Source organism: Coffea arabica, chromosome 2e, assembly GCF_036785885.1.
Source record: "Coffea arabica cultivar ET-39 chromosome 2e, Coffea Arabica ET-39 HiFi, whole genome shotgun sequence".
In the NCBI taxonomy this organism is placed as follows: domain Eukaryota; kingdom Viridiplantae; phylum Streptophyta; class Magnoliopsida; order Gentianales; family Rubiaceae; genus Coffea; species Coffea arabica.
The window spans coordinates 12,505,492-12,631,294 of NC_092313.1; the positions used below are offsets into that span (position 1 = coordinate 12,505,492).

The window sequence follows — 125,803 nt, forward strand, 5'->3', positions numbered from 1 at the left end:
ATCTTGAACCGAAGAATTTTTTTTTTCTCCTATTTTAACCCATGGTTTGGGTCGTCAAACACCGCGTGGGCACGCCAAGATTAGCCTTCGTCCTCTGACCTCAAGAGACACAAACACCGCGTGGGCACGCCAAGATTGCACTTCCTGCCACTGTGGAGAAAAACATGAAGACCGATTACTACTCAATCGAGAAACGAAAAACGAAAGAAATGAACAACGAAAAATAATAAAATCAATATTTGGGTTGCCTCCCAAAAAGCGCCTTTCTTTAATGTCTTTGGCTAGACATGCTATGATTGTTCATGGAGGATAAAATCTTGTGGCTCGCTTCAATGGTTCATCTTCAATGTGATCCTGGTAACCCTCATAGATGGAGTAATCCTTGAGCACACGAATTGCGGGCTTCCATGGACTAGTAAATGGTGCTAAACAAGTCAACGATAATTTGCATTCTCCATTCACTCCTCCATCACATGCATTCTTCGGTTCAAGATATTTTTCCATTGCCACTCTTAATTTATTCCTGTCATGAAATTTCAAATTTTCTGGTATAATAAAATCAATTTCAGTAACAGGAATTGAAGAATAGGAGTCAGGAAAATATTGATTAAGGAGTGGAGAAGATGTCACCGCATTTGGAGATTGTTCATTGGATTCATTCACTTGAATGGGTTGCGGTTGGGATTCCATTTCTTCCTTTTCGGCTTCTTTTTCAACTGCATCTGTAGATTTTTCATTTTGACACTCTTGCATCTCCTCATCACTAGTCAAGCAAATTGCACTCTCATTTTCTTCAAAATCAACAATGATTTCCGAGGACAATTCTTCCATTTGAGAAGCCAATCGATTCATTCTGGATATCAATAGACATAGTTGATCTGCCAGATAACTCATTGGATCCTTCATCATCTCATTCCTTATTTGTGTCTCCTGTTGGAATCGGTATGTATTAATAAATAATTCACCCAATTCCTGAAAAGACATACCTGACAAGGACGATGGTTGTTGAGACTCTTGCTGTTGAAAATCCATTGGCCCGGTCGCATAATCAAAATTGAAATTATCCCACCATCCTTGATCATACCCGTTTGTATAAGGGTCATACTGCATTTGATATTGGGGTGGAAAATCTCCAAAAGTATCAATTGGAGCACTTAGATTATCTTGAAATGCGGGGCATGTGTCAGTTGAATAACCTGAGTCAAAATAAGTTCCACAATTTGCACTATCCCATTGATCATTAGGAAACACGTGAGTCTCATAACCCCATTCAGGAACAAAGTCCAGCCTATCATCACAATATGGAATGTTAGCAGCCATAAAAAGAAAAATAAATTGAAAATGAAAACAAGGTGAACTAAAAAAAAAAACAAATTAATCTGACACCAGTCCCCGGCAACGGCGCCAAAAATTGACAGGTGCCGAACCTGTGCAATAATAAATACCTGCTCGAGAAAAATACAGATTTTGTATATAGCGGTGAGTAGGGTCGAATTCACAGGGACTGGGGATAATTCGTTTCTTCTAGAGTCCAAAGTATGGGGGGTTTTGGATTAAATGCTAACTAAATAAATTAACTGCAGAAAATAATTAATTAAAAGAAAATAACTAAGAGAAACTCTAGCCAAGGATACACTTCAGAAATGGTTCATGCAACTGATCATTGATGCAGAAATAATTCCAACATTTAGTAATAGATTAGTTATAGTTGTCATGCACGCGATAAACAACCAACCCTTCCTTAATTTCTCGATAGCTAAGGTACGACCATTAGCTATTTCTCTAACCCAAAAATAACCCTAGGTACGACCGTAGGATTTAATTTCTAGATTGTATTAAGAATTAGAAAGGCCCAATTCTAACTAACAAACACGCTACGAGGGTTTGTTTAAGTTAGATCGTATATTCCCCTGATATAAACCCAATTACGCCAGTTGCTACTGAGATAGAGATAACGAACAATTACGGATTCAATCACCCCTATTTAGCAAAATAGCCTATATGAATAATTAAATATTGCGCATCTATTCAATCACTCACATGAGCTATAGCAATTAAAAGCAGGAAACATATAAATATCAATAAATTAAGGAAACAATTAAAATAAATTAGATCTCACAGTAATTGTTGAACCAAATCTTCAGTTGTCCCCTTGACTAGAATTGAGAGGTTAGTCCTCCATTAATGGAGAACAACCATGCGAAAGAATAAAACTAAACTATGCTAAGAGCTAAGCTAAAACTATTGAATGATCCCCCTTCTCTGTACGTTTTGCCTCCTTTTTAAAGCCAACAATGACTCAAGTTATCTAGTGGTCCCCACGGATTAGAAGTCAAGGAGCAAAAGAATTGGAGCCCTGCCGAATTGCTTGTTTCCTATTGCCAGTAGAGCTCTAATTTCCTAATCAGCAAGCAAATGCAGTCTGTCTCTTCCTCTCCTTGTGGGCCCTCTTCCTCTCCTTGTGGGCCAGGTCGATGGAGCCTTCTTGAAGTCTCCCACTTATGGAGCAAGTCCCTACTTTTTGGTAGTTTTCTGCTTCATTCCTGAAATTAAGTCCAGATACCAAATATGAGTAAATATTAACAATTAAGCAATATTTGGTAAGGATAAAAAGGGAGATTAATAATAAAATAACCAACAATTAACACCCTATCAATGGTAGCGGGTCAAGTACCCTCAAAAATCTCTCTTACCAAATCCTAATTCATATATTTATTTTTTTTTATCAAACTCTATCGGATAACCCTACAAATTTTAATTTCCATTACCAAATTCTCTCACTCTCGACTTCGGATTATTTATTGGGTGCCCCCTAATTTGAATAATTCAAAAAAGGTAATTAACATCAAACTAAAATTGTATACATACATAATGCTAAATCAATATATTATGTTAAATTTTAAATTTTGGTAGAGTCGTGTGTGTGTGTGTTGAGTTTCAGGTTTCAAATTTTTAGGATTCTCTTATCAAATCCTATTGGATTATTCATCGTTATCTCTCATCATTATCAAATTCTAATGGATTATCCATCGGTCATCTAATCGGATTAACCATTGGGTCATGTACTTGTGGGGGTATCGGATATTATACTGTCCATTGCCATCCCTATTTGAGAATTACTTATTCTAAATTGATTCACTTCTTGGGAATTGACTCAATATTTGAAAACGGATTAGCAAATTGTATTCGCAGTATTCATCGAGCTTTAGAGTGGACCGCGATGATTAGGGATAAGAGTCCTAGGAACAAAAAATATTGCTCAAACTAAAAGCAAGACCAACTTAGCGATTATGACAGAAACGAATTGAGAAATCAAATGTACAGCATACTCTCCTTAAATCACACTTTTTCCAGTGGACAGTGCAGGAATGCTTGCCACCCTTAGTACCTGTTTGGAATTATAGTGGCTTATTAAACAGAATTTAATTTAATAGAAATTTTTTTAAAGTGCTTAGTGGCTTATTAAAAAAAATACTTAATCTAATAGAGTTTATAATAAAAGTACTTATTAAGTGCTTAGGTATGTTATTTGGATGCACACTTCATACTTATTATATATTGGATGAATGATATGTAATACTTAAAATCCATGGTTTTCTCCCCTTAAGCATATAAAGATTTTCAAAAGTGTCCTTGTAAATTAAACTTTCTCCCGCCACAATAATTTGGAAAACCCATACATTCATTCCAAAGTTGCTCTCAAAGTAAAAAAGGTTCAGGTTCCATGTTAGATAATGTTATAGACATTTAACTATAGAAAACTTAATCCAAAAGCAGCTACTCAAATTGAAAATATCCGAAATCTGAAGTCAAGCAAAATAACACGTTCCAATAAATTTCATATGCAATTCTAACTTTTCATCCACTAATATTTGCACTTTTGCAACATGGCAATGTAGTTTGTAGACAGTGATATGATATATGTAAGAACTAGAAATTCATAGTCATAGTTATATTATCAATAGCAGATGGTTTAAGAAACAGAGAACTAAAGGATAAGTAGTTCAGCAACTTAGGAGCCATAAATGCTTTTTAATGCAAATATGTGGCCTCCATTTTATGAAGGGTACCTTCATCTCAATTGTCCGTGACAATCGGTAATACACTTTTTTCTTAAAATCATCCTAACATAGATAAAATCAGAATACTATGCACGCACTCCATAATTAATCATCAAATGACGTGCTTTCCAAAAATGCAGAATTTTTTTTTTTTGATAATAAAGCATGTTTCATTAAAGGATTACTGGAAATCGTCCAGCACAATTGATATACATTGCTGCCCTGATGGCAGATAAACATGCACTAAAATTATAGATCTGTAATTTAACAAATACATAAGATTTGAGAAATTAAGGACAGATCTAAATAGTACCATAAATTTGAAAAAACATTTCATCATAGAATAAGTCGCTGCAGCTCTCTTTGTGCATGCTGTAATCGTCAGATCTGCTAATCAACAGTTGTAAGATCCAATAAGAATGATGAGATCTGTCGAGATAGATCCAAATCTGAAATATTCCCTCAGATCTGCTATCCAACTGGTTCAAGCTCAAAACTGAAAGTGAGATCTGATGAGAAGACTGAAGAAATTTTAGGAGCCTTCACAGTCCGTCCATTGAGGAGCCTTCACAGATGTGATTTTATCCATTGACATGTGATTTAGAAAAAAGGGTATTACCGATTATCACATCTAAATCACATGTCCGTCCATTTGTAGCAGCCTCATAGAAATAATAATAATAATAACAATAATAATAATAAACATCCTTCTAGTACCGGAGGGAAAAACAAGCATCTCTGAACATTAGATAAAATGCACTTTTCATCCACAATATTTTAAGCATTAACCAATTTCGTCACTAAAGTGTTAATGCAAAACACATTTCATTCTCATAATTTTGTAATTTTGACCCATTTTGTCCCTAAAGTTTATGTAGAACACATTTCATCCTCATAGTTTTATAATTCCTACCAATAAAGGACAATTAAATGATTGTTAATCAATTTATACATAATATCATCACATGTCCCATTATTAATTGTATTATTAATACTTAATTCAATTATTGATTAAATTATAGAAATAACAACAAGTGTTTTTGGATAGGAGACTATCTCTTTTTTTCCTTCAAATTGTGATATGATGTATTTGAGAAACAATAAATAGATGATTGAAAAACATGTATATGATGCAACAAAACAAAATTTTACAAATAAATAACAATCCAAATCATTCATTTGCATTAATATTTTTCTCCAATTAGTTGGAATGGGTTCGTTTGACATTTTTCTTCAATTGGCTATAGTAGGGTTGTTTCTTTTCCATTGACTTCATTTTCTTTGGATCTTCTTGTTCGATTGTGATTAAGAAGAGAATAATGGTGGCTAAAAATTTCTTAGTCTTTTTTGTACTAAAATGAGAAAATGAATTAAGAAAATATTTTTGAGCTTTTTATTGATCCAATATTTTTTTAACTAATAGGCAAGCCATGGGCAAGTGACGCTATCCCATTCAAATTGTTTGATAATCTACCAATTGTGCTCAATTAACCAAATTTAGGAAACTATGAGGATGAAATGTATTTGCGTAAAACTTTAAACATGAAATTAATCAAAATTATAAAATTACAAGGATGAAATGTGTTTTGAATGAAACTTTAGGGATGAAATTGGTTAATACCTTAAACATTAGAGATGAAAAGTGCATTTTAACCCCGAACATTCTGTCTCTAGGCTAGTTTAAAACCCTCTCCGTCTCTTTCTCTTAGACAACTTCATCTTCCTCACCCACACTCAGGTATCCGAGTGCCTTTGCTTTAGTCTTCTTGACGTCAAGGGTAAATGAAGCAAATTTTTGCTTTGTTTCACTTGCAAAAAATCACATTTTCCCCTATTTTTCATGCTCATAATGTCGGTTAAAATTGTATCTTTTCTCTAAAACTTGAATTTTAAGCAAAAAATTAATACTTTGTCCTCTAATTTTTCTTTCCTTTCCTGGACATTTCTAAAATAGACCAAGTTATATATATGGTTATTGCATAACAGAAAGGTTGATGTTTATTACGTTAAAGCACTATAATATCTACCTCTTTTGTTGGTTCCTTGTAACCAGACCATCTTTTTTTTTTTTTTTTTTTTTAAAAAAAATGAAGTCATACACAGGTTTTGACTCAAATTAGAAATTATACGTGATACATAGCTAAATGACACCCTTTTTTTTTCATTTTCCTCCATTTTTACTCTTGACTGCCTGCCTGCCCCTGTAATGGATTTTTTTTTAAGTCATTCATTTTACTTCCTTATTAACAGGCTGGCCATTCATGGCTGAAGGTGCCAGGGGTTGTACTACTCGTAGCTGATCAAGGTCCTCGTGGTAATATACGTAAATTCGTGATTTTTTATTTTTCTTATTTTCGTGTACTTGGAGAGGATATTAATTTGCATAATTCGTTTTTACGCTGTGTCAAGACATATGTTGGGCTTACGTGGCTTCAGAGGCAATATCCTCGCAATACAAGGCATTGCATGCAGACGAAGATCATTTGCCACTATCCAAACAACAAGTTGTTAATTGTGCAAAAAGTTGGTACCTAAACAGGGAGGTAGCTGATGCTGAAAAAGATACTACATTTACTGTCAACCGAGTATTTCTATATGCAGCAGCTATAGGAATTTGTCTGGATCAGGATTACCCATTCAACAATGAAGATAAGAGAAAGGTTTGAAATCAACTATGGGTGTGGGTGTTTCAAAAGATAAAGATGAGAGACGGGGTACACATGCAGTCTTTTTGACAGATTTGCATGCAGAGGATGGAATAGAAATGTTTGAATTTAAAAATTCATGGGGCACCACTGGCGGCAGGATGACGTTGTTTTGTTAACAGATTTGCATATATAGGATGAAATAGATATGTTTGAATTTAAAAGTTCATGGAGCACCCACTGGGGGCAGGATGACATTGGGCAGATAAGAAAAAAGCTTGTGTTTAGGATCTCACTTGGACTTGTCTAGAGAAAGGTTTGAGATCAACTATGGGTATGAGTGTTTCAAAAGATAAAGATGAGAAAAGAGATGGGGATGGGTCGAATGAGGAACAAAAGAGGTTTTGGGACAACATCGAAAGGGGGCAAATTTAGTGGTTGAAAAGGTAAAACTAAGGTGGTGATTAAAACAAATGCGAAGGAAAACAATGGTGTTGCGTTGAGAATGAGAAGCGTCGCCAGGCAAATTAGCAACGAAAATGTAAAAAAATATTTTTTATAAACTAGAAAACTTTGTTGTATTTGATTAACGAATATATTCTCTTTTGCAATAGTAGTGGAATTGAGACGTGGGAGGGTAAATCAACTGGTGAATCAAGCCCATGCATTTGTGCCCAGTTCACAATTTCTTATGATAAGTAAAGAAACAGGATATGCGCTTTGGGGTTGGCTCGGATGGTTTCGGAGTAGTCTAGTTCGATCTCGAGATCGTGTATTTGAGTCACCTCTCTACCACTTGTGTATCCTTGCGGGGCGGGATGCACAGGCGCAGAGAGATTAGCCTGGCAAAGTTGGGATATTCCTTGCGTAATTAAAAGTCCCTTGGGGTTGGCTCGGATGATTTTGGGGTAACCTAATTAGATTTCGAGATCGTGTGTTCGAGTCACCTCTCTACCGCTTGTGTATTCTTGGGGGGCGGGGTGCACAGGTATAGGGAGATTAGTCTGACAAAATTGGGATATTCCTTGTGTTGAAAAAAAAAAAGAAACAGGATATGGTAGTCTTTCTAAGATATAAAAGTAAAGTTTTTTTTCGATATTTTTTTTTCGGATGTGGTATTCTTATGGTAGAAATTTATAGGTATCTGGGGCATATTACAACAAAATTTCAATGGTCTAGTAACACTATTTAAAAAGTGAAAGATTCCATTTCTTATTTTTGGTTTATTATTATTTGCTATTTATGGTGGAACTTGGAAGGACATTATGTTTTGAGTTTTCCATTTGAAATTTTCTAGGTTCTGTGCAGTCAAAAGATACGGCTGCTTTGTATGCTGGGCTTTTCTGGTTTTTTAACTCCTGAATACTCTAAGAACTAGTATGAATATCCGTGCTACGCACGGTGCTGACATTATTTAAAAAAATAAAAAGAAAATGGTGAATAAAAAAAGGTTAAAAAATTGTACCAACACAATTAAAATGTAATATCTGTCTAACAATAGTTTGAAATATGATAGAATGTGTATATCATTCAAGAACTGCCTTTTTTCGAAAGATAGATCTTGAATAAATAATAGAAATTTATATTAGAAAATGAATGATATATGAATAAAAATGAATGTAATTGAATGTTGTTAAAATGAAATACTTACAAATATTATGCATTCGCTTTGATAATCTTGCATGAAGGTGCGAACACTCTTCACACCAATCAACTTTTAGTACGAAAGCCAAAATTGGTGATTTAATTAATTCTGTTGAATTTTGTGTAGTGCGTACTACAAATGAAAATGCACAATCTTTGCATAAATTGATTTGTTGGTCGAACAATCTATCACCATTTTTCTGAGAATTAAGTACGTACAAAATTCAAAATTAGTGTATTTTTTTACATAATTTATAAATAGCATTATAAATATAAATATATATCAAGAAATAATCCTAATTGCCATTGCAAGTTACGGCAACGTGCATATGGCATCTAGTCCTAATTTTTTTTTTTAGGGTCAAAATCTAGTTCTAATTGGTTCTGCTGTTTGTTGATCATGTTGTATGCTTCCGAAATCTACTTAGCGTGTAATAATTGGTAATGGCTTATTCTATTCTACTGAGACAGCTTACAAGAGCTCAATATAGCATGACAGACAGCTGTTGGAGGCTTTGAAAACCCCCCTGCCCGGCACTAAAACTTGTATTGAGAAATAAGGAACAAATATCTTAACCATGGTGTACCGTGAACCTGGAGTAGTTAATCATCCTAACACATCTAAATCACATGTCCGTCCATTTGTAGCAGCCTCATAGAAATAATAATAATAATAATAATAAACATCCTTCTAGTACCGGAGGGAAAAACAAGCATCTCTGAACATTGGAAAAAATGAACTTTTCATCCCCAATATTTTAAGCATTAATCAATTTCGTCCCTAAAGTTTCATGCAAAACACATTTCATTCTCATAATTTTGTAATTTTGACCCATTTTGTTCCTAAAGTTTATGTAGAACACATTTCATCCTCATAATTTTATAATTCCCTAAATGATTGTAGAACACATTTCGTCCCTAAATGATTGTTAACCAATTTATACATAATATCATCACATGTCCCATTATTAATTGTATTATTAATACTTAATTCAATTATTGATTAAATTATAGAAATAATAACAAGCGTTTTTGGATAGGAGACTATCTCTTTTTTTTCCTTTAAATTGTGATATGATGTATTTGAGAAAAAATAAATAGATGATTGAAAAACATGTACATGATGCAACAAAACAAAATTTTACAAATAAATAACAATCCAAATCATTCATTTGCATTAATATTTTTCTCCAATTAGTTGGAATGGGTTCGTTTGACATTTTTCTTCAATTGGCTATAGTAGGGTTGTTTCTTTTCCACTGACTTCATTTTCTTTGGATCTTCTTGTTCGATTGTGATTAAGAAGAGAATAATTGTGGCTAAAAATTTCTTAGTCTTTTTTGTACTAAAATGAGAAAATGAATTAAGAAAATATTTTTGAGCTTTTTGTTGATCCAATATTTTTTTAACTAATAGGCAAGCCATGGGCAAGTGACGCTATCCCATTCAAATTGTTTGATAATCTACCAATTGTGCTCAATTAACCAAATTTAGGAAACTATGAGGATGAAATGTATTTGCGTAAAACTTTAAACATGAAATTAATCAAAATTATAAAATTACAAGGATGAAATGTGTTTTGAATGAAACTTTAGGGATGAAATTGGTTAACACCTTAAATATTAGAGATGAAAAGTGCATTTTAACCCCGAACATTCTGTCTCTAGGCTAGTTTAAAACCCTCTCCGTCCCTTTCTCTTAGACAACTTCATCTTCCTCACCCACACTCAGGTATCCGAGTGCCTTTGCTTTAGTCTTCTTGACGTCAAGGGTAAAGGAAGCAAATTTTCGCTTTGTTTCACTTGCAAAAAATCACATTTTTCCCTATTTTCCATGCTCATAATGTCGGTTAAAATTGTATCTTTTCTCTAAAACTTGAATTTTAAGCAAAAAATTAATACTTTGTCCTCTAATTTTTCTTTCCTTTCCTGGACATTTCTAAAATAGACCAAGTTATATATATGGTTATTGCATAACAGAAAGGTTGATGTTTATTACGTTAAAGCACTATAATATCTACCTCTTTTGTTGGTTCCTTGTAACCAGACCATCTTTTTTTTTAAAAAAAAAAAAAATGAAGTCATACACAGGTTTTGACTCAAATTAGAAATTATACGTGATACATAGCTAAATGACACCCTTTTTTTTTTCATTTTCCTCCATTTTTACTCTTGACTGCCTGCCTGCCCCTGTAATGGATTTTTTTTTAAGTCATTCATTTTACTTCCTTATTAACAGGCTGGCCATTCATGGCTGAAGGTGCCAGGGGTTGTACTACTCGTAGCTGATCAAGGTCCTCGTGGTAATATACGTAAATTCGTGATTTTTTATTTTTCTTATTTTCGTGTACTTGGAGAGGATATTAATTTGCATAATTCTTTTTTACGCTGTGTCAAGACATATGTTGGGCTTACGTGGCTTCAGAGGCAATATCCTCGCAATACAAGGCATTGCATGCAGACGAAGATCATTTGCCACTATCTAAACAACAAGTTGTTAATTGTGCAAAAAGTTGGTACCTAAACAGGGAGGTAGCTGATGCTGAAAAAGATACTACATTTACTGTCAACCGAGTATTTCTATATGCAGCAGCTATAGGAATTTGTCTGGATCAGGATTACCCATTCAACAATGAAGATAAGAGAAAGGTTTGAAATCAACTATGGGTGTGGGTGTTTCAAAAGATAAAGATGAGAGGCGGGGTACACATGCAGTCTTGTTGACAGATTTGCATGCAGAGGATGGAATAGAAATGTTTGAATTTAAAAATTCATGGGGCACCACTGGCGGCAGGATGACGTTGTTTTGTTAACAGATTTGCATATATAGGATGAAATAGATATGTTTGAATTTAAAAGTTCATGGAGCACCCACTGGGGGCAGGATGACATTGGGCAGATAAGAAAAAAGCTTGTGTTTAGGATCTCACTTGGACTTGTCTAGAGAAAGGTTTGAGATCAACTATGGGTATGAGTGTTTCAAAAGATAAAGATGAGAAAAGAGATGGGGATGGGTCGAATGAGGAACAAAAGAGGTTTTGGAACAACATCGAAAGGGGGCAAATTTAGTGGTTGAAAAGGTAAAACTAAGGTGGTGATTAAAACAAATGCGAAGGAAAACAATGGTGTTGCGTTGAGAATGAGAAGCGTCGCCAGGCAAATTAGCAACGAAAATGTAAAAAAATATTTTTTATAAACTAGAAAACTTTGTTGTATTTGATTAACGAATATATTCTCTTTTGCAATAGTAGTGGAATTGAGACGTGGGAGGGTAAATCAACTGGTGAATCAAGCCCATGCATTTGTGCCCAGTTCACAATTTCTTATGATAAGTAAAGAAACAGGATATGCGCTTTGGGGTTGGCTCGGATGGTTTCGGAGTAGTCTAGTTCGATCTCGAGATCGTGTATTTGAGTCACCTCTCTACCACTTGTGTATCCTTGCGGGGCGGGATGCACAGGCGCAGAGAGATTAGCCTGGCAAAGTTGGGATATTCCCTGCGTAATTAAAAGTCCCTTGGGGTTGGCTCAGATGATTTTGGGGTAATCTAATTAGATTTCGAGATCGTGTGTTCGAGTCACCTCTCTACCGCTTGTGTATTCTTGGGGGGCGGGGTGCACAGGTATAGGGAGATTAGTCTGACAAAATTGGGATATTCCTTGTGTTGAAAAAAAAAAAAGAAACAGGATATGGTAGTCTTTCTAAGATATAAAAGTAAAGTTTTTTTTCGATATTTTTTTTTCGGATGTGGTATTCTTATGGTAGAAATTTATAGGTATCTGGGGCATATTACAACAAAATTTCAATGGTCTAGTAACACTATTTAAAAAGTGAAAGATTCCATTTCCTATTTTTGGTTTATTATTATTTGCTATTTATGGTGGAACTTGGAAGGACATTATGTTTTGAGTTTTCCATTTGAAATTTTCTAGGTTCTGTGCAGTCAAAAGATACGGCTGCTTTGTATGCTGGGCTTTTCTGGTTTTTTAACTCCTGAATACTCTAAGAACTAGTATGAATATCCGTGCTACGCACGGTGCTGACATTATTTAAAAAAATAAAAAGAAAATGGTGAATAAAAAAAGGTTAAAAAATTGTACCAACACAATTAAAATGTAATATCTGTCTAACAATAGTTTGAAATATGATAGAATGTGTATATCATTCAAGAACTGCCTTTTTTCGAAAGATAGATCTTGAATAAATAATAGAAATTTATATTAGAAAATGAATGATATATGAATAAAAATGAATGTAATTGAATGTTGTTAAAATGAAATACTTACAAATATTATGCATTCGATTTGATAATCTTGCATGAAGGTGCGAACACTCTTCACACCAATCAACTTTTAGTACGAAAGCCAAAATTGGTGATTTAATTAATTCTGTTGAATTTTGTGTAGTGCGTACTACAAATGAAAATGCACAATCTTTGCATAAATTGATTTGTTGGTTGAACAATCTATCACCATTTTTCTGAGAATTAAGTACGTACAAAATTCAAAATTAGTGTTTTTTTTACATAATTTATGAATAGCATTATAAAAAATAAATATATATCAAGAAATAGTCCTAATTGCCATTGCAAGTTACGGCAACGTGCAAATGGCATCTAGTCCTAATTTTTTTTGGGGTCAAAATCTAGTTCTAATTGGTTCTGCTGTTTGTTGATCATGTTGATGCTTCCGAATTCTACTTAGCGTGTAATAATTGATAATGGCTTATTCTATTCTTTTATGGTATTGGACAGGCGAAAACCACACCAGAAGTGTGGTAAATTTACTTTAAACTCCTAATATTATTTCCCATAATTTTTGTATACTTTTTAAAAAATTTAAATTTTTCACGCAAATAAAAAAAAGGGACTGGTCACACATCTCATTTTGTACCCTAAAGAACTTAATTTAGCAAATTTTTTAGAATAATGGTGAAAAAAATCATAACAATGGAGGAACTTGGGTTTGTTTCTTTTTTTTTTTTTGGGATCTAAAACAACCCTATTCATTTTTAAAAAAATAAATAAATTGGCCATCTTACGTTCATTAAGAAGGGAAAATTTTTTGGTCACTACACATGGATGTCCGACCATCCTAAAGGGAAAAAAAAATAATTCTTCCGTTCTTGCGATTGTTTTTAGGGTTAAATATAGTAAGCCCGTTAACTTTACATTTAGTTACACTTTACCCCCTCAACTTTACATTTAGTTGCATATTTGTGATTTTTTTGAAATGTGATTGTAATTTGCAAAGCTCATTTATTGGGGTGGTTATAGGATTAGTTTAGTGATATATATCTCTTAATTATAAAAATGTAAAATTATATTAAAATAGCATACGAATGAGCATTTGTCTTTAATTAAGGAGTAAAAAGGATTTAAAGTATAAATAACAAACTATAAGCGGTTTATGAAGTAGATAATGGAATAGTTTTAAATTTTAAATTTGACTGGTGATAGGGTTAGTTATAACCCACTACTTTTTATGTATTAAAATAAATACAAAAATCTAGAAAAAAAGAATGAGAAATTTGGAAGCCATTGAGAGGCTCTCTTCTAAAAGCCCATTCTGCAATACATATAGATATAGATAGCCGAATGCAAAAGTCAAATAGGTTAACTTTTTAATTGCAAAATCAACTACAGCTCTTTATAAGCACCCCTAGGCAGCTCTCACCTAAGGCCAGATGAATGGTAAACAACTGTTTTGGTGGTTGGGTTGGGGGAGGGGAATAATTATAGAACCAAAAAATTCTAACAAAAAACTACAAGACATATATTTGATAAAACCAACTGATATGAAGAGACAATTTACACACATATAATTATGCTTGAGACTAAGAGAAAGAGAAATAAATATCAAGAACAATATATTAATCACATATTAAACTATGAACGTTATCAAATTTTCCTTTTCTCAACTGATACAATAATAAAAATCTCTATTTATAACCCAGGTGACTTGTAAACAAGTCTTACAATCATAAGAAATTTCATAATAAAATTCCATTAAAACCTCATGGTCCTTCCTTAATTAACAGTGAATTCTCTCTCTTTTTTTTTAACAATTTTTATCTATTTATTTAAATTATATATTCATTTTTTTAACTACATAAAGTAACTTAGTTTGGTATATGCAAAGTAATTGATATATTGGTAAATTGTTTAAAAAATGAATTTTCACTCAACGAATTTGTTTAATTCATTTGTACAAGAAAATTTCGCAAAATATTCTAAGAATTATCAGCAAAACTGTTATTTCAAATTAAATAAATGACAAAAAAAAAAGCAATTTCTAAATAATATCACGACAAGAAGTTGACCAGCTTTGTTCAACGCAGTGGATTTTTTTTTTTATTTATTTTTTTTACCCTAAAGTAACATGTTGGGACATCTTCCTGCGTGGCGGACTAGAGTTGAAAGGGCGAAAGAATTCAATTGTGGATATTTAGGTCAAGGGCAAAGGAGCGGGAGTGATCACCATGGCTGATGATGAGCAGCTTTCCAAAAATCAAATTGATGGTGATGCAGAAGAAGATGCGGAAAATTGTTCCCAGTGGCGTCTAAAAAAGAAGCAGAAGCTTGACGAAGAGAGTGATGGGACCGAGGATTTGGACGAGGACGAGGATGATGATGAGGAGGAGGTGCATGTATCAGAAGAAGATGATGGTTCCGATGATTCCATGGAAGAGTTCACGATTTCTGATGAGCAGTTTGAGAGATTGAAGCCTGAGTACTGCCCTGAAGGGGTTGAAGAGGTCGATGAAGATGTATGGATCAAGTATCTCAAAGAGATTAGGGAGAGCGAGGTAGGTATATCATATATGTGTTCCATTCCTTTGCATTTGTGATAATCGGATTAATTTTATTTGGATGATGGTGCTTTTGGTCACAGGGTTTCGATATTTACCATTATCCGGGTATGTGCTTGATGGCTCGATATCATCCCATTGATATTGAGAAGTATCCATCAGAACTCGAAGAACTAATTGATTTCTCGAATGCTGCGCTTCTTGATTTCAACCAGAAGGAAGTATGTATCTCTTCAATTTTTTTTTTTTTTTGTCCATTTCGTTCAATACTTCTGCATCTGCCTCTGGGTCAAGCGAATCTAGGAACCTTAATTTAATTCCTTCCAGGGCACAAAGTACAAGTTGGAAAAGGTTGAGAAGGCAAACAGACAACTTGCTGGTCCTGGTTGCAACTATTACATAACTTTCCAAGCCAAAGATTCTGTTGCTGATGCTTTCAAGACCTTCCAAGCTGTAGTATGGTGGGGCATAGATAGGTCTGGTTCAGAATCCTCCGCAGCAGTTGTGAAATTCTGCAGGCTGAAAGCGGCTGCTGCAACTTGATTCAATCTCATTGGGTTTTCTGGTATTGGTTCTGAATTTTAACGAGTTATTAATGTAGAAATGAAAATTTGGAAATTGGGTTAAAAAAGCTAGCATGATCTGTACTCTCTTTTAGTTTCTGATTCTTCAGTCATCAGATGATAAATTATGATGGTCCTTCGAAGTTCAGCGTGATATCCATCAAGTGTCTAATTGTGAAGCTTGAGAACGGAAATTGATCTATATTTATAATTGTTTAAAAGTTACAAGACTGAGACTTCAATAAGCAAGATCACATGAGACAGGCTGATGATGGAGCTTTGGTACTGGCCCTGTAACATAGGAAGTTCTAAAAGTTAGGAGATGGACTATCTTTTACTTTATATATATATATATATATATATATATATATATATATATATCATATAAATCACATAGAGTAGAATTTTTCTACTAACATTTGAATCCATGAGATTTTGGCATCGCGAATTCTTGTTTCTTTTACGTAATTATGTTGAAATCTAGAGGATGTTTAAAATAATGTCCAGGAGATTAGCCCAAAAAATTTTGTAAATAAAAAGGATTTGAAAGTACAATCTTTTTCAAAGAAGAAGAGAATGCGCCGTAGTTCTCAATTTATATGAGCCAACTTAAGTATGTACACTGGAGTAGCCAACGAACAGCTCTTCGTTTCATCAAAGTGATGGCTCAATGTTTAATCACGCTAGAGGAACTTACCAATGAATACTGGTCGTTCTCCCTTTTATTTTACTGCTCCTGAAGAACAACTCTTCGATCAGTTTAATCGAGCTAGAGAAATTTGCCAGAGCAATAATAAAATTAATGTTAAAATGGGTGACAACAATAGCATATGGTAGGGGAAGTATGAAATTCGAAACCTCTCACTTGCATTAAATTTTTTTTTTTAAAAAAAAAAAAACCATGGCCGTATGGTAATATTAAGGAAATCTCAATCAATAAAACTCATCTGGCATTATGGTTATTATTCCTAATGACCATTTCTTCCAATTCGCCTCAGTGGATTTTTGTCCATTTCTAACTTCAGATATTTCATTCAGTAAATTGTTTTGAAAGTATGGATGATAAGTACAATTTTCATTAATTAATAGACATCAGGTTTGTGTATAATTGACTAATTCAAACGTTGATGCAACAAGAAGAAGTTCTAATATTTTTTGTTCATTGTTTACTTGAAAAGACACGAAAGAAAAAACGAACAGAAAAGAACCAACTATCTATAGCAAAAATTTTGATGGAACTAAAATTGTAAAGTAACATATTGGATGTATTTAGATATGTCATCAATCAAAATTTATTTAATATACTTGTCTCGTAAATACGTCTTTAAATCACTCATTTTATCTTCTTAATTATTATTATTTTTAATCTCATATATATCATCATCACGTAACAAAACTTACTTCAAAATTTATTCCGAATTATACCCTATCCAGATTTCTGAAACTAAAAGATGTTAGCAAATGGCAAACTCATATTTTCTCTACATCTTGTGGCAGCAAAGTTGTCGTTATATTTTAACATAGTATTGCCACGCCTCCATTCCTGCAGTCAACAGCAAGCAAAGCACAAGTAAATACCACTGCATTCGACAGACATAGATTTTCTCAAAATTCCCCATTGTTTTCAGCTTTATCCCTTCAAAGCTTCAACCATGACGGACCACCACGAGACGCGAGACGGAAAACCCAACAAAAACCTTCCTCATGCTTCTTCAGAGAAATTCCCAATTGGATCCTCTGATAGCGGGTTCTCTTCCGGGCCAAAGTACCCGAATCCACCTGAGACGACTAACCCGGACCCGGCCACTCTCAGGGAGCAGTGGAGGTATGCTACTAGGCAGTACAGTAGATGGTATTCTCAAGCTTGGGGCACCGCTATACTTGCGGGTCTGTCTTTCTTTGCTCTTGGTTGGATAATTAAGGGTTCTAATCCTTTGCCCTCTTTCAAGAGCGAAAATGTGGAAAAGAAAGATGATAAGAATAGCCCTGAGCAGGCTAAGCAAGGTTAATTGAATGGTGATTTTGGTTCAAGGTTAGTCTTAAGTTCTTGACTTTTTTTTTTTCTAATTGGAGATTGAAGTATTTTTACCTGTTTGGTTATTATGGGTTCATTGCAGCAATTGTATTTTTTTTCGTGTTATCTTGCTCAATTTGTACCCTTTTTTATGATAAAGTGAGGTAATCCAATGGTAAATTTAATTCATGTTTATTTGCGAGTTCTTGAACTTGATTGCTGTTAATTGAGGTGATTAAGCAGTTTATTTGTTTCTGAATTCTGGGTTTTTGTCACAGAATTTTTATATTTTCATGTTATGTTGCACGATTTGTTCTTGTGACAAGGCTGATCAAAAGGTGAATTTGTGTTAAGCTTACTGTAGATTCTTGAACTCTTTGGCATAGTAATTGAGGTTATAAGGCTGATTGATGGTTATCAATTTCTGGGATAGTTGCAGAATTTTTTGCAAATTTTCACGTTATGATTCCTTCTCTGTCTCTGTTTGTCTGAAAGCGGCACTGTTATGGAGGTGAAACTAGGTTAGGAGGTCAATGAATTCAAGATTTGGTCCAGTATTAGGACTTTGCGCTTCTCCTTTTGAGTGCCTATGCCCATTGATAGCAGTGCTAATGTAGGTACGTCTAGAGTTATACTAATTGAGGTAAGCCTATAGTCAGCTGATGTAGTTAAATCATTTTTAGTAGTTTCAGTTTGGAAACTATTTGTTAGTTGTTCTTGAGCTCACTGAAATAACAAATGTGATGGTTAATTATGTAAATTTGGACTTTTTAAAACCTATTTTGGTATGTCATGGTCTCTCTATTGGTCTTCATTTTAGTGGAAACTAGAACATTCTTAAGAACAAGAAGAAGTCTGGCCGAGTTTGCTATGTACTTGCAGATTCACACAATAGTACAATCCTTAATATCTCAGAGTAGGAGGTTTAAATTGCTAATCGACAATGGATGATAAAGTGTGTAAAAGTTGAGATGGGCTATAGGATTATGGAGAGTATAGATTTGGCATGTTCTATTGCGTGTATGAGTAAGTGGGATGGATTAGTGAGAATGAAGTTCTACTCTCATGATAGCATCCTCGTTGTGCAAATATGATGGTTTTGTGACTGATAATTTTTGTGAAGTCCTTGATTTCAATTATTCTATGGCTCAAGAAATCTTGTTAGTGGTGGTACATGTTTGGTGTAAACTGTGTAGTTTTTAGTCTGCAATGCTTAAAACATTTCCAGAATAGAAATGGAAAAGATCATGCTAAAAGCGTAATTTAATGCATCCATGTTATTTCACCAGTTTTGGTCATACCACCTCATTTTCGACTTGTGCAAAAGGGTGAGTTCAGTGGTCCTACGTAGGAGGTGCTGGAAGTTCAATTTTTAAAAATTGTGAAATTTTGCTTATTCCTATCTGACATCATATGCAATCTGTATTGCGTTATTGAAGAAACAACGCAAGGGGATTCTTTCAAAATTTGATCTGTATCACCATTTTTCTAAATCATTTGGTGGTTTGTCCATTGTCTTTCCTTTCAGTTGCTGTACAGAACATGAGTAATCAGTTCGTGCTAGGTAACCAAGCTTGTATAGCATAGTGGAGCAGTCCTGGTAAACTAGATGGTGAAGAAACAAGCAGATTTGAAATGGCATGTTGAAAATTGCTTTTTTCTTAATGGAAAAAGTGAAAGACAGAAAAAATTCTACTTCTGCTTCAAGAAAATCTGTGGGTGAAAAGTAAGCATGGGAAATAGAAACATATTTACAGTGCTTCCTCATATTTGTTTCAGATACTGATTAACTCTCAAATTCCAAATAAACGTCTCTCAGCTCTGGAGCAATAGCCTCAATATGTTACTTTCTGGCACACTAAAGTAAATCTCTCTCTCTCTCTCTCTCTCTCAGCTTTTCATGACTACTGACTAATCTAGAGTTGGTATTAAGCAAGGGCATAACTGTAGGCAGCAGGTGCCCTGTAAGTGAGAAGCACATAACACATGCTCATCTGTAAATTCATCCACTATACTTGTATGACACAAGTATTTGCCTTTGTATCAGTGCCGTGCCAGTTTTAGTCCCTCTCTCTTCCTCCCAGCTCTACAGCCATTCATAAAATAAGTTCTTGATATTAACTACATTGGAAAATGTACGCCATACAGCCTTTGGATTTCGTATTGGAAATGTTTCAATGTTTGATATGAATATTAGCATTAACTAGTTTGGGCTGTGAAACTAGTAAATGGCTGCATTTATAGCCACAGGTTACGAGTGGGAGAACTGTAAACTGTCGGATGGCTTCGTTGTACAGCTAACTGTCTTGTTTGACAAGTATATACTGCTTTACCTCTTCTTTGTTGTTTTTCCCTTATAATATCTGGAAATATTACCTTACTGTGTATGTGATCGCTCGGTATAATTTCTTTGAGATCCTAAATGAGAAAATGACCAATGCAATAGGTATAATAGGTGGCGGAGAGCTTGTCTGGTTTATTGAGAGAAGTTCCTCTATTCCTCTTACAGTACTTAATTTTGAACTATAGATAAGACCTATACTTGCTTTTATTTGACGTCATTTTATATGTAGTTGATGCCAAAAGTTAACAGCTTCATCACTTTGTTTTTCTCAGATAATTCGTAGTAACGTCTTGAAAGTGGATGTAAAATGGGGATTTTATGTTTCCCAGCTTCACTAGGTTGCTTCTTGAGTAATAGAGCAAGTAACTACAAGAAAAAATATGTGGAGAAAGCAACAAAAAGGAAGATGAGGCATGCGACCTTGAAGTTACATGTACCAACAACGTACTCTGTTTTCGAACATCTGGGTGTTCTTGAATGGACTAGTAACGTCTTTGTTGACGTCTGTGGAATTTGTATAATGTATTTTGAGTTACCGTACCTGCTACAACTCTCAGTTTCTCGCAAGAATGTAATCTGGATAGAATTTGAAAAGGGCATCTTTCTACTGATGAAATCTGTGTAAAGTTTCAAAATCCAATTGGGCATTCAGTGGATATATAACAGTGCAATCTTTTCCCTTCCCTCCTCTTTTGTCCTCAATGCACAAATAGAAGTAGGACTCCATTATACCCAAGTTTGCTCTTAATTAGGGGATGGCAATTCTGTCTCAAGTCATTCATTGACATCAGAAGAATTTAATTTACTGCTTACGCAGCTGTAAAATTAGATGCGCGTAGCTTGCTGGAACAAGGAATAAAATAACTAGAACAACTATGAATCTGTGTCAGAATCTCGATTCTTACATCTTCTCATTGCCCTCTCCTTTTCTGTCAAGTAAAAAGAAACTAGCTCTCTCCTGGCTAACATGGTATTGCATAGCTGAAAAAAAAAAAAAAAACTAAAACTAGCGGTGATGGTTGCAGCATTTTTTGGGATGGTACAAACCTCCTATTCGCGTATGGATATAGCAGTAGTTCTGCAGTAAAATTCTCCACAACATGAGAGCATTTTCTTCACTCTTTAACCAGAACAACAACCAGCTTTCTTGACAGCTGATACATCATCTTTGGTTCCAATGTTTATAGTTTGTCCTCTAGGCAAAGCTGCAGGATCATCTCCAATGTCAAGAGCCTTTCTGCTAACAACATGGTAGATTTGTGTCAGCACTTCCGTGAAGGCATTTTCAACATTAAGGGCCTCAAGAGCTGAAGTTTCCATGAAGAAGGTCTTCTCCCTCTCTGCAAAAGCTGTCGCATCTCCAGTAGGAACAGCTCGCAGGTGACGCAGGTCTGCCTTGTTTCCAACGAGCATGATCACAATGTTCACGTCTGTATGATCCCGAAGCTCCTTAAGCCATCTCTCCACATTTTCGAATGTCACATGACGGGTAACATCATAGACAATTAGAGCACCAACAGCTCCTCGATAGTATGCACTTGTGATGGCACGATACCTTGAGCAGAGAAACATACGATGTTACATGCATTTCAGACAGTGTTTGAACCTTGTACTTCAGTGTAGAGATTACAGATGAAATTAGTCCCCATTATTTTCATCACATTATGGAAAACAGTAAGCAAACTGTTGTGTTTTAGTATCAATTATGCAGTTGACTGTTGTTATTACAATCGTCCGTCCGTTGATCATATATTGTGTACTTCAGGAGCCTATAAATTACAATCTGAAAATCCACAAAGCTTCGATAAAAAAAAAAAGGAGCCTATAAATCCGTTCTCACTTTATGCAAGAGCAAAGAACATTGCATAATACTACTATTGAACGGTAATCAATCAAAATCTAGAGACGATAATTCTGGTTGCACATATCTTAATGAGAGGAAAAGGGTTGAGCAAGCACAATTTCAAAATGCCACTTTGTATGGCCATAGGCACATTCAACATCAACCAAATCCTAAGAAGAAATTTCTATCAATTTCCTCAACTCTCCTTTATCTTTTCTGTTTGGTTTCTTATATTTAGCCAGCATAAATGCATAATTTCATGCATAATCAGCAAAGAGAAGCTTTGAAATTAATTTACACATATACATACGTCCACGTTAATTCTACACGAAATTCATATGCAATATTTGTACGTGATGGGCACAAAGGAAAGAGAAATAATATACTAAGACGGAGGAGGTAAATTCAGGGCGGGGACTTGCGTACCTTTCTTGGCCGGCAGTGTCCCAAATCTGAGCCTTAACGATTTTGTCATCAACCTGAATGCTGCGGGTGGCAAACTCAACGCCAATGGTGGACTTGGATTCTTGACTAAATTCATTGCGGGTGAAACGAGACAAGAGGTTCGATTTTCCGACACCTGAGTCCCCTATTAGCACCACCTTGAATAGGTAATCATAATCTTCATCAGCCCTATATGCCCCCATTTCTTGCTATGTTTTTTTTTTTTCTTTTTTTTTTAATGATTGATCTCGAAGTTAGTTAGAGAGGGAGAGCAAAGAGAGCTGGAAAAACAAACAAGGCAAAATATTGTTGGCCGATTTGATGATTCGATTGATGGCAAAATGGCAATGGTACAAAAGAATTTCCCTCCGCATATTTAGGAGGGATAGAGAAGAGAGGTGAGGAAAGAAAGATGACACTTACCGATTTTTTTTTTTTTTTTGTAATTTATGGTATGATGGTTGTTTTAACTTTTGATTTTAGTTACCTCTTTATCTAGGGATTAGGATGTCTAAGAGGATTTGTACTTACCTCTTAATAGTTGTGAATTTATTCAAAATCAAGTTCGTGCGCGATTAGTGCAGATATTAGAATGAAGTTATTTTTTGAATGAAAAAAAATTCGGTCACAACTTATTTCTTAGCTAGTTTGATACTTTGACCCACAATTGTAAGTTTTTTTTTTTTTTTTTTGAAAGAACGAATTTGATTGTATCTACACTTTCCAAGCACTAATTAACCTCCCATCACCTCAGCCTGTTAAATTTCTCCACCCAATCTACATTTTATAAATAAATCTGGACTTAGGGCAAAAAAAAATATCTGGACTCTAGAAAGTGCACTATAAATCTTGCACGCTAAAAAGGCATACTTCTCCTAATCAGGTTTTCTGTTTGTGTCTGTTCAGTCATGAAGTAAAAGGTTTGCGACCTTTAAGGGTACGGCGATCTTCTTGACTTGTCCAGGGTTCGAGTCCCGCTGTTAACGTGTTTGGTATGGAGTGGGGCCTCCTCTCCCGGATCGCAGGGGATTAGTCGGACCCCGTAAAAATTGATCCGGACACCCCTGTGTCGACAAAAAAAAAAAAAAAAAGGAGTAAAAGGTTTGCCTCAAAACTGTCAAATTCGGGTCCCAAACTGCTCCAGCTTTAATTTTTGAAATGTACTAATGACATTTTTTCATATTTGTATGAGATGAATAGAGGCAGTTTACAAGGGCAAAATCTGCGCGAATTATTAAAAACATTTCATTAAGATGTAACCTTGGACATCCACAACCAAACTTACAAAGTACTTAACTCGGAAAGCTATGGATCTAGTCCTAGTGTTTTTGAACTAATATATTGATCTAGATTTCGTTCATAATGTTTCAAATTTTTCTTCACATTTTGAACAAATTGTGATTCAGTCCCCCATATTTCAATTTAGACACTTCTGACCCATTGTGTTTCTCAAGTTATATTTTGTTTAGATATCTAATGGCATTATCATCTTGCACCTAAAATTAAATTTCTTCCTTCTTTTAGAAATCATGTATCATTCAAAAAATTGTAAATGTCCTAACAGTTTCCCGAGTGGGTGGGAATAATTTGGAGGCGCCATGTCACCTTGAAGTTTATCAAAATTTGAGGAGATAGTAGTGGGTAGTATATGGATTCACTCGTATTACCATCAACGGTTCACAGAAAAGAATGAGTACAAATTTTAAGACAAAAGTTTCTGTAGACTGAAAGTGGAGAATATTATTTAGTTTGGGAGGAAAACAACATATTGAAGTTGTGAGGGAGCAAATACAAAATATAAATGTTTGTGACCAGATGTACTCGAATTGGAAAACGAGAGAGTCAATTGAAATTACTTAAAAAAGACTAGAATCCAATCTAATACAACTGAAACATGGAGGATTGGACTTAAACTGGTTTAAAGACGAGAGCAAAACTACAAGTCAGCCGAATAATTTGGGACCAACTAATGAGTTCCTCGTCTTACGATTCCATTTCCAGCTACGGTTTCTCTTTTCTATTCATGTCAGGAAATCAATCACTTGTCTCATCTCAAATCTAGTTCCTTTCCGGCCCATATCTCCATCACTGTTTATTGTTGACAAATACTGAGCCGCAACAATCACCGGTACCATATTTTCCACAAACGCTTGTCAACAAAGTTTTAGTTAGGGAAATTTGTCAAATTGGTCCCTAACATTTACCAAAAACACTTTTTTAGTCCCTAACATATAAAATCAGCCAAAATTGTCCTTCATATTTAAATTGTGATCCAATTTGGTCATAATGCTCGTTTTTGTTTCTTTCTCCAGCTAAAAATAGCACACCCCTCTCACGTGGTCATATTTTCAAGGGCAAAATTGGAAAACAAAAGCTTTCTTCTTCTTTCTTCTTTTCCCCTGTTTCTTCTTCTCCATCGCGACCGAGAGCCCTTATCACCGCCACCGAATCCTCCGCCCCTCCAACCTCGCTTGTCCGCCGCCTCTCTCCACTATCGCGCGATCTCTGCTCCGCTGCCTTGCGCACTGCCCTCATCTCTTTCTCTAGTCGACCGCATCCTTCCACCGGCTCACCCCCGACCCCAGCGCACGCCGCCCGCTGCTCAAAGCGCGGCCACTGCGCGGCTCTCTTTCATACTCCGCCTGCCCTGACGCCGCAGCCCGCATCCACGAGAAGCAGCCGCCGCCGCTGCTCGACGCCACTGGCGCGCGTCGCGTACCTCACCTCACCTTACTTCGCTCCCTCTTCTCTCTCCTCGCGCCTCCACCAGCGACACGCGGCACCTCTTCTGATCACCTCCAAATATGCTTCTGTTCAGATAAACTCAGTCATCGTTATGGTGAACCTGTCCTTAGAGAGTCGAAGCAAGATAAAGATCGTGAGGTCAGGGATCGTCTCCGGTGGATCTGGGATTTGTGTTTTCCAATTTTGCCCTTGAAAATATGACCACGTGAGAGAGGCGTGCTATTTTTAGCTGGAGAAAGGAACAAAAACGAGCATTATGACCAAATTAGATCACAATTTAAATATGAAGGACAATTTTGGCTGATTTTATATGCTAGGGACTAAAAAAGTGTTTTTGGTAAATGTTAATGACCAATTTGACAAATTTCCCTTTTAGTTATCATGTATGCACTTTCATTTTGTAAAACATCGGTCAACAAAATTCACAAGTAAAATACGTGATAAGAGTGTAAATTCTCAAAGCACAATCTAACCAGCTGCAGGATCTCAGAATTGGAACTGCTATTACCACCCTCTTATATGTCAATGATAATTAACATTAAATTTTGAATTAAGTGAATTACATAAATACCTACTTTTGATTGCAATAACAACCACCTTGTGATCTGTTTTTGAAATAAAATAGACTCTATATGGAATAGGTGTTTTTAGGGGTGTTTTTCAAAAAATTTTACAGTAACAATTTATGTGGAAATTTTTTTACTGTAGATGGTTTATTTGGATTCTGTGTTTTTTAAGTTATATTTTGGGGTGCATTTAGAATTTAAAATTTTTGTATATTTTTATAAATTTGTTAAAAATTTTTCTATTATCCACCACCACCCATCACCGGCCACCACCGCCGACAACTTCCCTCTCCTCTTTTTTTTTCTTTGTCTCTCTCCCTCCCTATTTCCCTTCTTTGACTCTTCCTCTCCTCTCTTCTTCCTCATCTTTATTCCTCGGCCACCCTTTCTCCCTGACCCTAACTTGGCCCCCTCTCCTCCTCCCTATTTTCTAGTGACCTCTGGTCACGAGGAAGGGGAGAGGGTGGTGGGTTGGGCAGGATGAGGGAGAGAGGAAAGAGGGACTGGTGAACAAGGGAAAGAAGGAGGATAAGGAAAAGGAAAAGAGAGGATGAGGGAAAAGAAGGAGAAGGGAAAAAAGGGAGGGAGGGAGGGAGGGAGAGAAGGAAAAGAGAAGAGGAAAATGGAGGAGAGGATGGCTGTTAGTGGTGGTGGCCGGTAGTGGGTAGTGGTGGTAAGTGGAAGAAAAAAGAAATTTAGGGTTTATTTTATTTTATTTTTTAGTATATTTGAGATTGTATGTTTTTGGACTTATTTTAAAGTTAGTTACTAGTGATCATACAAACAAAAACAGTTTGTGGGAAAAATAACAAACCCAAACAAAATAATAATATATGTGTTAAGTTGGTTTTACATAGATTACTAGTTACTTGTTTTTTCCTTTCATTTGATCTACTTGAACAAATTGGTATGCCATTCCGTTGTGTCCATTTCTATTTTATCAATGAAATGTTCAAAAAAGCTTACAAAAGAAAAATATTAACTAATTTAAATTTAAATTTGAAATTTAAACTTTGATATATATCATACATTCAATCGTGATAGTATATATACTGTTAGTGTGTATAAGATTTACACAAAAAGTGTATATGTTAGTCACTCCTTAAAAAATCAAAGCAAATGCAGTTAACAAATTGGGATAATTTCAAAAATCTCCCCTGAGATTTTTGAAAGTTGCCTGACCTCTCTCGAGATTTCGAGAATTTCAAAGACCTCCTCTGTCATAAAATTGGGTACAATGCTTTATGCTTACATCAAACCCAGTGAAATGATTGTAGTAGCTTCACAGCTTACAAATTTGGTTGTGTTTGGATTGCATTTTTTGTCGAAAAATTACTGTAGCGATTTGATATATGTGAGGGAAAAAGGTGATAGGGAAACGTGATCACGAAAAACGATAATATTTTCCGACGGAAACAAGCAATCCAAGCATGACCATTTGACAATTACGTGGACTGAAGCAATTATATTAGTAACTAATTGAATAAACAGAAATAGTACAAAAAAGAAACAAATATTTTAATTTGCCATAAGAAAAAGGGCGCCAATTTCTAAATGATCACAATTTAAAACTAAAAAATTTCTAACTTGCACTTACAACTACAACATTGTTCTTGATGTTGAATAATGCTAGTGAATTCAAAGATTCACCTCTAAGGCTTAAAATTGTTATTCCAATTCGTTGTTGAAATTAGTTTTCTTACTTGAATTTTAGTAATTTGACGCCAATTCTTGAATCTAAATTCTCTAAAATTTGTCCTCCAATCGTTTGTTGCTACCCCTATATAAGAACTCTCGAAAGTAGCTGTTCTAAAAAGCCATTGCAAATAGTTGTAGAAGCCTCATGTTGATGCTTTGCATTTGCCAGCATTTGTACTCACAGCTCCTAAATTTTGACATTGTTTAACTAACAATTTATGCTTTCATACTAGATTAACTAACTAATGTAACATATGAGGGGCATTTTTCGAATTACTTTTTCGCTATCCTAAATCTAATTTTTTTTATTGTTTAGTTTTTTGAATTGGGCTTAACTTATTATAAGCTAACCTGTTTTAGAGGAGGTTTCCAAACTTTTAAAGCTTGAGGGAGGTCAATGCAATTGTTAGAAATCTCAAAGAAGGTTTATGAAAGTATCCCTAACAATTTTATGGGTGCCAATATCAATTTTCATTTGAAAAAAAAAAAAAACTTGTGTTGTTTATCAAATACTTGGCCATCAAATGTCAGGGGATGACCACGGTTCCCCGAATCCCTCAAAGTCCTTGGTTAGTAAAGCATACGAATGTCAAATGTGACGGTTCATGCATAACAGTTATCAGGTAGTGACTTTGACGTTAGAGTGGAAGGAAGGAATTTTTGCAGAGTGATATATCCAAATCACTCAACCTCAATCAATCAGAAGAACTCTATGTATGTCTTATATAGCAACTCAACTGTTCTCATTGTCAAGCACGTAAAATAGTCTGCACCACTCAGTCCCAATTGACCCGTCAACAACAAAAGCTTCCACACCTACATACATAAAAAATTTAAATCAAAAGGCCATTGTTTCATCTTTGTTTGATGGATCACTGAATGTAAGAATGTTTGCTTGATCATCATTGGAATTGTTGCACTGTTCGCAATACTGTGCTCTTATGGTGTGTCAACTATCAAAAGGCTGATTAATGCTAAAATCCTCTTTGTTATACGTTAAGGTTACAACTTGTGCTTGATTTATATTCATCTTGTTCTAGAGAGGAATGGATTAGGTAGTTTGAAAGAGGGAGGGTAAGGGAGAAATTTTGAATTCCAACACTTTCATTTATCGGATTTGTCTGGTTAATATTTAATAGATGGCATGGTATAATTTCACAAACCTCCCCTGAGGTTTATGATAATTGCATATAGTGACGCTTACGTTTAAATAATTACATAAACCTTCCCTAGAAAATACTTTGAAGCTCACTTTGCTGATGTAAGCAAAAAATCTCCATTGAAAATCCTAAAACGCCCTTAGATATATGATTATCTTCCGGAAAAACAAAATTCCTTAATAACGTTAAACTCAAAACATTACTCACATATTTTTATAAAGTAGATTATCTACTAAAAAAATATTGATACTTACTTGACCAACAAAACTAATTCAATAAGAATCTACGTGTGGAGGAAACTAATGTTTTTATTGACTCTAAAATCACTAATATATGGAGTAAGATTGGGTTTAATTTTTGTGGGTGTCTATGACAAGATAGAAGTTTATCACTCTTATTCTTCTTTTTTCATTTTTTACTTTTTTCAAAGGATTTACTAAATTTAATTTACAATACATTAGTTCTCTTCATGGAGACTTTAAATTCAACATTGGATGAAGGTTATTTTTGTCATTTTAGACAATGAGGGGAGGTATGTGTAATTTTTTAAACTTGGAGGGTACTGCCTAAAATTGTTATAAACCTTAGGGGAGGTTTGTGAAATTATCCCTAAATAGATTTGTCCCTCTCTTGTCAAGATGTTTTGAACTTTACTTTTTTTTTCTTTGAAATTTCTAATGCCCACATTGCAAATTTTGGGTGAAATTTTTTATATCGTTCAATCATGTTTTCCCAAAAGGTTAAATCTACCAACATGAATTTCTGGTTCTAAAACAGGATTGTCTCACCAAAGGTCTGCAAAAAGAGCAACTTTAGCAGCAGTATGTAGGCATCAATCCTTATTTTGCCTCTCGCCAAATACAAATTAATTAAACCGACCGATGCACATTTGTGTACACACAACATATTAACAGCTAGCTTGTAGATGTGGGTGTAGAGCATTGATGATATGAACAAGTGATTTGTTTGAAGAAAATGTGAAGAATATGTCAAAAACGTGAAGAAAAAATTCACAAAAAGATAAGTGATTTTCGTGAGAACTAAAAACATTCACTTCTTTCCTTTTGGGGTCAGATCACCTCCTTATTCGTGCAAAAAGGAAGATCACCTTCCCAAAATAGTACAATCCGAGACAGTGATACATTCAGTCAAGACAAGGAGGTTGGTTGCCACTAGTCCCCACAAAGTTGGGTCACAAAACTTCATCTCATGGTAAGGTGGTTTTTACTGTTTTGGGAGTAGGAAGTAGAGGTACACGAATGCCTAATGCCCTACTTAGATGAACATGGGAGGACTTCAAATTTTGCAGAGCAGCTAACGTCAGATATGGAACTTATTCTGCACTCACATTTCTACAAGCAATTGGCTACGGCAACCAGTAAGGATGCAGTGTGGAGGACTTATTCTGCCTTTGAAGATAATTCCAAGCGGTAATTCTTGTTTTGATTGACAACACACTGCAGATTGCTCAGTGCAAATAGCCAATCAAGCTTACGTTCGTAACGGGGATTGGAGGGAATCCCATCTCGTTGATCGTTCAATTAACGCCCGCTTGCTTGCTTAGACCTTGAACCCTAATCGATAGTATCCCTAAAAAATTTTCCGGGGAGTATTGAAAATTTTTTGAAATATAAGGTAATTAGATTACCGAAGTTTGAAGGTCCAAAATAGTTGTAGGTTGCGTGCAAATGCTCTCCCAGTGAGGAAAAGAAAAGGGTTTGTTTATGAACAAAAATTACCGATCCAAGAACAAAGGGATTGATTCTTCTCAAACTCTTGTACCAATTCACGTATAATTAGCATGAAGTTGATCATCAAGTTTTGACAGTTCCTTGGAAAGACCTAAAACATGTGAACAAATTTTTATCTTACGCGGAATCCATATGCCAAGAATTTGAACATGATTTTAGACCAGGAAGGAATAGCCTCTGAGACCTCCAGTCGAAAATTCTTTCAATTTTGATGTTCGGAAACAAATAGCACCCTTTCATCTATAGTTTTTTTTTTTTTGGGGTTTAAGCTCATCTACAAGATTTTACCCACATGGAATGAGAAAATTCTGAAATCCCTCAACAATCAATAGCACTTTGATAGTTAAGAACCACAAAGAAGTACAAGCATTTAATAGTACACACTTTTGGCAATGGACCATAGCGTCCTTTGTTTATCAAAATGTGGCAACATTTCCTTAATTTCAAGCACAGGCGAGATTTTGTTCTAGCTTGCAAGTTAGAACTTAGAAGCACCTTGCTTTGCTTATGCAAAAAGCAACACGAATTCTGGCATAATTTACTGGCATAATTTATGAAGATGATGATATCACAGACGTTGGAAGACTACAAAAACCACAAGAATTGCACACGCTTGCTAATTGCATCTATCTATCTAGTTTGCACAAATGGCAATAACGAGTCAGAAGAACAAGAAATTTTTTTTTTAAACAAGCTAACAAAATACTTATGTAAATCAGTCTAGAGATCGTTATAACACATAATGAAACTTTCCATGACACAAAAGTCCAACAAACTCAAAGCTAAAGACTAGAGAGCCCTAGCTAGCTACGGAAGAGTCAGAGAGCGAGATATAGAGATGCAACAAAAACAAGGCAAGTGACGAATGGCTGATCCCCTCTCTTCAACATCCACGAGTCGGATAAATCTGCAATGCAATATTCCCACCAAAATAAAAAAAAAATCCCGAAAGGGTAAGTTATCATAGGGAACAAGAACATTATAGCAACATGAGTACAAAAATATTGTACTAACAGATGAGAGTTGTAGGATTAAAGCATTCAAATCAAATCAATAAAAATTACGCAAGCTTCTAAAATGAAAGCATACTACTCGTAAATTAAGTACCAAATCAATAGTGGTGTCATGAGATGAGGAAGTTGACGTGCGAATCAAGTAGTAGAATGCACCATGCTGAAGAGGCTGGAGAGTGACACCCCATTCATTGGTCAAAACAGGTTGACCAGAGGAGTGTACCAGCACTGCATCATCTCCAAATGCTTCTCTCACGTTAAAGAATGCACTCGTCACCTCAAACGCCACATCGTTGATAAAAACGGTTGATTTTGTAGGATCAGCTGAGCCCGTTTCACCAACACCTGCACCGTCACCCATTGAATAATCAGCACCTCTCTTTTTACCACCCCCCCCCCCCCCAAAAAAAATACCAAAAAAGAAAAAGGCAAAATGAAGAAACACTTATAATTTAGTATTTTTCATGCTCATCATTCACGCAGGGATATGAAGAGCCAATGCAGTAGTCAACAATCCATGCAGACGTTCTTAGAGACAAAGATCATAAAAGTCGGGCAAGAGACAAATCTATCCTTGTCTGTTTTTCTTACCATGACGAGTATGTCCACATGCTGCATATAACAAATGAATGATAAATAGGAAAAAGTAGATCGAACAGTATCCATCAATCACTTCCATGAAAATGCCCCACTTGTGCATACTGCTTCTGCATTAGCATGATAAGGGACAAACATTTATTCTCATTCTTGTTCCAGAATTCATCTTCTAAATTTGTACAGATCAATGATATGATTCCCATGTTCAAAATAAAAAACTAGAACTAGTTATGAATTATATGGGACATACGAAAATCTGTGAAAACAAGTGAGTAGACCAGATGGTTCATTAATTTCTAGGTGGTAGCCTATGCCATTAATGGTTAAGCTAAGAAAATACTGCTTGATTTAGGTGAGGGAAATAATGCTCAATTAAAGGAGAAAATTTGAAAGAAAAAAAAAAGATGATCAAGACTTAAATACCATGAACGTGATCAATGCTTGACACGGCAGCTACACTTGTGGGAGAAAAAATACTTTGACTAGTAGTAATTGGAGGTGTAGTTAAAGCAGTGTAGTTTAACTGTTGCTGCAGCTTAATCTTCTCATCCTGAACCTTTTTGGTGGGCACATGGTTCATCAGCAGCAAATCACTGAGCAAGAGACTAGAAGAGTTTTGGATCGTATTATCAGCCAGATGAGAAAGACTCGGTGCATCAGAGAAACAAAACCCTTGACTAAAAGCAGCAGGAGGTGTTGACTCTGCAGCAGAGGGTGGCTGTTGCACTGGGAAAAAGAAGGGTACAGGCAAGAATTCAGCACTGTGGGATTGGAAAAAGTGCTGGTTAACTGAAGCAGTTGCAGAACTTGATGTATCCAAAAGGTTCTTGGGACCGAGTGAGAGAGTTTTGTCTGCTGAATTTTGAGAAGACCTTTCAGAAGAGGATGAAGATGATGAGAGAGAAGTAGTTTTGGTTGCGGGAGGAGTAGATGTAATGTGAGGGATTTGTGGAGGTTGTGACTTGGTGGTGCTTTGGAAATGGCGCTGCTTGTGCTTGCTTCTTGATTTTCTGTTCTGAAACCAATAAAAGACATTGGCATCTCCAACTTGTCCATATTCTTGCAATTGAGCTCTGATTTTCCTTATCTCATCCCTTGGAGGGTTCACCATTCCCGAGTTGAAGATAGCTTCCAGTATCCGTATTTGCTCCGGCCTTGGATTCCATCTCGGTTTTGGCTCAGGACTCCTCTCTTCAGACCCTATCATAGTCGAAAATAAATCAGGATAAATTGTTAGCCGTTTTCTCATGTTAAGCTCAAGAATTAGAAACAGACAAGTCAGAAAAGAACAACTGTAAGTTAAAAAGCTACATAACAATCAGTTTTAGACATCTCAAGTCAGAAAAATTGGAAACCAGTGAATGGAAGTGGCTCAATGATTGAATGGAATTACTACCTGATGATGCACAGGAGGGGGCTCTTTGGCAACCGTTAGAGATGAGAGAAGAATTGATCTCGTGCTGCCATTGGTGCTGAGAGTTGCAAGGCTTGGACTTAAACATGCTAGGCCAGTGTCTATTTGATGAAGCCATGATGATAGCTGGGAACAACTGTCAATTGTTATGTGGGATTCCTCCTCACACTTGAATGGACAAACCTTATACTGGTATACTATCTAGGAATTCAAACAGAAGAAGAGAAAAAAGGACAAGTCTTCCTTTTTGTTGGCTTTGTGTCTGAAGAGAAGAATGAAACGGCTAGGCAAACATAACGTCTCTTCTTATAGCCATCCTCACCTACTCCTCCCTTTCAGTTTCATCATGGATGGATTGTCAATTAATAAAAACAGTCCTTCCTCCCAACCATGTCCCTAATAAAATATGCTATCATGTAGTAGAAAGAAATATAAAAAAGACAAAACCCACAACAGGAATCGCCTGTGGAAATGATTAACAAGAATAGAAAGCGAATTAAATATAAAGTGATCAAGAGGATGGAGTGTAGTACAAAAGACCCATACTTCTGAGTTCTGAGGAGTCCTTACTAGTGGAATTTTTGCATTAAAACCGAAATACTTGTTCACTACTCAAAAGTACAAGGCCAATGCCCCCGGAAGAGAAGCAAAGAGAACATTGAAGAAGCACATGCTTGGGCTTATATTGGAATCTTCTTCATCAGAGACGGAGTAGACAGACAGAGAGGAGATCTAAATGCAAAATATTGGAGATGGGGTGTGGTGTACTGCTGTTGTGGGGTTCTGCTTCTGATCACTTTGTCTGTTTGTAATATAAGTGTTGCATTTTTATGATGAATCTGCAAGATTTTCCAGTTTTCTATGGAGGGATTGATTCTTTTTCTTTATTTTTTGTTTCTTTTCTTAGGGAGGGTATTAATGGAGAGGGTTGAGAGGGTTTAGAGATGAGTACTCTAGTGTGTGTGTGTGTGTGGGATTAATATTCTATTGTAATGGAACAGGCTGTTGCAGGAATAAATAAGGGGTGTGCGATGTGGAGCGGCACTGGCCTTGGGGTTTCTGAAAGTCAAGAAAGGTTTGTGTTGAAAAATTTGATTGTCTCAACTTTCAAGCAATGGTGAAAAGATTAATTGCCAGTTTGTAGTGTTTTTGGGCACAGTAAGAAGAGTTTTGGATTGACTCGAAGGTTCATTAAAAAAAAATTAGCAAGTAACCAGAAAGAGAAATTAAGGACTCGCTAATGAGGATTTTTATCTTTTGTTAGTAAATTATTAGTGAGGACTTTTAATTAGTTAGTGACACTATACTTCTCTTATATTCTTTTGGTAGCCCTGAAGTTTCTGATTTCCTTTCTTTTGTCGTCATCAGGAAACATTTTATTACTCTTAATTTGAAGTTGTACAAGGATGCAACTAACTAAAGGCATAATTTACTAGCAAAATAGGCCCTCATATAATGAGCAAAACTAGTTAGCTTGCAATCATCTTGTCAGGCTGCTATATGGTTATAGCTGAACAATTGGGTGAAATTCGAATTGATGTTTCAAGATCTTTGCAGATTTTCGTTCTGCGTTCTGTTTCAAATTAGTTTTGTGTTCTATTTGATAAAATTATTTTTTTGGACACTGGACCAGACTTTGGCCTCACTAGTCTCCTTTAGTTGACCACCAATATCAGAAAATGATGAATTCTATGATGTGGGGTGGTGAAATAAGGGAAGTGGTACTGAAATTGGTCCATGGTCTCACCACATTGACACTTTGACATATGATGGTTTGTCATTGGCTCACTCAGAACTCACAAGTCACAAGAATTGGTTATGTTATCACCATCAACTTGGTTGGTGCAGCAGCTACACAGTTCGTACTTTTTTTTTCCTGTAACGATGATATTTGTATAATCTAATCTATAATATTTTATAAAAAAAAAAAGAAAATTTAAAGAGATTGTATAAGGCGCTAACAAACTTATGAATCCGATTAAATCAAAAGAATGCTCTGACACCTCATTTAAAATTTTTTCAACGCAAATAAGATTCAAACTTTCATTTACAATCCAAACAAAGACTTGATTCCTTTTTGTGGCCAATGGCTCAGTGGTTGCTACACAATCCGTACTTGCATAGTGGTCTGCTTGACAACGGGTAACATGGTGTCAGGAAATGGTTCTAACACCAACAGTGGCCATTTACATTTTGTGCCACATATTGTAATTTTGCTGTTACATGTGCACTTACAATATTTTCCCTTAGCATGCAAGACAAGGGTCTTTGTTTTTTCGAAAGTGAGCTCTTTCGCACTGTAAATTTGGACAGGTAATGACAGAATAGTAAATAAAGGACCATTTGAAAGGTACGCAAGGAGGGATAAAAAAAAGAAAAAAGAAAAAAAAAGTACAGAAGGGAGTGAGGGACAAGTGACATTATTACCGCAGCGGATCTTCTGTCCCACCACTCTGTGCCACTCTCTGTTCCACTTTTTATTATATTGCTATTTCTCCTAAATAAAGATCCGTTGCGTCTATTACTCCCTCCGTCCCGTTTTATTAGTCTTGTTTTCCTTTTTCGTCTGTCCCAAATTGTAGTCCACTTTCCCATTAAGAAATGTAGTAATCTTTCAAATTGTCTAAAATACCCTTATTAAATATCTTGTTATTAATACATTGTTATTAAATACTAACCCACTACATTGAATACATTGAGCTTTTCCAATACATAGATAAATGAAAAGTCTATCTTAGCATAAGGGTATTTTAGGAAATTATTAATCTAAATTTATGTTTCCAACCAAATTAATTACACTTTCTTAATCTGTGTGAAAAAAAAAAACCAAGACTAACAAAACGGGACGGAGGGAGTATGATTTATGACTGATTGACAAGCAAGGTGGTTTAATTGCTCAAAATAGTTGATTATGCTCTATGAGTTATTTTTGTGCAAGATGGCTGCATTCATTTACGCTAATAAAGCTCATCGACAAGCAACCGGTCCTCCTTTTTTTTTGGTCAAACGGTCCTCTTTGGATTGATATTTTTTTGGATTTTTTTTTTTGTAAAAAAAATGTATAGTAACTATCTGATGTATATAAAATAAAAAAATGATTGAAAAATATACTCACAAAAAATATAATTTTTTTAATAGAAAATTCCAATCCAAACACCAAGTTAGTTGATCGGGAGTAAAAAATATTGTCGAATAAATACTAATTAAAATCATGCAACTTTGACAAATGTTTTTCTATTCCGTGCATTAATTTGTTAGAACCTATCACATATACGTCACTATGACACTTCTATGGTTGCACATATAGCCCCTCAGTCATCCTAAGTTATAAAGATAATTAACTTGATTAGCATGTGGAAATGTAGCATTTAAAATATTTCTGATTGGCAAGGAAAAACTAGAAACTGGTATAGGCTACATTGTAATTGCACTTATTGCAAGCTACTCCTACAAATTATTGATCTTGTACCAAGTAAACTATAGTAACAAATGCAAAATTCGTTTTTCAAAGTAAAACTAATCAAGTCCAAACATATGGATCGAGTATGGAGTTTGGACCCTTTTTGTTTCTTTTGCTTACATCTTTAAATCATTTTCACTCCAATTGAAGCAGCATCGATATCCCAAATAACCAGACCTGAAAACCAGCCATCTAAACGCGGATTATTCAGGTCTTGGCTTGAAATTAATTTCATAACTATGGCTTTGACTGAAGGAAATTAAAGTAGTGGACTCTTCTTCTTGATGACAAATTTAGTCAGAAACAAAGAAAAAAAAAAGTTGGAAGGACGTTTGTTTACTTTAATGTTGTTTTGGTTTTGAGACCTAACCGAAATCGAAGTCCAATGAAACATTTATCTCTCTCTCTCTCCCTCTCCCTATATCTTGTGTTTATGTGTGTGTGTAGATCGTACTCAACTTCCCATGCAAAGAGAAGAGTGAGAGACAGAGGGCGAGAGTTAATAAGGAGAGCGAGTAATGGTTTGGTCTACGTGGTGTCGGTGCGATTCCGACATGCAAAGCTCAAACTCGCAACTCTCATGCGGGGGTGCAAACGAGCCGAGTTCGAGTCGAGTTTTGGCTAATCGAGCCGAGCTCGAGTTAATTTTGTGAAGCTCGAACTCGAGCTCGAGCTCGACGAGTTCAAAATATCAAGCTCGAGCTCGAGCTCGACTCAAATTCGAGTCGAGCTCGAGCTTAAAAAATAAAAAAATAATTATAATTATTTTATTTTTAAAAAATAAAAAATAATTATTTATTTTTAAAAATGAATAAAACAATAATTTTTTTAACAAATAATAAAATATTAGGAATATATATGTAATTTTACTATTAAAATAAAAAATAAAAAATAAAAAAAAATATATAATTGAACTCGCGAGCTAACGAGTTTAATGTTTTTGAGTTCGAGCTCGAGCTCGAGACCGACTTAATTAGCTCGAACTCGAGTCGAGCTCATATTCGAGCCGCTCGCCATCGGCTCGCGAGCGGCTCGATTCGCGAAACACCCCTACGCACCTGCTATTTCCTCAATCCCCCTTTTGCCGATCGCGATCGGCTCGATTCGCGAAACACCCCTACGCACCTGCTATTTCCTCAATCCCCCTTTTGCCGATCGCGATCGGCTCGATTCGCGAAACACTCCTACGCACCTGCTATTTCCTCAATCCCCCCATTTGCCCGACTCTTCTCACTTCTCATTGCAAAACATTTTCTTTTTTTTTATATTTGTGTGTGTGTGTGGTTTTACCTTCTGTCTCTGCCACTGTTGTTAATAGCTTCCTCATATGTCAATTGCATGCACACAAACAGGGGGACTCCCAGTTTAATTTAGATTAAACAGGTTGGGGGGTAAGTTTCAACTCATTAATCATTATCGCAATATTTATATCAGCCCAAATCATGTTTGATTTTGAGGGTTTTCAAGGTTTGATTTGACATTTTCATGTTGGCCATGACGAGTAACTTGAATTTCGATAAGACAATGCAACACCATGTCAAGGAGGAAAAGATTCATCATACCTTTGTACACTTTATGTCCAAACGCGTACATTCTCATCTGTCAGTTTATATGCTCATGCAAATATGCCCAACAATTCATCTGTTTGATTAAATGGTTATTTAAGAAAATAATATTATTATAACAGTTTTTGTGATGTAATACATATGAAAATAAAAATATTCTTGAAAAAAAAATATATATCCAAAACTTGTATTTATGATGTAAGAAATTTTTTTTTCTCATACATGCATAAGAAGTTATGGAGTATGTTTGTTAAAAAACAACAAATCCTAGTCAGTCAAGTTTTTTTAGTGGACGCATGTCAACTTTTTCACCATACCATCCTCGATCTTTTGGCGTGATAACAGTTCTTGCCCCTTTTTTCAGTTATTAATTTCAAGAAGTGGTAAATAAAAATGTTGAATTTTCAGTTCTCAATTAAAAAAATTTGGTATATTCAGTAACTAAAATGTACTTTCAGATAGCTAGTGGGAAAAGAAAAGTGGGTTTTCACTTTCCCTGGTTTCCTTGGCCACAGAGTCTTCTGCTACAACACATTTGTAATTACTGAAGCATGAGAAAATTATTGAGATGAAAAGTGGCTTCTTTGGGGTTAGTATTTGCACTTTGTGTCTCATCTAATTCAGATATAGACAGTGAAGTTACACAGAGAAGGTGCAAAAAACGCACTATCTCATCAGAAGTCTCTCAGAACTGAGGAGGCTCACGGCCAATACTTGATATGGTAGTGGTTAGTACTTTTTTCTTTGTAGCAGCAGATTACTAGATTTTGTGTTTGAAGACGTCATTCACTCCTCTCTCACTAGTCTTTCAGTCTTCTTCTTCTGCCAAACGTGTGCACGTTTTCTTCGTTCATCATCCGATCATCGTAGTGGGGAATGGCCGGTGAAAGCGATCTTCTGCTGCAAACCGTAGTAGCCGTACGTGGTGAATTTATTGACCCTTCAATTCTTCAGCCATACCCAAGTATTTATGTCACCTTTTTCCTCTTCACATTATCCTTTCTTTTTCTGTATCCACCGATTTGTCTGGACCAAATATGTCACATCTATGTACTAACTGGTTACTATTTATACATGACATTTAATTTTGGAAGTGACTTAAAAGTTGGTGCAAAAAAGTGCTAATTAAAGTTAGTACTAATAACTTTGTCTTGGTACGTACTTTGTTGAGATGCAGAGAGTTTATATAATCCTCATTAGCCCTTTCTCTTTAACTTAATTGAGGAAAATTTTTTGTTAGTTCTGTTCGAGAGTTCGACGTTTTGTCAAATTAATTTGAGACATGTATTATTTTTTTTTGTTCATCAGACACCACCCCACCCCCCCACCCCCCCAATAAAAAAGAGTATGCCCACTATGATAACTCTAAAATTATCATTCACCCTCTAAATTGTAAGACATTAGCAGCATAAATTAAGCCCTTTTATGATTGAAAAAGATAAGTACCGAATCCGCCGCTTATTATGTGCGTTTAAGGCACATAATAAAAGAACCATTCGAACAAAATTTTATCATCTAAATTGTTTCAATTTTATTAGTTTTTCTCGCATGTTCACCCCCTAAATTGTCTATAGCTCTCTTTACCTTTTACATTGCACACTCTAGCTTTTCTCAAATTTCTTTCATTCTTTACATTTCCCCAAAGAGCAATAAAATATTTACCTCTGCTCTATTGAAAATTTAAGGATTACCAAGAGAAATAGGGAGATCATGAAATAACTTGAACTTTATCAATTTCATTCGTTATTCATCTGCACTTACAGAAGTGGCTGTCACTCTCTTTGAAATTGTGGTCTTGGCTCTCAGTAAATATGAACGTGTGTATTAAAAGTATGTACGTAGTTATACAACTTTGAGGCTGCTAATTGAAGTTTTGATTTTCTCTCCATTACTTTTAATAACTCAAGAACAAAAGCAGCTTGTAGGAGTAGTGGTAATTTCGCAATCAATTTGCGAGCGGCGGAAGCGGTAAGCTTGCTTTTTTTTCTTTTTTTTTTTTCAGCAACGATACATTTGTATAACCTACTCTATCCTAATCTAGGGGGAGGGGGAGTCTAAAGAGGCTGTTGTAGGGGATAGTGGGTATACAGACCCAACTAAATCAAGGGAATGCTATGGCACAACCCTTAGATTTTTTTCGCTGTTGGTGAGGGTCCCGAGGAGGGACTTAAGTCCCTCTCTGGAAGCGGTAAGCTTGCTTGGCGCGAGTCTTTCTATGTTTAGCAGTAAATTGTAAGTGCTATCAACAACAAACCGGCAATCGGATCGAAGAACAAAAGGATCAAACAATAAACAATTGGTCTGATTTCAGGTCAGACTAACCAAGGCACTTCGCACTTTAAGACTGAAACTTATACTATCACTTTTCACTTTACATTCTAAACTTCAATTTTAGACACTCTGCACCATAAACTCTTAATTTTAGACACTTTGAACTCTATACTCTCATGTTTGCCCCATTTAAATTCAATTAATAATTACATTCACAAAATTAATGAGAGAAAAAATGGTGAAAATTAATGATAATGTACTGTTTTGTTCTAACTATAATCCCTTAGTTTTTTTTAAACCATTTTCAACACATTATCATTAATTTATATGCTCTCAATCACTAATATTGTTAGCAAAATAAACGAGATAAAAGATTGTGTAAAGCAATGATAATGTATTGTTTTATTTTTGCTATGATATTTTGGCACCTTTTGACCATATTCGACATATTATCATTGATTTGTTAGGTCTTCTATACCTTTAATTTTGCTAAAAGTTATCATTCATTTGATGTAAATGTGGATAAATTTGAGAGTTTAGGGTGTAAGGTGTCCAAAATTAAAGTTTAGGGTACAATGTAAGAAAGTGATACGAGTTTGGGGGGTGCAAAAGTGGAATTAGTTCTTTCAAGTCTATTTTTTGGCAAGTTTTTATCAAGAAGAAATTGAGGAGATCTATTCAACCCTCATAAGAAAAAATTATTACCTAAAGTAAATGTGAAGTTCTCTACATTCCATCTAGTTAATGAAATGTTGCTCCCAAATTCAGGGTTTGAATTTTGGATATAGCAGTTGGGGGTAGGAAGGATGTCGGGAGGGGTGAAAAGGTCAAAAAAAAAAAGAATAAATAAAATAATATAGAACAAAATGAAGAAGTATCTATAATTGAAGATGTCCAATAGGATAGTGTTGGGGAACTATCTATAATTATGTTACCACTACTAACTACTAAGTAGCAGTAGTAGTAGTATTTGACCATGCACATGATCACAATGAATGTTCCTTTTTTCTAATACAATTGGAGATCAGATGGGTGGGTATGTGTGTCTTAGCGAGAAATGCGCTAACCGCATTCACTAAATGCAAACGTGCATGCAGTAAATACACTACATGTGTTTGCTTCAATGCACAAATAAAATATTGCACATGCATCTTCAGTGCCTAACTGCAATTTTGTTGAAATAATGAAGACCACGAACTCATTTTTTTTTTTTTTTTTTTTATAAAAAAAACCCTGAAAAAAAGAAAGAAAGAATAAAGAATGATAAAAGTTTTTTCTTTTTTCTTTTTGCCCTAGAATTTCCAAGAGCGACAGGAGAGAATGAGGGATCGGTGACTCAACTGCACTGAAGACAAAACCCAGCAGCAAATTTTTTTATTTATTTTTTAACAATAATCTGCTCTTTTATCATCTGGAAAAAATATATTAATCCTGGGAAATTGGGTAGGAGTTAAAGAAACCACCTAAGCAACTATAAATAGTTTCTCTTTGACAAACTGAAGAAAAGAAATAATTCACTTCTAATTAGATATTTATTCATTCATTCAGAAAATGACAACCGAATGATGGGAATGTCAATATTTGAAGAATTCTCTAAGATTGCTTGACAAAGCTGGGAATGTCAAACATGTCAATAAAAAATGGTTTTGGCCGTTAATTATCGGTAATGAGTTTCTTAGCATATAGTACTATTCCAAGTGATTAAGAATCTTTGTGCATTTAACGTGTCCCGATGAATCCCGGCGGTATTGCCCCCCAACATAATAAAGAACTCAGTAGCTTAATCCTGTTTAAGGAATTGAATTAGACATAAGTCATTAGGTGGTCAGACATATTATTCTGATTCTCAACAAAGACATGATTATGGGTCCCTAGGATAAGTACTTTTGGTTTATTGGAGTCTTTCTAATGTGTGGATACACGATATCAAAAAATAAAAACATATGTTAATAAGGACGAAATCCATTCAATCACTATTTGTGAACTAAACAATTCACCATTAAGAAATGGATTAATCTTTTATATACTTAGAGTGCGTACATTATCGATCTTATAATAACTAATCTCAATTTGAATTTAAAATTAAAATTTTATACGTGAAGTACTCATTCAAACTCAATAATATATGCATTGTAATTAATGTATAAAAGATTAATTAACCCTCGTGAAATACTAATTGTCTTCTTGTTCATTAACTCTCCTTGACTATAAGCTTTTCACCTAAAGAATTCACCTCATTCAGTTTCAAAAAACTTTGCAAATGCTTAATTAATAAATGTGTCTAAAAAGGGATGATTAACAAACTTTTAGGCACAAACTAATACTATTGTAATTCACTGCCAACAACATGTCAACTGTTTTATCAATGCGCACCGTTAGAAAAAAGCCAATGAGAAATGAAGCATAGCTGCTTTTAAGTGCTAATAACAAAGAACAAGAAGTCAAAAATTACAGAGCACTTATCCTGAGGATTATCCTGTTCATGATTAATGAAACATTTGGAAACACAAGGCAAGCTACCTTGTTAGTTCTTCCTCTTCCATAGACCGAATTAAAGGAAGTCAACTTTTTTACTTTGTTTTTGTTAATTCTAATTTAAAAAATATATATATATTCCAAGGTGGTGCCAAAATATAAAATGGTAGTGGTAAAAAATTCCAGTAGAAAAATCGCTTGATGTAATGATCTTTATTCAATCCATATTACTCTGTAAACTGAAAGTATAAACTAATCAAACTTTGGAGCCAAAGCTTAAATTACAACATCTCCATGCTGGAGTGATTTCTAATCCGACCTCAACACTTGTACATAAATCAAGACTCAAGTTGTTGGCATTGGATTATCCATGCAGAAGAATTAAAGATTTTTCTATTAGATCTGTTATGAAGTAATATAGCTGGTGTAGTCTTTTCCTTCTCCGATACAGGACTAGCTAGTTTTAGTCTTTTCCATTTTGTTACACGATTAGCTAGTGCAGTGTATCCCTCCAAACTTAGAGCTAGTTTTGATTGCTAGTATTTTCTAGAGTTTTTGTAATATATATATATATATATATATATATATATATATATATATATATAATTATATTAAACTTTTAGCCATGCTAAAACATGGTTATATATATTTAATTTGGAACAGAACACAACAAATGCCATTGATACGTTAACTTTAGACCTCAACGTTTTAGAAAGAAAATTGTGTACTCTACAGTGCTACAAATGTTTCATCTCAATATAATCATATACATTATGGTAAATTACCATTCATCCCCCTCTGATTTCGCAATTTGCCACATAATTTTCCAATTGTTTAACAACATCAATTTAACCCCTATAGTTTGTATAAAATTGAAAATGAATAGAAGCACCTCCATGGCATTGGTTAAATTTCCAATCATGTCTTTGCTTAAATATTAAACTTTACAAGAACCTAATCACTTTACATAAAATTACAGGGTAATCATACGGTCAAATGTGAAACCAAAAGAGGGTTAAATCTATATTCCATATTTTACCATATTCCATATTCTGGAGCGCATTTGAATCAATTGCCAAAACTAGAGGTGCTCTATGTCCATTTTTCAATTTACATAAAACTATGGAGATATTATGTGAATGTTATTAAATAATAATGGGATTGTATGGTAGGACGTGAAACCACAAGGATGTAAAACAGTGGTTTACCCAAGAAATTAATATGCTCGACCAAAAGACCATCCCAATCTGTTGGAAATTGGAATCGATACCAAGCTCTGACCAATTAGTAGTAGAATTTTTCGAACTCCCTTATTTTGATAAATAATTTTTGTTTTAGTGCACGAAATATATTTAATGCATTTCTTGGTAATTTGAATCTTGAATGGCGGTGGGTTGCACGACTTAAACGTCAAATGTGTTACTGTGATGCGGATTCCATTTCCAACACTGGACATCAGCAACTGGTACCTTGTCTCTATCACAGGCCCAAACGGAAGCACCACGCTATTGGGTTTGGTGGACTTTCAACATTACGGAATACCAAAGCTTGTGCAATCAACCTGCCAATATCTGTCCCCAGATTAGTTGGTAAGAATATTAGTCTCGTTACTGTGATATTTCGCTTGAAATCGTCGGTTCCAGATTTCGTCTCTGTATTGTCTGTCCCATCCTTATTTAACTTCTAAGTGTATTGATTAATGCTTCTTAGAATTTTATTGTGGATAAGTACAGCAATTAATAACTCATAGGATTCTATTGGTGATAAGTCCAGCAGCGCAATACACTTATTATTAATTAAATAAAGACAGGACAGACAAGATAAATGATTTGAAGCGGTGATATTTGTGATTTGACTCTTAATGTCTCTTCTCACCTTTGGAGTTTCTCATAAAATAAAAAATGCCAACAACTAATTTTTTTTTTTGAAAAAAAAAAGATGTCAATCATTACTCATCAGTTGATAAAACAAAAAAAAGTAGGTAATACTGCCTTGAGAGCTCTTAAAAAAAAAAACCTACCTTGAGAGGAAGTTGAAAATAAAAAAGAAGATTGAACCGATAATCTTCGCGGGGGCTTCAGTTTGCCTTTTAAAGGAGGAGTTAGAAGTGGAAAAGAGTGCTGAAACGAGTCAATTAGAGTGAGAAGGGGTCAGAGGAAGGGAGGAAATGGTGTAGTGCAACTATAGCAATTAAGAGTCAAACCATGTTTACGTTTTTTCACCCTTATCTTTTACATTGCAGATTTAATTAAATAAAGAAGGAGGAGTTTGATGATATTGCAACGAGAGCGATTAGAGTCCAACGCCTATATTACGTTCTATTACCAATATAATGTTTGAACAGCTGATTATTTTTCCAAATATATTTGCTTACATCATCATTACAATTTTTAATACATCTTTTTATCTTCTCAATTTCCTTTTTATCTCACATACATCACATCACAAAAAGTGCTACAGTAAAAATATCTCAAATAACTTACAATCCAAACTATCATAAATTCTAGTTTCTCCTCATTATCTAGAACGAAATGTTTCTTAACATTTCCAAATTTTGTGCTTCAATTTAAGGACTACATGAAAATGAATGGTTTGAATTCCAGAAATTAGCACCCATTGTATTATGAGAAGCTCTTTTAACAGTTTCTTGTATGTGATGAAAAAGGTGTACATATACATTCAACATTGTAGCAAATACTACAATATCTGATAAGAATATTGAATAATAGAACTGGAGGCACCTGGAGTGGCCTTCCATATCTTACAAAAAAAAAATTTTGAAATTTTAATGAGTAGCTGCCTTCAATTGGCGAAACAGATCAAAATTTAGAGGAATGCGCAAGGCCTAATTCGCTTCTGCGGCTTTTTCTTCACTTTAGGCGGGCGCAAGGCTGCCTTTATTGCAGTATCGAACACAGCTTTCACATTCTGCAAAAATGCCACCACAACCATCAAGAGCAAGTTAAAATCTTGTCATAATATTTATTTCAGTGGGGAACAAAATCTAATTTTTGAAAAGGTAATTGAGTTTTTCAATGGAAAATATAGTTATATCTAAAATCTTGAGATTGTAGAGCACCCCTTTTATTCCATGCATACTTGCCATAATTATATACTGCTAGTAACATTTAGAATAGTGTATGAAATAATTTCGTAAGTACTAACTGAGCAAGAAAAGCCTGATCATAAGTTTTATTTCTAGGGGGATTTCAGGCTATATTATACAATCAAGAAATGTATATATGGCAGTAAAGGTATCATGTCAAGTTACCTGTTGAGTTTTTGAACTGCACTCGACATAAGCAACAGCGCCAATCAATTTCTTTAATTCCTCACCCTGGCAAAAATAAAAATTATGTCAAGAAAGATGTTTTTATGCCAAAAAAAAAATTGGAAAAATCAATATGAGAATGCATTCTAATCACAGATGCTTACTTGGGTTGTTGAAATAGGTGTGGCGCCTGGATGATCACTCAAATACTGCTTGTCTTCTCTTAAGTCTGCACTTCAAAATTAGGGGCCAATAAGATCACATCAGCCAAAAAGGGGATGAAAAAGACTAATTCAAGCTTTGAAAGGATGAAAAAGAAACGTGTGTTTTCTTTGGCCCTTAAATTTTTTTCCTTATGAAACATCTTTTTTTTTTTTTTTTTTTGTTGGTACAATGGAGGGCCTATAAGGCCCATTAACTAGATACTATAAGAGGGGGAGGGGAAAAAAAATTATAGACTTTAAATTTTTTTTTCCCTTATGAAACATCAATTTCATGTATAAATAGGTGTGGCATTGAAAAAAAAAAAAATCGTACTAATATTTTATTTTATACAACTTACCGAGTTTAGTCCCCACCAGCACTATCGGTATGGTTGGCGAGTAGTGCCTTAACTCTGGAATCCACTGTTAGATATAAAGAGCAAGATTTTCAATATCCAATCCAGTGTGCAAGATTTCACTTTCTATGTTATCAGAAGTCAATTCGAAATCAAACTCCATAAAATTGCTAGTGGATCCTCTCCCTCGGTTGGAATCTCTTTTAATACGAGTTAGAATAGAACTAGGAGTAGGAGATGAGGATTGATAAAAAAAAAAAAAAAAAAAAAAAAAAATTCACTTGAGAAAGGAAGCATCCCCAGCCACTCTGGATGGAGTAGCTCACTTTGGGGTTGTGAAGAAAAAAATGGTAGAAAGGAAGGAGTATATTCAAACGAAGAGAGTTTAATTGTAACTATACTTTGTTAACATATTTTTTTTTTCATTCGAAAAGATTATATACACTTGCAGGTGTATTGGTTGGATTGTCAGTATCATAGACTTAATTTCTTGCCTCTCCTAGAGAGGATAAAACTCTAATTAACACACAACTACTCTTCCACCACCCTTACACTTACACACCTGATTCGAAACAACTGAAATTTTGTAATATCAAAGCTGTGGTAGTATTTTATTTTATTTTATTTTTTTTGCATCAATTCCTTTCCTAATCCAAATGCAAGCTTAACTTATAATAGAAGAACAGTTAAGAACCTTTTTGTATATATTCTCGTAGCTGGCCTTGCTAATGAGGGAAAAAGCTAGCAGAAATACATCGGCACCTCTATAACTTAACGGCCTTAGCCTGTTGTAATCTTCTTGACCTGCAACGCATAGATTCAAGAATATAGTGTCGCTTCTTTTTCTTGTTTCCATAATCATCTCTCAAGTGTAGAGCAATAGATAGATAAGCATTCAATTATGATCAGTACTATATGTTTTCTTCGCCCTTAATCAAGAAAAGTACAAAGTAATTCTATAATTAAGCGCTGCAACTGTGAGTTTATAAAATCATCTGTTTCTGTTTAAAAACAGAAAAAAAAAAAAGCATAGTGCAATCTATTTCAACACTGCCATGCAATTAATCTCAGCAAACCACATTAACGAGAAAGAACAATTTACCTGCAGTATCCCACAGGCCAAGGTTCACCGTACTACCATCCACCACCACATTGGCACTGAAGTTATCAAAAACTGTAGGAACATAATCCTGTCATAACACAACAGGAAAAAGAAAAAAGAAGAAGAAGAAGTGCATAATTCAGTTGAAGAAATGGAGATTAATATTACTGCTTACCAAAAATGTCAAAAAAATAAAAAGAAAAGCACAAATAATGCTAGGTCTAGATGATCATTCTGGAAATCGTACCGTCGGAAAAGTATTACTCGTATAGGAAATGAGCATGCAAGTCTTTCCAACAGCCCCATCTCCCACTGTTACACACTTTATAAATCTTGCGGTTGTCATTCTTGGTGCTCTTCTTATCAGCTGAATTCGCTAATCTAGTTGTTGTAGTGACTAACTAGCCGGTACATATATGTGCAACTGATTCCTCTGTGCTTTCAATGATAGTAAATGATTGTCTTTTACGAGGAAAACTATTTAACTATTAAGGAAGTATTGATGAAATCTTAAAGAAAATTGTAGTGGAGAGGTTGGCATTTAAAAACTCAGGCATACCACCAAGAAAATGATTGCTTTCTAGACTTTTTCTTTTCTTTGAGTTGAAGGCCAGAGGCAGACTAAATGTAGCAAAGTAGGTGTAGTGCTGGTGTTGGTTGGTTAAGTGTTGGGGAAGGGATTAGAAGCAAAGAGGATTGCTTGATTTACTAACCTAGTATGATTGTCTAAGCAGAAAATATTCCAAAAGAAGTGACCTAAAAGTGATGTCTCAGGGTGTCACCCATTACTTTCAGGCTGCCTTCCAGATCTGAACACATGTGGTTAGAAGGCTAAATTAGATTAGAGCCCATTCAAACATTTAAACCAAATTTAAAAACATACTTTGATTAAGGTGATAAAAAAAAGGACAATCTCGCATTTCTGTGTCGGAACCAGAAATTTTAATTTGAGGAGACAAAATACATATACATATAAACTCTCGAATCAGCACAAAATTTTTTAAAAATTTTGGGGATACAAATAGTATAAAATATATATAAAAAAAAACTTTTCAAAATTTCGAAGGCGAAGGCTCCCTCCCCATCTCCTAGTTCCGTCCTCGTGTGTCCTGCTTTTTCTATCTTAAACTGTTGGTATTCGAAGCACATTACGACAAAATTTATATTCCCTGTCCTGACAACTCTGATTTGTTGGTTAGTGGCTTACAATTTAATGCAATAAAAGACAAATATGAACTATTTCAACAAGAAATTGTTACACCAAAAAACATAATGATAAGGTCAAAAAATAAAAGTAGGATTAGTTGAAACCGACATTTTGATGGTGCCAAGCCCATTATGATAGACCTTGGACAGGCCTAAATAAAATAAATGTAGGTATATTGGGCCAAAATTGGGCTTACCCTACAACGACCCAAATGGCCCATATCAGTCTTGGATGCCTTGCAAGATTAATCTTGCTAGACTCATATTTCCTTTTCCTCTCCTGAAAATATTTCGTTTTTTGATTGGGCAAACCCTCTTCAAAAAGTTACTGTGCAGAATTACCTTTGGACGGAGCCCTAATAATAAGGACTCCTATTAGAACTTTGTCTTTTTAGTTGATTAAGTTTCACCCGAATTCAGTTTAACGTTCTTCAAAATCCCAAGAAAATCTCTCTTCTTCTGCTGCATGCACCTCAAGGCAAAAAAGTAGCAGATTTCCCAACTCCATCGCTAAATTACTTTAATCAAAAAGAGGTTAGTCGTCCAACGTTTTTTGTTTTTCTTATGTTGTAGGATAGAGAAATCTTTCATAAGGTTTTCTTGCTTGTTTCAAGAATTTTCCCTTCTTCTTCTTCTTTTTCTTTTTTTTTTTTATTTTTTTATTTTCGCCTAATTTCTTACTTCTTATTTGGTCCGGTCGACATGGATGTTAGGGATGCTGGATGATGATGATAACAACAGCAACAACAACAATACAACCTCGAACGAGGATGACAATAATAAAAACAACGACAAAGACAACAATGTAGAAGTCGGTAATCGCCCTGCATGCTCTGCGTGCAAGCATCAAAGGAAAAAGTGCAAAAAAGAAGAATGTCCCATGTTAAAGCACTTTCCAGCGGAGAAGGCTGATATCTTCAGTGCAGTTCACAAAGTTTTCGGCGTATCAAACGTATCTAAGATCATCAAAGTCTTAGAACCGCATGAACAGGAGAGAGCAGTCGAGTCTCTTGAATGGGAAGCATTGGGGTGGAAGAAGGATAAGGTGCATGGACCTTTAGGTATGTACAAAAGTTTGGAAGAACAGAACCTACTGATCATCGAGAAGAACCAGAAACTGTTCGAACAGAATCAGAAGTTGCAAGAAGAGAATAGATCCCTGAAGGAAGGTCTCAGATCAATGCAACAGTCTCCAACAGAGAACTGTAGTAATAACGCTGGGGTGCTAGCCCTCCAGCCTGGGGCTGGAAACGTGATGAATTATTACCATGGAAGTGGAAGTTTATCACTAGAACCAGGAATAACTAATGCTGCTCAAGTTTCTGCGGCAAGATTTTTACAAGATCAACGTGGAAGAGAAGTTTTACCTATTGCTGCTGCTGCACCATACTACGATGTAAATCATGCACAAGCAGTGCTAGCCAATATGGGAAGCCATCATGCGGGTCAAAGCAGTAGAGCAGGTTATTCTTTGGCCAATGGATTGTATAGTCACTATTCTACTACTCATCCTTCCATTGATAGGCGAAGTAGCAATCAAGTGATGCCTTTGTTTGGATACCCTAGTCCTCAACAGCTTCAATTCATCAATTCTGGTCAGAGAAACACTCCAGGTAATCTTAAATTCTTTTAATTTTTGAGCTTTTAGTCTTTCATCACCTATTCGTAATCATGGGATTTATAACAAACAATTAATCATGGGATTTATTCCACTATTTGTTTGATCACCGTTTGTTTTTTCCATCTCGATTTTGCGTTCACTATTGAAAGGTTGCTCTACTTTTTGAGCTAACAATAACAACCCTCAAAATACATAGGCAATACTATTAGCCGACTATATTTTGCTATTCAGTCTGAGCAGAAAAAAATTTGTCTCTAGACCAAAACCATGCCCAATGCTACTATCTACAACAAAAGAATCCCTTCTTCGAGCTTGTTAGTAATTTAATTAAGCCATAAATCTTGAAGGTTTAGTTTTGCATAGTGAATAACTAGACATTAGTGTTTTGACAGACTAATCTTGTGACTCTTCTTCTCTAACAGATTACTTTTCTAATATTACGTTAATTACAATAATCAAGAAAACGGGTTAAAAGCATGTTGTTTTGTGTTTATCTAGGGTGCGTCTTTTAGAGGTTGATCTAGAAGTGTTTAGAATTCCGTGGTGTTTTGAGATAAAAGTACAATAAAAGACTTAATGTACTCTGGCATGTTCTGTTGAGTTGTATTCTGGTTATGAATTGCTCGGCATAATTATTACAAGATTTGCTATAAACTCTCACAAAATTATATTGTAACCATAAATTTTGTTTATGTACACTATATGGATGGAAATACACCAAATCTTTGCAAAAATAACACTAAATTCTGTAAAATTTACACGAATGAGCTATAATAGGACAAAACAAATTAACTGTCTACCCCTTTCCCTAGTCTAGACCTACCTTGTTCCCATTAACAAAATGTCTTGAGCTTGTTAAACTTTTGTCTATGCAGGTGAATCCTAATCTACTTATACAGGAAAGCAATAGCAAAGTAGTAGTTTGAGAGTTACAGACATTTTCTGACCTTTTTTTTTTGTTGTATTTTAATATAATTAAACAATTTCATTAACCTTCTAACGAAACCTAAATTTTAGGTACCTTCACCCCTAAAAAATAGACACACACGTGGTTTCTTAAAATCTAAGGCATTAATGGATAATAACTTACATTTATGTTGTATTTGTGAAATCCCAGCTCTGTAATCCTACTTATGAATTAGGTATTATTTCCTTTTTCATTTCCAAGTCCATTGACCATTGAGAATATGTGATTTTTTATCGCACCATTCTCTAACTAACTTGTGTTGGACAAAATTTTGATGATACACATATAGCTAGAATAAAATTAATGTTTATAATTTGATGAAAGATTGACACTAAGTTAAACAGTCGTATTTGATTTTTTTAGTATAGTCAATAAGTCTTTTAATTTATAAGAAAATTCATTGAACTCATAAATTTAGCTCACTCTAGTCCCAACTAGATCTTAGATTGCAACCTCTCTGATCACAATTGAAGCTCCCAAAGGAGGGGAAGGAGAGACCAATGGGGGGAAGGGAATGGAAGAGAAGAGACGGAGAACAAAAAAGGAAAAAGAAGAGGAAGAAAAGGAAGAAGGAGAAGAGAAGAGGGGGTAGGGGATTGGTGGTGGTGGTGATAGGAATTATTTTATTTTTTTAAATTTTTAATTTTATTATGTGTATTTAAAATTGTATGAATTAGATTTTTTGAAATGTATTACTGTAAACTCCACAAACAAAAAACAATCCGTAAAAAAACAACCTAGGCTCTTAAGCTTTACTACGTACCAAGCTTTACAAAGTTCACGGCTTGTAAGACAACTTACAGCTTGTGGAAAAAGATAAGCCTACGATCATACTTAAATTATACTTTTTCCATGCTATCCTTGCTGAGTTGGTTGTTTCACATTATTGCAGATAATCGGTAGAGTCATATCGCTCCGAAACTGATGGAGGATCCCACCAAGAAACAACAATGAATAATTACGTCAGATTTCTTCTTTTCTCAGCCCGGAAACGAATTTCTTTGACGCATGAAATATATAGATTTTTTTACATGAAATATGTTGCTTTAAAAATCCATTGTTGAAACTTTGTTCGTGTTTCCTATACAATCATTTTCGGTAAAACCAGCACAATTACTGCGATGTTTCTTTTCTACATCTTTGGTTCATCGGCGCAAACTTTTGTACTTGCCCATTTCATGATGTCTCAGAAGCCCATTACTGTGTCTTTCCTCTGTTGGACTTCCAAAAATATTGAGGGCCTTACTTATCCAAGACGGGCTTTTGTGAATAATGGGCACGGACCAGGTTGGTAGCCTCAAGTTTGGATCTGCCACTTCCATTATTCTCAATTACTATACAAATCCCATTATTATCAATTACTATACAAACTAATATAAATATAAATTATTTTTTCATATATATAAATAGAATAATTGTGATGCTAATTGGCATCTTAGCAGAAAATCTAATAAAATATAGAGTGTAACTTGGACTTTTTTTTTTTTTTTTTGCTAAAATAATCTTGTTTTGAAAATTAACATTATTCGAAATCATATTTCTATTCTAATGTTCTGGCTTACTCTTGTCTTCCATCCCAACTTCTTATTTTCTCCTCACTCCCACTTTTTCTTCATTTTCTTTATTGTGTTAGATTCAAAAAATGATATTTGTCTGTGAGGAACCAAACTCACTTTTTTTTTTCTTTAACAAGTTCATATAACAATTCAATTAAGAAATATTTTCTTATTTTACTTGATGTTATATGGATAAGTTCTGTGATAGTCAAGTCATACACACAAGATATAAGTTTCATCTCTGAATGTTCAACTATATTGAAGATTCTTTGAAATTTAGATCACTAACTTACACGCAACTATTTAATTAGTCTAGCAAGTTTTAATTAGTTAAAGTGGCACTAGTGCCTTTCTTACAGCAATAGCATGAGTCAACAGACAAAGACCGAGGTGGAATTTAGGCTACAAAGATAGATTCCACCTCAGCTATGACCAATAAGAAGTCTAGGTGACACAAAAAAAACTATTAGAAATGGACTATGATTTGAAATTAGATAAATGGGAATACTATTTTGGAAACGAAATTAATATGGCAAACAACTTTTTAAACAGGTTAACTTCCAATTTCTTCCGTGCAATTCCTATGTGAAATCTTAGTGCATGAAATATGAATATCATTAGTACTCCAATTAATATAGTCGAATTCAGAAACCCGTATTTATAATTCCTTCTATCTTATAGTCAAATTCAATTCAAACCTCCTCCAATACAGTCGAACTAAAATACATTACTTTGAAATGGATGACGCAAGGCACTTAAAATTAATCATATCCCATTCCCACGTGCAACTATAACAACATCTCTCGTGCCCCTCTACACTAAATCTTTTTCCACCACTTTAAAAAGAAAGAAAGAAAGAAACAAAGAAAGAACTTATTACTTTCATGGTTTGCTTCCTTTTGCCTTTGACTAGTATGACAATATGATTTTCCACATCCAACGTAGTTTTTTTTTGTTCTTTTTGATGCAGCTTTAACCAAACGATTTGCTGTCTGTGTTTGGTCCAACCAAACAGATTTGTTCAAACCACGTGAAATATATCTTTTTCTTGTTGGGGAATGAATACTCAAGAATCGACACATTTTCGTTGGTTGAACCTTAAAACTTGTAGCATTCAAAGACGGAAATTTGTCTTTATTTACTTAATTTTTTTTTAGCCTTCCCCAGTTGTCATTTCCCTTTGGGATTCATGAACCACTATAAAAAATGTGTCATGTCACCTTTTGAAGAGTCAAGGAGTAATACGTATAGAAATTGGATTCATATATTCTTAGGGCCCCAGAAGTGGAAGAAATATATGAAGATCTGATCTGTTCATCTACCTGATCCTGTCCCAGTTGAGGTCACCATCGATGTGAACGCATATTCCACGCACGGGTCCTTCGTTGAAGAAGGGTCTAATTGACAACTAAGTCCATTGATGATGAGCACGATGATGGCAGCATAAAGAAATATTAGGTGAAGCTAGAGCCCATGTCCTTTTCCTCGAGTTTCAGTTTGCTTCTTTTCCCACCAGTCTTTCGGAATTTGCGGCTTCTGCCATCACAGTTTTGATTATGTAATGCAGATAACAATAGGGATGGATTTAGTTTGATGTTGAATATGATAAAATTGACCGTTGGACACAATTTTCAAGAAACGTTAAATTTTTTTGTGTTTTTGTGTATAATTGTTGTGTTAATACCTACACTTACTGCTGCGTTAGTAATGTAAAATTACACCGTACGATTCGATCTGATGATTATAGAAACCCTAGTTAGGTCTGGCAAACGATTGAGTTAACGTTGAATTCAATATATGAATATTTCGCATACCAAAAATTTGTGGAGTTTCTATTAAAGCATGAAAATTTAGAAGGATTTGAAGCTTTGACATTTACGAGCTAGAAGTATAAACAGTTGCCATATTGGAATTGGATTATGGGTAATTTAACTGAGGTCAATTCAACTGGATTTTGATAGACGAACGAGCAGGGGAATTAGAATAAAGAAGATCTACAATCCGGGCTTCTACCAACTACGATTGAATTTCCATACCCTGGCCAAATGGACAAATTGTCGCCTACCCACATTTGTTTTCACGGTTGATATGGTAGAATACTAGAAGCATGGAGCCAATTGGGAGCTAAGTCTGGCTCTCTCTTGGTCTATCAGCAGAGGACTTTTAGCTTATACTTTTTTGTTATGTTCACACTGTGACACCTAACTAGCAATAATCGAATTCCTTTAATCATACGCTAATCTACCCTGAAAAAAAAAAATCATACGGTAATCTCTCTTTATTTTAATCATGCCTTCCCTAAAAAACATATGGTAATTAAGAAGAACCTATTTAGAAGAAGCACATCTGTGAAAGCCAGCCATAAATTTAAGGTGGAGCCAATCCTTATGCTTATTCGAGTTGTAAAATTTAGGGTATAACATAATTTATCTCGCTATGGTTTGGCATTTTTTCATATAACTTTCCTATGATTTCAAAAGGTATACATAACCTTTCATAGTTTGAATTAAAATATCAAAATGACGGAATTTGCATTCTATAATGGAGTCGACTAAAATGTCAAAAATACACTTGTGTAAAGTTGAAAATTATTTGTTAACTACCGGGGGAGGGGGGTTTATGTATATATTTTAGAAACATAAGGGGGATATGTGGTAAAGTACTAAACTATAAGAGGGGTGTCATATGGTAAAACATAAAATTATACGGAATTAAAATATCGTGCATATTATGTTTATATATTTTGGTGACTTCAACTATTTCAATTTTTAAACAAGAATAATTTCGACATTTTTAGGGGTTCCATTATAAAGGATCATTTTCGTCACTTTGATACTTTAGTCCAAACTATGAGATGTTATATATAACTTTTAAAACTATAGACGGTTATACTAAAAATTGCTAAATCACATTGGAGTGAAATACGTTTTACCCTAAAATTTAATGAAAAGAACCAAAATTTCTTCGATCTTTTGACTATTGTCCTTCAAATTGATGGAAGTCTAGATATTATTGATAAGAGAATAGGATATTCTAAACTATTGCAGCCAAATCTTATAATATTCACGAACAATCACCATTAATGTCGTGGATAAAGTTGTGAAATGGAGAAGAATCGGAGGACCAATCTTCTCATGTTCTAATATTCCACCATCCAGTCAAACCAAAATTCCATCAAAATCAAAACCACATTTCCCCCTATTTCCTAGTACCTTCCGATCCCTCAATAATAAATTCCATGACCCCACAGTAAAAAACTCTGGTAATCCTCAACATAAATAGATGGCTCAACCTTCCCAAGGTTTTAGAATTTCAATTTTGCAACTTTCACTGGTCAATTTCCTCTAGAAATTAGCATTGTATTGTTGATCAGCAGCAAGGGAAGGCAGGGCAGGCCATGGTTCCATATCCACAGGCAGAATTACCTCTTAACGAGAATGACTCACAAGAGATGGTACTATATGAAGTTCTGACTGAAGCAAATGCCATTTCACCCTCAAATTTCCCCTCTTCAAGAAACCAAGCTTCTGTGAATAAGATGCTTCATCAGCCATCTCATGCCACAGGCAAGAAGCATTACAGGGGTGTTAGGCGTCGGCCATGGGGAAAATACGCAGCAGAAATTCGCGATTCGACGAGAAATGGTACTAGAGTTTGGCTTGGAACCTTTCAAACTGCAGAAGAAGCTGCTTTAGCTTATGATAGAGCTGCATTCAGGATGCGCGGTGCTAAAGCTCTGCTTAACTTTCCTTCGGAAATAGTAACAGCATCTGAATCATCGATATTGAGGCAAAGAGTTCATCATAATCATCATGCAAAGCTGAACCTAGATCGACAGGAATCAAATTCAAGTAGTAGCTCCACTGAAGTTTCGTCTGGGACGGGGCTGGGATTGGCTTCATTTGAATCAGAGAATGCAGCTGGGGATTTGTCGAATGCAGAGTCTGAAGAATACACAGCGGCAAATTTCTCGGTGTTCCAAAATGTTTAAAGACAGGAGATTGAATTTTATTCCACTTCTTAGGAAACTATGATGTATTATAGCTGTGTTTTTTCAATCTGCGTCAGAATTCTCTAGCCATTTTCTCTTCCTTAAATTTTCTTGAGATTTAATCTCTATCCTAGTAAATACTTTGGTCCTGCAACTCTCCAGCAAATATGTTCATTATGTTCAGCTAAAAGAATTGAATCACCCGCATTAGCTGGCTCGGTGCTTGTACTTTGTACGAGTTTAAATTGCTCGATCAAGTTTCTCGAGAACCATAGAAAATGGTTAAAAAGTCCAGGGGCTAATTTCTTAATATTACGAAAGTTTCATGGAGAAAAGCTCTACCAAATATTTTTTGTCATCACTAGTCGACCAATCGAAAAGTTGTGCCTCTACAAAGTTTTTGACTTTTGGCCTTTAGCTTAACAGTGATTAGATCGTACTAAATGATCTATTGCTTTGAGCGTTGTATCAACCGTATGAAAAATTAGGATCCAAGACTTCCCTCCCGTTTACACTTTTCTGGTTCCATAGGTAGGCAGAGCACGCATCCACGTGGCACAATTCCTACATATCAAGATTCATCTTGTACATTCTTTTCCAAGGTGGCCCTAATGTTATAGAAATTCATAAAATTTTAACCAAAATTTGGACCAAATGAAAGTCATCTAGTAATAATTAATATGTAGTGAGGAAATTAGATCAAGCAGACCTTAATTTAATAATTAAAATTGAGGTAATAAGAATTAAAAATCCTGAATTCAAATCTCTCTTCCCCTCCGCTTCTCAAATTTGACCTTTCCTTTGCTTAACAAAATGTAATAGGAAAACTAGCAAGTAATCACATCATGAATTATGCACATGGTACGAATTGCTCAACCCTTTAATATTTATAACCACAATATCACATTTTTTTATATAAATAAAAATTTGAATGGATTCCACTCCAATTAACACCACGGATCAAGATATGTTACTAAAATTATGGATCACTTTTAAAAATTTTTACAAATCATTCATTAATACAGTCATCACACGTTCTTTTGTAAAGAAAAATAATCCGTCCTCACTGGTTGCACCAGCACCGGAATACCGCATCACTATTTACTACTTGGGAGTGCAAAGTCTACTGGCGCGCGTAGCGTAACTTTACCAACAAAACAACTGCCGCATTCGATAACAAGCATCCGTGTGAGACCGCTGAAAATGGAGGCACAAGACCGTGGCTGACCAAAACCCCGAGAAATTCTAGAACTGAGTGACAGAAGCGCTGACGAACCCCCTACTCCAGCTTGCACTGTCTTGGAATCAGTTTCTAGAGTTTCGGGTGTAATTTTTTTTTTTTTTTTTGTTCTGAAACAATAAGTGATTTTATTAATACTGTGTATCAACTATATATTTAGTGGGCAAAAGTTCAGTAAGAGGCTTAGAGCTATACAAGTGCACTATGACACTAAGGGTTAAGCCACTCTTCATCCAAAAATATGCTTAGCTCATAATTGCTAATAGGGTCAGCTCTATCACTAACTTCATTTCTAGACAAAACAAATCAACATTCCACAAGCATAGAGCCTAAGCTACTGATGTCTTCTGAGTGGGAGTATAAACCCAATTTTCTAGAGTTCGGGTATAAAAGATGTATCTTCTTGGGCTAAATGCTTGATATTCATACTTGACCATAAGAAATTACTCATAACTGTTTAAGTTTGACATTGTAACAAAACTCTGAATCTCGCGAGACTGGCATTATAGAACAGGATAGGTACAATTTAGCGTCGGTCTGTGTACTGATCTCGTGTAATTTTGTGAATTGCCTATGTAAAAATTGATGTATTACCCAACAAAAAAATATTGACTCAAATATGTGTAGAATTTATTAGTTTACATTATACAGTCTCCATCAAAAATATAAAACTGAAACCTGTGTTTGACGTGTATAAGATATTTAGTACGACAAATAAAGTTCGCATTTTTAGTAAACTCGCACTAGCCCTCTCCCTCCACGTGATCTCGTTTTAAATTCTACTTAAGTTGTGCAATCTGCAGTTATTTGATTCAGGGTAAATTATACTTTACCCTCTTGTGATTTAAAACAGTTTTATACAATCGTTTTATGATTTTAAAAATTATACATAACATTCTCATGATTTGAATTAAAATGTCAAAATGACAAAAATTCTACTTTGTAACAAAATAAGCTAAAATGTCAACATTACCCACTTTTAGAAGTTGAAATAGCTAAAGTTGCCAAGGTGTATAATGTACTATAGACTACACTTTAACCCCCCCCCCTGGGCGGGTGGTTTATTACTTTCTCATATAATTATCTTATAGTTTTTTTAAATTTATACATAATCTCCTATGATTAATAAATAATTTTGATTTTGACATCAAATATTTTTGGTAATTTAGTAGTAGAGGGCAAGTTCGGTCTTTGACTCTTAATCCAAATTATGCAGGAGTTGTGTATAGTTTTTAAAACGACACGAGGGTTACGTGAAAATTTTCATGTTCAAAGGGATAAAGTGTAATTTGCCCTTTGATTGAATTGAAGAATGTAAGGGTTGTGTAGCATAACTCTGGGCTATGGCTTTTGGACTTGAGCTAGCATGGGAGCTGGGATTGAGGAAAGTGATCTTAGAATCAGATTCACGGATGGGACTGCAGCTGGTGCAAAAATGCTCCCAAGATGGCCCTCACTTTAATCTAATCCAAAGGATAAGAGGTGCCAAGAACAGAGAAGGGGATTGTCAACTGAAGCACACGTGGAGACAGGAATTGCTGCGCTGACCATCTAGCGAAAATCAGCCTGGACTTATGCCGGGGATGGAGGAAGCTTGAAGAACCCCCATCATCCTTAAGATCTTTCCTAAGCCATGATGTAATGGGTGTTAGCCAAGCTAGACTAGTCTCTCTGTAGACCCAAAAAGAAAAAAAAAGAAAGAATCGAAGAATATATAATTGTCAAAGGATGCAATTGGTTGTCCAAAGAAACAATCTTGGATCCAACATAATTTAAGAGGACAAACCACAATTCACCCAAGGAAAGAGATGAGAATGATATCCCATATCAATCTCGAGATTCTTCAAATCTCTACCATGAACTCTGCTGCTTTTTGATTAAGGATGATTCAAATGATTCAATATGATAGTCTATAAGTAAGTACACAGCTTTTCCACACTCTGGCGCGTAGAAATTACGGTGATGTACAAATAAGGTACATATTGTTGTAACAACATGAAATCTTCACACTGCATTTGTATTGCCAGTGCTACTTAACCAGTTACGGTAAGGAGAACAAATTTTCTAAATATTCGCTTTCAAGATTTGGAAACTGTAATAAGTTGATGTCACTCATAGGAGCTTCTTCCCAATATTCCGCTGAAATCTTTGCAGATTGAGCATTGTTGATGAAAGAGTCCTCAGTTTTGTCCCATTCTCTTAAGACCCTTTTTCTAGAATTAGACATGATTTCACCACAAGTAACTGAAGCACTTGTAGTAGTATCATTAGTCTGACAAGAAGTTGCTGATGAATCCATGTAATCTTGTGGAATAGACTTACACGTTCCCATGGCTTCCGCAACTGTTTCAAGTGGGAAGTTAAGATATGCCTTGGGACCTCTGATTTTCAGTGCAGCCTTGTCATAAGCCATAGCTGCTTCTTCTGCTGTTCCAAAAGTCCCAAGCCATAGTCTAGCTCCTTTTCTTGATGAATCTCTTATTTCAGCTGCATATTTGCCCCATGGCCGCCTTCTCACCCCGCGATAATGTCTTGTAACAACCTTCTTGACCTTTATTTCATCAGCTCCCGAATCCATCTTCTTGCTACTGCATGTTTCTTGTGAATGAACAGTCCTTGATGACTCTGTATTGTTTGGAAGATTAGCTCCATCTAGAAGTTGCTCCCATGCTTCGGCTCCCATGGATATAAACCTGCCTAAACTTGGAAGCCTTTCTAGTAGTGATCCGTCTCTGGAATTTAGTCCAGGCAAATCATGCCATGTTTGGGAAGATTCAACTGGATTTTGGTGTGCATTTTCTAACTCACTCTTGGCTATATAATTAGCCCAAACATTCTCTAAAATCGTGGATTTCTCGTCTTGAGCCATTCCACTTGAAGCGAATATTCTATTAACTTGATAAGGTATAGAGAAATAGAGAATGATCAGGGAATGTTCTCCTCGATTTGCATAGCTTTATATACATAGCCTTGGTCTTTGATTTTGATGGCTCCAGTAGCTACGGTTTCTCCGAGTACATGAATAGGTATCCAGTAAGATGCTTGTGCTGCAAATTAGCTAACTTCAAGGATGATACCTGATACCAGGGTGTAGACAACAAGAAAAGTAGCCGGCTTGAGTTCTTTTAAATTGATTGCTGGAAAAGTACTCGTTTGAATTTGTCATTCATTTTAAGTGGAATATGCTTCTGGTGTGATTTCATGGACATCTTCCCTGCACTCAACGGTAATCGTGATATAAGGGAAAATTTTTAAAAAAAAAATCTCAAAAAAATGCTTATACTTGGAAGGTTGTATGGTAGTATTTGGAAATGGATTTGAATCATTGTGCTCTTTACAAGCTCTCTGGGATTACACTAACTCCACGCCACCAACCTTCATGGGAAAGATTTTTAGTAACACTTTTCAGGTTCATTTGGATGGTCCATTTTTTTATTAGAGGAAAATGGAAGGCCCAAACTCCAAAAACTAAAACTTGGCTCTTTTTTCGAGTTTTTTTTTTCTACTCTCCCATCTCTTCTCACACCCTTCCCACCTCCAATTATCAAACACAATATTTGAATTTTGAACCTAACAGTGGAAAAAACTTCAAGAATCCTTTCCTAGTCAGTGGACCAATCCTCAGTTTTCATGTGAGGGAATAAACATGCACAAATACTTATGAAGCAGCTCATGCGCAATTTGTCGGATTTGATGGTTTGTGATTTATAATATAATCTTTCTTATTTTGTAATTTTGTTAAATATAATAAATTTTCAAATTAGATATATCCGTAACATGTTCTATAAATTTTTTGTCATTAGTGCAGTTTTTTCTGTTAGACAAATCATATTGGACGGTATCTAACTAACTTATTAATAATATTGACCCCTATTTTATTTGAAAAAAAAAAAAAAGAAAGCAAGGATAGGGAGACAGAGATTTTTTTTTCTTTTGTCAAAAGGGAGAAAGAGATTGATCATCTGAAAAATAACATTTCGAATGGTTTCAAATATAGAATAGAATAGGTTATACAAACGTCTCGAAAAAAAAAAAAAAGAATGGCTTCAATCAACTTCCTCGCCGCTTAAAATATTACCAGCTTCGATTCTTTTCCCCGGCACCTTCCTGTAACATACCTAAACTGTATCCAACTAGAGAAAAGAGACCACAATAAAATCTTGGGCTGACCGAAATTTCTTTTGAACTTCGCGAGATGGGGCAATCGGAGGCCCTGGTAAAGATATGATCAAAAAATATTCCTGTGTCACCAATTAGTCAAAATTGCTTGCTGGTGAAGGTTAATATAATTTGTTTGTGTGAACTTGAAAAAGTCTTTTTACTTCTTCTCATTTTCGTTTTCTGAAGACTTCAATACTATTCTGCATAAGCAAAGGGAAGACGTTTCTTTGGTGATACTTCATCCAGAACAAGACCAAAAAGAAATGACAAGGAACTAAGGGATGGATTTTAAATTGTAGGCTTCCGTGATCACGAAGATTAAAGATACTTTAGCTAGCAAACATTCCTACATCCATTGGAATTGCATGCTTTGATTCTGTGCAAGAAAATAAAATGCGAAAAATTCATGCGTTGCACTTTTGTCATTCCAAAACTTAGATTCCTAAAAATCCAACTCAAGCTTTGATGGAACAAAATTATTACAACGCAAACAATCAGTTGTAGCAGATTGAACTTGAAGGATTAAATTTTATTATTATATCTGTATTCTGTAATTATTTTTTTTTTTTTTAAAAAGGTGAATAGGAATGACATGAGACATCATGTTACTTTTCAGGCCTGAGCTGTTCGGTTTGAGCCCAGTACATTTAGATCTGAAAACTCGAAGCCCGTTGAAAATTACCTCATTCTTTGCTGATTTCCCATGAGTCCATTGAATTAGTCCATATTAGAAAAGCCTATGTAACCTGTATCACAATCTTTGTTGGCATTTCCACCATCCCCAAAGTTTTTTTTTTTTGAAAAAAAAAAGTATTATAGAGAAGGAAGAAGCAGAAATGCCAAAAGGAATAGAAGTATTAATTGTAGTAAAACTAAGTGATGAAAATAAGAAGGAAATTTAAAAAATAATAATAATCAAAGGCATGGGCGGAGCCACATGTATCTAAGTGTGGATAATTGCCCCCACTTAAATTTGAGAAAATCAACTTTCAGGTTTAGAAATTTTAAAAAACTATAAAAATTACTTCTTATTTGACCCCATTAAAATTTAATGCATCCTTTTTTCTATTTATATTGACCCCCTAAACAATTAAAAATTCATAATTATTACCATCTACGTGAATTTTGGGTCTCTTTAAAATTAATTATGGAAGTTATTTTAAGAATAAATTCTTTCAAAGTTTTCAAATCCAAATGGAGAGAATAATTTTCACATCTAAATTTAACTTCATAACCTATATTAAACCTTAAAAAGAGAAACAAAAACATCCATTGATTTTAACCATACTATTATTACTTCATTTCATGTAATATTAAAAATCTACCCTCCTTACCCTAGGGTCTAAGCTCCGCCACTAATCAACAGGATCTCGAGAGAATGAGTTGAAAAGAATTCAAAGGCCTTGCTGCGGTTGCTTAATTTTCAGAAGCACAACGGTTTCATGCTTTTGCGGCTGTCCAGTTTCCATGTATTTAATCTGGTTGAAGGAAGGCGTAAAAGATTAATCTGGTCCAGTTTCCACTGTTTTGCAATTTTATAGTTTATGTCTTGATTGACATATAAGGTTTTGACTTTTAGATCGAATCTTTAAAATGAATTCACCGCAACTCAGTCAATTAAATTCATCCTTCCTCTGCCAATCTTCCAAGTGCAACTTTTGGTACATGAAGCCAAAATCAGAGGATTTCCAAATCGAGAACATTTGAGATTTCCTTGTTTTGGATTCATGTTGCAAAACTTCTTAGAAATTCGTATTCTACCATTAAAAGACGTGCAATTCTTTGAGTAGAGAAATTAATTTGGAGATCTCAATTGTTGGTGGTATGAAAAAGAGGGATGCTCCAAATCATTTACTAGCCAGCAGAACATCGAATAAATTAAGATTGTAGGTGGATAAACAAGGTGTTTGTTTTTTTTTTTTTTTTGGTTTTAGGAAAATTATACGTGGATTAGATGCTCATCTGTTTTGGCCAAGCATCAAAAGGTCAAATTGTAAATCGAAATATTATAACACATGGGTTCAACTTTTAGCTGTTGCTTTTCTTGGATGGACGTATGTATATTGTAACAAAGAAAAGGTTTCATATGTTCAATATTGGTGGAGGCTCTTCTTCAAGTTCAAGATTTTACTAGATTTTAACCCATGCATACATTAATTGCACGGGTAAAAACTTGCTGAGTAGGTATGGTATTAGTTAATTAATTGCATCTAGAATGTCAATATATTTTTAAAAAATTATTCAATTTGGAAAAACATGCAGCTATATTGAGCTTTAATGTTTTGATTAAATGGAGAAATTTTCTTATAAAAATCAACTAAAATAATTAAAGTGAATATTAATTGCCTATTATTGAATCAATTTGTTATAAATAGCAATAAAAATTGTTACAAGTGAGATATAATTCAAGAAAAGGGGCACAAAGTGAGAATCGTGTACTTTTTCTGGGTGCATGTTGTAATTAACCCAATTTTTTTTTTTTTTTTTATCTGTTATGTACATTATTTTGAAAGAATTTCATGACTTAAGACAAAAAGAAAAGAAAAAAGGGTTAGACAACAAGAGGATTATTTTCCACCCACAAATACAAGCGGAGACAAGGTAGAATGCTTCAAGCTAAAAAGCTAATGCCATTAGCGGCAACTTATTAAAATTGCACAGCCAGCTTTTCATTTTGGTGCCCATGAATTCCTGAAACGTATGCACGTTGATGAACATTGCACAATTTAATTTTCTTGTCAGTTACCTATAATGGTTATGTAATTGTTTGGATTGCTATTTTTTCCAAATTTTTTTTATATTTTCCATGAACTCATTTCTCAATTACCTTTTTATAACTTCACATATATTATATCGCTACAGTACATTTTCTTTTTTCAATACATTAGGTTGTTTTTTCTTTATGTGCTAGTTCAGTCTTGGGCGATGTTCGTACAATTTACTTTTATAACTGAAAAAAGCATGAAAATCTTACACTAAATTGCTGGAGCTGCGAATAAGGTGTGCACATAGACAAAATCAAGTGATTTCATTAATATAGGAACTTAATAAATTGTTCAATGCCCACATTCTTAAGTGAATGGACATGAACTATTGATTTTCCACCAAATCTTACCAATTAATCATTTTCTTGATGCGAAAAAAAAGTGATTTTCTTGATACACACTACTAGTATTATATTTACGAAAAATGAAGACTCCAAAATGCACACGTAAATCTTTGTTGCACAACAAAATTGTGAATGTCTATATTCCTAACCAACTCCATTATGACAAGTATTTTTTTCTCCAAAAAAAAAAAAAGAAAAATAAATGTACGAATATGTCGAACTCCTTTATTTGTTGGACATCTCGTTGTGACCATAAATAGCATAACCATCCCCAACTCCTTTCGTGTCAGATTGTTGCTGTAGCAATAAGCGCTCGAAAATGAATTCTCCATATGGGTTTTTGCTGCCTCTTCTCATTTGCTATTCTCTGGTATTCTTTTCAGCAAATACCATCGAAGCTGGAACAAAATCAAGAAAGCTTCGGGAGCTGATCTCCAAGAATTCCATTTCATCTGTTTTTGTCTTTGGTGACTCCACAGTGGACCCTGGAAATAATGACTATATAGGAACTGCTTTTAAGAGCAACTTCCCACCTTATGGGGAGGACTTCTTTGACCACATTCCTACTGGGCGATTCAGCGATGGACGGCTTGTTACTGACTATTTGGGTAAGTTTTCCGGCTTCCCTTTACCTGCTTTTTGCTCCCTTTGCACCACATTATGGAGTCTATTAACTACTTGTGGCTTTTGTTTGAGATTGTTTAGCTGAATATGTGGGGTTAAAAGAAACAATTCCACCATATTTGGACCCAACACTTAGCGTGGAGGAGCTCATAACCGGAGTCAGTTTTGCTTCTGCGGGGTCCGGATTCGACCCTCTTACAGCTAAACTAAGTGTACGTCTGGCTCTCATTCTTCTCTTGCGTGTGTGTCTCTGAGATCTTTCTTCCTGTTCCATGACAGTTTTACAATAATGAAGGAGTAATTGTGTAATTGGTACTCTTGTTCTGCTAGGATTGGTTTCGGATTTGCATGGCAGAAAGGTGGCTCACTCATAAATCCACAAAATAATCTTGAACAGATTTTGTGATTCATGTTTGAACAAAATTAATAAAAAGGAGTACCTTTTTTTAAGATGTGATGTATGTACGCTTAAAAAAATAATTAAAAATTGTGTTAAAAGAATGTTTTCACAAAACCTGTTTTATGTTTGTATAAAAGAAGCAGCAGTTCAGACAAGACCAAAATCGTAGTAGTAGTGATGTAGTATCAGGTATGACCGTGCAGAGTAGTTCATTTCTTTAATTATTCTGCAACCATTGAGTTCTGACCATAAATACAGCGTTTGTCATATTTCGTCACATCTCCATTTGTCCACCTTGATAATTATTGATCTACTGGTGATATTTCCTGCTTCGGTATGTAGCAAATAAGTACGTGATGATGACCGTAATCGAATCCATTCAAACGTTTTTACATAAAAAAAATAGCAATATATGCAGAAATTCTATAATAGGCTATCCACGTTGAACTGTTGCATTATAACTATACTCTCTCTCTCACATACACACAAGAAAAAAGAACCTGCTAGTCTTCATCCCTATATTTGGAGTTCCAATTGACGAGGGGCAATTTAAAATAGAATTACTCACAAATAATGGATTTAAATCAAACGTGCTCTAAAAGTGCATGTGATAAAATTTGAATCTTCATATAGCCCCGTCATGACTTGTATAAATATTCACTTTACTCCCTGTGATTTTTGCATTTATCCACGTAATTCCTCTATGTTCTTATACGAGGTAATTAAGCCGTCGATTGATTTAGCATTTAAGTAAGGATACTATTGATATTTCAGTTAACGATGTTATATATGTTAATTTTAGTCAAGTTTCCACTTTATATAAAATCATAGGGGATGAAGTGGACATTTTGAAACGTTAGAAGGGTTATGTGGTAATAGATGAAACCACATGGGCCAGGTTACATGTTACTTACCCTATTATTTACTTTGTGCTCTTTGATAAAATGCAATAGTTTAAGGTGACATAGTTTCCTTCTTTGCCGCTTCCAGTAATTAAAAAAAATTGCAAGAAAATTCTTGGCTGTGCACCTCCTGAGACACTTAAACTATGTAGAGTCGAGCAACACTAATCACTAATTAGAATCAACGTCTCAGAAGCTGTAGTTAACACGTTATGTATTGTTGCAGAATCCCAGAAGCAAGAACAAGTAATAACGTACGTAAGAGATTGTCAAAGGAACTGCAATCTAAAATCGTATTGGTACTTTTATAACGTGCTAAATTAAATGTGGCAGTTTTACAAAGGGGTCACCTGCACACAATTATGTACACGAATACGTACACATTCGTACTTGTATGTATTTTTGGACTCTTGGGCATTAGGATATCTTTAGGTTATTGGTAAAGATGATCTGCTTTTGCACTCTTTTTTTGGTAGTTTGGTTGTTTTGCTGGAAATTTTCTTGATATGAAAGGCCAATTCCTTGTGACTTTAAGCATGTATATTTGCAGGAATAAGTTTTAACTAGTAACTGTGTAAATTCTAAGAACCAGGTGATGATGCTTCACCAATAATAGTCCTTTTGAACATGCGTTATGGACATGCCATAATGTAAACCAGTTGCTTTACAGAAATTATTACCTTTCTGGTGTAATGAATTAATAATGTACGTAGATCCAGTAAGACACTTCATCTGTAACTAATAGATCATGAATTTATTAAAGAAAGAAAAAAGAAAACTTAAATCAGTCATGTAGAAGTTACTCCAATTATATTTCCTGAAAAAGTAGTTCAATTAGTTTGGTTTGTTCTATGATGTGGCAGGGTGTAATTCCAATGCAGCAGCAACTAAATTATTTCAGAGAATACAAAGCAAGAATTGAAAAAGCCATTGGAGAGAAGAAAGCAAAAGAGCTGATTAACAAGGCCTCCTTTCTAATAAGCTGTGGCACAAATGACTACGTGGTCAATTACTTCAATAACCCGATTATGCAAATTAACTACACGGTCTCAGCTTACCAGAAGTTCTTGTTAGACAATGCCCACCAACTTCTCAAGGTTAGTCTTCTAAATCTTTTCATTATTAAGCATGCATGCCAATTATTCTAAACCTTGTAACTGCAAAATTCCTAGGAGTATTTAATTAGTGGGTTCGCAGCTTATGACTATATATAAATTGTGGCCTAAAAAGGGAAAAAAAAACTATGAAAGTATGTAGATATTGTAGCCCAAGTGGTAGATATGTAAGGCCTGAGGAAGTCATACTCTGAATTCTAACTTTACACCCATTAATGAAGATGGCACCGGAATTTATTTTTTAAAGTAAATTGAAGATAAAATCATTGATTAGGATTTAGGAAAAATGTTAAAGAAACTTTCTAAGACAGATAATCCCTTAATGAGTTATTTGGTTGGATTTCTCTTCTTCTTTTTTTTTTTTTGGACCCAATAGATTCTAGTTAACGCTTACTCCTACTCTCTATTAGGGAGAAGGGGGAAACCAAAGGAATAAAGAGAAGAGAATTTGGAGGAAACTGAATTGCCACCAGACTAGTCAAACTAGTGAAAATTTTAGAATATAAGTTAAGGAATTCGATTTTTTAACCTATATCCAAAAAAATATTAAAATCTCTTTCTAGTAGTCAACTACTCTATAATATAAGTGGTTGGTTAAAATACGGTTGGATTTCAGGTTACTAAAAATATTTAAGGGCATGCTGACACTTTCAACAAACATTTATTTTGCATTAGTTTCGTCCAGGCTGTCCTACTGGGTTCCGTACACACAACGTGGAGCTTCGTGGTGAGTTTTCCACCATGGCCACCGCAGCCTCGTCCCTCTCAGCCCCTCTTTTTCGAGTGTGGTTATTTTTGTCCCAGCCATCTTTGAAGTTTCGGGTGAAATTGAATTTTTCAACAAATAGACTAATTTTTAATATTTTTTATCTCACATATATTATATTATTAAAATTAACACGGAATCAGATAATCTTTCATCTAAAGTTAAACCACATTATTAATTTATGGTCATAGAAAAAAGAATAAGATCTATGGTTAACTGGGGGAGGATTGGTTGGGTGTTACGACGGGAGGACGGCAAGTAAGAGGTCCTATATTCAAAATCTCCCACTTACCAAAAAAAAAAAATCTACGATCAATTACATTTCCAATATTAGTAAAGAATTTTCTTTTCAATTTTTGATCTAATATTCATGTTTTCTAAATAGGATTTATACGTTCGATTTATTTATCTATTCTTACAAAATAATTTATCTTTTAGAATTCTGTGTACATTGAGCTAGCTTCTCTCAATTACCATAAGAACGTCAATGATAGAAGAAAACTATTAGTTTTAATCACTAATGGAAACTTAACCACAAAACACACACACAAAATATTCATCAATGTGCAGCAAGTTGATACAATGTTTAATGGTGGCATAATTGCAGGGATTAATAGATGAGGGAGCACGGAATATTGGTTTAGTGGGGTTGCCACCAATGGGGTGCTTGCCCGTTGTAATAACCCTTAATTCGATCAGTGCATTTCATCGAAATTGTATTGAAAAGTATTCCTCTGCTGCAAGGAGTTACAACGAGGGGCTTCAAGAAATGGTGGCTTCTGTCCGACGTTCCGATATCAATGTAGTTTATGGTGACATTTACAATCCAATCAATGACATGATCCAAAATCCTAGCAAATATGGTCAGTGCATTTACTCCTCATTTGCATTGGTTTTCCTTCTTATTTTTTGGCATGTTATTTTGGTCATAACTAAAATTGCAGATTAATGCTGTATGTTTCTAGTTTTCCTTTTTTTTTTTTACTCCCTATGTTCATAGGAACCTATTGCTAGCTTATCTAGGTAGCAAACCCCAGGATTTTGTACAATTCAAAAGGCAAAGACATCTACGCGCAAGATTTTGGACTTTGGGACCTCTATCACACTTTTAGCTGTTGGAGTTGTGGTTTTTTAAATGTGGCATTTATCTCTTACTCCCTAGGTCCTACATAAATATAGGCTCACTTTCCTTTTGTATCTATCCCAAATTATAGGCCCATTTCCTTTTTTAAAAAAGTAGTTAGTTTGGTATTTTACTAACATACTCATATTTATTAGAAATTTTTGAATATATTAGTTGCCTTCTAATGGCTCCAAATTGAAAATTTTCATTGTTTAGTAATTTTATTTTTGTTTTTCATTTTAGTGAAAAATGTAACATTAAGTCGATTGACTCTTGCATTGAAAAATTAAAGTACTCTAAGTTCCAAAAACAATATAGTAACATGTGACTCTTACTTTGAATAAATGATCCAATTTTAATAAAGGGGTATTTGAGGAAAGTATGAAGAAAAAATAATTTATGTAACTGCATTAATAAAATTTCTTACTCTGTGTAAAAAAAAAAAATAGATCTACCTTTATGAGACAGACAGAGTATTATATTTAGATTCAATGGTTGTGGGACAAATATCATTCTAAAATGTCTCGTAACATGAGCGTAAAAGCAAAATGTATAACAGAAGATTCAAAGCCAAGAACTTGGTTGCATACTTGAAATCTATGGAGTAGTATTGAAGAGCAAATATGCGCAACTAGGAAAAAGCAGGCAGCATACCCTAAAATGCCCTTATCTTATAAAAGTTTAATTTATTCTTTTAAACAATTGTAAAATAATTTGGCACAATTACAAAAAGAATAAATGTCAAATATTTCATGCCAATATTTGTTGTTTGATAACCATCTATCGCTACAATAGGTTACTTTTCATAATGTTTTACTGGGAATAGAGATTCTTTTTAAGATAGAGAACAAAGAGTCATTTGATTTTTCTTTTAAGTTTGTGGACTGGTTCAGTGGTAGAGCTACCATAGTGTGGTAGTGATTTTGGGCAATTTATTTTAGGCTATTGTTGATTTATTCTTGATTTTGATATCAAAAAAGGAAAGAAAAAAACAAAAGCTACAAAAAAATTGAATGACAAAGAAAATTATCAAAAAAATATTACTCCTTCCGTCTCAATTTATTTGTCATATTTCGAAAATCTAACTTTTTAAGAGCGGTGCTTTGATTGTGATATTTTATTTTTCTTTCTAATCTTACCTCGCAAATTCAAAAATTTGAATGACAACATACATATGATTAAAAGAAGGGTATATATTGGAAGGAGAGATTAAAAGGTGTTTTGACTTTCTTTAAATGACAAATATTTTAGAACATTATAAAATAAAAAGTATGACAATTTTAATGAGACAGAAGGGTACTAGTTTGATGTTTGATCAAGATAGAGGTTAAGAACAACATTGATAGTTCTTCAGATTTTCTCATCCTTTATATAAGCATGTCAAACAAGGGAGTTTTATTAGAATGCTAAAATTGGTATTGCCATTTTAAATTTTTAAATGGCCATGGGAGGTGTATACAATTTTTAAAACCTTAGGGGTGTTAAGTGAAATTGTTAAAAACCTTGGAAGAGGTTCCTGAAGTTATCCCTTATAAAAAAATTCTTGTCTCTTTCAGCGTCTCAATCTCGCCATTCCTTAACGGTACCACCACATTTTGATGTAACACTAAGAATGGTCTCCAATGTCTGTAGGTTTCGAAGATATTAATACTGGTTGTTGTGGGACTGGACTGATTGAAGGATCATTCTTATGCAATCAAGAGTCCCCTGTTTGCCCTGATCCGTCAAAGTTTATCTTCTGGGATGCAGTACATCCAACTCAAGCAGCATATTACCATTTGTTCAAGTCCCTACGTTCACTCGCTGATTCCTTCATGAGGGGATAACGCCAATCAATTATCTTGTTGTTGTCAATGTAATGGCGTGCGCAAGAATTTGTAAGGAGGTCACATTTACAACACCAAAAAGAAAATTAATTTAAATATTGTGTACATCAGTTTGTTGTGTTTCATGTAAATGAATCTCGTTCATCGAAAAAAAAAATGGGCATATATAATAGAAGTTACTGCATTATTGAAATAAGTTGAATCTTTTGTACTTCGATTAACTCTCTCTTTCGCTTTTGTATTTGTGAAGATTGGTAGGAAAATTTTTCTTTCCTATTTTCTTCCTAAACGATTGATGAACTAAATGATTGGGATGCCCTTAGCAAACATATTGACAGAATTAATGTGTATATTAATTAGTTTGATTAATTGCCACCTTCAAGCTTTTGGCCTGCCTTCATATATTTGCAAGAGTATTTTTGAAACTTGCAAATTTTCAAGCTAGCTAGTACTTCAAAATAATTAGGAAAGATCTTTTATAGTGGAATATATACAATTAATAAGCTTTAACTAGGTAGTCAGAAGTGAGGATATGATTGTGGTAATCTGTTTTTTATACTTGACACTTTTTCGATGTCATTTCCTATGATTTGATCAAGTGAGGATGATTTATGGTTTCTTTGCACAGCTTTTTGCAGCCTAGCCGAGAGTTGATCTTCTCAATTAGAGCCTTCCCCTTTCAAAGTTTTCTTAAGCTCATCTCAGACGGTGTTTCTTGAGGAAATCCTAATCTTGCAGCCCGTTCAGGAGCAACGAGAGACTCTTCTAGCAAACTAATTGCAGCTTTTGCGCTTTTGGATGGGATTCGTCATATATAGTTTGAAAGATTGATGTGCTCATTGAGCTTGATTCCCATGTTTAATTATATATACCAATGCTGTAAGAGCATCATTAGTAGGCCTTGTTCTATTGATCGGAGGATTCAGCTAATTAACCTATTGATCAATCCCCAAGAATTGCAAACTCAATTCCATTTATAAAGAGTCAATCAAGTCGCATGTTTTAGCTAAGGAAGAATGTAATTGAAGAAGAAACATCACTTTTGATTTTTCTCTTTGCCCATGTTAGCGAAGGATTTCTAACATTAGGTCCTTTCCTTTGTGCATATTTTCGAATTTCGTCATTATGATGTAGTGATTCTTTTTTAGTCAATTAGGGGATGGGCTATTGATGACTTGTGGCCTTTTAGGGAGAGATGAAGTGAGTGTTTAGAAGTTAGAAATCGGGCTTCCATCCAAGTAAACACCTTTTTGGGTTTTTTTTTTTTTTTCTCTTTTTTTCCCGAGCGGATTATACTCTGCGGGATTATATTTTTAGTTATTTTTAAAGGGTTTGTCTAACGGGTACTAAGAACAATAGTTAACACCAATTGAGTGCAATCAAGGACTTAATCAGTTGGAAGAAAAACTTTAAGTCTCTGCTGCTACTTTAATAAATTGTACGTACTAACCTGGATGATGGGAATTGCAGACTACTCCATGCATTTAAATAAATCTTTTTTCAGATGCATTAAAAGAGATAAGAAATAACTTAATCTTCTGCATGCAATATTACGGAAGATCCTTAGTTTACTCTAGCTTTTATTTATTACTCCGTACTTCGCTAATTTCCCTTCACCACCAGTTTGGTAAGAAAATATGCAATAAAGAATAACAAGCAATAATATATAATCAAGTTAGGTATGAGGTTTTATACAATATTCGGGCCTTATAGTCAACAAGATTTTACAATGACCATCAAACTAGAACTGGTATCGCGAAATAATTGAAACTCTCGTGAATTGATACTCTCATCCATCCGAAATATACTTGCACCTATACAATCTACAGAAAGATGATTCTGAAACAAAGAACAATAGTTATCCTAGCTAGTCATCATATAATATCAGTTGGCAAATATTTCGTAAAACGTAAGATTTATCTAATTAACTTATATGGAGGTGTAGACCAACCACTTGTTTGCATAATTATGTATCAAATTCAATTTGAAAAAATAAAAAAAAAAGTGTTCAAATCTAACTCGGAGATAAAAGTCTTTCAGGCACTTACATATCCGTTAGGTAATAGTCTAACTTTTCACCAAATTTTGTGCTAAAAGAATTTTAGTTTAGCTTCAGTTGCCCGAACTGGAGAAATATTTGATGCCATGGTCATGTCTACATTGCTTGCCCCTCGACTTCTGTGTTCTTTCCACCCTTTCGTGTTCCATACTTCTTTGAGTAATGGTCCTTGATCTCCAATCTGAAAAATCCTTGGCCTCAGCTTTGCCATGGATTGCTTCATTAAGTTAAAGTCAAGATATTTTCTTGTTGGAACCGGCAAAGTTGGTTCAGAAGGAAAAGGGTAGTTGAGAACTCATTGAAACAATTCACGAACAATTTGGTGTAGCCTCCAATCGCATCAAACCAAAACCAAATAGGAACTGTGGAATCCAGTTACCTCAACCAAACGTTAAAAAAAAATTAATAAAAAGGTAAGCTTTATATATTGTAGCCTACACTTGTTAACATAATAGAAAACCAACCTTTTTTGAGGCCTATGCATGATTGATTACTTTACTTTGATTAGCTCCACAGATATAAGGCTGGCTGGCTTTTCATCATTTGTTCTTGCATACGGTTCTTTGAGCTTTCGAGTTATCATGAGTTCTATGGTGAAAACTAGCATTTTCTCTCTTCTGCTTCTTCTGTTGTTTCTTTCTGGCACTATTTTCATTTTCCAAGCAAAGGCAGAAACACTAAACAATGCCGGGAAGAATTCAGTTCGAGCCATTTTTGTTTTTGGAGATTCTACTGCGGACCCTGGAAATAATAACTACATAAGTACCGCATTTAAGAGCGACTTTCCACCTTATGGAAGAGATTTCTCCAACCAAATTCCAACGGGAAGATTTACTAATGGAAGGCTGGCTAATGATTATATTGGTGAGTACCTAGTAGTACATTTGATTTCTTTCTTTGAGTGAAATTAAGAAACAAGTTAAAGAAAAACCTATACATATGTACAATGTTTAAGTACCATGATTGTATGTATTTTTTATTTTATTTAATTTTTGCATACATGATTGTAACAAATTTGGTCATGGTTATAAAGTGCAGCCAAATACCTTGGTATCAAAGATTTAGTGCCACCTTATCTGGATCCAAACCTCAAAATTGAGGAATTGGTGAGTGGAGTCAGTTTCGCATCTGCTGGATCCGGATTTGACCCGCTCACACCACGACTAGGGGTCTGCTGTCTCCATCACCCTCTCTTAACTAGCTAGAACGAAAATAATTCAGAGTTATAAAACCCATATGCTGAATTCTTTTAAAAAAAAATTTTTTTTAACAATCTTCTGCAGAATGTGATCTCCCTGTCAAAGCAGCTGGAGTACTTCAAAGAGTATCAATTAAAAGTGGCCGCAGCAATCGGGCAGGAGAAGACTGGAGAACTAATAAGAAATGCCATGTTCCTTGTTAGTGCTGGCACAAACGACTTTGTCGTCAATTATTTCACGATGCCGATTCGAAGGAAAGCCTATACCATTTCAGGTTACACAGACTTTTGTCTGCAAAACGTACAGCATTTCTTGCAGGTTGGTTCCCCACCCAACCCCGGCCCAAATTGCAATTTGTATAATTTTTCTTTTCATCTAGACAGCTAATATTTGCATCGTCTTGTACGTATATGTTGTTGGCTTCTTGATTTTCTTTTTCGATACGGCATTGAATTCAAGGGAATTATGGCGCTGAAACATAGAAATAAATGTTGGTCCAATCTTGAGCTTCAACCATATGGTCCATAAACATGCATCTGTATGTATATTTTAATAGAAAGTAGGCTTTTATTGATCTTTACTTGCATGGGTAGGGACGGAAAACTATAACTTGATGCTCTCTCTCTCTCTGTTTTTTTTTTCCCAAAATTTTTTTCCCTTTTGGGAAAAAAAATTTGATGGTCCCTTCAAAGATGGTAGTATGGGGAAGAGGGGAAACACAATTTTGATTGTGTTTGGATAGCCAACCTTTGAATCTTTTATTTTGGCATTATGAACACTACATCTCTAAAGTAGTTGGACGTGGGTTGACCGTCTGTGCATGAAATTTAACATTTTTTGTGGCTCAGATTAATTGAAGGTCCAACTTTTCTATGTGAAAGTGAGCAATTGTTGTTTCCTAAGTCCTAATCCCTTCCAAAGCACAGAAGATTAGCAAAACACGAATAATTAATGGTCGAAGCTAAGCTGGTATACACTTAATTAGAAGAAGTTTCCAGCAGAAATGATGCGATTGCGTGATTAATGTGGAAGTCAAGATGGCCACCAACCATGGTGACTATTGGGTCAGATCGGTGCGAGGAATTTAATGTTCAAATGATCATTTGTGTTGAACTGCATTAGAGAAAATAGAACTCTTGACTAACAGATATGCTGTAGTGGACACTTATTAAGAGTTTTTTTTTTTTTTTTTATAAAAATATATAGTTAATTTAAAAAAGTATTCAAATGTAAGAATGTAATACATATATAAGTGTTTACATTCACAAAAGGTTTACTAATACCAATCATTCACATATGTGTGTGTGTGTGTGTGAGAAATTAATGAAGGAAACTAAATCTTCTTTTGGTTTTTAATATTTGGAAGGATTTGTGGGATGTTGGAGCTCGACGAATCGGAGTTGTTGGGCTGCCACCGATGGGTTGTTTGCCGGTTGTGATTACCATCTACGCCGATCATCCCCTAACGAGTCGCGGCTGCGTCGACAGTATCTCGTCCGTCGCTCAGGATTACAATCGGAAACTCCAGAACCAACTGAACGCCACCCAAATCAGATTAGCAGCTAATGGTTCTCGAATTGCCTATCTGGATGTCTATGGGCCATTGGCAGAGATTACATCCCAAGGCCGTAAATATGGTTAGTCCCCCCATTTTTTATAAGCTATGTTGAAGGATTTCATAAACCACCATTTTTTTTTCCTTTTTTTTTGGTCATGACTTAATTAATCACTTTCCAAGACTAATAATTAACCCATTTAATTTTAGTGTTTTTCTAAAGGGATCCAATGGGCATTCATTGATATGCACTAACAATTATTATTCTCCGTTACATTAATACGCATTCCTTAATTAATTTTATCTTTTAAAAAATCTAACGTCTAAACTAGTTACATCTAAACAAGTATTTACCAAATAGTTACCCGTTAGACAAACCCATAATATAATATCAGAGAGTTTGGCTACTAGGGTCCATCGAGTACTAGCATGATGTTAATATTTTGTTGGATAAAATTGATTTATACAAAATATCTAATTGTTCAGAGTAACAAATGTAAATGTGTGCATTCATATGATAAGTTTAAATGTACATTTTTCACTTGGTCTAACAATTTACAAGACTTTCGGAACCATATTACTCCTTCTTTTGTGTGCATTATCTTACATTTATCATTAACAAATTTTTGACTCTTAAAATAATCAATATGCATTTTGCTTAACTTGAATTATTAGGTTTGTGAGTCACAGATTGAAATGCCAATTTATCGTGTGTAGATTTTGATGAGGTTAGCAGAGGCTGTTGCGGCACGGGGTGGCTTGAAACATCATTTATGTGCAACCCCAGGTCGTTCGTTTGCCCGGATGCCTCCAAGTACGTATTTTGGGACTCAATCCACCCAACTGAGAAATCATACGGCCTTGTCTTTCAAGCCCGTCGGCCTACGATTGATTACATTGTCAGTGATTAATGCTTCCTTCATTATTCCTGCGCTAATTCAAATTATACCTTAAGTAAATGTCTGTCGACTTAATTATATGAATTAGAAAATCGCATCTGAAAAAAGAGTTCATCTCAGTTTGGTTATTCGTCAAATTCGCAATAAAGAAACCACTTTTACATTTCAATAATATCTCTTCTAACAATTCATTTCACGAGTACAATAAACGACTCTGCGACGGCTGCACTCAAGAATTTGCAACATTTCTTTTTATCCTCAACTCCATGCATAATTAGCAGCCCTTTCCTCCTCCTTTTTTCTTTTTGGAGCTTAATTTCTTTCAGCAAACTCACAAGGTTGCTAAGCAAAATAATTCTTTCCTCAATTAAGAAGATCAACACTGATTGTTTTTAAAGCTTCATCAGCAAGAATCCCGTACAGGCTCTCTGTGAAGTGAACTGCATCCCAAAACACATACTTTGTCCGGTCAGAGCACGTAGCCAAACCCCGGCAAGTGCTGCCATATTCAAAGGTTCCTGTCCCACAACAGCCCTTTAATGCCTCTGTAAAACCTGCACAAAACAAAAATCCCGTCTGCATCATTAGTCATTTAATTTGTGGACAAGAGATTAGACAATAATATATAATATAATCCATGGTATTATTCCTAATTAATTGCCTCGTAAATAGTAAATACTACTAACCATATGATTTTGGATTCTGAATTACTGTTCCTATGATGGTGTATATGTCCACAAAGGAAGTTTTAAGCCCCAGGGACCCTTTTAAGCTTGTCAACTCTTGCCTTAACTTTGTACTGAATGAAAGGGCCAATTTGTTCAATGCTTCGTCGCATTTGGTCTCACCCCGAAACGTCAATACTAGTGGGAGGCAGCCAAGAGGGGGAACTCCCACTACCACTACTCTTCTTGCTCCTATAGAGTGCATTTCCTGCAAAAGTAAGTGCGATTGTTTATAAGAAATTCAGAATAAAGACATACTGTTGAGGTCATTATAAAAGATAATTCAATGGTTTAAGAACCAAAATAATTTTCCCAAAAAGTTAAGGGACCACATTATAATTTACCGAGACGCACCTTGATGGCACTAGACATAGAAGTGATCAAGAAATCTTCGTATTGTGCCACACTGAATTGTTTTGAACGTACAGGTTCCAGAAAGTAGTTTTGGAGAAAATCATTGGTTCCCATACTTAAAACAAAAACAGCATTGTTTATAAGTTCTTCAGCTTTGGTTGCTCCCACCAGCCGCCTCAGGTGTATCATGTAATGCTTGAGATACTCCATTTGTTTGGATAAGGATATAACACTCTGCCCTCCACAATTTATAAGGAAAGAGAAGAGAAAATTAATCAAATTACAATATTTTTTTTTAAAAAAAAATCAACCAATAAATTGAAGAGAAATTGGGTCTTTCATATAATTACTGAGAGATTTGCTGTGAGGTCATCGTAACCCGAAGCTGCTGATGCAAAACTAATGCCATGCAACATATCTATCTTGTTCAGATGTGGGTCGAGAAAACCTCGTATAATCTTCTTGTACCCTAGTGCCTCCGCTGCAAAATTCCAAAAAAAAAAAAAAAATCAGTAACAAAATAAGGCAAACGAGTAATATGCAAGTGTAAAACGGGCAATTGATACCACATGGAAATATTGCATTATTAGTCAATTCTGTCTCAAAAAATTAAAGCTGGCATTTATCTAGCTTGAATCATATTCATTTTTCAATTTGGAGCATAAGGAGCTAAAATTTTGAATTACTTTCAAAATGTATTTGCGGTCTATAAGTTATCTGTAGGACACTAAGGACAATGATGAAAATTTTTAATACACTATTAATGTAAATATTATTGTTTTAGATTAGCGAGTATTTATTAGCGAGTCTAAATGCATGATATATGATCTCTTTTTAAATTTGAAATTTTGTTGGCTACACTATGGCCCGCTAATATGAGAAAATTTGCAGACCATAGGAAAAATTAATTTCAAAGAACAAAATGAATGTTATTTTTTTAACACTGAATTGAAGGTTCATTTAAAGTGACTTTGGACTTCAACTAATAATATAAGTAATATTGTCAGGTTACCAACCAATATAATATTCTCAGGTGTGCTGAGTTTACGGTGACATGCAATAAATGAAACACGTGGTAATTACTTACAATAGATTATACTAAAACAAAAATGCATGCACTACACCATTAAAAAAAGAGGTTAATTATATTTACCTTCCCTAAAGTTTGGCAAATTACTAATTAAACCTTAGAGTCTGACCAAATAGCAGTCGAACCCATTTGGTAGTTTTTGGTCGAGTCCCTAATCATGACCTCCGTGAAAAGAAAAAACAAGCCTGAAGTAAAAATTTTACAGAATTTGGGCTCAGATCATGAGACGGTGGTGGCCTACAAATGGCGGAGACAAAAGGCAACATTGCTGCCACTGCTAAAGTATTTAGAAAATTTGCAAAGAAGGAGATCAAAATAAAATAGAAAAGAAAAATAAGAAAAAGGCACATGACGATTTAGAAAGACTACATCGCTTAGTACTTGTAAGATTTTGGTCATCTCATCTATTTCGTCTCGGATATTTGACGGAAGTTATTCATACGGGGAAATCTGTTATTTGGCCAAACCTCGGGGTTCAACCTGTAGGTTGATTAAATTTTAAGGGAGGTAAATATAATTAACCCTTAAAAAAAGGGACACCCTATTATCGTATTCGTAGTATGTAATTTAATCCCATTTTTTCTCAAATTTTATGGGATTTTGGGGAGCAAGATGTTTAACATACCTATGAAATCTGTGGTAAGTCTGCCATTAGTAAACCTTCCAGAAGGGCGGCCATTGATGAAATCCTTCCCATAAGGTGGGAAGTTGCCTTTATTTGTAGTGTCAAGACGGTTATTGTTGCCTGGATCAACACTAGAATCTCCAAAAACCAACACACATGTCATGTTGTTTTTAGCTGCCAGTAGTCTCAGCTGACTGATGTCAACGGCTTCTGTGAGGCCAAATGCTGCCATGGCCAAGAACAGAATCGCCATTTTCATCAGACCCATAGTTAGCTAGCAAGCTAGCTGAACCAGTTTGAATTTGATGCCTTTGCAGAAACTGGAGTTCAAGAATGCAATGGGAGTTTTTTTTTTTCTGTTGATTCTGAAAACACACAAACATTTCTCTTTAACGGCCTACGATGCATTAAATTTTGTTAGGTGGCACATTGAAAGTTTGTACGACAAAGTCGTGTGAAATCCTTTGTGTTCCAGCCTACTTTAGTTGCAGAAACTATTAAGCAATTCAACTCAATTGTTTACCCTTCATAAATGGGCCACTTTTAATTCAAGACGTTTAGTGAGAAATGCACCAATAATATAACCATTGTTGGACTCCACAAGTGAGAAATGCCATATGAAATTGGATTTGGAACGTAGGTACCAAATTAAAATGCCTCAAGACTTGACGGCAATGACCAAAAACATGAGAGTTTAAGCTGGAGCTTTTGATCATTTTCTCTCTTTGTTTTTGATATCAATTGGGACCATTTGGTTGAGTGGGGTTGGATTCCAGGTTGGAACATGAAAATAAAGGTTTAACAGTGTTGCACAAGGATTTTACATTACTTTGACATTGAACGAATTGCATTGATTAAGTAGACCCAGAGTTGCTCAACTAACTGGAAAATCATATTGCCCTTCAATGAGTACCAGCCTGCCAGGGCAGATGGATCCTCTGTCCAATATTTTGTGTCCACTTTTTTGTTCAAGGCAAAATTACGTAGTTTCGTTTATTATATCTGCTGATGTGGCACATAAAAAAAGAAAGTGGACACAAAATAGGGCGTAGATAAAGGCTCAAATTAATGCAGCTTCTCAACTCATTTGCTGGAGTTTTGGACAACCTGTGTGCACCTTCCTAATCAAGGACAGGGACTTTCAACATTGTTACCATTCAAAGTATAATTACACTTGGGACCCTAATAGAAGATAGAAGCACCGTGTTATTTTTTTCCCTTTTTTTTTTTGGTTGTGGGCTAGAAACAGATCAGCATCCATATAAAAAGTTGAAAACAAGCTCTTTTAAGGAAGGCTATCGTTATTGGCCAAGACTTCACAGGATCGAGGGTCAGATAACAATTATAGACAAGGTTATTTTTTTTTTTCCTCGTATCCTTCTATATATAAAGCATGAGGAGGGGGTTTAGTGTTAAAATTTTTTGTCATTTTTTAAGTTTTGAATTTTACCCCTATAAAAAAGTGTAATGGAAGGATCAAGACAAGAATATAAAATAGAGAAATGTATACTGGTGTTGACCATTTTTTATCCACTTTCTATGATTTTCTTAACAAATTATCAGTTAGGCATGCCGCCAATCAGTGGCTTACGTGATTTCAGTGGCATGTCATTGATGTTCTATTGGACACTACCATGATTTGGATTTTGTTTCTTGGATTGGTGTTGAGAACATTTGGATAAGTGTACTGCATGTTGTCCGTCTACTTACATACTAATAATTGAAAGATATCTATAACACTTAACCACAAAAATAAGAATAAAAAAAAATTATATACTAATGTTAGAAGAGTTCAACGCAAGATGCTGGAGCTATATCAATTTGAAGAATAATCTTTTGCAAGTAAATCTAAGCATTTGCTCATAAAATTGGACCTATGTTTTGCTTTTATAGTTTAAAAATAAAAAAAGAAAGAAAGTGTTGGTGTATTTTAATAAAATCTTAATTTTTTCCTTGACCAAATCATTACAAGGAGTTATAATAATTTATTTGGAAGTTATTTGAATTATAATTGTGGGAGTTTCATTACAAGGAGTTATAATAATTTATTTGGGAGTTATGGGAATTATAATTGTGGGAGTTACAATGCATTTTGAATGGAGTTATTATACAATTATTTGAATTAGAGTTACAAATGAATTATTTGTTTCAAATGAGGAATTAATTGAGTCTTTATAACCCATTCAAATGTGATTAATTTTTTAGGTTACAAATTCTACCAATTAACTACAATTTAATATGGAAAAACCGTTACACATTTTCAACCCCTTTTTCTTAAGGTTTTGTAGCCTATAAATAGTGAAATTCTTTGGAGAATTTGTGACACGCACTTCTCTTAACAAAAGATCATTCTAAATACTATTTTCCTCACACTCATTTCTTTCTCCCTCATTCTATTTTCTTTGGGCAAAGTAAGATATTGGGAAGCTTCTGCTTCTCTTGGTTGTGCAGATCAAAGGGAAGCAACAACTATAGAGTTGTGCTGTTGTATCCTGGAGGCGGCGCGCTAGACCTTCTGCATCGGTTTAAAAAATACCGTAGGGGCGCGTATCGTCTTAAAGAGAGCGTTCTACGCGCCTCAGCCCTACCGAACTTCTTAGTAGCTGTCAATTCCAAGGTGGTTGGATTGAAGATCAGAAGCTGTTCATCCAATAATTTTAAGATCTAGTTCGCGCATCAACCCATGCCAAAATAACTTTGATGGTACAAATTATTTGCATTTATTAATGCAATATTGAGGTATGAGATTTTGTGAATTTCTTTGTTAAATTTTTACCAAAGAAATTACTATTACTTATATGATTAATTTGGTCTAGAACCAACAGAAAGAAAGAAAGAACCTTCTTATCCCATTCCATGAACTCAGATACGTTTCTTGTATGACAGCCTCATTAAGCCATGCAAGACTAAGGGGAGGAACATATATACCCTTATTTACCCATGAAAAACCCAGGGAAAAAACATACAGCAGGAGTAGATAGGTTAGCCTTAGAAAAAGTTAAGAGAACAGAATTGGAATGACATTGAAATTAAAGCTGACAAGAGGAGCTTCATGCATCAACTCAGAACCAAGGACGTTTGCACTCGCATATATGTATATGTATGTATATATATGTGTGTGTGTGTGTGTGTGTGTTAGAAGATATCCTAACTTTAGGCTTTCTGGTCTGTCTTGCTCCTTTTCTTTTGTAACTAGAAAAAGTAAAGTCTATCTCCAGTGGATTACTGGGGGAAGCATATAGAAAGGTAGGTAGTTACCCAATAGTGTAAAGTCTTTAAGTACTTTTGTGAATATTGATACAAGAAAAAAAAAAAAAGGACCTTACCTATGTATGAGCTATTTCATTAGCTGCTATGTTCTTAATCTGCGTTTGTTGTAGATGTGAATTAGCATCATTTTAGATATTTCTCGTGTCAAAATGATCCTCCTTCTGACATCTTAATAATATTCACTGCATCTCCCTCAAGCACAATTGCTTCATCGGGAAATCTAGATGTCAAGTTAATGCTTTTTATCATAGACATCACCTCTGCAACCTTACAACCCTCTAGTGTTGGACCTCAGTACTTTTGATAGGAGAACTTTATACATATAGAAAGAATTTTTTTTTTTTTTTTTTTTTGCTGTAGAGAAGAATTATTGTTGATAAGGAGTAGCTAGCAAATATTAGTTAAAACCAAAGAAAGAAAAGCAAGAATATATCACTTTCTATTAGCTTAACGTTTTAAAGTCCATCTTGATGTCACTGTGTTGTTTGTTAATTAGCTGAAGAAGTGCTGGAAAATAAGATACAAACACGAAGTTCCTAGAAATAAAGATTCTATTTTATCGATGTTTGTCAAAAATAATAATATGATTGCCAAGCTTTACATAGTTAAGCACAGACGGAAATGCAACAGCGTTTTAAAAGACATATTACTTGCTTAGCACATATAAAAATTTAAATAAAATTAAAAGATGCATACCTTTATGGCCTTAATTACGGATCAGACATAGGAAGGAAAAAAAAAAAAGCTTGCTTTCTTCATTTCCAAAGGGTGTAAAATCCTTTGCATCTTCATTTCCAAAGGGTGTAAAATCCCTTGTCTTCATACCTTTATGGCCTTAATTTCACAGACGGAATGTGATTGAACTTTGCAAGGGTGTAAAATCCTGAAGTGGGGGTTGAATATGAGGACCCCAAAATTGTCGAAATGAAACGAATATAAGTTCCAGTGCATGGGCCATTAAATAACTTGGATTAACCATTTTAAACCCGTGATTTTGTTTAAAAATTGCTTGGATCATTCCTTAAGCCTAGAGCATTACAAACTATTTAGAATGATTATTAGCTTAACCAATCATCTGAGATCCACATTCCGTTGTAGTCTAGATGGTTAGGATACTCGGCTCTCACCCGAGAGACCCGGGTTCAAGTCCCGGCAACGGAACCCTTTTGTTTTGTTGCCTTCACATTTTGCTCGATTTATGGCTGGAGGGTGGCTCGTTCAAACAATTCTTTTCCTACTTTCCTTCCTTCCTTGCGTGGTTTATTTTGTTTATTTTTCCGCCCCTGAAGCAACTTCAATTTTGGCGGGAACAGACCCAAAAACAAACAGTAACAAATGCCCCTACTTTCTCAAATTACTGTGCTGGGGCTTCAAATTTTGTAGAAGACAAGGGAAAGAGGGGTTTGGAAGAAGAAGAAGAATACTACTGATACAGAATAAAGATGGAGACGCGCAAAAGAGGAAGAGGAGTTGGAGCAGACAGGGAAGGAGGAAGAGGAAATCGGAATAAATACCAGAAGAATGAGAATAATTTCGACAGGAGGAGGGGTGGGCGTGTGGGTTTGGAAGAAAATACTCTGGCAATCCTTGACACCTCTTCCTCCGCCTCTTTCCACCACCTCCTCGACGACCGTGAGTGGAAGTAATTCTTTTATGAAGGATGGAGTATTTATTTTGTGAATTTTGTTCGTATTAATTTTTTTGGTATTATCCATCCATTTTCAGGGCTTGCTTTTCTGGACGCAGTTCGGTCGGCTTCTTTGGTTCCTGAAAACGACAATCCCCCAACTAAGTACATTGTTTTCTTTTGACAAATTTCTCGTCTTTTAATGCACATGATTTATATTTTTCCTGTTTGATTAAGTCATTAAAAGTTCACGAAGAAAAGAAAAAGGAGATGGAATTATATACGTAATTGGATATGGATTGTTGATGACCATATTTTTTGGGTATTCTTTTTCCTGAATTATTTTTAGTGGGGATTTCTGTGTAAGATTGAGTTTTTTTTTTTAATCTTTTATATTGAGCCAATTGATTAACTGGCACAATATGTTTCTATATATATATATATATATATATATATATATATATATATATATATTTATATTTTAGAAGTTTTGCTCATAATATAGAAAAGAATGGGGAGGGGGACTGGGAAAGGTCAAAATCAAATGCTCAGTGTAAGATAAGGAACAAAAACCCTCACCATCCTCAGGTTTTTAATCAGATCTTGGTGTTTAAGACATATGTGATTATTTTCAGCTGATCAAAAAGTGAAGTTCTTTTGTGGAATATTACTTTAGCATCTGAGTTGGATTGTATATTTGCTGTTTCTCTATTACTGATTCGAGCAGTGGACATGATTCTGATCAATGCAAGTTTTAAGGTTACGTTGGTTGTTTGAGTTGAAAAATGTTGCTCTATTAGATCTTTACGAGCTGCATAGATTGGAAGGACCTCCTCAGGATGTCTTCTTGACTTTTCTAATGTATGAGTTCTTTGAGATTTCTAAGTACCAAAATATCAGTATGGTTATTATGGAGAACTTTTAGCTGCGACTGATCACCCCATTGAAATTAGACGGTTCTATCTCTTGGTCTCAAATTTAGAGGTGGCCATGATTGTTTCTCGATCACCTTTACTTGTATTCATGAATCTATGTGTACATAAAGTTATGAACTCGATTGTTTGTAGCATTTGGGGAACTTAGACTCTGTCATCTTATGTGCCACTGAGGTGACCATGCTTTGAAAGCAGTTATATCATGTCTTTTTCTGTGGCTGAAAACTGCTAAAAAACTTCTTTGGTTTATGCTGAAACTTCTAAAGCACATTTATCCCAGGTTTTTGGCTGACTGACTAATTTTGGAATTCTGATTATACAGAAAAATGTTTGCAGCAGTTTTTCAAATTTTGAAGGATGAAAGTTCACTTGATCTGATAATTGCTAGTTATCAACTTCTTTTTGAGTTGAATAAGGTACTATTTGGTCATTCTTTTTATGACAGTCTCATTTCTCTAAAATTTAGGTTTAATCAAGCTTATCCTTCATTACAGCGATATCCGTGGGTATACTTGCCTAAGATGGAAAAGTCAGAGTCATCCACACCCTCTAAAGTTCATCACGAACTTATTGTGGCTGAAGAGGTAACTGTTGTATTTCTGATTGGAGCTATCTTCTTTATGTCAATGACTGCTTTTTTGTTTGTTCAAAACACATAATAGCACTCTCTGCTGCATGCCAGGCTTGGTCTCCTTTTGGTTGTATTGAGAGGGATGAAGCTACTGATACCTCAGGTGGATCAATCAACCCCCTTGTAAGTTGTATTGCTATCATGCCTGCATTCTATTATTCATCTCATATGGAATTCTAACCAACTGCTTGAATATCTTCCACTTGGCTTATATCCTCCATTTCGTTATTCTTTAATTGCCAATGGTTGCCCATAATACTTTGATTGGCATGAGTTCTTACCTTCCTATGTTAACAAAGTTCTTTGTTTTGGTTTCAGGCCTTCCATTCTCTGATGCAAGATATTGCTAAAGGAGCTACCGAGGAAAGGCGCAACAAAATAGAAATAAAGGTCAGTTACCGCCCCATGTCATCTTGCAATATCATTGAGCTTTTGTTGCTTGAAAGTTTAGTTTTCACTTACCAAGCTGCATGAAGTGCCAATGTTTAATAGTAGGATTGGAGTTTTTCTTGACATCTAGAACTATATAATCACAATGTGCAAATTCTCATCTGTCGTATCATTTTCTTGCAGTCACTGCAGAACATGTTACTGTTTCAATATCTTGTCAATGTTCTTGAAGGAGATCTTTTCCCTCGAATTCATGCATTTAAAGGTAAAATTGCAGTTGAATTTGTGACATGTGATTAATGTCTATACTTTGTTAATTGGATCATTACCTTTGCTGCAGAAAGTTTAAACTGGATTCTTTTGAGGGAGTGCATCCTTAACAAGATTCTAGTATGCTTTTCTATTCTTTGGTTTCAGTTCTCATAACTGTTCATGTTTTTCTCATTATGTACTATACAATATTCACCCTGTAATTTCTGCTTCCATCATACTGCAGGGGTCCAGGAAACTATCTTACAAGGATTTAATTAAGGACTGCATGTCTCTCATAGGTGATCTTTCTTGTGATAAGACTAAAATCACTCGTGATCAGAGAGGGAAAAGAACTTCTTTGGCAGAGCTACAGAAGGATTGTCATGGCCCTTTAGAGTTAGCTTTACCTGAAGTAGAAAAGAATACATGTCTTACCCTGAAGAAACTTCTGCAGATGGTTAGTTGAGAAGCTCTCCATTTTATGGACATCTTGAATTTGTGCTTTTAGTGATTGTGAAATTTTTGGACCATTCAGATTATGGAGCTAGATTCATCAAGGAACATAGCAGATATGACTGGCCTTATCACCAGGGCAGATGGGGCAAGGTATTTTCCTCTTCTTTATCGATAACACAGTGCATCTATGTCTTAACTTTGACCATTCAGTTAAAAGGTTCTGGCTTTTCGATGTGGTGCAGGATTCCAGCTGCAGAGATCATTTTAAATGAGCTTTCATACAGTAGTGATCTCCTTTTCTCATTTTTTCTGGTGCTCAGCCATAGTCTCTCTTCTCTCTCTCTCTCTCTCTCTCTCTCTCAGACATGCAATGCTCACACACGTATGCATGCATGCTGCATTGCTGGAGAATAACTGAAACCAAAGAAGTAATGAATGCACATACCAACAATGGAAATTGTAGTTGATTAGGTTTTTAAGAAGTGTCCGGCAGATCTTAGTTCAGTAACTTTGCTACCTTTATGTTTGAGCATGCTTGTCTTTGCTGTGCATTTGGGGAAGATTTTGCAGAGTGGGGCAACTGGGGGCCAGAAGGCAATAGATTTCCCTGTTTGGCAGGAGTTGAGAAGAAGGGGATGGGAAAATGAAAGCAGAACATCAGGGGAGGGTCAACCCTTCTCAATGCATTTTCATATTTCTAACTTCTCCATCTCAGAAGCTGTGTTAGATTAGCCTTCAAATGAGAAAATTAGACACAATTGGCAGTAACTCAATGTTCAGTATGAATTGGTAAAACTCTATTTTTTTTTCTGTGATTAGTCAGAATCCTAACAAAGAACTGAAACTTTGGTGAAGGGTTTTAAAACCTCTCCCAGCCCTTTCATCTCTCGCTTCTTTAATTATGATACCCTAGAACTTGTTTGGTGGTGTTTTTTTCTATGTCAGTCTGGCAGGTGGGAACCAAGCTGGTGCTGAATTTGTTTAATTTGGTGCATTCATGATGACAGCTCGTTGATGAACCTGAGTGGAAGCTAAAAACCATTGTGCAGTACTTTCAGAAGTATATTCCAAAGGTAAACTGGATAGTCCAATTCTTTTCTTTAATTCAAAAGCTTTGCATGATGGATGATCTACTAATTGTGTAATGATCAAATTGTGAACTCTTGTTTGTCCAAATTATATCTCCAAAATACCAATGTCCTGTTCCTCGCATTCTTCGACAAACCTACATGACATAGTTGTCCTTTAGATCCTTGACACATTCAATTTGGATATTCCTTCTATTTAAATGGAAAGGGTTATTCTGCCGTTTTACCATGAATGTATTGGTTGTGTACTGTGTTTGATTTGCATTAAAAAATCTGCTGATTAAAGGTTTTCTGTTTGTCTTAGCCTAAAAACTTCATGAAATACTTCCATAACATTTATCTTGTAAAGAATTGTATACAATATCCAGACATGTGGAGCCTTCTCTCTTCTCATAAGTTCACTAGTCATTAGAAGACACATTTTGCTTGTACGATCATTTTTAGCATTTCCAGGGAAATGAAAGGTTGTTTGAGGAATTACTTGCTACCTTCTTTCTAAATGGTCTGCCTGCTTTTCCATATAATTACCTGGACAAACTTTTTTGACTTGCAACTTTTTAGGCTGTAAACTAGACAAGTAGAGAATTCATTTACCTCTCAACCAGTCAAATCAGACACTGATATGTTGTTAATTTCTCTACTTTTTGTTGATTGCAAATTCTGAACTTTCATGTCTCTCTGTATTCGCAATTCTTTGATTATTTCCTGCCTGGAATTGTTGGAATGGTTATTGACTATTAGCATTGCAATATTTTATGTAACAGTCTTCTATCCGAACAAGGCGGTCTAATGGCTCAAGTGCTGATGCAACTTTTGATGGGATATTGAAATGCTTTTCAAATGAAAACAGCGCAAAAGGAATCATTAAGAAAATGAGGCCAGACGTCACTCAATTGCTTTTAGCGCATGGCTTTCAGGTGAACAATAAAATTGTTGTAGATGTCATGCTTAATTTCCAGATTGCATATACGGGGATTGCGGTGTTGTAGCTCTAGAAATGGATAGAAGTAGGTTTGATAGAAATCCTAAAATCAAGCTTAGGTTTGACAGAGTTTTAACTTTACCCCTGGCATCCCCCCTTCCCTGGGGCCCAAACAAAACCGGACATAAGGAAAGCGTAGAAAATATATGAAGACAATGATATGAAATGAAAGCAAGCTGCAATTAGGGCAAAGAGTGATTATGCAATAATCAAAGAGTAAATCTTATATATACTGACAGTGTATACACTATCACCGTTTAATTCATGACATGTGTACAAAAGTTGAATATCAAATTCAAATTTTGCATAGTTGTCATTCATTCAACGTTGACAGTGTATACACTGTCAGTGTAGGAAAGATTAATTCATAATCAAAATACTATGTTTTGCCTTACTCTATGTTTGGCATTTCTTTTCAGGCTTTCTTGTCCTTGTCCTCGAAACATTCAGTTGAAGATGCCTCTGATAGCAAGCAGGATGTCAGAGGCAGCTCTATTATGGAAATATGTGAGAATGTAGTGTCTGCTTTTGCTTGTTTCAGAAAGGAAGACAAGTAAGATGTTCTTAATTGATGTGATTTTCACATTTGCGCTGTCTTTGAATTTCCCTGATAATTGAAACAGTTTAGCTCAGGAAAGTGTACGTGTCTATATATATATATATATATATATATATATATATATGTATATATTTGGTAGGTGACTTAAGACGTCCTTCTCTTGTTCTGGTAGTTTATTTTTTATTGGAATTTAGATAACTTTTCAATCCAAATTATTGCAACAAAGGATAAGTTCACTAGTTTATCAAACTGCTGAGGTGCAAGGCACTCTGTAATGCTCCAGAGTTTAAAAATGAGGACAAAGAGTGTTTGGTCACTGCACGCAATTATTAGGCATAATAGTTTAGAGTTTTGGCATTCATTCGTAGCGTGGTGCATAAGTAATAGAGATTGCAGTAGTCATGTTTTCTACAATTTTGAGTTACATGAGCCGTACAAGTGCATTTCTATCCTGAAGATTGTTGATTATGTTACCTGATGACATTCCAATCATAGTTGTTTAACCTTATTTAGAATATTGGAAAATTGTAAATAAAAAAAAAAAGGATGCTGTAAGATCATGTAAAGAGAAGTGAATACAAATTTTGATAAGCGTTTTTATTGTTGTCAATTGACATATCTTCTGCAGGCAGTTTACCTTTTCGACTTTCAGTAGAGAAGCACTATTCACGGCCGCAAGTGTACTGTCAACAGGAGCCCGTTCATGAATTATTGTTTGTACATCAAAAGTCTCAAATTTGCTGGCCAACACTACAGATATAGGAATATGTTTTGTAAGGATATGTCAATGTCAAAAGTGGTTTGAATCATAATTATATGAGCTTTTTGTTTCGCTGAAAAATGGTTTGAATCATAATAGTTGGTGATTATGATTAAAGTTTCTCTGTGATGCCTTCTCAAAAACCCTTTTTTTACAATATTACATCATGTCAACAGGAAGTTATTGAGCTGCATTTGCAAAACAATTACATCATATTAAGTTATGGCACTAAAATGATTGTCAAAATTCAACATCACATCATGTTAACGAGTTATAGTGCTACAATGATTGACAAAGAAGGAAGTCTTCTTCCATATCATTCAGTTTCTTGTCAACCACATACATGGGGTATATGACATTGTTTCACTGTCCATTATGTTACTTGAACCATCGAAGGCCTTATGCTTGAAGTCAAGTTCAGCTAATTGCAAGGTTAAAATGAAGTTTAACATGCAGTTGCACCATTTTAAAATCCCCTCAGGCTTCTTGATTCTCTCTTGTGTGTCCTCGAGCCAATGGCATGGAAGCATGGTTTGTGTATAGGATATACTAATGAAGAATGGGCGGAAAAAGCACTGATCTCCAAAGGCCTCAGTTTACTGATGTACTTCAAGCATGCCGACAAAATGAATTTCCTCCAGTATAAGAACTTAAGAGCCATTGGCATACCAATTTTACTGTAGGGAACATAACATCTCAGAATCCTTTGTTACAAGTAAAACAATGCAGTCCTCCTAGAGAAAAGGAGGACAACTGACGAGCATAATGTACTTTCACAAACCAAATGTCCGGCATCTCCATGTCTTCGTCTGCTCAGACAAAACATGTCAACGCATGCCTTATCCTCGACCATCCCCTAATCATCCATGCTATGAATCCACAGTAGCCACCATATCCCCATCCTGAAGCCATTGCCCAACAAGGCTAGCCTTGTTATGATGCTTCCACTGTGTCATTTGTATTCCTGAAACGACCAAATAAGTTGGTTTAAACTCACAGCAAAATTAAGATTTGCTGGTAATGCCAAAGCATTGATGGCATGCACAAACCTTGATGCTTGTACCGAATCAAGTTGCATTGTCACTGGACCATCGTTAACCAAATTGACCTTCACCGACATAGAAACATGTCAGAATTGTGTTCTCACACTAAAAAATGTAAAGGTAAGAACTCAAAATACAGAGTTACGGAGTCCTGCCTTCATCATGGCTCCGAAAATGCCATCTGCAGAGGGCAGGAAAAATTTTGAGAGGTCAAGAAATAAAAATATTTGAGGACAGCAAACTCAAAGATAGACAATGCAGGTTAATTATTCTCCACTTTAGGATAGTGGAAAGATAGCAACAGGATTAAGTATTAACAGCATATCAGCAAGTTGGAAGATACAGAGTCCAACTAGTCTCAAGCACAAATAAGCAAACATATGTCCTCAAAAGTTTTAACAGGCCACTATTCTAGTAACTAGAATAGGAAAACGGCACTGAAAATTATAAGTCTGAGGCACACAACCTTGAAGACTAAAGAAAACCATTCAAGAGTAAGTGTTGAAACGCCATTAAACAGCAGCTGTAACAAGAAAAAAATTGTTGTCCTAACAAAGTGGATCAAACTTCATTAAACAGGGTAAGAAGTTCCAACCATCAACTATCAGAGTTGAAGAATGTTGGTTATCATTTTACACTTGCAACTGCCATAATGATATTTCTCACTTCCTGAGGTACCACTATTCATGAACAATTTCAGTGACAGGCATTATTTTCTATAGGAGGTGAATTAAAAGACTAGTCTCTTCATCACGGTTTTGCATTTCCTTCATATGTGGCAATCATTATTAGAGAACTGAATCCACTATAAAACCATACATAACATGAGAACGTAAAAAAGAATATACCAATAAAAGAAAAAAAAATACCAGCAAGACATATTCTGAAACAGTTAACCATGAAGTCCTAATAAACTTTCTTATGAACATTAATTCAGATTTTCATATGCAGTTGCGACAAATACATTATGATTTTAGTCAATCTTCTATTACCCAATTGGCTTTTCATTTTGAAGAATTGAAATAATACATATAAGAACACTTAAATGATTGCAAAAAGGCAAACAAACACTTCCAGCTTATCCAAAATCAAAGCTATGCCATTACAGTAGGGTCCAAAGAACATGGAAGCTTCCTAGAAACAAGCAGGCTTGGGTGCAGATTGAGGCTAATAACCATAGTTTAAATAGATGATTTGTTAATTTTTAGAAGAAAGTTTTCCATTCTATCCGTGTGACTAGTAATCAATCTTTAGATATGCAGCACAGATCAGCTAAATTATGCAATCATGATATCTTATGCAGTAATTCAGAAGTAAATTTTGTAAGGAAAGTTTTAGTACGAAATCTAAAACTAGGGGTGTAGAGCTTCCTAGCACTATTTCTTGAAATTAAGACTTACTGGTGGTAAGAAAGTTTATCAGCCTTAACGTTAACAATCATTGGACTAATCATCAATTCTGCCTTATGTAACCAGAGGCATATCCACTACCAACTCTAACATAAATCAGAAGAAATGATAAGCAAAGGAAATAAGTAGACAGCCAAAATAGGGCTTACCTTTTATAACATCAGGTGTGTAAGCTTTTCGAAATTTTTCAACCACAGATTCATAGAACGGCCTTGCCTTCTCAGGAGGCATGGCCACATGAAAATCAGGTTTGTTTCCCTTTAAAATCCCATACAATGTAAACTGGCTCACTGTACCAGCAAACCAGCATCAGAAGCAATACAAGTACAATTTATTAAGACGTAGTGCTCTTCCACAGTATCTTCAAAGAACAAAGATAAAGTATCATCAATTGACAACAAGAAAGGTGAAAGTAAAGCACCTACCCAATAAAACTTCCAAATTCTTTTGCATGACCTGCAAATGAAAAAAATCCCACGAACATTATTAGGAAAGCAATAGATAACAGATCATTTTTACCTTACCATTTAAATCATGTAGCATTTTCAAATCCTCTAAATTGGTACTTTATCTTCCTTGTGTCTATGGCAATTCCAACATCCCATGAAATTTTTGTTGTACAATTAGTTTAAACTCAATAACTCATTTTGACTTCCTTTCTACTTTCAATCAAACATGGCTTGATGCTGTCAGCGGATAAGATTAATATTAATAGCCTAGCAATATAAATCCACCATGGCAATTTCTACTTCTGCTATCGAAGTTTGTAAAACTTTTAAACACAGTAATTCAATACAATTCAACTTATAAGGCACTAGTTAACTTGAACTGAATTCATACGATCAAACTATATACGCACCTAGAACCTTTAAGTGCAACTTTGGCGAGGAAAATCAAAATAATGCAGGCAATAAAAGTAATTACTGATATCATGATATAAAATTACATAAATTGCTTGCAAGATGCAAAGGCTAAATTTTGTACAACATCTAAAAATACCTTAATATTACACCATAATTTAAAATGTCAAGATATTATATAATCCTAAATTAATAACATAATGTAATAAATAATCATAACCCTGCTCAAAGAGGGGAAAAAAGTTAATCATAACCCTATGAATCTTTCAGAACCAAAACACATTACTATGTTTGAGGGAGTTCATCAGAAAATTACATTTTGATCCCATGTCTTTCCAGTTTTCTCATTTGGAAATAGTCTCATGTTCAACACTTTCCGACATCTGCGGCACCAATAAATAAGTAAATAAATAAAACAATACACCAATTAAGCAAATAGATACCAATAAAAATCATATCCTTCAGAAAAAAAAACAAATAAAAAAACAGTTATGTACATGTACTCAGCATCAGAGTCCGCGTCGGATTCATGAAGGCCAACCAGAACAAGCAGGCCCGGCCCGATTGCCGAAACAATACGCCCCTCAACCTGCTCATTGCAGCTGAATTTACGTTGCAAAAAACTTAAGAAAGAAATAAGAAAGCTGGAAGGAAATTCTTCTGTGTTCTCGTGTGCGAAATTACGTTGCTAACCTCGACGCTGGCGGAGGCAACGCGCTGAACCACCGCTCTCATTGCTGTGATTTCGAGAATCCGGCGTTTCCTGGGTGCGGAGAAGCAGTAGGGTCGGTGGCGGCGCAATTTAGCCGCCACAGTGCAGGTGGCTAATATGTGGGAGAAATTAGGGGGTTGTTTGGTTTTTACTAAATTCATTTTTCCGGTTTTGGAATGGGGTTTTAGGAAAAGCGGCCCAAACCAAAGCCATTAGAGATGCCGTTCCAGGGAATAAAATTGATCAAGGGACACTACTATCTTTCATTATTCTATCCATATTTTGTTACTTGGAGTTAAGTGAATAATTAATAACTAAGCCTTCTATGCCAACTTTTACCTTCATCAACTTAATGAGGGACAGTTTCTGTTTTGGCCCCCTTTCTATAGGTCTATCCCAATTTGGTCCCCTCATTTTATGAACTTAGCTGATTTGGTCCCTTACTTAAATTAATGGAAAAATCTTGACTAAACCATCTTCTTATAAGCATTCCCTTAATAAAACATGTCCAATTTTTGTTAAAATCTCATGAAAGAACCAAAAAGATCGTGTCCGAACCAGATCGAAACTAAATGTCGAGAACTCGAAACTAACAGCAGAACACAGAACTAATAACTCAATTTCGACGTTCGATTCAATTGAGAATTTTAAAGAAATAAATTAAGTACAGAACCGTATTTTTTTTCCTACCTTCTTGTCAACCAAAGCCCCCCTCCCTATATATACAGTCTTATCAGATAAATAATGAGAAGCTAGGGTCTATCTCCTGACTTCATGATAAGTGCTTTACCAGACAACTAAAGGTTTGTAATTATTCCTCAATCTGTTCAGAAAGTAGACCTGTTTGGCATGACACGTGTCCCCAATAAAATCTCTGCCTCTGCATCTCACGAAGGTGATTTAGAGTTGGTTATAGACGAAAGTATTTGCGATGTCATAGGAGCATGAATCAAGATGGTAGAAGTGTCCACATTTTGGTCTTTGGATGGCAATTGGTAACGATAATTAGCTTGCCACAAACTAAACCATTTTGGATGTCAGTCCTCTAAAACTAGTTTCCTTTAAAGAAAATTTCTAAAAATGAGCCTCCTGGCACTGCTTACAGCGAAAATCTATGGATGCAAGACGTCAGAGCAATGAATGGCAAGACACTAAACAAATAGAAGAGAGTGGTAGAAGAAAAAGAATACCTTAAAATTTTGGGAAAAAAAAACATATAAAGAATATGTAGGAGGGAAAAAAGAATAAAAAAAAAAAATCAAGAATCACATATGCATACTGCAGTCTCTTCTTTTCTCCCCGTGTCTTGGTCCCTTCTTCACACCAATTGAGCCCATTTTGTCCATAGCTGCAGCAAATGCTAGGAAGAATTTCTGCTTGTCTTTCGCTAGGGCTTGAACCAAAGGCTTAGTTCTTGGATCCAAAGACAGGGCTTGATCAGAGGCTAGAAGGCCTAATTTAGATTCAATATTTCCATAATAAGCGTTATCAAATGAGAATGGGGTAGTAACATCAAAAGGTGCTACAATATCAGTATTGCCTCCAAATTGTGGGCATGACATCTTTAAGGCCTTCAGGAGTCTGGGATCAATGGCAGGGTCTGGCTGCTTTGTACCCTTATAGTTATATAGCCTGTCCACAAAGTGCTTGCAATGTGAAAAACCAATTGTATGTGCACCTGAGAGGACAACTAGGTCTTCCAGTGTTAGCCCTTTTGAGCTGAAGAGTCTTAGAAGCTCATTCACAGTTGAATTGGAGTGAGGAATGTTGGAAGGAACCCTTGAGGCCATTGAAAATTTTCCATCCCACCTTCCTTTCTTCACTTGATAATACGGTCCTCCTGTCTATAAGATCACATGCACCCGCTAAGGAAATCATGCTAGCTACTACATACATGAAGAATCAGCTATGAATGACATGCATGATCAAACTGATACATATACATTTTTTTTTTCAATTGACACAACTTTATATATACAATCGGAGTATGCAGGTTTATGAAGTAGGCCAATTTAAACAACTTTTATCCAACATAATTCTTGAAATTTAGCCTTCAGAGAATCTTGTATGGAAAATGACGATGGGATGATTATATTCGCATGAAATGATGCAAACTCTTAGATTTAGCTTTTGGAGTGTCCAAATTTAATCAGGACAAATGGCGAGGTTGGGAAAATGAACTCTTGTTTTACTTGCCTAAAGGCCAAAATTTGCACAGCTGTAGAACAATGAAAACGTCAAAAAGTTAGCACAGCTTTTGGATTCTTCCTAGCTACTTGTAGCCTTGTAGAGAATCAACCCTTTTTCTTTCCTTAATTTTGCTTAAGAAAGACAAAGTCCCTAATCTGATTAGATCTTTCACAAAAGAATCAAACAACATTCAAAAAACTCTGACTAAATCGGTAGAGTTTGTCATTAGGCCAAGGATTATCTTGCTTTTTGTTGGATGACAAATCTGTCGTGTGAGTCAGATATTGGCGACAAATACTGCAGAAACTGCAGAAACATAAACAATGAGGGCATCAGCATATTCAAGAATTTCATAATACTCGATGATTATTTGACTGTCAAATGTGACAAATTAATACTTTCTTTACAGGGGTTCAGCTTTTCCTCTCTCTCCTTTCTACACCAAAAATGAAAAGCTCTAGTCGCTTCTTATTGAATATGCTGGCGTGACTTGGAGAAGATCATGAACAGCACGACGACCATAATATACATGATTATTAAAAGCCACTAACATGATTGAAAAGGAAATGATATTGACCCTTTACACATGGGTATTGGGTGATAACATGTAACTTACAAGGTGGACAAAATCTCTGGCTGCAATTGCTAGAATGTCTGCACAGGATACAACTCCAGGACATTTACTCTCCACCAGTGCCTTGGCCTTGTTTATGCTTTCAAATGCCTCCACAGCAAGTTCCTTGTTATCCAACGCATCCCTTTCAGCTAAATCTTTGCTTCCTTGTCTAGTCGATATCAATATTGATGCATCACACCCCTACAATGTTATTAGCACATGCAAAATTTCGAGAAGTGACAAATTCAATAACGTAAAAGCTAATAACCTAATGCTAATTTGAATTTATAACACAGAAAAGACATAACCATGAATTAAGTTTTATTACCATGCAACAATTTGAGAAGTGATAAAAAGTAATTACTTGATGCTAATTTATAATTTATCACAGAAAAGATATTACCATGAGTTGAGATTAATTAAGTAGACTACTCAATCATTAATGTACATGGGGAGGTTGGCGTATTGTTGCAAGCTGTGGAATTGATGCTGTATATAATGTGGTCCATAATTGTTTGTAAAAAAAAAAAATTCTAGTACGGAAAAGAAATGCACCGGCCACATTTTCTAGCTAGCCTGCGGGTCTGAAGAAATGCATGCACTCGTTTGCAAAATGCTACAAGTCATAGACAAGAAAATCAAGATTACTTCAACAAAGCAGTCATGGAAGAAGAGGCGGACGGTGGCCGGAGCGGATACCGGGGCTTCTCTAAACTGCTCAGAGGTGACGGACGCCACAATCTGGTCAACCTGAGGGCAGGATTTGGCATAGAAGTTGACTGAGAGTTCGCGTGGAATGCGGCCTCGGGTGACATTGACCAAGCAGTCTGAAGAGGGTAATAAGGCCAGGAAAGAAAGCAGAAAAAACTCAAAAAAGAGAGCAGCAGAGAACAATGGATAACAAGAGAAAGACATAATGGCTCAACTCTCAAGTTAGTTTTGTGGGAGAGCACCACCGCTTTTGGACAAAATAGCAAACAAGAATGGCTACTACTTGTACAGGAGAATGGTGATGAAAGTGAGAAGTGGACGACTGTCTATTGGTGTCTAATTAATGCATAGCCATGTTCAAGAAGGGAGAATCAAAACCCGTGATGCCCACAAAATTATTAATTCTGTTTCACGGATACACAGGGAGCAGATTTAAAGTGAGAATGTACTTTCCACATTGATGGAGGTGACAAAGGAAAATGTAATGGTACCATGACAAAAGTGCAATTTTACAAGTTCATAAAGTCGTTTTTACCATTTTTCAGAAACTTCCTTATGTTGAATTTTCATCCAACCATCTTGTCCAAACGTTTCTTCAAAGGGAAGTTGGATACCATGATGAAAAAGTTCAACTATCTAACAGTCCTCGAGTGAATTACTGTTAAATTCACGAGAGATTTATTTGCCACTACTTAAGTGGCCTGCCTGATTACTTGAGCTTTATTTGTAAGCATGACGATTAGGCCGTTTCTTCTTTTTGTACTCAGTCTAAAACAACTGATTCACATGTAGCATCTTTCACGGGCTTGCTGAATTATTAAACTTAATCCAGTTATATATTAAACTTCTTCTACCCCAGATCATTAGAGTTTTTCTTTATCCCCCTAAACTTGTCAATATTAAAACTGAACATGGTCCTGAAGAAATTGCATACATGATGGTGATGTTTATTGGTGGAAAGGAGTGCGAGTTACTCAGTTCATAGCCTGATAAGATAGAGCCCTATTGAGATATTGGAACTTAATTAACATTCAAAGACAAGGATACATATCAATTAGACAGACTTCTTGGTCAGCAGCATTTGTGTGGTACGTGCGTTCCTCTTCCAGTTCTTTGCCTCATAATCTATACTATTTCTCCACATATTAAGTAAGATATACTAGAAATAAGTGCTCCGGCATCCAATTATATGCATGGTCGGGGTAAAACAAGAACCAAACTGCTGGTATTTTAACACTCATAACAGATGGAATGTGGCCGGTGCCCCCACTTCGCATGTGCTGATGTGCAAAGTGCAATAAGGGGGATCACTGGAAACCTGTTGTTCATACAGCCAATTGTTTTAGCTTGAAGATTTGGTGCCTTTGTTCGTTGTTATGTTGCTTTCATTGAGACTGACTTGCAACAGTCTACTCTCTCATTCATCATGCAATTGCCTTTTCCAACTTCATTGAATCATTGTACTCATTAAGTGGATTGACGACTTTTTTGTGAGCTCAGTAAAAGCTGTGGATGGACCATCTGATTCTGCTCCATGTCCATGCCGTACCTGTACTCTTGCATTCCCCAGCTTTTATTTTTGCACATCCATATCTGTCTAAACCTGAAGAAAGAGGACTGAAGACATGAACTGACTGACGCTTCAAAATGCTTGTACTAAATGAAGGATGCGTTTAGTGATTTACACTGATCTCCTTTATTGGTGCAATCGGTTCAAATATTTATTTTGGAAACGATAGATAATTTTATTAATAAACTAGCCATTGCAGTATTTGAGCAACGGCTCAATCAGCTATACAAAGTGTATCATAATATTTAAGAAGTAGCAAAAGTTCTCTCCTCATCTCTGAGAATACTTAATGCATAAAAGCTAAGCCTATTACTCCACAAATATTTACTCCGCAAGTTGTAATTTTGACACGACTCGCAAAATGATCTGACGATAATATTTTTTTTTATAGTGTTAATAAGAGATTTCGAACTTGAAACCTCTTACATACTAGCAACTCATTTTTTCGTCCTCCAAAATTTATACGTTAGTCTAATTAATGTGTGTTTTCAAACAAATTTTAAATATATTAATTCACTAAAGCTACTTAAATAATAAAGAATATCACTTAAAAAATTCATTCCAAACAAAGTAGACAGTTTACTGTTTTCCTAACCAAATACATTAACCAAAATCTTAAAAATAGAAATTAAAATAAACAACAAACAATAATATCAAGAGTCAAGAAGTAGGTACCTAGTGGACTCCAAGAGGCATCCAAATTTGTATCCTACATTTAATTTCTTCAGTCTAATTTCAAGATACACATGCTAAAATGAGTAGTGTTTTAGAAAAAAAATGAAAAAGAAATTATACTCAGTTCACGTCAAACTTATCTTCCACGTCTACGACGTCGTACCGGTTTAACATGCTGGATCCTCTCTCAAAATCAAAAAAGAATGCTAGAATGGTAGTTGGAGACTTCTCCTGCGTCAGCAGCTAATTGCATGAGCTCTCACTGTAATTCCTTCCGTTGGTAGCTCATCTTCAGGTAATTTTCCGATGTTGCAATTTCCTGCCCATGGTTTTGAATCGTTGTTTAATGGGTTTTTCTCTCAAGGTAGCATTTTATTTACTCATGTACTGTTTTGGGCTAAATCAATACCACTTCTGTCAACTGTTTGATGAAATTCTCCAACCATTTCTTTGCTTTCTATGCACCCATTTTTTTTGTCGTTTACCCATATGTTACAAAACAGTTTGGCTTTCATTTCTGTGGTATTATGGTATATGGAGGTGGCAACGGTGACCGAACATGCAAGGGCATGTTGCTTTTTACGTGGTTTGTTTGGTTTTATCTCATTTTACTAACCCATGTCCCTGAAATTCATTGCAGTGTGGTGGGCTTCCTCTTTCATGCTAAATGAGCTGTTGAAAGATTTAATTTTTGCTGCTGCATTTTGTTTTCACCAATGTATTTGCTTTCCCTCTTTTGTCATAACTGGGAAAAGGAACTAAAATGTTATGGATGTTTTGCAGACAAAGGATAATGCAAAGGTTAGCCAGTAGGGCCTCAAGGAGGACGTTATTGTGTGCAGTGGGTGTTATTCAAGACAATGTTTCACACTGTTTAGTTGCGAAACGATCATACAGTGCTGCATCTCTGCCAAAGCATATTGAGAAATTGAGAAAACCTGCAATTCCTAGTGATTTCTTGAAATGGAGTGGGCTTGGGTCCTATAGGACGTCGAAATTTGCTTCTGGGTTCAGTCCTCTGCAACCTAAGCCTTTGGAATCGATTATTGATATTAAGCGATCTAACAGCAAAACTCCAGAAGAACTTGCTGACATTTGGGATGATGTAATGCATTAAACTGTTCTTGTGATTCTTACCTTCCTTGAACTAAAAACTTAGACTTTTTGATTTACCAAAACTGGTTATGTTTATCATATGTAGAAAGCTGTGAGAAGTTTCATCATATGTCCAAATGATGCCATCACAAGTTGACTAATGACTCTTTGTTTATGATCCACATTTTTGTTATAGTCAGTAGATTTATTGTTTTACTTGCTGTTTTATATCAGTATCACCTGGGAAGAGGTCACATTGGGGCATCAATGGACGCAAAGTTATACCATCTATTGAAGCAGAGAGCTGAAAATTGGTAATCCATGTGCATGATCTTTCCTTTGACACATGTTTGTTCCTTAATCTCGAAAAAACTTTCTTATGTTTTTTTTTAGCCGATATTTCGTGATTCCACTGTGGAAAGGAAGCGGTTACACAACGATTTTTTTTCAAGGTCAGATCACTTGATACTTGCTTTTCAAGCACCACTGTTTATTTTTCGTCAACTCTTTTGAAATTCCATCATCTATGGTGGATTATTAATGTGCCAGTCACATTCATTAGAGTCTTTCAACTAGCTACATTTCTATTCACTACATGGCTATTCTTTTGGTTCATTCAATATTGTTATTAAGTTTTTGTGAATTGGGATGGTTGATGCTCCATCAACCACTTCTCCTTTCTCATCCTGCAATTCAGTAAATAATCAATGTATATCAAAAGCATGTACCTGGATAGCAATATTTCAAGCTTGCAAAACAAAGATTAATGGAAGGGGATTATATAGGAAGACTGATTCATGCATGATTTGGGTTTTTAACTCCAGCCAATAGTGATTACCATCTTACTTCAGGTTCTTTTAGGTGGTAATCTGTTGTAGGGGAATCAAAGGGTGTTGAACTTCATTCTATTACAGTTTTATACGCGCTATTTATCTTGCATTTCTAGTTGTAATACATTGTAAAGCTTATCTTTAATGCTCTGGTTCTTTTCACAAATCAATGTTTTAAATTAGCTTTCTTTCTTGCTTCCTGACTCCCCTTGTTTAAGAACTTTTTCATAAGCAATCACAATCAGAAGAAAGGTTGGCAGCGTCTCCAAACATATTGATGTAAGTCATATGGCGGTGGCTAGCCTTGGCAAACAATTTGCATTTTCCTTGGCTATAAAACATTTCATTAACTAAACTGGTTTTTTTTTTTCAATCAAGCTAAAATCTACACTAGCTTAGGATAAAGCAAGTCTATGCCAATATCAAGATACATAATTCAGTTCAAATTTTCCTACTAATTCATATTTCAAAATTTTTTTTTCTGCTTCCTGATATTGGTAGAGTAGAATAATTGTTTTGTTACCACACCTGTTGCTCCATCCTCCCCAATGTGAATGTCTTAGTTTGATTGGCCATGAGGTTTAAGAAATTGTTGAAGATATATAAGAGTTTAAAGAGAAAATGAGGAATATGTGCAGTCCACTGGATTAGTTAACTGATGTTTAGAGCATTGTATGGAACATGTTGGTTGTACTACCTTCCTTCCTTTAGAAAGTATTTGTTTAAGGAAAGTGGACATTATTCTTGGACGGAATGAAAGGCAAGAAAAACATTTAAAAGTGAGACAAAGAAATACTAATGGAGTTGTACTTACTGAGATAACATACTAGATGGTCACCTATCTGCTTGTATTTTGAAAGTTCAGGGGATGGCTTGTTATCTTTAAGCAACTTGTTCCCACAGCGTTAGCATACCCGCTGCTTCACAGCTGTTTTCTTGAAAGAGCAGGCTGCTTATGGATGCTATCTCTCTGACACCTTCACTTTGTCTTTAATTTTTTGCCTTGTGTTCTTCAGTTTCTTTTGTTTCGACATACCTCTTGCCAACAATGCTTTGAAGTTTGCTTTGCACAGTACATTATATAAGAAGTCTATCTATTGCATGTATGTTTTTCATATATCATTGTCATTCTCGTGCTTGATTGCCTGAAATTAGGATTGTGTGTCCTATTAAATTTTTTGGATAATTCACAATGACCTTCAGACTGTTGCCTCTGTCTTAATACTTATGTGCATATTTGTTGGTGCTTAGGAAAAGCTTTTCAGCCCTGAGACTTCTTGGATGTTTGTGTCTCTTTTAGCGGTATCTTTGAAGAGTTGTGAATAAGTTTGTCTCATTTACAAATGATGCAAAATTGATGTACTTTTCACTGGGAGGAAATATAGATGTTTTCATTAGATTAAGCTGTAATTCTCAAGCTAGAAAAAACTTACCTAGAAGCCCAAGTCAAGAGGTTGTGCAGTATTTGCTTGATAAGCATTCATATTTCAACTTTCTAATTGGTGTGGTGCAGCCAACAAGCTACTCGTAATCATTACTACGAGAATATTATATGTTTGCAAGGCCTTGTTACATGGCTATTTTCCTTCTGTTTTGTCCTGGCCATAATTTTTATATCATCCCTGTATATCAAGTCATTTAATCAGCTAGTATTGATATGACTATTTCATCTGTTGAAATTAATTTTGGAGTTTGTTTTCATTTTGCAATAGAGCACCTATATTAAGCAGGAAGTTTTTTTTTTTTTTTAAAAGAAAAGGTCCACTCTGAGATTCCATTTTATGTATTCTGTTGTCTGACGGACAAGATTAGACCATGTTATTAAGTTTTCTCTGAGAATGGACGGTTACAAAAATGGATTAGCTGATATGCTAAGAAGTAGAAGTGAAGTCTTAATACATAAAAGCGGTATTGGTAGCATATCAGGTATTTATAGGTTAAGGTAAACGTGGTAGTTTTGTATTTCTTAATTTCATGTCATGTGTTGCCAATGTACCATTCGTCAGTTACTTCAATATTTCTTCCAATGATATTAATTTTTATCCCATCTGCTCCTCTGCTGCCCAGCTTGAAAGAAAAACTAATTACATGATGATATCCTAGCTACCCTAAGACGACATTCTTATGTTTTCAGGATTCACTTATCTTTCAGTGGCCTTCATTGTCTTGAAAATGCATTTTTTTGGGTCATCGCTTATTTATTGAACAATTTGATGCAGTGCAAATGCCACACATGATTTTCACTGGTCTTGAAGATTACAAAGCAAGAGGAACTCAGGCTGCTCCCTACTTCACTGTCTCTCATTACACTGAATTTGCAGAAAGCAAGGAATTGGTGCTTATTAGGGGTGATGTTGTGTTTACAAGCAAGCTCAGTGACTCAGAGGCCAAATGGCTCATGGAGACTGCACAATCATTTTACTTGAATGATGTCAGGTACAAGTTAGTTGAGCGTTTCAACAAAGAAACACGTGATTTTGAGTTCAAGGATGTTTTGCAAGCATTGGAGATGCCAATTTTGTAAGAGAAGTGAAGATGGAAACTTGAGCAAAAGAGCATGAGACCTGCAGCCGGATGACAAGCAACAGAGTGTGAACACAAGTTTTGTATAATGTCATTATTAACTGCAGCTACAAAGTGTTTTTTTTTTGGTTAACTGAAATCCTTCTTAGACTTGGAGATTTTTATCTTGGGAGTCCTACTTGTTCACTAAAAATACGGGAATGAAAATTACAGGACAACTTATGGGAGAGAGGTGTCATCGTGTCGTAACCTCCTTGCAAAATAACTACCTGCTCGTATGTGCCTCGCACCTCGGATGTTGTCCTTGGAGTGAGTTTGGTGAGTGTGTTATTGTAGCAGTTATGCACGTTGCTAGGTTACTTGATACTGAGGAGATTCATAGGCAAACTGTATTTTCTTACACTATAGAGGATATAGCCTTAACATTCAAAGTGAGTCGTGGGTAGTTAGTTGTTCAAGGGTTTTTTATCCCCCAGTCGATCGCCTTAACAAAAGTAGTATTCACATGGGCTAGCATATATATACTAGTGTGTTGACTAAAGACTCGGTATATGCTTATTGTGTGTGTCCTTAGTAGTACATGACCAATGGTTAGCCTAAGGAATTAGCTTATTAGCTTTATTGTGTTCTTAATATTTATTTTTAAATAATAAAACTAACATCCAAGGAGTTGAATGCAATATTCTGAATTCAAAAAACAACTATTATCAAGTACTTTTATTTATTTTCAAAGTTTCATCTGCATCTACATTCTATTTACTAATATATACATATACATATATATATATATATATATGTGTGTGTGTGTCTATATATATTGGGTAGGGTTTGATTTGGGTGTGAATAATAGAAAATTAGATTTTATCCAAATACATGACTCTCTTACTAGTAGGATTTGAATTTGAAAAATTCAACTCAAATTCTGTCCAAATATATTGGATTGGGTATGAATAATAAAAAAATAAATTTTATTCAAATCCATGACTTTTTTACTAGTAGGATCTGAATTTGAGAAATTCAACTCAAATTCTGCCCAAATATATTTGGGTTTGGATCAGATCTGAATAAAACCCAATCAATTGACCATGCCTATGCAAAATGGTGAAGACAGTGACCAAATCTCGATCAGCTAAACTAGCCAAACAAAAGTGCATTGCCGCACCGCACTAATCTCAGATCTTGTGAACAACCTCAGAAGACGAAGCCAGTAGTCTTTCTTATCATGATTAATTACTAATCCAATGGCAAAAGGGATTCCAATGGCAAGATGGTCAAACGGCAACCCAAACAAAAATAGCTGCCATATAATCTTGAATCTCCACCGTTCAATCACTCTGCACATGGCTGGAGAATTACGAAAATACTCACACACTGAAGCTGCCAACGAGTGACCACGGAACACTGTTCATAAGTCTATCCGCCCTTTTATTCTGCCAGGATTTACTTGATCTTGCCTAATGGATGGTAGATAATAGATTTATTTTCTTCCATTCCAAGAATTCGAATCGGGTTTTTCTTTTCTAATTTTTCAGGCCTCAATTAGACAGATTATTTTTTTCATTCATTCCCTTTCAGGATCAATCATAGTTTTTCAAACTTTATTGACTTTATAGATGAATTCCCGTTTTATCTAAATGTATAAAAGATGCTAGCTGCAAGCTTATCTTACTATATCTAAAGCGAGAGTGTCATTTAATGTATTACCTAATCTAACCTTGGCTCTGTTTGGATCCCCTGTTTTTTAACTGTTTTTCAAATACAATAAAATTTTTAAAAGGTACTCTAAAAGGTAATTTAAAAATTAGTTTAAAATTTTTAAAATTTTAAAAAATATCTCAAAATATATTCTAGAAACTCTTCTACTCTTAAATATCTCAAAATATTTTTTCTAAAAATATTCTAAAATATACTCTAAAAACTCTGCTACAGCAAAATTTTTCAAAAATATCCTAAAAAACAGCTAATTATTTTTAAAGATAATTATATATCATTTCAACTACCTATCTCCCTGTAGGCTACATCTATCCTATATTTGTTGAATTAACCTGGATTTTAACATTTAAATATTCCAAAATACTACTATTCTCATATGAATTATGAAATAATTATTCACGCTTCAATCTTGTACATTTATAGTTCCAGACAATGAAAAGTAATCTGTGGAATTCAAGGACTAATCGAAGAAATGCAACCTCAAAGGTCAAAACCAAGAAATTAGTAGCAATATTTTTCAGAAAAAGAAAATCCTTTTGGTAATTTGCAAAGGTAAAATTTAAGAGTCGTAGATGTGGCAAAATTTGGTCTCTACGGTCTACGAGACCAAACCTGCCTCAAGCTTTTACTGTTTGCAAATTCACTTCTTTCTCTTCTTTCCTCTTTCGTCCACGGGACCGCCACTATATAAAGCTCGAGTCTTCTGGAAGGTAATACTATACCGTCTCAATCTTCGCTTTCCACACTGTTCTATCCAACCAAATCAACCTCTGTTCAAATCGATACAAAATCTGTATTTTGATTCGACAAATTTATCCAATTCCTTAAACCTTAACCTTCATCTTTTCACACAGTCACGTAGTTAAATTAAGCAGTAATTTAGAAGCTCTGAAGTAAGATGACCGAGAATTCCGACGAGGCCAAGGACATAGATAAGCTCTACGAGTACGGGGCACGCCTCAATGAAGCCAAGGATAAGACTCAGGTGCCCCCAACTTCTCTCCGATTTTTAAATTTTGGGGTTTTAATAATTTGCTGCAAGATTGATTTTGACTGCGAATTTTGGTGATTGATATGAATGTGGTGTTTGTTAGCATGTGGAGGATTACGAGAATATAATAAAGGCGGCAACCAGTACCAGCATTAAAGCTAGGCAATTAGCTGCTCAACTGATCCCCAGGTTCTTCAAGTTTTTCCCAAGTCTTTCGGTCAGTGCTGTAGATGCCCATCTTGATTTATGTGAAGCTGAAGAACTCGGGGTCAGCGTTTTCTTAATCTTAATCTCATCTTTTTTTTTTCGAAATTTTCTTATTGATGATGATATTATACAATTTAAGTATATCTGATAGTGTTCAGTTGTAGATATTGTTCTTGTTTAACTCTTAGGCAGAATCGAGCAGAATGAAGGAGGAATTTTCTTAGTTAATTGCAACAATTATTTTCAGCAAGTACATGCTTAAAGTTGATATATATTTGAATGAAGCTATTTTTCAACTGTTTTTTTCTGCAAGTTCATAAGTAAATGGTGGGAAAGATCACAATTTGGAACAGAGGAAGTGGAAAAGATTTAATTTTTTAAAATAGAATTTTAAAATGTGGTCAGCTGCATGATTCTGTTTTTGTTGAAGGCTTAGACTTGGTGCCTTTGCTCAATTTAGCAGATATTCATTAGTTTTAAACTTTTTTTTTTAATAGCCTGATACTACTAAACATCAAGTGTAATGGAACTCAAGCAGCAGCAAGAGAAACAGTATTGAAATGCCTGATCTGTGGATTCCTTATGGTGTAGGACTATTTGGCAAAAAGATCAGGGAAACTATATTGCCTTCTTCATATTTGACTTAGGTGGTCTCTTTTCTGCATGATATAGCAGCAACTGGCTGGGGTAGGTGGTGGTTGAGCTTTGGCTTGTGTGTTTGGAAGATGGAGATTTTTATGATCTTGTTGAGGCAGAAGATAGATTTTATCAGTGCCGTCGTGTGCATTATCATGGAAGCTTTTGCAGTACTTTCTTTAAAGGAGTCTGTTCTTGTTCTCGTATAAAAAGTTCCAAATAGTTGGGAACCTGGTCTATGTGTAAGATGGAAACAGAATGAAATGTGGTGAACATCCAAAAAAAATTCTTCTCATTCCTCAGGCTTATTACACCCTTGATTCCCTCCTGAGGATGCCGTTTTCAGATCCTTTAGCTGGCAGCATTTCACTCATGCGTGTACCTGCAAGTGAACAGTCTGATATTGATATGATTGTTGACACCCAAATTTTGTTGGTGTACCTTGCTTTTTAATGGTACACATCCACCATTCACTTGAGAAATTAGGGAAGTGGAGGTTGTTTGTGAATAAAGCGAAAGCCATGTGGAGAAAGAGGATTTGGTTTTCAATTAATGGGTTTTGAGAGGGGAGGATCAACATCTAAAGAAATCAACATTATTTGTCAGTTAATAGATTGGAAACCTTCAGGAATGGATGGGAGGAGTTTAAACAACATATGCCAAAATGAATAAGCACGCTTCTCCATATTTTACCCACCAAAATGCTGCATGGCTAAGATCTTTGGGTAATTGGCATCCTGCAGCCTATTTCTAGAAGTAATTTGCTGTATCAGGAAGATATACATTTTTTGCAAGGATACATGCTGAGTCTGTTGAGTTGCAATTACTTGTTAGTGCTGAAGATAGAAATTGGCTTGGGTTGCATGTAGGAAGTTATCAGTGAAGATACTATAACAGAATGAACTGTTTTTCTGTGGAAACATAAATTGGTGTCTGATGCTGCTATCTTTTAGGCTTGCTTTTTTCAGTCACGTAACAGATCATGAATGAATTCTCCTAAAAGGCTACTTGTCAGTGGCTCTGGTAATGAGAATGAAGGGACAATTAATCAATTGCAACATTTTGAGAGAATAGGGCTCATGATCCACATTGTAGGCGACTGATATGATGTTCTGAGAAGCTTCGAGCTAGATCAAAGATTTCTTTTAGAGTTGGAACATCTGCATGAGGTAGAATAGCAGGATTTGCATTAATGCCCTTTTGCATTAATTTTGGTAGCATAGAGAAGGAGAGGAACAACAAAATGTATTGAAGGAGTTCAGAAGGCACAACAACAAGAATGTGACTCTGGAGAGTGGAGAAAACCTTTTATAATGCTCAATGTTCATTATCCTATTCAACATATGCTTAGGAGTTAAATTTTTGGGTGATCTGCCATTGTATTGCTAGAATAGCAGGTGATTTTTATTTCTTTCAATTTTTTTGTAAATGGGCTGCAAACCTTGCTGCAACCCGTTTTCTTTCCTTATTTTGTTACATGAATCATGAGAAAGGTTTAATTGACTATCCATGAGCACTTGTCCATAAATTTGTTAGTTTTCAATATCAGATTCTATTAAACATTCTTGTGGTATCTGATGTGTTTGAAAAGTGTCGGATACGTGAAGTAATTTTGACTTTCTGTTATGGATACGGTTAAGAAGTCTGGGCAACTTCTACTTACTCTCTCTCTCTCTCTCGCTCTCTCTCATACACGCACAGAGATTATATGAGCACACACTCATTTAGTTTGAAAGTTCGCATACAGGTAATTTTCCTTTTGCTTTGAAAATATTGTCGGGTTTGTTCTTTGATATGATTTGATGGCCTCTATAGTGGTTCTTATTTGCTTGCATATGATGAAATTTGCATAAGTGAATCTAAACTTTCTTCTGTAATCTCATAGTGCTTGTATGAACTGTGATGACACTCTTTTGTATTTGTTCCTAAATATTGTGCTTTTGATTTCCAATCAAATCTTGCAGGTTTGCGTGCAAGCAATTCGTGGACTTCCTCTTTTCTGCAAAGATACACCTGAACATCTTTCTAAGATTGTTGATATTCTTGCCCAGCTCCTCACTGCTGGTAAATTAGTTTTTTTATTTGAACTTCCAGTTGTCTTTAATGTTGTTCATATCTGATCTAAAAACATGGTTGATGCTTGTAGAGGAGAATGTTGAGCGCGATGCAGTACATAAGGCTCTTTTATCCTTATTGAGGCAGGATGTTAAAGGTACTATTGTACGATGCAACACAATACTGATTGTTTTTCTGTCTCTACTTTTTACTGGACAGTCAATACAGAATAGAATGATATAGGTCTCAAACTTTCTATTCTATTTGATTTGAGAATGCTACATCTTTCTTTGATATGTTTCAAAGCCTAATTGGTATCCAAAGATGGACCACAGGTTAGATTAGGTTTCAGGATATCAGCTATTGGAGTAGCTCTTGATCGGTCTATGGTTACTGAAAATGATAATCACATTTAAATCCTTTTTTAGTTTTATTCGGTCCGAAAAAATACTAATCAGGAATAGAACTGCCTCCAGGATTTGGTTTGGTGAAATACGCTGAAACTACCTTCTTGAATTTGGAGCCTCATATTTATGTTTTCATAGTGTAGATGTAAGAATGATGTCACTGGGAGGGTGTAACATTGTGCTTATACCTTGATGCTTTACTTTCTATTTGTTTTCAGGATTCCTACTTTTGCTGTATATGAGTGATTGTATCCTTATTTTCTTGTGATATGTAGAGAACAATCATGTGAAGTACAAGCTCACGAGTGATCACTTGATAGAGTTTATTTCTTTAAACAAGTACACTTTGGTCAACTTCTGACTACCATATATATATATATATTATGTGAGAAAAACATACTCCAATGCTCAGACTTTAGTTGTTTGTCATGCTTCTTTGACTGTTGTGCCTGTAGATTCCACTTTTCATTGCAGTGGTCGAACTCAAGTCATGTAAGCTCCAATTTTTGTTGGTTGAAATACATGACTCTGTAATTCTATGTTGACTAGGTTTAGCTTGGTATTAGCATTCTTTACATTATATTATCGCAGATTGGTGTTAAATCTTACAACTTAGGATGAATGTCAGTAGGTTATGGTCCACTTTTGTTCAGTCGTCCATGGTTGTTCATTGTAATTTACGATTTTTCTTTTGTTTTTTGTGGGGTGAATATAAAAAGTTCTTGTTGCACTGTGAACATTGCCACTTAAACTGGCTTGATCAGCAGGCAAACGTGTATCAATGATTGGTGTCCTTGATCAGCAGGCACATGTATATGAATGACTGGATAGCTGATACATACATATAACATATGGCTTTGACTTAATATATATGTTTCACTAGAAATCTTCAATTCATACCTACTAGAACTTTGGAGTATGGCTCATGGCTATTAGAGTCTTAGGCTACACATTACAAGATGCGGTGATTGTTCCATTAGTTTGGGAGCTTTTCTCATATCATTTCACATTCAACGATAAAAAAACTCAAGCAAGGGTAATTGCTATGACCAATTCACATCAGAGTGATACCACTATGTTCGATGGTTTTGTAACATTGCTTGTTTATGTATCTTTTTATGAATATATTTTAAATGCTGTTTTAGTTTTTTTTTTTTTTTGGGAGAGAGAGGGGGGGGGGGGGTGGGGATTCCATATTATACTAGCACCTTGTTTGGGTCTTCGGTCATCCAGAGGTATTGTCTTAGAATTATAGAGATCATGCCGTATGTACAATCTTTAATCCATTGGTAAAAAGGAATCCCATTGCAATACTCTGTTTCCATCTAATAATTTGATATGTGGTCTTCTATCTTCTATATTTCCTTCTAATCTTAGCCTTTTTGGGGTGGGTGAATAGTTGTATTTGGTTGAATCGCTGCAATGGTTAACCACCACTTAAGATTTATCAAGTCGGTAAACTGAACTTTCTTTTGCAGCTTCTTTGACAGCCTTATTTAAGCACATTGAGAGTGTTGATGAGCAGATGACTGATGAGAATCTTCGAGAGAGAACCTTAAGTTTTATCAGAGACAAGGTTGGGTGAAAATTACATGGCTCAGTATAATGAACTTTGCTGCTCTTTTTGGTTTTATATTTAATCAACATACTTTATTTTAGGTATTCCCTCTTAAAACTGAGTTGCTGAAGCCACCAGAGCTAATGGAAAGACACATGACTGATTTGATTAAAAAGGTATGTCTCTCTGTGTGTATTAATCCAATTGCTCCTCTGTTGAACCATAGAACTTTCAGTTTGCAAATTCCTGCCAAACATGCAGCATTGATTATTAACTGCAATTCTTCGTTTAGACAAATTTTCTGTTTTATACCTATGGAAATTGCTGATATGTCTTCGTGTTGATGATTGTAATGTTTTCAATATTAACAAAGGAATTTGCTAGGTGAGGACGAATAAGGGTGCTTATTGCAGAGCTGGTAGTCTGAATTGTTTGATATGATGATTTAAAAAAGGAAATAAAGGGTAAGAAACTGATTAGTTCTTTTTGCAGAGTCTACAAGATGTGACGGGAGCAGAATTTAAGATGTTTATGGATTTCTTAAAAAGTTTAAGCATATTTGGAGAAAAAGCTCCTCCTGAGCGTGTTCAAGAGCTCATTGAGATCATTGAAGGCCAAGCGGATCTTGATGCTCAGTTCGATGTAAGCAATTGCTCATTACCTGATGACATGGTTGACTCTTGCTGCAACCCCCCCCCCTCTCCCCCCTTCAAAACCCATCTGAAAATAAATGAAAAGTTCCCTCAAAACAAGCATTCCAAATAAATATATGTCATTTATGGGCAAGTGTTATTATAATTTTTTTTGTTATTAATAATTTTTTGGGCTGACCATTATTAAGATCCTTAAGAGTGTGAAGAGCACATCAACTTACCATATTCATATTTACAAAACTTGAGACATGATTTTGTTGTCATATGTACATGGATGTCATTCACTGGAAGCAGATAATCTTCTTGTAGACTTCTTTGATCCTTTTTCAACTGCATGGTTAAGGTTAACCTTTTTGTCAGATTGATGAAGAGAAGATACCATATACAATGCTTTCGAAGTGCAGGGGATCTTCATCGCTATGTTTGTCTGGTAGTTGAACTTAAAGATACTACCATAGCAATCTAGTGACTTAACAGAGTCCTGTCTACTATTTTGCTACTTGTATGCGATATCCAAATGCAAGAAGAAAAGGCTAACTCTTACAAGATGGCTTCTGCCAAATTACTGCATTGCTGAAATGTTGTCATGTTATCTGTAGTTTATTGGGTGGGTTTTACATTTCACATGTTCTTTTCATCCTACGTTAAATTTTCCTTTTCCCTGTGGACATTTTTGTCATGATGCCATCTGAATCTCACTATTTTTCTCATATAATTAAGCTAGTTTTGTAACCAAGGTTCTGACATTTTCAAGTGAAACTCTTGGCCATGCATAGAAGCAATAATTCTTTCTTGTTCCCTTCCCATCTTATGCAACTATGCTTGGTTTTGTAGTATAATCTATCTACAGCAATTCTTGAAATGATGGCTTCTAAAATGCAGGTTTCAGATGGGGATCACATTGCTAGGTTAATAGCATGCTTGTTTATGGCTATCCCATTTTTTGAGGTTTGTGCTATTGTTTACCTTGATGGCCCTCTTGAGTCAATTATAGACTGGTCTGTTGAGCTGAAATACTGTTTCCCATGCAGAGGGGTGCATCCAATGGCAAGTTTCTTAATTACTTGAACAAGCACATTTTTCCTGTTTTTGACAAGGTAATTTTGCATTTCCTAATGTAGCAGGATTTAGCTGTTTCATTAACAATGTCTGGCTGTTCATCTGATATTTAAATGCTCTAAGAGGAAATCCCACTACTTTTTTATGTGCCTATAGTGGTTTGTCCTTGCATAATCTGCTGCTGATCCCCATCTTTGCAGTTATTATTTGAGAAATCATTAGGATATGCTGTTGCGGAATGAGATTGCACTTTCTTGTTGCCTGGTTTTCTTTTTGGCTGGTTGGATTATTGAAGTGTATTGCTTGAAGTGAGAAAGAATGAAGTCGAAGTATTTAAAAAACTGTCTTAAGGGGTTTCAATGTTTGTCTGACTTCCAACTCTGTAGCTAGAGTAGAGCAGTTGCGCATAGTTGAGATGGTTAGAGGTGAATGCAGTTTGAACTGAAGACATTCTCTGAGATGCCCTTCAAATAATAGGTCTACTTAGTGGTTTGAATTTGGTCTGGCCTCATGAAATCTGAGCATTCGAGGCACTTGTTTCCAATCAAATTGGCTATTCATTTGTTAAGAGCCTCAGCTTCCATCCTTACATGAGCCTTGATTACTTTACCCAGACCCCTCCAGCATACAGTATTGGTAGCCTTTATCTTCTCTAGTGAATTATTCTGATAACTATATTTAGTGGATTCAGTTAGCTCATGTCATAAACTGATATACAGAAATTCTTGCTGTCATTGAGCGCTGAATAACTTAAGTAGAGGCAGTCTGCTTATTATTCACTTGTCATGACATAATTGCCATTCTTTAAGGACTATACATATGCATCAACCTTTCGATGAAGAGTGGTGACCATGCTGATGAAACAGATTTGTAGTTGTTTGGCATGTTCTGGTTGGTAACTGGGGGAAGTCATGAGCTAAATATATGTTGTTGTTTTGCATGATTGTCTAAGATGGAATAAGAGCACTTTGATGGGCAAATTTATCACCTTATCGCTACGGATATACTTCATGGATTCATTCCCATATAGAAATTCATCAAACATTTCTGCTGTTTACCAATCTGTTTAAACTTACCTAATGGCTATTTGTTTTTTTCACGTCCAAGTATAGATTCCACTCTATTGTTTGAAATCTTCTCTTAAGTTCTTTCTTGGCAGCTTCCTGAAGAATGGAAAGTTGACCTGCTCAAGGATCTTGCTGAGAGTTCACCTTACACCACACCTCAGGATTCAAGACAAATCCTTCCCTCTGTTGTTCAGCTTTTGAAGGCAAGTATATAGTTTACGACTTATGGAAGACTAATTTGTTACAGCTTGTAAAGCACCTAGAACATAATATATGAGACCCAAGCATGGTTGGAAAGAAAACATTTTTTCTTCTCTCCCCAAATGTCTCCCTCTCTGTCTAGCTATATGCATCTATTATAAAGATTTTTATCTTTATACATTCATTGTGGCCACAGTCTTGTTCATTCTGAGTCTTGATTTATTCTCCTCTAATACTAGTATGAGAGGCCTTCAATTTACAGTATGAAGAATGAGTCTATTCCCTTATAACTATGTATAAAAATACTGCTTATTTGATTGATTGGATATTATTTCTTTTTTTCAGAAATACATGCCTATAAGAAAAACAGGAGAAGAGATGAACTTCACTTATGTCGAGTGCTTATTGTATACATTCCACCATTTAGCTTACAAGGTCACAAAGTCTCTCTTTCCTTCAATTTCTACTACATTTTCTCCATTTACACTGCTCATTTTTTTCTTCTTTTCCTTTAAATAGGCACCCAATGCCACCAACAGCTTGTGTGGTTACAAGATTGTGACTGGCCAACCTTCTGATAGGCTTGGGGAGGACTTCTCAGAGTATCATAAAGAATTCATAGAACGGTAGTTTGTTGATTGTAGCAGTACAATATTTTGATCCTTACCTCCCTCCCTCCCTCCCTCTCTCTCCTCTCTCTCTCTCTCTCTCTTCCCTGTGAATATAATGCATAAACTGGGCAATTGCCTATCATGTATAGTTTTGTGACTTCCTACACGAGGCATGCAATTCAGAATGAAGAGGAAAGATAATTACTAGTCTACTGCATTCAGTAATTGTACAGAATTGGGACAAAATTGCTCAGAAAAGATCAATATCATGTGACAGAGAGCATCAGGAAATCTTCTTTCTGTAGTTAGAAATGTCTTGTAGTCTACGAGTGAAGAGGGACTGTGAGTATAGAGCCATTTATTCTTCAATTTAATTTAATACTAAACTCTAAAATGCAATTTATTTTAGTGCATATATTTGATAACTGTTGCTTTGTGACATCCTTTGACAGTTGAAGCTGAAAATATTCAGTAATTCTTTTCCTCTTCTGCAGAGCTTATATGTGTTTGTCTGTGTGGGTTTGGGCATGTGGTATGAGAGAGAGGGAAAGAGGGGAAGGAGGTTTGAAAGTTGATGTTCATTTGTTTCCATTACAGCTTAAATTGTGTGGAAGAGCTAGCTAGGGCTACCATGAAGAAATTAACTCAAGGAATGGCTGAGCACAACAAAGCATTGACGGCTGCTACTTCTGAGGAAGCAAAGGCCAGCATAGTGAGTTGACCAAGCCAGAGTTAAGAGTTATTTTCTGGATTATTTATGTCTTAGTGTGTCCTAATTGATTTTTCTTTTTCCCTTTGACCAAATTTCAGAAGACACAGAAGCAGAATACCACAACTGGGTTGCGTACTTGTAACAACATATTGGCTATGACACAGGTGAATGGGGATAAAATTCCTGTAGACTCCTGATATAGAAATACTTTAACTAATGCTCTTGACAATTTCTTGATTATGCAGCCACTGCATTCAAAATCACCATCATTTATTGGTGACAAGAGAATTGACTTATCTTGGAAAGAAACTAAGAAACTTTCTCCTCCATCAAACACTCCTGCAGCCGGGTATGTTTGGAACTGCAAAGCTGTCATGTCAAGATTGTCTAGCTCAACTACATTTTTGGTTTAGAGTTTTTGATGTTTTCCGATCATATAAATGTGGACTGTGAGTTATGCGGTGATCATTCTTGAAGTCCTGGTAATGAGTAGTGTGTTATACTTGGGAGAGAATCCTGGGTACTTGAGAAAAGGGTGGAACATTGGCAAAGAAGGTGGAAGCAAATGCACAATAGAGATTCTTTGACATTCACATAGTAAATAGTTGAAGATTTCTGTTTCTCCTTTCTAAGGTACAGGCATTACTTATAGAAAGAAAGACCTTTGAAGCTTAGTACAATGTAAATATGAATTGAACTGCAGCCTACCTAAGCAATTGAAAGTGGAACTTAATTAGTGTTCCGGTCAATTCGAGTAATCAAATCACCTGTGCTTGGTTTCTCACCTTCGTATTCGTTTTCCTTCTGTTTGCAGAGGTAAACGCCCTGCTGGTACAACGAATGGCTCTAGCAACAATGCCGTGAAAAAGGGACGTGGTGATGGTGGAATTCAGAACCAGTATGCTAATAGGCCATTTGAAGGTTCAGCATATGGGGGTAGAAGTGGATTAAGAGGCAGGGGCAGGGGCAGAGGCAGGGGCAGGGGCAGGGGCAGGGGTCGAGGTGGAGGTGGACGAGGTAGGGGACGGGGCTATTACTAGCTACAGTTCTTTCCTTGTGACATATTTCTTGCACTTTCTAATGGTTATACACTAGTTGACAGAAAATAATTAGTTAGTGTGTTTGGATTGAGATGATTTGAGATAAAATGATTTGCTTCACAAATTTTAATCACTTTTTTATCTCACATATATCATATTACAAAAAGTGTTACAGTAATTATCTTAAATAAATCACTCAAATAAACTCCCATCACAAAAAGTGTTTGCTTACGAATTTTTTCCTTTACTGCCTCTGTGTGTGTCTGTGCGCACGCGAGGATGATAATCCTGTGAAACGTATAAACATTCGGCTTCTAGAACAATTCTGGAGGAGGAAACGTTGGAGTTGTACTTTGGGAGATCTAAATGGCAATTAGGGTCGACTGTGTCACAAGGATTACTTTGAACTTCCATTCTAGTTGACAAAAAGAAATCCTCGACACTTTACGCAATACGCATGCAAGCGAAGCGCCATTGCATTAATTTACGATAGAGTCTTAAAGGGCTGTTTGGTTCATAAATGTCACTTGTAGCTGAACTTGGAAGATGAAGGACTGGATCATGTTTGATTAATTTGGACTAATCTTCCGTGAAATTTTTTTTCCAATGGTTGTTTTTTGGGGTGTTTCGAGTAAATTATACTGTGGCTTATTTTTAATAAGCGCCGTGTTTCTGGGATTGAAAAAAAAAAAAGAATGTTTTGGTTGAAAATGCTTTAGAGAAGCAGTTTATTTTCCTTCAAAGAGAGCTCCCTAGAAGCGGAGCCTACAACATTACAAGGCATGGATGAAGAACATGTTCTCTAGCTTCTGTAATGCATCTACGGAGCCTATATCAAGAAGTCAGCGAGCTTGCCTTCAACCCATTCTTTCTTCTCAAACACTAAGAAATTTAAAAAAAAAAACAAACAAACAAAAGTTCCCTCTATTCTGTCAACAATCCACATGAGTAATGTCTATTTCTACATGTTAGGCATTATCAAAATGCTGTTGATATGGTTGAGGAAAATTGAAAGTCAGAGCTCCTACGACATCTCCCTGTACCCCCTGAACGAATATGCATGCACACCACAGCAAGCGTTTCAACTCCCCTTATGGAGCAGCCTCAAAATGCTCTGAAGGGTCTGTGGGACTTACTAAACCCCACCGTGCGGAACTCCATCTTTGAGCGAATGTCCCAGCTCTCCCCATTGATCTGCGACGCAAGTACGGTTCTAGTTCTACTACCATATCCACGATACCTTTTATTCCTTTACCACCCACAATAGCACCATTCTGATAGGCCTCCTGGCGTCTCCAACATTTTTTCGTAATAAAAAATACAAAACAAAAAGTGGAAGTGGAACCAGAAATAAGGTATAATACCCAGAAGCTCTCAAAGCGCAGACTCTCAGGGTTACCAGACCCATCGACACTCGAACAGTTCGTAGATGATTCTAACCATTCTTCTACGAGGCTCCTAAGCTTACCATTCTCCTGCAGAGTTAAAATGGCTTTGGAAAAATCACGGGCTATTGGAGATCCTTTCTGAAACACCTGCAGAAGAGCATGGAGAAATGATTTTAGACTGTGTTTTAAACCATTAACGGTTCTGACTAGAAGACAGGATTGTGAAGGACTACTTACAAAGCCTAGTCCTCCATTTCTGTAAGTAGGTCCAACAGCAGTGTACTCATTGCAGTACTCTCCCAGGAAAACCTTCTGATAAGGCAGTTCAAGAAATGCTGCTGTTATGTTGCCGCTCTCAAATTCTGCAGGATAAGCGTCTTCGCTGTCAAAGGTCTTGATGTTTCGAAGTTGAAGTACATTCTGCAAATAATCCCTTACGAAGGAATCACTGTCACATCCAACTGCTGCATTTGTTTTCCTTACCCATTCTACATCAGTCGTACGAGGCTCAAGTCTGGGGACTGTAAGGATTGAAGTGAGAGCTGCTTGGTAACTTGAGGTTACTACGAACACCAGAAATAGCCACATCATAACCACCGCTTTAGTAGAGTTACTTCTGACGTTTTCTTCTGTTGGACAAAAAAGATACAAATTCAGGAAAGCACTTCATGATGAGCTGTGGAATTTTGTATCCGCATGTAATAACAAGAAGGCTTGCTTACTGTGAGCGAAGAAAAGAGTGGAGAATGTGAACCAGATTGCAGTTACGAACTGGTCTTTCCAAGGGCCTTTGAACTGTTCATTAGTTTGGTGTTCTATGTACCATACCACGATCATTGTGTAGAACATTATTGAAAATGTTGCAATCCACATGTTCCGAGTGAAAGGTTTCACAAACATCCATGGCATCTGAGCTCCATTTTTCACTGGGACCAGCATGGACAAGCCTGACTCGGCATATGGCTGGGTAAAATCCACATCATTTGATCGATCGGCCAGTATTGTTACATCGCCAACAACAGCATCAAAGGACTTCAAAGAAACATGAAAGAAAAACAAAAGGCTCAGTTTTTGAGAAAGAGATTGCCAAAAAAAAAAAAAAAACTGACAAAATGAAGAGTAGGGTTAAAAATATCATTAGTCACATTCAATGGTGGTTTCATGTAGACCAGTAATTTGATGAACTTCAAGGAACAGTTTATACCCGATTGATGACATGGTCAACAAGCTGGTCATAGCTGCCGTTGTAGGGATAAAATTCATAAGGGAGGGCATATTCTTGCTCCAAAAGTTTAAGTATTTCTTCAAAAAGATCAATGCAGAAACCGTCATACTTCCACTCACCATTCTTGTCATTGTCGACCCAATCTACCTTTACAAATTTCTGGAAAACTGTTCGTCCTGGAACTCCAATCTTCATTGGATTTGCATTACTGGGCATTGCCCAACCTTTTGGGATTCTGTCTAATTCCCCCGGCCAATTTACTCTAGCAGTCATATTTTGCATGGTTTGAACACCATCAACTGCACTAAAATTTATCTTCCCATTTTCCAATTCAAGGCTATCTGCAAAGTTAAAACTTGATGACCAAAAGCCAAGTTCTTTGTAACTCTTGCCAACAACATTGACAATCCTAAACATTGGTGGGCTTGATAGTGACTCATTATGAAAATATATATCACCAGTTAAGCCAGTGAAATTGTTTGATCGAATTATCGTTGGCAGTAGCATTGAAGTACCAGTATTACTTTTACTGCCTAATTCCATCACAACTTTCGAAATAGCTGTGATGCCATCATATGCTTGTAGAGCATAAATTCCAGGCTCCAAATTATGTTCACTTGGGAATTCCAATCGAAAAACTTTCTGAAACTGACGTCTAAAATCCAGAAAAGGAGTAGCCTCTTCTGAGTAGTACAATTTGGTTCCTAGAGCACCTTGAGCAGAGGAGATGAAGTTGGTGTCAACAGAATCTAGGAGATTAGAAAGAGTGTCTGCAATTATCCAAACTGAGTCTCTACCCATTAATCCTAGCTTCCTGGCTTCTCTAAACAAATGATTGGCTAGTGATAATGAAGATCGAAGAACAACAAACACCCTGGATTGTGTCATCAATAATTTTTCTACCTCTTCTCTGACTATTCCTTCTGGATCAGACACAGAAGACATTGGTGGAAGAACCAAATGAGCCTCAATTTCTGCATCAACAGGTCGAAGGGCCTCAGATAGTATTGCAAGCATTTCAGAATCACCACCATATGTGTTGTCCTCATAGACTGCTACAACCTTTCTCCAGTGGTAAGAACGGATGATAGAAGCAATACAACTTATCTGTTCGAAGCCATCGGAAACCGTTGGTACCAGGAAAGGCCATCTATGCTGTATGAACAGGTGTCTGTTAGGAGCTGGTGCTAATGAAAGAACTGGCACTTGAGCTTTTTTCCCAACATCAGCAACCAAAACAGCTTGCTCCCATGTCTGCATCCCAATTATAACTTGCACTTGTTTTTGTGTAATCAGCTCTTCAGCTGCAAAAGAGTTTCAAGGGCACAAAATATCTCAAATTAGACATGACAGAAGCATTTCTAACCAAAGTTGACATCGAAGAAAAATCGGACTTAGGAATATCAAACTTTACTTTTTCCCAATATTAGCAACTAAAGGAAGAAAACAAGCGGAAAAGAGGTGAACTAACCTGCAGACACTGCATGAATTGGATAGTTGCTGGTGTTACGAAAATGAATAGTGAGTTTGTGATTTGTTGATATACTATTGAAACTTTGAACTGCTACCAGCATGGCAGTTTTTTGCTCTTTACCAGCTCGGGAATCAACATCTATGATTGCACCAATATTGATGGTTTCTAGAGGAGTGGCAGCTCCTATAGCAGACTGAAAAAAGCATATGATGAGGAAGCATAGTTTCATTACAAGGAACAAGACATTAGAGCACTTAATATTTGTACTATTGGTAAGTAGTTGGAAAGCCATTTTTTCATCCTTTCTTTGCACAGCAGTTGGAAATGAAATGTGTAGTTCAACCTACAAAGGATGAAAGATAGCTAATATAAGCAAAAGCTTGGAAACAGAATAAAATTGTATTTTGACTAAATATGCAGGTTTGAAAAGTCCATGGTCATATTCTTTTGCAACAAGTAGATTTGAACCAAGACCAGCAGCAGTGGGCTAAAATGACTTCTTCAATTTACATTTGATTAGAATTTTCATCAAAATCAATAGCACAATAAGACAAAAAATTAGCATATCCTCATATCAATATGTGGTGACCAATTCAGAAAAATTAGCATATCCTCATATCAATATATGGTGACCAATTCAGACCTATTCTTTTCCAGGAGATTTACACTAATCACAGGTTTCGTTTTCGTGTATAAAGATATAAATTTTAGTTAAAAAAAAAAATCCCCTCATATGGAGTTAACGAAGAAGCTTCAAGGAAGTACGAGGAAAATGAATTTCTAAAGGGATAATATCAAAAACCTCCCGTGAGATTTCTCTTAATATCACTTAACACCTCTAACATTTTAAAAAATACTTAGCCCCCTTACTTTTGTTATTTGTGTAACAAAATTTACAAATATCCCAAACTACCCTTTTGCTCATTTTGCTAAATAAAAATACTTCTAAGACACTTTATTTACTTAAAAAAAATAACACCAACTAAAAACAAAGTCTCCAATAGTACCACCACATCACAAAGCTATTGTCCATAAATATATAAATTGAAAAATAAAAAATATATTTGTAAGAAATACACTAGCACCAATTCAACTCTATATGCTTAAAACCGATCCTTTATGAACCTTATTTTTTTTCCCAACCTCTCCTCAACCCATGGCTCACGCTTTTAAGTTGTACTAAATCATTATAAAAATCAATTCAAAATAAATAAAGAAATCATATCCCACTCGATCACAAATCACAAAAATAAATAAAATAAATAAAATTCATTTTACTGGAATTTACAAATAAAAAATTACATAGTCATTCAGAAAAAAAAAATGAGTAAGGGAGAATGTTGCAAAAAGGGGACAGAGAAGAAGGGGATTTTTATTTTTTTCTCTAATTTTTTGAACTCCATTTATTTGATATATGAATAATGTATTAAGAGAGGGTTAATATCATCATTTTATAATTATTAAGGGAAGTAAGTGAAATTTTCAAAATCTCAAGACTGCTATATTATATTAAGAGAAACCTCGGGGATTATCCCATTTCTAAATGGTACACAAGAAAAGTTCCTAAATCCTCTTTGGTGATGAAGATTCCGGGGTCCAGCCCTTAGGTTGCTTCCCGGAGCTCCACAATGCCTGAAAAATCTAAACATTTTATTTCCAGAAAAGGGAACAAAGGTCAAAGAGATGAATGGTATCTTTGATTTCTTTGAACACTTCAAATATTGTTAGATTCATGCCCAATGGAGGGCTTTTAGAATCTTCAATATTATTGTTAGATCAGAAAAAAAAATCTTTTTGTTTGAAAGTAGATTCATGCTTCACCAATATTATCATTACACCAAGCCTTATGTATGTCACTGAACATGTAATTGCAGGAAGATGGTGGAAGAGTCAACGGTCAAGGACTTTTTTACATGGGTTATAAAATGACCGAAGGCGTGAAGTTGAACGTTGAAATTATATGTGATTAGAATTTTCCATCAAAATCAATAGCACAATAACACACAAACCTTTGCTTCTTCTCATATCAATACGTGGGTGGTGTTCAATTCAGGCTTATTGTTTTCAAGGAGATTTCATTTTCGCGTATAAAGTGATAAATATATATATTTTTTAAAGATAGACAGTATATGGAGCCAACGAAGCCTCGAACGAAAATAAGAGAAAAATACCCAAAGATATCTAAAGTGTTTTTTTTTTTCACATACGTTAACAGATATAAATATAAATATATATATATATATATATATATATGAAAACCATTTGATAATACAAAATTTAATTAAAAAAAGGACTACTATCCTCATTTCCTTTTTCACTATGTCTATCAGCCAACTTGGAAAGTCTTATTACCATTCAATATCATACACTAACTTGAGAGCAAATTGAGTTAGAGCATGACTGATTTCATTTTCTGATCTGGGTATAAACACAAACCTACAACTTTCAAAAGGCTGGACGACGGAATCTTGAAGCTCCACGAAGACACTTAAAAG

At 35.3% G+C, this 125,803-nt stretch overlaps 15 protein-coding genes, 1 long non-coding RNA gene and 1 other non-coding gene across 22 annotated transcripts; 9 read left to right on the forward strand and 8 right to left on the reverse strand.

Moving 5' to 3' along the window:
• Window positions 1-14,722: 14,722 nt before the first annotated feature.
• On the forward strand, window positions 14,723-15,916 carry LOC113728476 (uncharacterized). Its single transcript, XM_027252876.2, has 3 exons — window positions 14,723-15,156; window positions 15,243-15,380; window positions 15,487-15,916. The coding sequence occupies exons 1-3, from the start codon at window positions 14,830-14,832 to the stop codon at window positions 15,700-15,702; spliced, it is 681 nt and encodes a 226-aa protein (XP_027108677.1). The 5' UTR covers window positions 14,723-14,829; the 3' UTR covers window positions 15,703-15,916.
• Window positions 15,917-17,142: 1,226 nt separating this feature from the next.
• LOC113731014 (uncharacterized) lies at window positions 17,143-20,764 on the forward strand. The gene is made up of 2 exons (XR_003458471.2): window positions 17,143-17,754; window positions 20,353-20,764. It is a non-coding gene; the product is annotated as an uncharacterized lncRNA (long non-coding RNA).
• A 162-nt stretch (window positions 20,765-20,926) lies between these two features.
• LOC113731013 (ras-related protein RABA1f) lies at window positions 20,927-22,757 on the reverse strand. Its single transcript, XM_027256047.2, has 2 exons — window positions 22,350-22,757; window positions 20,927-21,635 (listed from the first exon to the last, which is right to left on the reverse strand). Exons 1-2 carry the CDS (start codon window positions 22,568-22,570, stop codon window positions 21,203-21,205), a joined length of 654 nt encoding a protein of 217 aa, XP_027111848.1. The 5' UTR covers window positions 22,571-22,757; the 3' UTR covers window positions 20,927-21,202.
• An 8,198-nt stretch (window positions 22,758-30,955) lies between these two features.
• Window positions 30,956-34,136, reverse strand: LOC113729072 (WUSCHEL-related homeobox 9-like). Its single transcript, XM_027253401.2, has 4 exons — window positions 33,294-34,136; window positions 32,321-33,097; window positions 31,395-31,645; window positions 30,956-31,194 (listed from the first exon to the last, which is right to left on the reverse strand). The coding sequence occupies exons 1-4, from the start codon at window positions 33,427-33,429 to the stop codon at window positions 31,171-31,173; spliced, it is 1,188 nt and encodes a 395-aa protein (XP_027109202.1). The 5' UTR covers window positions 33,430-34,136; the 3' UTR covers window positions 30,956-31,170.
• Window positions 34,137-45,673: 11,537 nt separating this feature from the next.
• Window positions 45,674-48,707, reverse strand: LOC113731015 (rac-like GTP-binding protein RAC13). The gene is made up of 7 exons (XM_027256048.2): window positions 48,262-48,707; window positions 48,015-48,102; window positions 47,607-47,716; window positions 46,916-46,979; window positions 46,518-46,582; window positions 46,354-46,419; window positions 45,674-46,010 (listed from the first exon to the last, which is right to left on the reverse strand). The coding sequence occupies exons 1-7, from the start codon at window positions 48,358-48,360 to the stop codon at window positions 45,909-45,911; spliced, it is 594 nt and encodes a 197-aa protein (XP_027111849.1). The 5' UTR covers window positions 48,361-48,707; the 3' UTR covers window positions 45,674-45,908.
• A 7,770-nt stretch (window positions 48,708-56,477) lies between these two features.
• LOC113731016 (pathogenesis-related genes transcriptional activator PTI5-like) lies at window positions 56,478-57,509 on the forward strand. The gene has a single exon (XM_027256049.2). It carries the CDS (start codon window positions 56,762-56,764, stop codon window positions 57,353-57,355), a length of 594 nt encoding a protein of 197 aa, XP_027111850.1. The 5' UTR covers window positions 56,478-56,761; the 3' UTR covers window positions 57,356-57,509.
• A 2,936-nt stretch (window positions 57,510-60,445) lies between these two features.
• Window positions 60,446-61,665, reverse strand: LOC113729618 (ethylene-responsive transcription factor ERF091-like). The gene has a single exon (XM_027253887.2). The coding sequence runs from the start codon at window positions 61,462-61,464 to the stop codon at window positions 60,637-60,639; it is 828 nt and encodes a 275-aa protein (XP_027109688.1). The 5' UTR covers window positions 61,465-61,665; the 3' UTR covers window positions 60,446-60,636.
• Window positions 61,666-66,142: 4,477 nt separating this feature from the next.
• Window positions 66,143-73,512, forward strand: LOC113731156 (GDSL esterase/lipase At5g45960-like). 2 transcript variants are annotated; one of them, XR_003458495.2, is made up of 6 exons: window positions 66,143-66,473; window positions 66,571-66,701; window positions 68,655-68,888; window positions 70,280-70,535; window positions 72,428-72,672; window positions 73,250-73,512. XR_003458495.2 is itself a non-coding variant. In XM_027256244.2 (5 exons), the coding sequence occupies exons 1-5, from the start codon at window positions 66,185-66,187 to the stop codon at window positions 72,619-72,621; spliced, it is 1,104 nt and encodes a 367-aa protein (XP_027112045.1). In that variant the 5' UTR covers window positions 66,143-66,184; the 3' UTR covers window positions 72,622-72,952. The 2 variants fall into 2 exon arrangements, 1 of the variants encoding a protein (XP_027112045.1); XM_027256244.2 differs by lacking the exon at window positions 73,250-73,512 and having other exon boundaries at window positions 72,428-72,952.
• A 1,638-nt stretch (window positions 73,513-75,150) lies between these two features.
• Window positions 75,151-78,463, forward strand: LOC113731017 (GDSL esterase/lipase At5g45960). Its single transcript, XM_027256051.2, has 5 exons — window positions 75,151-75,544; window positions 75,719-75,849; window positions 75,964-76,197; window positions 77,246-77,516; window positions 78,152-78,463. Exons 1-5 carry the CDS (start codon window positions 75,163-75,165, stop codon window positions 78,343-78,345), a joined length of 1,212 nt encoding a protein of 403 aa, XP_027111852.1. The 5' UTR covers window positions 75,151-75,162; the 3' UTR covers window positions 78,346-78,463.
• Window positions 78,464-78,470: 7 nt separating this feature from the next.
• On the reverse strand, window positions 78,471-81,493 carry LOC113726106 (GDSL esterase/lipase At5g45950). Its single transcript, XM_027249641.2, has 5 exons — window positions 81,128-81,493; window positions 79,763-79,893; window positions 79,413-79,646; window positions 79,020-79,266; window positions 78,471-78,887 (listed from the first exon to the last, which is right to left on the reverse strand). The coding sequence occupies exons 1-5, from the start codon at window positions 81,393-81,395 to the stop codon at window positions 78,697-78,699; spliced, it is 1,071 nt and encodes a 356-aa protein (XP_027105442.1). The 5' UTR covers window positions 81,396-81,493; the 3' UTR covers window positions 78,471-78,696.
• Window positions 81,494-85,485: 3,992 nt separating this feature from the next.
• On the forward strand, window positions 85,486-85,558 carry TRNAE-CUC (transfer RNA glutamic acid (anticodon CUC)). Its single transcript has one exon. It is a non-coding gene; the product is annotated as a tRNA-Glu (tRNA).
• Window positions 85,488-92,158, forward strand: LOC113726108 (negative regulator of systemic acquired resistance SNI1). Of its 3 annotated transcripts, XM_027249644.2 has the most exons (15): window positions 85,489-86,029; window positions 86,123-86,189; window positions 87,282-87,375; window positions 87,454-87,543; window positions 87,642-87,713; window positions 87,909-87,980; window positions 88,164-88,245; window positions 88,321-88,370; window positions 88,477-88,689; window positions 88,768-88,838; window positions 88,931-89,000; window positions 89,696-89,761; window positions 90,541-90,693; window positions 91,178-91,311; window positions 91,946-92,158. In XM_027249644.2, exons 1-15 carry the CDS (start codon window positions 85,840-85,842, stop codon window positions 92,022-92,024), a joined length of 1,503 nt encoding a protein of 500 aa, XP_027105445.1. In that variant the 5' UTR covers window positions 85,489-85,839; the 3' UTR covers window positions 92,025-92,158. The 3 variants fall into 3 exon arrangements, with proteins under 3 accessions (XP_027105446.1, XP_027105445.1, XP_071935127.1); XM_027249645.2 differs by lacking the exon at window positions 87,282-87,375 and having other exon boundaries at window positions 85,488-86,029; window positions 87,426-87,543; XM_072079026.1 differs by lacking the exons at window positions 85,489-86,029; window positions 86,123-86,189; window positions 87,282-87,375 and adding an exon at window positions 86,548-86,612 and having other exon boundaries at window positions 87,426-87,543.
• Window positions 92,159-92,720: 562 nt separating this feature from the next.
• On the reverse strand, window positions 92,721-96,375 carry LOC113726109 (uncharacterized). Its single transcript, XM_027249646.2, has 8 exons — window positions 96,083-96,375; window positions 95,887-95,978; window positions 95,706-95,772; window positions 94,955-94,985; window positions 94,679-94,819; window positions 93,276-93,301; window positions 93,127-93,185; window positions 92,721-93,041 (listed from the first exon to the last, which is right to left on the reverse strand). Exons 1-8 carry the CDS (start codon window positions 96,260-96,262, stop codon window positions 93,011-93,013), a joined length of 627 nt encoding a protein of 208 aa, XP_027105447.1. The 5' UTR covers window positions 96,263-96,375; the 3' UTR covers window positions 92,721-93,010.
• An 899-nt stretch (window positions 96,376-97,274) lies between these two features.
• On the reverse strand, window positions 97,275-100,025 carry LOC113728453 (peroxidase 19-like). 2 transcript variants are annotated; one of them, XM_072079027.1, is made up of 3 exons: window positions 99,607-100,025; window positions 98,908-99,108; window positions 97,275-97,945 (listed from the first exon to the last, which is right to left on the reverse strand). In XM_072079027.1, exons 1-3 carry the CDS (start codon window positions 99,820-99,822, stop codon window positions 97,367-97,369), a joined length of 996 nt encoding a protein of 331 aa, XP_071935128.1. In that variant the 5' UTR covers window positions 99,823-100,025; the 3' UTR covers window positions 97,275-97,366. The 2 variants fall into 2 exon arrangements, with proteins under 2 accessions (XP_071935128.1, XP_027108657.1); XM_027252856.2 differs by having other exon boundaries at window positions 99,556-100,025.
• A 1,993-nt stretch (window positions 100,026-102,018) lies between these two features.
• LOC113731021 (uncharacterized) lies at window positions 102,019-106,538 on the forward strand. Its single transcript, XM_027256055.2, has 5 exons — window positions 102,019-102,158; window positions 102,647-102,968; window positions 103,193-103,272; window positions 103,352-103,410; window positions 106,008-106,538. Exons 2-5 carry the CDS (start codon window positions 102,657-102,659, stop codon window positions 106,310-106,312), a joined length of 756 nt encoding a protein of 251 aa, XP_027111856.1. The 5' UTR covers window positions 102,019-102,158; window positions 102,647-102,656; the 3' UTR covers window positions 106,313-106,538.
• Window positions 106,539-108,629: 2,091 nt separating this feature from the next.
• LOC113731023 (apoptosis inhibitor 5-like protein API5) lies at window positions 108,630-119,354 on the forward strand. Its single transcript, XM_072079028.1, has 16 exons — window positions 108,630-109,009; window positions 109,119-109,283; window positions 111,823-111,922; window positions 112,005-112,070; window positions 113,799-113,896; window positions 113,980-114,054; window positions 114,371-114,520; window positions 115,414-115,479; window positions 115,563-115,628; window positions 116,750-116,860; window positions 117,204-117,293; window positions 117,378-117,484; window positions 118,067-118,181; window positions 118,280-118,345; window positions 118,427-118,530; window positions 118,996-119,354. The coding sequence occupies exons 1-16, from the start codon at window positions 108,923-108,925 to the stop codon at window positions 119,219-119,221; spliced, it is 1,692 nt and encodes a 563-aa protein (XP_071935129.1). The 5' UTR covers window positions 108,630-108,922; the 3' UTR covers window positions 119,222-119,354.
• A 565-nt stretch (window positions 119,355-119,919) lies between these two features.
• LOC113731022 (glutamate receptor 2.7) lies at window positions 119,920-124,047 on the reverse strand. 2 transcript variants are annotated; one of them, XM_072079029.1, is made up of 6 exons: window positions 123,952-124,047; window positions 123,306-123,651; window positions 121,814-123,138; window positions 121,332-121,641; window positions 120,847-121,238; window positions 119,920-120,756 (listed from the first exon to the last, which is right to left on the reverse strand). In XM_072079029.1, exons 2-6 carry the CDS (start codon window positions 123,598-123,600, stop codon window positions 120,313-120,315), a joined length of 2,766 nt encoding a protein of 921 aa, XP_071935130.1. In that variant the 5' UTR covers window positions 123,601-123,651; window positions 123,952-124,047; the 3' UTR covers window positions 119,920-120,312. The 2 variants fall into 2 exon arrangements, with proteins under 2 accessions (XP_071935130.1, XP_027111857.2); XM_027256056.2 differs by having other exon boundaries at window positions 123,306-124,019.
• Window positions 124,048-125,803: the final 1,756 nt, after the last annotated feature.

Coding starts and splice junctions, on each gene's coding strand:
- LOC113728476 (XM_027252876.2), top strand. CDS start 14,830: ATGGCTGATGATGAGCAGCTTTCCAAAAATCAAATTGATGGTGATGCA. Junction 15,157..15,242: donor AAGAGATTAGGGAGAGCGAG/GTAGGTATATCA, acceptor TTTTGGTCACAG/GGTTTCGATATTTACCATTA. Junction 15,381..15,486: donor TTGATTTCAACCAGAAGGAA/GTATGTATCTCT, acceptor AATTCCTTCCAG/GGCACAAAGTACAAGTTGGA.
- LOC113731013 (XM_027256047.2), bottom strand. CDS start 22,570: ATGGGGGCATATAGGGCTGATGAAGATTATGATTACCTATTCAAGGTG. Junction 21,636..22,349: donor GACACTGCCGGCCAAGAAAG/GTACGCAAGTCC, acceptor TCTCTGCTCAAG/GTATCGTGCCATCACAAGTG.
- LOC113729072 (XM_027253401.2), bottom strand. CDS start 33,429: ATGGCTTCATCAAATAGACACTGGCCTAGCATGTTTAAGTCCAAGCCT. Junction 31,646..32,320: donor AAGCATTGATCACGTTCATG/GTATTTAAGTCT, acceptor GTGACGGTGCAG/GTGTTGGTGAAACGGGCTCA. Junction 31,195..31,394: donor ATGACACCACTATTGATTTG/GTACTTAATTTA, acceptor ATTGCATTGCAG/ATTTATCCGACTCGTGGATG.
- LOC113731015 (XM_027256048.2), bottom strand. CDS start 48,360: ATGACAACCGCAAGATTTATAAAGTGTGTAACAGTGGGAGATGGGGCT. Junction 47,717..48,014: donor TGGCCTGTGGGATACTGCAG/GTAAATTGTTCT, acceptor TATGCGTTGCAG/GTCAAGAAGATTACAACAGG. Junction 46,420..46,517: donor CACCTATTTCAACAACCCAA/GTAAGCATCTGT, acceptor TATTTTTGCCAG/GGTGAGGAATTAAAGAAATT.
- LOC113731016 (XM_027256049.2), top strand. CDS start 56,762: ATGGTTCCATATCCACAGGCAGAATTACCTCTTAACGAGAATGACTCA.
- LOC113729618 (XM_027253887.2), bottom strand. CDS start 61,464: ATGGCTCAAGACGAGAAATCCACGATTTTAGAGAATGTTTGGGCTAAT.
- LOC113731156 (XM_027256244.2), top strand. CDS start 66,185: ATGAATTCTCCATATGGGTTTTTGCTGCCTCTTCTCATTTGCTATTCT. Junction 66,474..66,570: donor GCTTGTTACTGACTATTTGG/GTAAGTTTTCCG, acceptor GAGATTGTTTAG/CTGAATATGTGGGGTTAAAA. Junction 68,889..70,279: donor ATGCCCACCAACTTCTCAAG/GTTAGTCTTCTA, acceptor GCATAATTGCAG/GGATTAATAGATGAGGGAGC.
- LOC113731017 (XM_027256051.2), top strand. CDS start 75,163: ATGATTGATTACTTTACTTTGATTAGCTCCACAGATATAAGGCTGGCT. Junction 75,850..75,963: donor CGCTCACACCACGACTAGGG/GTCTGCTGTCTC, acceptor AATCTTCTGCAG/AATGTGATCTCCCTGTCAAA. Junction 76,198..77,245: donor ACGTACAGCATTTCTTGCAG/GTTGGTTCCCCA, acceptor AATATTTGGAAG/GATTTGTGGGATGTTGGAGC.
- LOC113726106 (XM_027249641.2), bottom strand. CDS start 81,395: ATGGGTCTGATGAAAATGGCGATTCTGTTCTTGGCCATGGCAGCATTT. Junction 79,647..79,762: donor ACCTCACAGCAAATCTCTCA/GTAATTATATGA, acceptor TGTGGAGGGCAG/AGTGTTATATCCTTATCCAA. Junction 78,888..79,019: donor TCAGAATCCAAAATCATATG/GTTAGTAGTATT, acceptor TGTTTTGTGCAG/GTTTTACAGAGGCATTAAAG.
- LOC113726108 (XM_027249644.2), top strand. CDS start 85,840: ATGGAGACGCGCAAAAGAGGAAGAGGAGTTGGAGCAGACAGGGAAGGA. Junction 86,030..86,122: donor CCACCACCTCCTCGACGACC/GTGAGTGGAAGT, acceptor ATCCATTTTCAG/GGCTTGCTTTTCTGGACGCA. Junction 88,246..88,320: donor TCGAATTCATGCATTTAAAG/GTAAAATTGCAG, acceptor CCTTTGCTGCAG/AAAGTTTAAACTGGATTCTT.
- LOC113726109 (XM_027249646.2), bottom strand. CDS start 96,262: ATGAATTTAGTAAAAACCAAACAACCCCCTAATTTCTCCCACATATTA. Junction 95,773..95,886: donor GACTCTGATGCTGAGTACAT/GTACATAACTGT, acceptor TTGGTGCCGCAG/ATGTCGGAAAGTGTTGAACA. Junction 93,042..93,126: donor GATTCGGTACAAGCATCAAG/GTTTGTGCATGC, acceptor TGGTCGTTTCAG/GAATACAAATGACACAGTGG.
- LOC113728453 (XM_027252856.2), bottom strand. CDS start 99,822: ATGTCTTTCTCTTGTTATCCATTGTTCTCTGCTGCTCTCTTTTTTGAG. Junction 99,109..99,555: donor TCCATGACTGCTTTGTTGAA/GTAATCTTGATT, acceptor ATAACATTGTAG/GGGTGTGATGCATCAATATT. Junction 97,946..98,907: donor CCAGAGATTTTGTCCACCTT/GTAAGTTACATG, acceptor GTGATCTTATAG/ACAGGAGGACCGTATTATCA.
- LOC113731021 (XM_027256055.2), top strand. CDS start 102,657: ATGCAAAGGTTAGCCAGTAGGGCCTCAAGGAGGACGTTATTGTGTGCA. Junction 102,969..103,192: donor TTGCTGACATTTGGGATGAT/GTAATGCATTAA, acceptor GTTTTATATCAG/TATCACCTGGGAAGAGGTCA. Junction 103,273..103,351: donor AAGCAGAGAGCTGAAAATTG/GTAATCCATGTG, acceptor GTTTTTTTTTAG/CCGATATTTCGTGATTCCAC.
- LOC113731023 (XM_072079028.1), top strand. CDS start 108,923: ATGACCGAGAATTCCGACGAGGCCAAGGACATAGATAAGCTCTACGAG. Junction 112,071..113,798: donor ATTGAGGCAGGATGTTAAAG/GTACTATTGTAC, acceptor TTTCTTTTGCAG/CTTCTTTGACAGCCTTATTT. Junction 117,485..118,066: donor CATAAAGAATTCATAGAACG/GTAGTTTGTTGA, acceptor TTTCCATTACAG/CTTAAATTGTGTGGAAGAGC.
- LOC113731022 (XM_072079029.1), bottom strand. CDS start 123,600: ATGGCTTTCCAACTACTTACCAATAGTACAAATATTAAGTGCTCTAAT. Junction 123,139..123,305: donor AATTCATGCAGTGTCTGCAG/GTTAGTTCACCT, acceptor ACTCTTTTGCAG/CTGAAGAGCTGATTACACAA. Junction 121,642..121,813: donor TTGACCATGTCATCAATCGG/GTATAAACTGTT, acceptor GTTTCTTTGAAG/TCCTTTGATGCTGTTGTTGG.